This window comes from Podarcis melisellensis, assembly GCF_964234715.1.
Source record: "Podarcis melisellensis genome assembly, chromosome: 10".
NCBI lineage: Eukaryota > Metazoa > Chordata > Lepidosauria > Squamata > Lacertidae > Podarcis > Podarcis melisellensis.
In genome coordinates this window covers 28,745,103-28,889,281 of record NC_138542.1, presented here as the reverse complement: position 1 = coordinate 28,889,281, position 144,179 = coordinate 28,745,103, and the positions used below count along the sequence as shown (strand labels likewise).

At 43.0% G+C, this 144,179-nt stretch overlaps 1 protein-coding gene and 1 long non-coding RNA gene across 3 annotated transcripts; one reads left to right on the top strand and one right to left on the bottom strand.

Annotated features, from left to right (window-relative positions):
- The first annotated feature begins 40,990 nt into the window (after nt 1–40,990).
- Nucleotides 40,991–96,443, top strand: LRIG3 (leucine rich repeats and immunoglobulin like domains 3). Its single transcript, XM_081928004.1, has 19 exons — nt 40,991–41,383; nt 51,466–51,537; nt 51,871–51,945; nt 73,665–73,799; nt 74,305–74,448; nt 75,654–75,797; nt 76,054–76,197; nt 76,605–76,748; nt 77,549–77,629; nt 79,355–79,426; nt 80,548–80,619; nt 84,399–84,562; nt 88,691–89,011; nt 90,061–90,342; nt 91,584–92,036; nt 92,249–92,413; nt 94,054–94,197; nt 94,324–94,599; nt 95,075–96,443. The coding sequence occupies exons 1-19, from the start codon at nt 41,079–41,081 to the stop codon at nt 95,320–95,322; spliced, it is 3,441 nt and encodes a 1,146-aa protein (XP_081784130.1). The 5' UTR covers nt 40,991–41,078; the 3' UTR covers nt 95,323–96,443.
- Nucleotides 96,444–120,642: 24,199 nt separating this feature from the next.
- Nucleotides 120,643–139,295, bottom strand: LOC309379212. Of its 2 annotated transcripts, XR_014172412.1 has the most exons (4): nt 138,935–139,295; nt 138,409–138,442; nt 137,757–137,896; nt 120,643–121,937 (listed from the first exon to the last, which is right to left on the bottom strand). It is a non-coding gene; the product is annotated as an uncharacterized lncRNA (long non-coding RNA). The 2 variants fall into 2 exon arrangements; XR_014172413.1 differs by lacking the exon at nt 138,409–138,442.
- Between the last annotated feature and the right edge of the window lie 4,884 nt (nt 139,296–144,179).

The following is a 144,179-nucleotide window of genomic DNA, read 5'->3' as shown; positions in this document are numbered from 1 at the left end:
CTTGATATTGCTGGACAGTTTTGATGAACTACAAAAGCATTTTTAGTTTGCTTTCTGTTGCTACCCTGGAACTTTTCTTTACTAGTACCACTTTGTTTTGTAGGATTCCTTGGAAATGAAGGAAAACAACTTTTCTGCTTGTATATGTTGATAATATGATTTTGGTTACTGAGGACAAACAAGATTGTACAAAAACAAGATTGGGTGCAGGCCTGGCCAGGACATAAGTGTCCTGGCTATGACAAAGGTGACCTGTGTGCTTGCTTGCTTGCTGGCTTGATTAACAGCTGTTGGGAACTTCAAGGTCCCTCCTCTCCCTTCTTATGGTCTTTATACTGGAGACTCCAACAGAGAGCATTCCATGTCAAGAAGGAGGGCAAGTGGGCACCCTATCAAATGACAGGGCAGGTTAGTAGTCCATCAGCACTGTCAAGTACAAGGGGATACAATTTTGACACTTTCTTGCAACAATGCAACAAGTTTTTCCAATCAAAACCAGAAGGTATACAATTTACGAGCTTTCTCCATTATCTGCATGGCAGGAGGTGTTCAGTCAACAGTGCAAAGGCTGAGCTGAAGCGTTCCTGCTGGTTCTCTGCTTTCAGCAATAGGGGTTGCTGTTTGGTAGTACCCAATTGGTTAGCTGTCAGATTCTAAAGCTCCCTATTGGTGGCTCTTAAGTAATTCACAAAATACAGAGTTCATTCATAAAATATAGCGTTCATTCATAAAGCAGTAACATAAATCTCCGTTGGTACATATTGGGTGTATACGTACAGGTTTATGGCCATGCTGTAGTATAGTGCTTATGCGACTGTGAAAAAAAGGTGGCTGGGCTCATCGTCCTGGGGTTTGGGAGGGGAAGTAGTGACAAAACTGATTTCTAATAAGTGCCCCCCCTTTATTTCCATAACAAGTCCTTGAGTTTATACTTTGAATAGTGACACCAGGGACCTAGAAGGGGCTGGGCTTGTCAGTCCAACCCCTGCACAGTCTCATCAAGGCTGGCCTTAAGGCAATTGGAGCAATTGGGCCAATTATGCCCCATGGGCTGCTCCTAAGGAGGCCCTTGCACCAGGGCAATCTAGATGGATTTTATTTATATCTCTAAGATTTTGCAGACTTTGGCTGTGAACTGGGGCCCTACAAAAAATTCAGGTTGGGCCCCACTGGCTAGCCCTGAGTCTCATAGTTGCTGGGCCCGAATTGCCCTGCTCTCGCATGAAGTCTTGGGTTTGCAATTTTGGGAGAGGGGACACTGCAGCATGGAGGAGCAGGCAGGCTGGTGAGGCCCCCTAGATTTAGAGGTCCTAGGCTTCAGCCTACTTAGCCTATACATAAATCCAGAGCTGCCCAGCATCCAAGAATCTAGCATCAAGGGATCTGGGGGATCTCTGCTCCTCCACGAACCCATAGCAATGTGTTCTGAGTCACTCAGAGACAAACAAGCAACTGACAAGTTTAAATCACTATCATCATCATCATAATTGCGGACTTTGTCCAGCACCTTCTCAAGCCAGGAGCCATCCCTGGGTAAAAGTGCTAGAAAGTATATTTTAGAGTTTCTTTTAAAGTTTGTTTAGTTCCTTTCTTTCTTAAAGATGCATCATTAATACAGCATGGAGCTGGTTTTTATTCCCTTTTCCCCTTTTTTGCAGTAAAGGCATAATGTGAGAGAATAAATCTAAAACAAAGGATGTATAATTTTATCATTTGACAGCTGAAACAGCAAGTTTTAGGGGTTGACTCTGCAATAAAGTCAGTAGTTTGTAGCCCAGAATGTCACAGATAGAGGGTGTGTGTGTGTGTGTGTGTGTGTGTAATGTCTTGCTGAAACTTAAAAGGAAGTTAACTATTACAGATAACACAGGCAGCACCAATGCTAAGTTAGGCTAGTGCTTTGCATTGAAAAGTGTGATTTGCAGAGCTTTGTGTCATTCTTACTTCCATTATGAAGAGAGATTCCTTTTTTAAAAAAAAGGGAGCAACCTTTAAATAATTAAGAGTTACTTGCTGCTTGCTTAGTTACAAAGGTGGTGTGAAAACAACGATCTCTGTTCATTTTCATGTGGGCCGCTTTGCCAAGTTGTTGCTTAAGAAAGTGGTTCGACTTGAAAGAAAAACTAATTAGGCAAGCATTTTTTAATAACGAAGACTCTTTGTGCCTCTGGGTAGCAGCAACCCATTTTTTTATTTTCTGTGAGGGATTTCTATAGCACTAGAAGAAGTTATAAAGCCTTTGGAGAAATATTTTTCTTTTGAATATGAGTTGTTTGCAGAAGAGTAAAAATATTCTATGACACAGTCACTGAGGGAAGGGTGATGCCAACCGTCTCACACCTTCTTGGCAATACTGCCAAACAGGAATGTTACAACAGTTAGAGTGAGAAGCTAAAGTTTTCTTTGGGAAAGCCCAGTCTGATCATACAAACTTTTTGAGTAAAGTACCGGAATTTACCTTATTGGGAGAGATGTTTTGCATTTAAAACATCTCCAGGCAGAGCTGGAAAACACTCCTTTTTGAAACCCAGGACATGCTCTTCCTGTCAATATAGACCATGCATGGCTGAACTTGGCCCTCCAGATGTTTTGGGACTACAATTCCCATCATCCCTGACCACTGGTCCTGTCAGCTAGGGATGATGGGAGTTGTAGTCCCAAAAGATCTGGAGGGCCAAGTTTGGCCATGCCTGATATAGACAATGCTGAACTAGAAGGAACAGGGGTCTGACTCAGCCTCCTCTGATCCTGATGCCTAAATGCAAAAACGTTGCATCCATTTCCTGCAGCTTTTGCTCTGATTGCCATTTTAAGGTTACCAATGTACTGCTACACACAGGAATCTTGTAGATGTTTATCACAGAATCATAGAATTGTAGAGTTGGAAGGGACTGTAAGGGCGATCTTGTCCAACCCCTGACTATGCAAGAATCTCAGCAAAAGTCTTGCCCTGCATAATCAATCCCATGATGTGGCACACACACACACACACACCATTTGAAGGGCAATGCCCATCAATGCCCCAGCCCCCTCAAATATTTTATTGGTGGGGCAAAGGGACCTCAGCCCCCAGGAGTTGGCTCCTATGGGTTCAATCCATGTTAGTAGCCATCACTGCCTCCTGTGGCAATGAGTTCCATAGTTTAACTAACTAAGCCATGCATTTTAACTGTCCTGAATCTTCCAACATTCAACTTCATTGGATGGCCACAAATTCTAGTGTTCTGAGAAAAAGAGAGAGGAGAGAAACTTTTCTCTATCCATTTAGAAACTTCCTTTTTCAACACAGGAAGGGTGTGGGTGATGGAGCAGGTGGGAACAGGGACCTTAGGAGTGGAGCTGCTCCCCACCCACATTTTATGCCCACACCTTCATTTGAATGCTTATTGTACGACACAACTGACTCGTCATTTATTAAGACTAGTATTAGTAGTAGTGTAGGAACATTAGCCTTCTTAATTCCAGATTGCTTCTTGCTCAAAGTCATTTGCCGTTGCTAGCAGCGAGATTAAATGCTCAAACAGTATCCAGCTCATCTTCCTTCTCTCTCACACACACACCCTTTGTTTGTTTATAATTGAACATTTGTTTTCCACCATGGGAGAAAGATGGGTGTCTTTGCACCTGGCTAGGATAATGTATGTAGATATATTCCAAAGGCAGCTCTACCACTCTGGGCAAGTTCTACTTGAATTTCATTTCGCCACAAACCGCAGCTGAATCATTCCTCATGCAGATATGAGAACGACTCTGGTAAACCATTTTTTTAAAACGTTCATCAAAATCAGGTGCCTGTTCCTAGCAGCAGTCCTGGCAAAGCAATGGCTATAACTAGGATTAAGAGTGAAATGAAATTGGGGGTAGGAATGACAAAGAACAGGGTTTTTTATATTTCTTTTAATGACAAGCCCTTTGATAGTTTCCCCCCCAGGTAATCCCACTCTGTATGTGTATGTGTTTTCAAAACAAAAAACAAAAAAATCCCCACAACTCTATTGATTTCGAGCCATGACTCACATACAGCCCCTGTAAGCAAAAGGGATGAAGCTTTTAAAATGCAATCACCAAAACCAAACGGTTTTATTTCACAACAACTTTGAGCTTCACTTTAAAGCAAATATAACGCGAATCACAATGCAATGGCGATTGATGTTTTTCATCAAAACCCAATTATCATTCCATCACGGCATAGACTATAATGCCACGTTGGCCGAGCCAAGGCAAACACATTGCAAGCGCCTGAAAAATTTAGATCTGTGTTTTTTGGAATGTAACTGCTGTTATTAGTTCTCACAGACATGTTTGATCTTGTCGGGAGAACAAGCAAACATTAAGTGGAAGCACTTCTTTAATCAGGCACTTGCAGAAGTTAACTTTCGCTAATATGTTGAATATAACAGGGAGGGAGAACCTCTTTTGCAGAAAAACATGCAGAAGGGATTATTATTTAAAACACACACACACACAACTACAAGCTTAGAAAAACTAACCTGCCAAGCCCAATGCAGCACACCAGCTGTCTACAGTGACCTGTTAGGTGTTTGAGAAATCTTCTGTTTTTTCCTTCCTATCTGGGTCTGCAGATACAAGGAGATTGTTAACTGTTTGCTAGACCAGAGTAAGTGGGTTGTGTATGTTGTAATCAAACAAACATGGTGCAAAATGTTTTAAATTCAAAGTATCAGCAAGTACGGTAATACCATTTATTCCCCAGTATCTCTTGGTTCAGGTCTACATATTGTTGGCTTTTAGCTTCAGTTGACACTGCGTATCTCTCACCACTGGCTACCAAATATTTGGCTAAGGGCATAATATACTACATGTAACAAAGCAGTTTAGCACTGCCCTTCGCTGTGTACAACAGTAGTGGCAGCAGCAGGTGTAGGAAACTTATCTTTCCCCATCCTGTTTTGTTTCAGTATGTTCATTTTTGTTGTTTCTCAGGCTGGGATAAACAGGTGTGCTAGAGTTCGAAAGCATGTGTCAAGTATACAGTGAACAAGCAGAGAAGAGCGGATGGGGTATCGAAAAAGATCAGGTGGAAAGGTGGACAAAAGCAGATATTTCATAGCGAGTTTCCATCATAGAATTGAATGTTACATAGCTTGAGAGTACTCAAGAATAGATGCCTGAATTACCTTTTAAAACAGGTTTGGGGAACCTGTAAGTCCAGAGGTTTTGGACGCCAACTCCCATCAATCCCATGGACAATGATCCAGGAGGGTGGAAGTTGGAGTCTAGCAATGTATTGAGGTCCAAGGGTTCCCCATCCCAACTCTAAAGTCTGCTAGATTGGTGACTGGGAGCAGCCACCAGGACCATATAACACCTGTCTTAAAGGAACTACCATTCATTGGCTCCCAGTATGTTTCCAAGCACAATTCAAAGTGTTGGTGCTGACCTTTAAAGCCCTAAATGGCTTTGGTCCTGTATACCTGAAGGAGCGTCTCCACCCCCATCGTTCAGTCCGGATGCCGAGGTCCTCCTCCAAGGGTCTTCCACTGGTTCCCTCACTATGAGAAGTGAGGTTTCAGGGAACCAGGCAGAAGGCCTTATTAGTAGTGGTGCCCACCCATCAGATGTCAAGGAAATGAACAACTATCTGACTTTTAGGAGACATCTGAAGGCAGTCATGTTTAGGGAAGTTTTTTATGTTTGAGGTTTTATTGCGTTTTTACTATTCTGCTGGGAGCCGCCCAGAGTGGATGAGGCAACACAGTCAGATGGGTAGAATAATAATAATAATAATAATAATAATAATAATAATAATAATAATAATAATAATATAGCTCAAGTGAAAACATAAGGTTCATCCACAGAACCTGCACGCCTAAGGTCAAAATATCTGCAAAAGGAATTTGCTGTTCTCAGCAAGTGCCAGGTTATATCAACTCCTATCCCATAAGGAAAAACACCCGTTTCCTTTGCTATCTGGATTGCAGGTCACGCCTGCTGCTGGCAGTTCTTCCATAAGGGCAGGAAGATCTTGATCAACAAATAACTGCCTTACGAAACCAGCTCCATGTAAACAATCTTTAGAGATCTGCATAAATCTTCAAAGTCAGCTAACCTACTTTCTTTGCTGTCATCCCGAAAGCAACGTCTGGTTGAAATTCTGCAAAAGGCGGGCATGCTTATATCCTACTGAAGTCAGTGGGACTTAGACTGCAGGCTTTTGAACACTTAAGTCCCATTGAGCTTAGTGAGACTTATTGCATACACATTTATACCTTGAAAGCACATTCAAAGCACATTCCCTCCTCATAGAATTCTGGGCACTCTAGTTTGTTAAGGGTTGCTGGGAACATTAACTCTGTGAGGAGGAGACTGCAGTGCCCAGAAGTCTTTGAGGGAAAGAATGTGGTTCAGATAAATATTCTTTAAAAATATAGTGCGTGCACAACTCTACTTCTGAATAGACAGGTAAAGGAGAAGACTATTTTGTTCATCCAGGCTTTTACATTTCATTTCAAATCCAGGGTGTTAGCCATTTCTGTTTATGCTGTCTGTTGCAAGGAAATGATTTAGACAACTGGCATTTATTGCTTTTTGTTGATTGTAATTAATAAATATTGTGTTTTCTAATAGTGCCTTGTTTGCAAGCTCTCCGGGGAATATTTACTGATGGACAGCTAAATAAATTATTTTATAAATACATAAAGGGTTGTGCTCCTAAGCATGTTACTATGCAGTTTAAGTCCACTGATTGCAATTGAAATGCACATCATTCACATATTTTAATTTTGTATACAAGATGGCATGACAAGAGTCGAGGTTTCGCAGGAAACTGATGAAAGCAATTGTGGATGCCAAGATATTCCTGTTCTAAGCATTTGAGAAGGTACCAGTATTTTAGGTTGATTCATCTATAACTGATCTAGGAGCACAGAAGCTTTGACAGTTCTGGATTTCAAGCAGAGGTCTTTTACATCACCAGTTACTTTTTCCTACTAGCAATGTCAGGGATTGAACCTGGGACTTCTACATGCATGGAACATGCCCTACCACTGAGCTAGGACATGTTCTTTGATGACCTTCTCTTTGATGACTACTTGAAATGGCCTCCTTGGACCTCTTTTGATGTCTGGTGCTGTCAGAAGATGTAGGTCATGGTGGAGGAGCCCATACCAAGGCTCTTTCCCATGCCAACATTTGTGCCTCTTGGCGTTGGGTGTGAGAAGAGGCAGTATCATCCTCCCATGCCACCCTGGCATCATTAGATCTAGGTCACATGGGAAGAGATAATGCTGTGGCTCTTTTCTCATAGTAGCACCCTACATTCTGGAATTTGAGTTATGACTGGTATGGAAAGATGTTGCATTGTGTATCCATGTGACTTAGACTTTCTGATGCTACTGAAGTGCCCTAGCTGCAGCAATGGTACACAGGCCTCTCAGGGCGCTGAAGATAGCATCACAAGCCTCAGTACTATATAGAACCAGTCACCATATTCTGCTGCATCTCAGAATCACTGCTACCTGTTCTTCAGTGTGAAATAGGTCACATTGTTGGAAATTGTGGGAGAAGAGAGTCCTCATGTTCTTCTTGCCGGTTTCCCATAGGCAACTGGTTGGCCACTGTGAGGATGCTGGACTAGATGGGTCATTGGCCTCATCCAGCAGGCTCTTCTTATGTTCTTATATCTCTGTCTCCCCACCCCTACAGGGCAATCTACCATCAACTGTTCTATGGCTGCAGGACTTGACATCTTTCCGCAAGACCTGCAAGACAGAGCTGTTCTGCCTGGCCTTTGGTTTGTTTGTTTTTTTAAATAATTTTTATTAAGATTTTCCAAATTAAAACAAATAACATCCAATTCATAAACTTTTTTCCAATATCCAGGACTTCCCCTCCCCACCCCCTCTTGTGTTCCAAATCTTCCAAAAAAACAATAAAATTCAACAAATTCTTATTCCCAAAATACACTCATCCTCATTAACTTAATTTATCCAAATTTCCATCCCCTAAGGTCGATCTATTCCCTTCCACGAGTTCCCCCCTTTCAAATATAATACTAATAATAATAAAATAAAAACAAATAATAGTTTTACAACCTTTGGATTCCAAATTTCCCTCCCCTCGTTCCCTGTTGCATTCCTCCTATCCCTCCACTTCTAACCTCTTCCTGACGATCCCACATTTCAATAAATCCACATCCCTCTGGTCCTTTACCGGCCTTTTTAAATTGCACGTGTCCAATCATAAAAGGGGTCTATCAATAAAAAGGGGGCCCATTTCTTCTATCCAGATTTTTATAACCAGGAGTAAAAACCCCAAATTTATATCCATAAGCTTGTCAAATCTGGATATCCCAAATGTTCCCACCCCAATTCTGTCCTATTCTTATTATTTCCTTGTTCTTGCCAGTCCAATCTTAAAAGGAGTCTGTCAAAAAAGGGGCCCATTTCCTCTATCCAGACTTTTATAACCAGGAGTAATAACTCCAAATTTATATCCCTAAGCTTGTCAAATCTGGATATCCCAAATGTTCCCACCCCAGTTCTGTCCCATTCTTGTTGTTTCCTTGTTCTTGTCAGTCCAGTCTTAGGAGGAATCTATCAAAAAGGGGCCCATTTCTTCTATCCAGATTTTTGTAACCAGGAGTAAAAACTCCAAATTTATAACCATAAGCTTGTCAAATCTGGATATCCCAAATGTTCCCACCCCAACTCTGTCCCATTCTTGTTGCTTCCTTGTTCTTGTCAATCATTCTCTTCCTTTTTACTTCCCTGTTCCCTCACAGAAATGTTCTTTTTCCAAAAGCTTCTAGTGTCTCTACAGAGGCTTGTTGTTCAAAAGCAGAACATTGCGTCATGTTCCTTTCAGTTTTGAACAGATAGATCCATTGTTCCCGGTAGGGTGAAACCCTCTGTAGACAAAATAATGCTCCATTTCTGCAGTTTCCCAGGAGATTAAAAGTTCCCTTCAACTGTTCATGTTTCCCGTCGAAAACACATGCAATATCCCTCAGCTCCTCTAGATGGATTACAGTAACAATGTTCCCTTCCGGATCACGTCCACCAGTCCAAGTAACTTGTAAATCCTTATTTGAAACAATTTATCTTCAATTTATAGCAAATGTAGCCGGCAAAGTCCTCATAACAAAGTCTCAGTTTTATTATTCCGTTTTGACAGCTCTTGACAGCTGTCAAAACCTCCGTTTCTCTTCTCCAGGCACTTTCACGGATCGCTCCAGGGGTTCGGGGGGGGTTGCTTTTTGATACAAATTCCACTTTTCTCCTCCAGCTCAATCTTATAATTTTCCCTCGCGAAGTTGTTAGTTCAGCAAGATAAGGTTCCACTCGATCTTAGTTATCCAGTCCTTTGTTTTGACTCTTCTACAATTTAGGGGGGGGCTGACTTCCTTTTTTCCACCTCCCCCGTTCGCTCCCAATTTTTTAAAAAATTTAGCTCTCTTTTTAGTCCATATTCCAATTACTCACGGGTTCTTCTTTTAGGTCCAAATTTTCAATAGAAGAAGTCAGCGCTCTCCGCCGGATGGCTCGCGGCTGCGCTCGGCAGGGATAGCAGAGGACTCAAAGCACCACGCTCCTCCCCGGCACCCGATCCACAGCCTTTAAAAAGGCTCTTCACGAGTCGGGAGGGCGCTAACGGTGCCAGCCGAGTCTCCATGTCCACGGCCTCCGTGGCCGTGGTTTTTACGGGTCCCCGCATCGCCGGTGCGGTAGGACCCAGCCCCTGCCGAGCAGGCTCCCTCCGGAGCTCGGAGGGAGCCCGCCATTCGGCGATGGCGCCGACCCGGAAGTCTGCCTGGCCTTTGGTTTGGACTCAGTCTGACCCTTATGTTTCCCTCCCCTTATGGTTTTGATCTATGGGCTACTATTAAAATGAGGCTGCATTTTAAATTATCTTTTAACCTGTATTTTAAATTGGTTTATTTTATTTTATTTTTATTTTTTTGTAATTTTACTGGTGTTAGCTGCCTTGAGCCCGGTTCTGGCTGGGGATGGCGGGGTATAAATAATTTTTTATTATTATTATTATTATTATTATTATTATTATTATTATTATTATTGCAAGGATTGCAGGAGAGAGAAAGACCGCCCCAAAGTCTGCCACAGGTTGACTATCCCCTTCCTGCCACCACCAGCTGTCCTCTGGGAAGGATCCTGGTGGCTTTCTTGTTGTTGTTTGTTGTTTTCAATTCTGTGTCTACAGGGATCCTGGGAATTAAAGACTACCGAGAAGAGTGCTATGGTGTCATTCTGCCTGCCTGGCATAGTATATGTACAGTGGTACCTCAAGTTACAAACGCCTCAGGTAACAAACGCTTCAGGTTACAAACTCTGCTAACCTGGAAGAGTTACCTCGAGTTGAGAACTTTGCCCCAGGATGAGAACGGAAATCGTGTGCCGGCAGCGCAGTGACAGCAAGAGGCCCCATTAGCAAAAGCACGCCTCTAGTTAAGAACAGTTTCAGGTTAAGAACAGACCTCCAGAACAAACTAAGTTTGTAACTAGAGGTACCACTGTACTGAGAATGGGGTACATCATAGGGTTGCTTCACATGGGGAGTTTGGGGGAGGCACCATAATACACAAATGGTGTCTGAGGCAAATGATGCACATACATTAACTGTTAGGGTGTATATAAACAAGATAACATAACATGGATACATTTAATCACTACTGCCTATTTACAGTCAAGCACTACCAGACGTCAATATCATCATTTTATCACTTTATTATTTTTATTATTATCATACTATATGTTTAATCACCTTTCTTCTGACAGGAATTGTGTGCCTTTAAAGCAGCAGAGGGGGATCTCTGGTCCACCAGCCTAACTACACCCAGTAGGGGTCCTAATTTGGCCTTTGCCCCATTTTCCCTATTCAATGTCCACCTGCCCCACGGTTGACAACATATGTGATATCAGGTGTGGACATCTGTCTGCAGAGGAACAAATGATCCTCTGACAATTGGTGGATGGCAGTTACCAAAGAACCTTTCTTTTTGTATTTTCATGTTTTATATTTCTCTGGCTGTTGTGCTTTCTTTGAGCCTTAAGTGCGTAGATGTGACTTCCCCCACCTGGTGGCCTCCACATGTTTTGAAGTGCAACCCCCCATCAACCCCAGAAGCCACAGTCATGCTTACTTGGGGAGGGGATGGGAACTGTAGTCCAAAATATCTGAAGGGCACCAGGTTGGGAAACCTAGCATGGATTTATATCTACATCAGTATTAGTCCTGGTGTGACAGCTTCCAACAATGTTAGACTGTCCTGTAAATCAGTGTTTCAGGTAGATGGTTGAAATAAAATTAAATCTGTGGCTCTGTGTTGCCAAATAAATATTCATCTATTTTATGAAGCAGATTCTCACAGGCATTAGGGATTGTTCTCATTTACACCTGCATAAGGCTTCGTTGCATCTTTGCAAAAGTATTACTCTGTGGCTTGGTCCCACAAGTCATTCTTTCACACAGCAAGTTTAATTTTCTTAATCATAATTAAATGCAAATAGAGTCATTAGTCAGAACTGGAATCCATAGTTGTCAAGCCTTTGTTTTCAATGTTTTCTGTTAACATGGCATTTTATTAAATATCTGCTCACAGTACACATCCTAGCAAATACTCATTTTCTTCCTGGAAGGATACGTCCTGTCATTAGCGATCAATTAGAGAGCTGTGGGAGGCAATAATAATAATAATAACAACAGAAGATAAAATCCTTAAAACAGACTAGCATATGCAACAGACTGAAATGCCTGAGGATACAGAAAAATGTTTGTAAGGCAGAGACAGCTGGTGTCCACTGAGATTTTGGACTACTTGCAGGCCTGAGAACCAACAGAATCATAGGCAAAATGTATGATGAATCATTAATTTAAAAGCTCTTGCATTGAACAAGTCAAGGGTGTATGATACAATTGACAGAGGAATTCCAAAGAAATGATAGAGGAACTATAAAGTGAGTGGTTTCTTCAGGGAAGAACCAGAAATGCAGGGACATCTACATACTTTTCTTCCATGGCTTCGCTGACTTCTGAAGAAGCAACTTTCTTGCCAGAGTCCTTTGCTCCTCTGCCCATTATTATTTCTGACGGTTATGCCACCTGTAATTGCACAGAAACAACAAAACATCAAATGTGCTCCTTGCTGAACTGCAGGTACAAACAGTAATGATATAATTAAGCTCCGCAATTATGAAATTAAAATGTGCCATTATTTACTGAAAGCTCGCAACAACTTAATTTCCCTCATTAAAACACTTAAGAAAGGAAATGTGTGGATTGGATATTCTGGGTTACAGAAAGGTTAAGGCTTCTGTTGTGGTTTATTAATAACCGTGATAAGACGGGAGAGGCCTTTTCAGTACATATTTTGCTGTAATTGTGCAGGCAAAACTGCATAAAAACAGTATGCGTGCCATAATTTGGTGCTACATAGAATGGTATTCAGCCAGGTTTTACTCGTTGAAATTAATCGACCTAACTTAGTTACAGTGGTACCTTCAGGTTACAGACTCAGCTAACCCAGAAATAGTACCTCGGGTTAAGAACTTTGCTTCAGGATGAGAACAGAAATTGTGCTCTGGCAGCGTGGCGGCAGCGGGAGGCCCCATTAGCTAAAGTGGTCTTCAGGTTAAGAACAGTTTCAGATTAAGTATGGACCTCAAGAACGAATTAAGTACTTAACCCGAGGTACCACTGTATATTCATTTCAGTGGGGTCCACTCTGACTATAACTTAGCAGAATACCACACACACTTCTCAAAAACTATGAGCCTTTTCGCATGTCCAAGTGAATGTGCATATAGCAGGATTATTCCCATTTATGAATGTAGATCCCTCTCCACCTGCACGTTAGGCATGTTAGGTGACATTGTGAAACAGTCTACAAATTGTACATCCTTCACACTTTCACATGGGCAGAGCTCAAGACCCCACTCAGGTACATTTTTTTTAAAAAGTCCAGTAGTTGAAAATTATACAGTGATGCAGAAATGTGTCTTCATCCTCATGCACACTCAACTCTGTAACTGTCCTGCAAAAATATAAAATATAAATAAATGGTTAAACATAAATGTCTGCATTTTCTGCCTTTTTGTTCTAATAACCTCCACAGCACAGTTGGAAGGTTGGAACTACAGTGGTACTTCTGGTTGCGGATGGGATCTGTTCCGGAGCTCCAGTCGGATCCCAAGGTTTCCGCAGCTGAAGGGACCACTTCTGCACAAGCACACGGTATGGTAGAGCGCTTCTGCACATGCACGTGGGGCAAAACCCAGAAAAATCCCAAAGGATACACAACCAGAGGTGAATGTAAGTAAAGGTACCACTGTACTGCTGGTTCTGTGTGCTATGTGTGGTAGTGGCGCCCGCCCTGTGGAACGCCCTCCCATCAGATGCCAAGGAAATAAACAAGTATCTGACTTTTAGAAGATATCTGAAGGCAGCCCTGTTTAGGGAAGTTTTCAATATTTGATATTTTATCACTTTGTTATTTTTATTATTATCAATATTCTGTTGCCAGCCACCCAGAGTGGCTGGGGAAACCCAGCCAGATGGGTGGGGTATAAACAACAACAACAACAACAGGTATCAAACCATCCTGCACTAAAGCTAGGGACTGGAGAGGAATTTGGTTCACATTGAAAGGGAATCTACTTCATGTTCACTTTCTGAAATTACACCCAAAATGCAGCCATCCTTCAAAATTCGCACACCTCTGAATTTTGCAAAGCAGCTTTCAAGCCCAAGTAATGTGTATAAAAATGTGAATGTGGAGGTAAAGTGTGCCTAGAAATGTTAATAGTGAAAATGATATATAAAAGTGCATTATATAATGGGAAGTGCTTTAAAAATGTTTATATTAGGCAAAATTGCATTCAAATCACCATCACCTACATGGTTGTTTCAGTCATCCATGTTCTTTTGCACTGCATCAGACAATTTGATCTAAGTTTATTAATCCTTCCTTATGTTTACTCAGGATGTGGATATGATGGAGATAGTAGCCAGGTTTCTGCAACATGTAGTGAAGATTCATGGATGCTATACAACTTAAGTGTTAAATGCAGGGGTTTGTTTGTTTGTTTGTTGAGGTGTTTTTTTTTAATTGAACCCTACTGGAATCTGGTAAAGGTTAAGGTAAAGGTACCCCTGCCCGTATGGGCCAGTCGTGTCCGACTCTAGGGTTGTGTGCCCATGTCACTTAAGAGGCCAGGGGCCAGCGCTGTCCGGAGACACTTCCAGGTCACGTGGCCAGCGTGACAAGCTGCTCTGCTGAGCCAGCACCAGCGCAGCACACGGAAACACCATTTACCTTCCCGCTATAAAGCAGTACCTATTTATCTACTTGCACTTAGGGGTGCTTTCGAACTGCTAGGTGGGCAGGAGCTGGGACCGAAAGGCGGGAGGCTCACCCCGCCGCGGGGATTCGAACCACCGACCATACGATCGGCAAGTCCTAGGCGCTGAGGTTTTACCCACAGCGCCACCCGCGTCCCATGGAATCTTGTAGATATGCCAATAAAGGTTTGAGAATCTGAGAATCTGATTATTTCAAGGCAATGCACAAGAAAAACCTGCAGAAAACCAATAAAAGCACAAAAAACAGCTGATACATTTAAAGCAATGTGTATATTTGAAGAAATTTGCAATAAAACACTGGTTGATTTTCATGAAGACTTTCCCCCCCCCCCTTTTAAAGCAGATTGATGTAGCAATGTGGAGAACTGAAGATTGGGAAAATGAGAAACTGAGGGAAACTGAAATTGACGGATTTGTCTAATCCCTAACTGAACTTCAAGATTTTAAAACTAGAAGTATCAGGGGAAAGGATTATTTAACAAGCGGTCTTTCCACAGGTTCCCATGCTTTATGGGGTTTTTTGCTCTGTGGTCTAGAAAAGCCCTTCCCAAGCTTGAGTCCTTCAAATGTTGTTGGGCTATGACTCCCACCATTCTTGACTCTTTGTCACGCTGGCTGGGGCTGATGGGAGTCGGAGTCCAACAATATTTCAAAGGCACCAGACTAGGAGAGGCTGCCAGTGGGATATACACTGAATTGCTCCCTCCTTTCTTATAAAAATCACTGGTTGGCAGTGTCGTTCATCATGACAGATGAACCCAGAGTGGAATTGCAAGCTGTACAATCCTGAAAGTTCAGAAAAATAGGCTTCCACGGCATCAGCTGGCTGTAATTTAGATTCTTTTACAGATCTCTTCGGGACTACTAGAGTCTTCATTATTTCCTCCAGTAGGAAAGGAGAAACTATTTTTATGCAAATACAGACTTCTGCAGGGGTAAAAAAAAATGCTATCAATCTTCTTGGTTAGCAATAGGTGATTTCTTCTTTCATGTTCAAACGAGCTACAGCTTGCTTCACCTATTTTCTGTTTCTGGGGCTAAATTGTGTAATAACAGACTTAGTTCCCACAAATGAAAGACATGTTTCTAACTAGGAGTCTAGCTCAGAGGTAAAGTTGCTGGATTTGCTGCTAAAGGAGCAGGACGTTGTTCAGAGGAACAGGGACTGCACTTTGATTTGGTGGTGCGCTTCCTGCAGTGACAAATGTTGATCGACTCCCAGGTTGCACTGCAATTCATTTGAAATGGAGGATTCCCCCCCCCTTTCTTTTTAGTTCAGAATAAATTGAACGACTGCTTTAATATGGTTTGCCACTGAAGTCCATTTCCTGGCGCTCAGTGATAGACATGACACGGCAACAGTGGGTGTTAACATAGCTCATGGTGAGATTTCTATACAGAAATTCGGTCAGGCAGCAGGGAGTGTTGGCATGGTCTTTTCATCATCCATTCTCCCGTAGTCTAAAAGTAAATGCAACAGATGGAGGAAGCAGGAAAATGTGGTTCTGCAGTATACAGGTACTTCCCAAAGTTTAGATACATGGAACTCAATACCTGTGGTGGTGGGAATAGGAGGAAGTGGGTGGTTGGGCCTTATCTTTTGATCATGGACTCAAAAATAGCCATCCACAGACAAAACTGCTTTAACTGTAAGAACATGGGAAGTTGCCTTATGCTGAGTGAAACTTGTCTAGCTAAGTAATGTCCACACTGATTGGCATCAACTCTACAGGGCTGCTGCCTGGCGACATTCCCAGTCCTAAATGGAGATGTCAGGGACTGACTTGCATGCAGAGCAGATAACATTGGTCTGGTTATCCACCGCTTGGACTACTGCAATGCGCTCTACGTGGGGCTACCTTTGAAGGCGACTCAGAAACAACAACTAATCCAGAATGCGGCAGCTAGACTAGTGACTGGGAATGGCTGCCGGGACCATATAACACCGGTCTGAAAGGATCTACACTGGCTCTCAGTACGTTACCGAGCACAATTCAAAGTGTTGGTGCTGACCTTTAAAGACCTAAATGGCCTCGGCCCTGTATACCCAAAGGATTGCCTTTACCCCCATTGTTTAGCCCAGACACTGAGGTCCAGCTCCAAGGGTCTTCTAGCAGCTTCCCTCACTGTGAGAAGCCAAGTTACAGGGAACCAGGCAGAGGGCCTTCTTGGTAGTGGTGCCCACCCTGTGGAATGCCCTCCCCCTCAGATGTCAAGGAGATAAACAACAATCTGACTTTTAGAAGACATCTGAAGGCAGGCCTGTTCAGAGACGTTTTTAATGTTTGATGGTTTAATATGTTTTTATATTTTCCTAGAAGCTGGCTAGAGTGGCTGAGGATATCTAGTCAGATGGCAGGGGTGTTGTTGTTGTTGTTGCTGTTGTTGTTGGCTGTTCTGCATCTAAGGCAGGGTTTTTTGGGGGGCGGGGGAATTATATATGACTTTAAATGTATGGATGCATATAAGATATTTCTCTTGGACAATTGGGTGAGTCAGCAATCAACATTGGGACAGTAAGATCTCAGGAGGAATGTTAAATCCTTTCTCCTCCTGCTGAAGAGTCTTAATGAAAATCATGCACACACTCCAATACTGCTATTAGCCACAGGAGAGAAGCTTCTATTGGCACCAATAGATGTCGCATTACTACGGGGCGTTGTGGTCAATTACAAGTGAGCACCGCCAAAGGGAGCCCAGGGCAGGAGCAGCAGCACCAGCAGGAAGTCGTGGGTCCTTGCCACCCGGCTTGGCCTGATCCATTTTTTCATGCCTTGTTTGTTTGGAACAATGAGGCAATAACCACACTATTTTCCAAGGCATTCTCGGGTTTTTATTTTGTAAGAATAATTTTGGCGGTGACCCATTTATGCAGCTTTGTATCTTGTTTGAAGTAGGATACTCAAAACCGTTTGGGTGGTTTTTTTTAAAGCATGCATGGTGGGGCGGTGGCAAGGGGGGACGCATTGGATTGTGTGCAATGAAGTCTGGAAATATAAATGTTGACTTTGCTGAGGAACATTAAAGAAGTATTTCCTTTTTTTGAGGGGAGGATAGAGATGTCTTTCCTATTAAAATCAGATGGAGAGTAACAGGCTGACTGGAGGAGAAAACGTTACAGGCACCAAGGAACCGGCCTAGACTCAGAGGAGAGTCCCGTCTTCCTCTTAACTGAGCAGGTTTCGTGGAAATTCAACAGATTTAAAGGTTGCTTAGACATGGGGAGAAGCCATCAAGCAAGTCAAAATTTGTCAACAGATCCATTCATAAATTAGCAAAGGAAACAAAGACCTTATGGCCTTCCCATTGGTTGCAGAAGGCAAATGGTGCCAGACAGGTGTGCCAACTCTTGGGAGCCAAAGTTTCTTCACCCCCCTCAAAATTTGTTGGAAGGGGGTTGGGGCCCTTCATTGTTGAGAGGGCAGAGGAGACTGAGTAGGGAGCCAAGCATGGCACAGCTTCATTGTCTAACTCCTCCGGAGTGCTTGGCCTCCTTCAGATGACGTGATGTTGTGTGCGCATCACACACGTGACATCACACACATGTGATGCGTGTGAGGTCACACATGTGCAATGCACACCATTGCCCCTCAATCTTGGGGGCAACATGGAACCTCTGGTGTCAGAATCCCATTCAAAAAGAAAAGGTTAAATGATAAAATGGGACCTGGGAGTTATTTTGGTCCCTTTCATGCACACATTCAATTTGTATTTATTATGCTTGTCATTAGCTTTTATGCAAAAGGAAAAAATTCTCGCAGCAACTTAACAAGCCAGAATACAATAAATAAAAGCAATTTAAGACCAGGAATTTTTTTTCAAACCATGAACAATGCAAAATACATAAAATGCTCATCTAAAAACTTATTAATAAGGACAACTGACCCCATTAGAAGATAAGCAACTGGGTGAACAAAAAGTTATGGGACTGGTGCCAAAAGACTGACAATAATGGCACTAGGTATGTCCCCTGGACACTCTCTGTGCCTCCCTCAGGTGGGGCACACTCTGAAGTGTACGAGACAAAGCAAACACCCTGGGTAAGTGCCTGGACCACTGGAATTCCGTACTGCTGTGGAGGTTGGGGTGCTGTGTAACAATATTTTTAAAAACCACTGAACTGTTTGTGATGCCATGGTGATGCACTGCAGATTAATTGACTGATTTGTGACTCTGAAAACTCTTCCAAAAGTGTTCTGTGACACCATTAACTACGCCACACAGCCTTTCTTGTGGGAGGTAACTTAGAATAACAGAGCAGACAACGGGTAAACATCCCTCATTTCACCATGCCAAACACGTTGTGTGAACCGATCATCACAGAGGAGCCAAATTAAGGACACATTCTTGAGGCAGACACGTTGCGTAAGTGCAAATTGTCTCGCTAAGCACGTTTTGATTGTTCTAGGACTTTCTCTAAACACTTAATGGCATAATAATCATGTTAGCTCTTTCTGTTGCTTGATGACAACGCAAAGTGTCTCCCCTCTATAAAACCATAGGAGCTGTAATCAAGAGAAACATGCCTTGAGGATTAGTCAGTAAATTCCTTGGGACAGGGAATTGTGTTTGGGGTGGTAGCTGTACTCTGAGGAGAAGCAAATTCAGGTTCAGGGACCAAATCAAGCCTCCAAGGAGGTCTCTTTCCCCACTCTCCTTCACACATTATGTACCAATTTGTCTCAAGGCTTTACTGCTCGTTTATGAACCAGCCTTTTGATTAGTTTTTATGTGATCCTTTATCAGTATTATTAACACGTATAGAATTTTTACTGTACGTTCATACAGTGTCGTTGAGTGCTGTTTGCAGAACGGGTGGGGTGGGGATAATAAACGAAAACAAATACACAAGGAAGAGCATCAGGTAGGAGCTGCTTTGCCCTGGCAGCTTGAACTCTTGATTTTACCTGACTCAAATGTAACTACGTACCCTCTTTCTCCTAATCTCATTCCTATTCATCTCTCTCTCTCTCTCTCTCTCTCTCTCTCTCTCTCTCTCTCTCTCTCTCTCTCCACACACACACACACACACACACACACACACATTGGCTCCCAGTACATTTCCAAGCACAATTCAAAGTGTTGGTGTTGGCCTTTAAAGCCCTAAACAGCCTCAGCCCAGTATACCTGAAGGAGCGTCTCCACCCCCATCGTTCAGCCCACACACTGACACTTAGAAGACATCTGAAGGCAGCCCTGTTCAGGGAAGTTTTTAATGTGTGACATTTTAATGTATTTTTAATCTTTGTTGGAAGCCGCCTAGAGTGGCTGGGGAAGCCAAGCCAGATGGGCGGGGTACAAATAATAAATTATTATTATTATTATTTCTTTCTTCTCTTCTCCCTATCACCACTACTTTACTTCTCCTGTTCCCTCTGGAATTGCCACGCACTCACATGAAACCCCTATCATTTACCAGCAGCGGCAGCAGATGGCAGAGCACCGGGGTGATGGCAGCCTCCCAGTAAGTGCTATTTTTCAAGAAAAAGAGGTGGCAGAACTCACCATGAATACCTCCCTCATTCTCTTAGAATGGCAATGGCGCCCACCTGAGAGGGGCCAGAACTGAGTTCCTGTGATTGCCCCCTGAAGAAAAGCCCAGCTCCCAGTGATGGTGCTGCCTTTGCCATGATACAAACCAGAGGTTCCTCAACTTTGTCGCAGGCTGGCACTGCTAAGCCTCCATCCCACCCAACATACACACACACAGAGAGAGAGATAGAGAGAGAGAGAGAGAGAGAGAGATGCTGCTGCTCATTGGTGTTATAGCATTAGTAGCACATGCAGGCTGAAAGGATGCAATAATCACATATTCCTCCTCTGCCTATCCCTGCTTGCTTTTCTTCCATTGTATCTATTTCAGATGGTATGCTCCTTGGGGTAGGGAGTTGTCCAACTTGTTCTTTCAGATGTGCGTAGATAGCTCCGACATAGTTCTAAATATAGCACTAAACGAATAAGAAGTCAATAAATTTGCTTCCCGGTTTCACAGAGTGGCAGACAAGAGTTTACCAAACCAATGAAGAAATATGAGCCAACAATAAAATAGGAATTATTATCGACTACTGTATTGACTAGAAAATCAAACCTCTCCATTCTGAAGGAAATCAGCCCTGAGTGCTCACTGGAAGGACAGATCCTGAAGCTGAGACTCCAATACTTTGGCCACCTCATGAGAAGAGAAGACTCCCTGGAAAAGACCCTGATGTTGGGAAAGATGGAGGGCACAAGGAGAAGGGGACGGCAGAGGACGAGATGGTTGGACAGTGTTCTCAAAGCTACCAGCATGAGTTTGACCAAACTGCGGGAGGCAGTGGAAGACAGGAGTGCCTGGCGTGCTCTGGTCCATGGGGTCACGAAGAGTCGGACATGACTAAACGACTAAACAACAACAACAACTGTATTGACTACACTGGTATAATAAATCGAATGGCTCCAGTTTCACCAGGTGAAAGTGACTTGCAGGTTGTCTTTGGATTGACGCTTAGAGCAAAGACAGCTTTCCCTTGCTAAGCTCCTTTAGGAAGGTCTTTGGAGAACCGCTACACTCATAAACATTCGACAGTCTTGAGTTACCATGTTGCAAGTTCCTCAAGGATCACTGCCTGGTTCTGTTCCAAGAGAGAGGTGGCAATCAGTGCTGAATATATTTGGAAAAATCTTTTTATCTCAAGATCAGCTAAGCTATATTTCTCATGAGATGGTTGGCTGGGGAACAGCCCCCCCCCATCCTCCGGCAGGCTGCCAAAAGATTTGTGTTTGTGTTTGTTTACAAATTAGTCGAAGCTCATTGTGAAACCCAACTCTCGTTTCTGACTGCAATCTAGTTATCACCTTTGCTCTCCCAGGTCTGAAATGAACCAGTGAGCTTCATCCAATGTATTTTCATGTGTGAAAGTCTCTCAGTTAATGAGAAGAGTGTTTCATTTTTTTAAAAAAATATTCAAATCTTTGTTTCCTGCCTTGATTGACTGCTGAATGTCTCAGAACAATGGCGCTATCAATAACAATGATAGAGACACTGAAATGTGTCAGAATAAAGGATAGAGCAAATTAACCATCATTAAAAGTTAAGCGTTCCTAAATGCATGTTATTATTTATGTTAATGGCAAACATAATTTCCCCTACGTAAAATGGACGGTTTTAAAGTTTGGTTTAAAACTCAATTCACTACATTGGAAATAAGAAAGATTAAAGGCCGGGTTTTTTTTTTTAAAAAAAAATGCTTCAAGCATCTGTTAAGGGCTCCAAACTTTTTGGTGTGCAATACAGAAGGGAAAGTGTCTGATTCTCCAGCTATGGTGAACTGACAAGCTGGAAATAAACGTATGAATGAATATAAGCAATAATGTTTGGATGCTCGTGATTTCCCAACTGTCTTCTAATAAATTTGGAATGGTGTTTGTGCTTCCGGGTGGTTACATCAAAACAAGGATCTACACTTCCACTCTCCTCTCTCCATGCAGACCTCATGTGCTCCCCAAATCTGGTATGGAGTGTTGTGGAGGGTGGGGAGCCCTGAACAGATTAAGGGTGAGCAGGGGGAGGGGGTGTGGCATTCATACGGAGCCCCCGGTCGTCTCACGGACTATCGACCCGCACACCACTAATCCGCTGCCACCAACCAGGTCCTCCCTGGTAAAATGACTTCAGTCTCAGTCAGCTTTTCAATTCATAAAGAAGAGTGTATTTTATTTCAGACTTAAAACAAAACTATTACAGCATTCCAAACAGTGTTCCTCTTTACTTTCTTAGTCTTATGTTCCTCTCACTATCTCTGCTACCACCCCACACTCAAGGACCAACTGCCCTAACTGTCTCTCTATTACCAACTGCCTTTCCCAACCACCCAACCCTCTCAAACCAACCAACTACCCACCCAGAACTCCCAACGAACTACTCCCCCCAGAACTCCTCCCAGAACTCCTTTATAGACCCACTGACTCCACCCCCTGGGTCCTGTCTGTGCAACCTATTTAACTATTTCCCCTCCAGCACTTTCTCATACATGGTAATGTCACAGGGGGAAGTTGTGTCCTTCTAATAAGAATCCTTGTGCTGATGATATAGTTGGATGGGATGATATAGTTGGATACTGATGGGATGGTATAGTTGGATACTGTTTCATATTTATTAGGGTGTGGTTTTTTTAAAAAAATTACAAGCTGAAACACATAATTGTTTACACTCATTTCTCTGTGAGAGGTCTGGAGGGCGGTGACACAAGAAGGGACCTTTTCTTCGGTGGCTCCCCACTTGTGGGATGCTCTACCCAAAGATTCTCACCTGGCGCCTTTGTTGGATACCTTTAGGTGCCGGGCAAAAACATCCCTCTTTTCCTAAGCCTTTGGCTAATTAAACAATCGATGGCCTTTTAAACTTGGGGTGGTGGTGTTGATTTAGTTTGTAATTATAATGTTATGTGTTTTGTGTCTATTGTAAACCATCCTGTGATCTTTGGCTGAAGGGTGGTATAGAGATTTAATAAATGATGATGATGATAGCTCCCACCGTTTCTGATCATTTGCCATATTGGCTGGAACTGATGGGAGTTGGAAACCAAGAACATCTGAAGAACATCACGTTGGCCACCGATGGTCTACACCAAGCATGGCCAAACTTGGCCCTCCAGCTGTTTTGGGACTACAACTCCCATCATCCCTAGCTAACAGGACCAGTGGTCATGGATGGTGGGAGTTGTAGTCCCAAAACTGCTGGAAAGCCAAGTTTGGCCATGCCTGGTTTACACTCTCCATTATTTCAAAGAAGGCTTTCCCTACTCTCTCTAGGGACTGAACCTGGAACCCTCTGCAAGTAAAGCATACCATGTGCTAAGTTCATCAAACGTGACACAGGTTTGTTGGTTTTGAAGCCAATGCCATGTTTGTCAACCTTTCTATTTTCACCCTAAGAGGAAGGTTTCTTCTTGCACCCAGCTGGTCATTGCTGGGCTGAATACCTTGCCTTTACATGAAATTATTTGGGGTAATTTATTTGACAAACTATATATTATTGCAAATGTCTTTATTTTAATCATTAACACTCACCCGCTGGGAACAAAGTAGCTGATTGCCCTGTCAAGGAAATTATTGAATTTAGTCATTTGGAAGATTAATGCTGCTGAACTTTAGAAATGTATTTTATTAAGTATTTTAATAATGAACAATCCCAGGTGTTCTGCATTTCCCCAGAATGGACATAAAAGGCTTATAAACAGGAAAAGCTGAAAGGATATCTAGAAAATTATAGCTGAGCTTCAGACTGATTTTAACAGGATAAAGACATTTAATCATCTGGATGTCTTCCACCGCTTCAGAGAGAGAAAGCAAAATGCTTAACATTTAAATTGGCAAGTATTTAAAAACAGCTCGGGTGGATGGCACGTCTCTCAATGGCTGCCCATCGCCATACTGTCCAAGTTAAAAGATTTAGGCCGGGATCCAAAACATCTAGTTCCATGCAGCAAGGAAGCTCTGAGGGTGTCTTCCTGGAACAGCAGCTGCTCATGCTTCATGCAAACAACTTTTTTTGAAACTGAAAAGCAGTTTGTGATTTGGCTCAGGGATCTGCACTGCTGCACAAAGAAAAGGAGACCATACAGCAGTTCTTTGTATCCTAGGCAGATTTTAAGGTGATGGTTTGTCAGACTATAAGTCATATCACGTTTCCTCTACTTGATCCACGATAATATATGTTATATACTATGGGTTGTAAGCAATGGGTTCCATCCTTACTTGTGTGCATTGTAAGTGCCACCACTATCTCTTCCCCCCACATTGCCTCCTCCTTCCATCTGCCCCATGGCTTCTTTCATCTTTGCTACAGCTCCCTCTTGACCTGTTATCAGAGCCAGCTTACTTTTGGTTCAGCTGGTGTGGTGGAAACACCCAACAAGCTCTCTTCCTCCTCTATTTAGGCACCAGGCAAAAACATTCCTCTTCTCCAAAGCCTTTGGCTAATTAATGTATGGCCTTTTAAACTGTTGCGAGGGCAGTGGCGTAGCGTGGGGGGTGCAGGGGAGCCGGCCGCACTGGGCGCAACATCTGGGGGTTAGGGTTAGGGGGCGCAAATCCACAGGTTAGGGGGTCAAATTACTTGCCTTGCCCCGGGTGCTGACAACCCACGCTACGCCACTGGGCGAGGGTTTTATTTCTGTTTGTTTTGGTGGTTTTTTTGTTTTTACAGTGGTACCTCAGGTTACAGCTGCTTCAGGTTACAGACGCTTCAGGTTACAGACTCCGCTAACCCAGAAATAGTACCTCGGGTTAAGAACTTTGCTTCAGGATGAGAACAGAACTTGTGTAGCGGCGGCACAGCAGCAGCAGGAGGCCCCATTAGCTAAAATGGTACCTCAGATTAAGAACAGTTTCAGGTTAAGAACGGACCTCCAGAACGAATTAAGTTCTTAACCCAAGGTACCACTGTATATTGATCTTTGGATGAAGGGCTGTATAGAAATTTAATCAATAACAATAATATTTTGCATCAGCTCTCTCTGAGAAAGGACCAGGAAGGGGTCATTCCTTTGAGCAGCAAGGCATTTTGGAGACAGCATCCCAGCAGCAGCCATACTGGTTGTGTTGTGTTTGGGAACTGGCAAAGGGGTCCACATACACAGCCTTCGTCTCCTTGGAGGAAAGACAGGATATCAATGTAATGAATAACAATAAATAACAAATACTCAGTCTTAAAGTCTTTGCAAAGTAAATGTCAGGTCTTGCCACTATCTCAGATCTTAAGGCCCCATCTGGACTATACATTTAAAGTCGCGTCATATCACTTTAAACAATCATGGCTTCCTCCAAAGCACCCTGGAAATTGTAGTTTGTTAAGGGTGCTAAGAGTTGTTAAGACACCCACTATTCCCCTCACAAAGTGACAATTCCTGGAGTTCCTGGGGAAGAGAGATTGATGATTAAATCACCCTAAGAATTGTACTCTGCAAGGAGAATAGCGTCTCCTAAGAACTCTCAGCACCCTTAACAAACTACAGTTCCCAGGATGCGTTGGGGATGTTTAAAGTGGGATGATACTGCTTTAACTGTGTAGCGCAGATGCGTCCAGGTCTTGCACCCAAGAAGGCTCAATGGTTGCAAAAGGCCTCCACTAAGAACTTAAGGCCTTTTTACAATTCTAGAAAGTCACTATCGCACCGGCCTGTAGCTGTTCTTCAGGTTTTCTTCACCCTCCTAACAACAGGTTAAAATAATGAATAGAATCCCATTTCTGCATGGGATCACTTTTGCATCAGATTTTCTCCTGAGGGGAAATGGAGAAGTTTGTGAGGTTGTTTTTTGCTGAACTAATATTTTCAACACATCCCCTCTACTGCCAAACATCTTAGAACAAACCCTGTACAATCTTGCAATACGTTTACTGAATATACTGGAAAGGAAGTTTTCTTCAAGTAGCTGCATGTTTAGCTGATTCATGGGCAATTTTGGTCTTCGGAAAATATCGTACTTTGCTGAAAGGTGTGCTTCAGATAGAAAGAAAGAAATTTCCAAAGTGCATGGCATTCTGACATTCACTTTTATTCCACACTGAGAGCAAAATTGATATAAAAAGCTGCAGGAGAAAAATGCTATAAAAAAGCATTTTCATGAAAGAAGGTGACAGTAGGACTATGAAAAGCAAAATGATTAGCAGACATTTCAAAATACCAGACATTTTGGACAGCTTAAATCCTTAAAGTATTTCCACAGATTCAGTCCCTGCCATGGAAATTGCTGCTTTATTATGAGACAAGTTCAAATTACCCCACAGTGGGCCCTAAATTTAACCAAGTTTTCTGTAGTGCTCCTTTACCATGCAAGAGGTGGGAGAGATTTTTGATTTTGTTGAGTAACTTATTTCAACACAAGTAAAAAAAAAAAGAATAGCAAAAAATGTAAATAAACCACATTGCTTTTGTAAAGAAATTCCAATTTCTATGGTTCATTTTACTTAGGGTTCCGGCTATGGTCTTCTGTTTAATTAAAAGTTCCATTTAATTAGTCCAACTTACCAACATGTAGGGTGTTTGATGCAATATTGTGTCAAGGTCCCAGAGACAGTGCAGACATCCACTTAGTAGCTGCATGATCTTCCAGCAAGAACACTCACTAGAGCTGGGAGACAGGCCCTAAACCCAGATGGGCTAAAGGAAAATCTACCCTCCTGTATCAAGGGCTTTCTGTATAAAAATTGGTCTTTGACCTGGGTCTAATAACCCCCATTTGGGTATTGCAACGACCACAATGCCTGGATGCAGTTTGCTGGTGGGGTCTGTGGTTGGTATTAGGGTGAGGCAAACTACCTCTGGCTATTTTTGGCCTGTACTTCGATTCCCAAAGGCATCTTTGTATCTCTCTTCTGCCATTTTTAGGTTAAAGAGTTCTGCTTAGTTTTGTAAGGTCTTGCATTTATTACCTGGTTTGGCTTATCATGGTAAACTTTGGCTCTGAATCTGGTACCTGATTGCTTGGTTCTCCCTACAGAGGGGGGTTGCTGAGTGTCAGCACTGAAGGTAAAAAAAAAAGTATATTAAATGATCCACATATTTGCAAGTGTTCGCTGGAGGGGGTTCAGGGATTGTGTTTCTTTAAGACTGACTGCAAACCTAGCAATGTAGATATGGCATAGTCTCTGGGCATGGCTGGCTACAGAAGGCAGCATGGTTGGTCATTGGCTGGGACTACAAATCTGGCAAGATGCCCACTATCCCCTCCCAGACAACCACATAACTGGCTTGGTGTCTGACTTGACAAAGCTGAAGGCAGTTCTAAGTACATTGGAGGTTAAGGGAGTCCCCTGGCATTGCCTCACCCGACCTATAAAATCCTGGAATTTTCCCTCATGCAATTGGAATCTCTTTGCCTTCCCGTCATGCTAAGCAAGAGTCCATGTGACTATAGTTTGTAGTTGTTTAGTCGTGTCTGACTCTTCATGACCCCATGGACCAGAACACGCCAGGCAATCCTGTCTTCCACTGCCTCCCGCAGTTTGGTCAAACTCAAGCTGGTAGTTTTGAGAACATTGTCCAGCCATCTTGTCCTCTGTCGTCCCCTTCTCCTTGTGCCCTCAATCTTTCCCAACATTAGGGTCTTTTCCAGGGAGTCTTCTCTTCTCATGAGGTGGCCAAAATATTGGAGCCTCAACTTCAGGATGTGTCCTTCCAGTGAGTGCTCCAGTAAGTTTGATCTTCTTGCAGTCCATGGGACTCTCAAGAGTCTCCTCCAACACCATAATTCAAAAGCATCACTTCTTTGGCAATCAGCCTTCTTTATGGTCCAGCTCTCACTTCCATACATCACTACTGAGAAAACCATAGCTTTAACTATATGGATTTTTGTTGGCATGGTGATGTCTCTGTTTTTTAAGATGCTGTCTAGGTTTGTCATCTCTTTTCTTCCAAGAAGCAGGCGTCTTTTAATTTCGTGACTGCTGTCACCATCTGCAGTGATCATGGAGCCCAAGAAAATCTGTCACTGCCTCCATTTCTTCCCCTTCTATTTGCCAGGATGTGATGGGACCAGTGGCCATGATCTTAGTTTTTCTAATGTTGAGCTTCAGATCATATTTTGCGCTCTCCTCTTTCACCCTCATTAAGAGGTTCTTTAATTCCTCCTCACTTTCATGTGACTATAGTATATATCCTATAGGTGGAGACCCTTTTTTGACCTGTGGCCACATAGCATTCTGAGCAACCTTTTCGGGGCCACTACAGTAAAGGTAAAGGACCCCTGGACAGTTAAGTCCAGTCAAAGGCAACCATGGGGTTGTGGTGCTCATTCACTTTCAGGCCGAGGGAGCCAGCGTTTGTCCACAGACAGCTTTCTGGGTGGCCAGCATGCCTTAACCACTTCTGGTGCAATGGAACACTGTGATGGAAACCACAGTGCACGGAAATGCCATTTACCTTCCCGCCGCAGTGGTACTTATTTATCTACTTGCACTTGCACTTTAGAAATGTTAGGTTGGCAGGAGCTGGGACTGAGTAACGGGAGCTCACCCCGTTGTGGGGATTCGAACCGCCAAACTTCCGATCAGCAAGCCCAAGAGGCTCTCTGGTTTACGCACATGCACACACCCCTCTACCTCCATCAAGGCAGACAGGAATCATTATCAAAGTTTAAGGGCACATTCCAGTCAGGCAGAATCTTTCAGTGAGGGTGCAAAGTAGACTGGTGAGTGGGTATGGCCCGAAGAAAGTCTCAAGGGCCAGGTAGAAGGTTGTGGAGGGCCACATTCATTCACCAGGTCTGAGGTCCTGCAGCCCCTGCTATGCAGTATAATGTTTTAAAGAAGACCATACTCTAGCGACTTTCAGCAAGCTGACAATAGTTACCAGGGAGCAAACCCATTGAGAACAATGGGGTTTTACTCCTGAGTAAAGACAGGGAGAATTAAACTGTACATTTTACTTGTTTAGAAAACTGAAAACTAAGAACATATAGGGAAACGGGGGGTTCAGCAGAGGCCTTCACATTTTGCTATCTGGCCTTGTTCTTATTTCATAGGACTGTTTCCCCCATCTTAAAAATGAAAGAATGCGCAAATCAAAGAAAAATATTTGTCTTAATATGTGCTTTCATATGTTCTTTAAGCTTCAAAGGAAATATTTTTCGGCTGTACTTTCTTCACTCCACTCCACTGTTTGTATTAAACTTGATTTTGGAATCCTAACAAATGAAGTAACATCTAAGGAAGGTTTATTTAAAGCTTTCCTGAGGCAATAAGCAATTTGAAACTCGTTAACCAATTTCTCATTTATCTAGTCATAACACATCCTTTATTGCTACTTTCATGAAAATATGCAGAGGCCAAAAGAGCGCCAAATGCCCTCGCTCCGCAAAGCTCTTTCCAATGTGTCAAACTGCAGGAGTAAACAGACGCAAACGTTGCCAGAAGACAGCATGAGACAGTAATTACAAAGGGACACTTTAAAAGAAATATTATCCCCCTGTAATATGCTGATTAATCAGCTTTTAACTGGGAACTATGCTTGTGTGAGCCTCTCCAAGTTAATAGAAATGGAGAAGTGTGTGGTTAATGACTAGCTACTGAAAGATGGAAGTATCTAGAAGTGTAGCGACTGACGGTAAGTTGAGGTTCGGGGTCAGTAGAGGTACCTCTCTGCCTCTGAGAGGTGACCAAAGGGGATGGGAACCCTCACGCTCTCATAGGCTGGAGATACAAGGTGATAGTGGAGACAAGGTGTAGAGAAGCTCAGACCCAGGCAGGTGCTCCAATGCCACCTCACATTTCTCCACAGGAAGGGTGTCTTTCCTTTTTTGCTGATCACTCGTAGCCAAGTAAGATTGTATTCCATAAACACGGTCTTAACATTGAGTCCATAAGTGACTGTGCAGGCCAATTCTGGATCCACACATCCTTCCACAATGGGGACATAAGTTTCTGGGCAGGAGTTGATTATGGTGAGGGTTTGCAAAGCGAGCCTTCCTCTTAGCACATCTCTCCCTTTCGTCCTGAGTTTGAACATCTTCAGAGTGCAGGACACCTTTGGCAAAGGCTGTTCTCCAACTGGAGCACTTGCAGGCCAGTGTTCCCCAATTGTTGGTGTTTATTTGCCTTGAGAGAGTCTTTAAACCTCTTTTTGTTGACCACTGGCATTATGCTTTCCATTTTCAAGTTCAGAATAGAGTAGTTGCTTTGGCGGATGATGATCAAGCATCTGAACAACATGACCAGTCCAACGAAGTTGATGTTGAAGAATCGTTGCTTCAACAGGGGTGATCTTTGCTTCTTGCAGCAAGGCTGGCTAAGCTGTGGACCTCCTGATGTCACTGAATGACTACGCCTGTCATCCCCGATCATAGGGCACACCAGCTGAGGCTGATGGGAGTTGCAACCACATCTGGGAGGCTGCAGTTTAGCCACCCCTGGTGTAAGGGCTTTCTGCTTCCCAGTCAACTCTCAGTAGCAGCACCCTACTCCTACTTCACTCTTTGCTCTGAGATTGGATTTAAAGTGAGCATTTAAGCTAATGTGTAAGAAGTTATATGCTCATGTTATATTTCATGACAGCACCACGGAATGAGAAAAGATTCTCTGGGTTGAATTTTTTTTTTAATAATTTTTTTATTAAATTTTCTTTTACAAATTAGTCAACACATCCATATTCACAAATTTCCAATTTTTGAACTTCCACCAGCTCCTCCATCAATCATCCATATTTTCTATTTGTTACGCAATTTCAATATATTATATTACCAGTTAGTAATATCCTTTCGTCTCTTTCTTTTTACAATACACCTTTAACATCACAAAGCCTCTTTAAAACCGACTAGCGTTGTCTGTTCATCACATATGTTTTCCAGATAATTCGTAAACTTTCTCCAATCCTCGATGAACTTGTGATCCTTTTGATATCTAATTTCCCCGGTCATTTTATCTAATTCTGCATAATCCATTAGTTTCATTCTCCACTCTTCCAGAGTCGGTAGCTCCTCTTGTTTCCATTTTTGGGCCATTAATATTCTTGCCGCTGTTACTGCATATTGAAAGAGTTTGTCATCACTTCTATTAATCTCTCCTCCTGTTATTCCTAACAAAAAGGCTTCTGGTCTCTTTACAAATGTATATTTAAACATCTTTTTCAACTCTACCTCTGGACAGCAATTCTCAAACTTAGTCACCTCTCCCCCGCTCCATGGAACACTTGCAAATTGTTGCCTATCTTGCTGGATCATTTAATATACTTTTTTTTTTTTACCTTCCGTGCTGACATCCTCATAACCTCGCAGGCCTTTCCCCACCTGATCTGTCTCTGGGGCTTCTCTGCAAAGAGCCTGGTGAAGTGTTGGACTGAAAAGCCAGGAATAATAGTAGACATTTCACTACCTCTCAGTCTGGCCTACCTTACAGGATTATTCTGAGGGTTCTGTGTTAGCAAACCATAACACAGAGATCAGAATACCCTGACAAAACTATCAAGGTTACTTGAGGGAAGCCATGGCAGTACAAATATGCTCAGTTGACGTGTAAGGACAAAGAAGAACCATGAGGGAAACTTTCCTGTCTTCTAGTAACTGCAATAACACGCTTACAGTATTTTGGCCAGTGTAGCTTGCCTGTCATGGTGCTATGATGGTGAGGAAAGCTCTGGTTGAAATCATTGTTCAAACAACTATCAAAACCAGAGGATTACTGTTGCCATTGCAATCTGCTGACCGTAGGTCAAAGCAACATGTATGTGAAGCAGATACATAGCCTAGCCTGTGTTTTTTCAGAACCAGCCTTATCCCTACAACTGTAATCTGTTTTGACTTCTGAAAATTAAATTGTTGTAACCCATCCTAGGACCTGCTACTGAAGTGTAGGGTAATTAATTTAATAGTAATAATATTAATTAATTTTCCAGGACAGGATGCATGCCCCTTATTATTTCGTGTATTAATATTACTAAAGCTGCTGTTTCACATTTATAAAATGTTCCATTACTAGATATGCAATTTGTGGCTTATCTTTTTTTATAATGAACAAAACAATTAAAGCAAATAATCTTTTATTGTACTAATTACTACTGTACCTCTCTGAAGCTCTGTTCCCCCCGCCTGTGACCCATTACCTTTTATCTGCAGTTCTTCACTCTGCTTCTGTTCTGTATGCCAGATCAATCGGAATTCATATTTTTTCCCAAAATAGATTTTTGTAATGTCTTGTACTGCTTCATGAAAGTCAATGGACCAGTCTCTCCCTCCTCCCCACCTCTTGATATTGATACAGGAAGGCACAGTGCAGTGGTACCTTGGTTCTCAAACGCCTTAGTACTCAAACGCCTTGGTTCTCAAATGCCAGAAATCCAGAAGTAAGTGTTCCAGTTTTCGAACGTTTTTCAGAAGCCGAACATATGATGCAGTTGTCAGCTATTCTTTCTGGGGCACCTGCACTAATCAGAAGGTGCGCCTTGGTTTTGAACATTTTGGAAGTCAAACAGACTTCCGGAATGGATTAAGTATCACGCTTTTGTTTTTGCTATTTATTTAGCGTTTTTGTTTTTGAGGCTTTTTTGGTTAATTTGTTTTTGTGACTGTGTGGAACCCAGTTCAGCTACTGATTGATTGTGTTACTGCAGAAAGGGATAAAAGCCCCTCATCCTAACAATAACTATCATCAGTGCAGGTAAGAAAAAAAAATTATTTTAATTTTTATCATTTACAATATGGTCTTATTTATTTTATAGTACAGTACATTGATTATTACTTTCATTTTTATGAATCAATGGTCTCGTTAGATAGTAAAATTCATGTCAAATTGCTGTTTTAGGGGTTGTTTTTAAAAGTCTGGAATGGATTAGTCTGTTTTACATTACTTTCTATGGCAAAGTGCGTCTTGGTTTTGGAATGCTTTGGTTTTGGAACAGACTTATGGAATGGATTAAGTTTGAGAACCAAGGTACCACTTTAAGGTCCTACCTTGCTTGCAAAGTATAATTCTACTTTGGATTATGATAGAGGTAATTCCGAAAATTTAGGGGTAAAATTTAGGGACCCAGATGTCAACCTTCCTATCACAAAAACCAGAGCTAGGACATGATATAATTATAATAGTATTTGTAATTAATGGGGGCTTATTTGTGTCTTCTTGACACGGAGCATTATAAAGTTTATTTCATTTAAATTATGTGTCTCGAAAAACATGGCATCTCGCTGTTTTTCATAAACCTGCCAATTTTAATGGGTCTCGCTTCCAAGAAATCTTTATAGGATCAGAAAGTAAACACACACAAATTCAGTGCATCTTGTTGAAAGGGTCTGGTTTTAGGACTGTGACCTATATTAAAAAATATATATGGTTACATAATCTTAAATGATGAATGTTTAATTGACTGCCCCTCCCTCTGCAGCACACTCACAAGCTTACATTTAACTTGCCATTTACCATATGCAGGACATATCTTGAAGACATTAGCAATCATTATGAAATGTGAATTGCCAGAAGGATACTTGAGTTTATTTGTAATGGAGATAAACACTCCACATTTGGGCGAAGGCTACAAATGGCTGAATATTTGGTGCCCTAGGCAAAGCTTTCAGAGAGAGTTCATATGGTTTTGCTAGTTGTAATCAGCCCAGCTCAAATTATGCATAATTTGGTTTTCACGGTTGGGTCTTGGATCACATAGAGTCAAGTATAATTACTACCACAAAGGAGAATTCTACACGCATTTCAGGGCATTCACTGTGGACCTATGACACACTCCGAAAAGGAACTGCAATTACTGGGAAATTATTTAAATACGTTTTATTGTTTTTCCTCAAAGGCATGTGGAATTGCAATGAGTAATCACAGGAACTGTGGTAAACGGTCATCAGGTTTTAGTGTTATTATAAAATAAAAAGGATTATCAATTGATATTTTTATGCCTGGCAGGGGCAAAAGCATTATTTTGATTATATGAAAAAAGATGTTGGGAAGGGTAGGGAAAGAGGGGACAGGAATAACAGGAGGAGCAAAGTATCCCTTGCTCTGGCTAGAGAATATATGAGTATATATGAGTAAAAGGATAGCTTCATAGATATTCCAGTATCTAAGGCAAGATTTCTCGAACTATAGATGGGGAAAAAATGAACAACAGCAATGGTTCTGACAAATGATTATATACCACATATGTTGTAGAAAAAAAACTGCTGTTGAAGTTGGCTCAGTGCACCAGTCTCGTTTCGTTTCAAGTGTCTATCGCTATCGCTATCTCTTTCAGGAGACTGTAGATGCAAGGGTAAATAAATTGCGAAAGGCACTTCCTCAGATCGTGGTGCCACTCTTCATCTAACTGAGATAGCAAGGTCCCGTAGAGTTTATGGTCCCCTTACAACTTTCCGTGTCTGAGCACCTCAGGCTTTGTGAAGACAATGGCACGTTTTCTGGGAAATGGAGGGAGATTGCATAGAGAGTATCTATTGTTGGTAGACAACAATTGACCTGTGAGTTGCTATCCAGTTTATAGTGAACCAATTAGTACCAGCCAGTAGCATCCTGTGTGTGTGTGTGTGTGTGTGTGTGTGTGAGTGATCTCTGCTTCTTCCAGTACAGAATTGAATTAATTTTATAATGAATGATTTTAGAGTGTTGTGTTGTGTTGTACTTTTGTACTGTTTTAGTGTTGTAAACCGCCCTGAGCCCGGCTTCGGCTGGGGAGGGCGGGATATAAATAAAATTTATTATTATTATTATTACCTCGGGTTACATACGCTTCAGGTTACATACTACACTAACCCAGAAATAGTGCTTCAGGTTAAGAACTTTGCTTCAGGATGAGAACAGAAATTGTGCTCCGGTGGCATGGCAGCAGCAGGAGGCCCCATTAGCTAAAGTGGTGCTTCAGGTTAAGAACAGTTATAGGTTAAGTATTGACCTCCAGAACGAATTAAGTACTTAATCCGAGGTACCACTGTACACTGATATTAGTTCGCCTGTCTTCCCAGGACAACATCAACATTCTTCTTCAACATCAACTTTGTTGGACTGGTCATGTTGTGCGGGTGCCTGATGATCATCTTCCAAAGCAGTTACTCTATTCCAAACTTGAAAATGGAAAGCATAATGGTCAACAAAAGAGGTTGAAAGACTCTCTCAAGGCAAATAAACACTGACAATTGGGGAACACTGGCCTGCAAGTGGTCCAGTTGGAAAACAGCCTTTGCCAAAGGTATCGTGGACTTTGAAGATGCTCAGACTTAGGACGCAAGGGAGAAACATGCTAGGAGGAAGGCACGCTTGGCAAATCCACACCATGATCAGCTCCCGCCCGGAAACAAATGTCCCCACTGTGGAAAGATGTGTGGATCCAGAATTGGCCTCCACAGCCACTTACGGACTCATTGTTAAAACCGTGTTTATGGAAGACCATCTTACTTGGCTATGAGTGATCTCCAAAGAAGAAGAAGATGGACAGGGGGTGATGAAGACATGGAGCTAACCTCCCAGCATTTCTATTGCTACAGCTTATGGGGCTGGCTTGGGTCAGGGTTGTGGCAAAGGGTGACAGGTCTATTTTGGTGCACCTGTGGGAATGGTGGATTGACTCCACCAGTGTCCGCACAGCTCTGATCTCATTGCCACCCTGCCACGCCTCATCTACATCCTGGCAAGTTAAGTGACACCATTATGGGATCTGGAACTTGGGGTGTTCTTACATAGGAGTATATACTCAGGGTCACTTATAAATTTAAATGCACCCCTGGGAATATTCTGAAAGCACATGATTTAGTTGAACTTCTGATGCTAACAGGATCTGGTTCTGGATAGTACAGAACTTAAATGGAGAAGCACCATGGGAACAGCTGTGGGTCCTTCTTGGAGAAAGTAATAGATAAGGAAATAGAAGGTAACAGAGAATATTGTTTTCCTGGAAAAAGCAATGGGTGCCTAAGACTTTAAATAAAATAGTTGTTAGGTTGTTAATGTTTCTTTTAAAACTTCAAGCACATGAATGGACCAAGAGGACTGTCATGATCCCTGTGGCCTCTTTGGGACTGGGCATGAGTTGGCAGTCTCAGATGCAGATGAGTGAGGGAGAAAGGGGGTGAATTGTGGAAACTGGGATTGGAAAATGGAGGCTCTTTCCATTTGACTCCAGCTGGAAGGGAGGGACTCGGGTGGCGCTGTGGGTTAAACCACAGGGCCTAGGACTTGCCGATCAGAAGGTTGACGGTTCAAATCCCCGCGATGGGGTGAGCTCCCATTGCTCGGTCCCTGCTCCTGCCAACCTAGCAGTTTGAAAGCACATAAAAGTGCAAGTAGATAAATAGGTACTGCTCCAGTGGGAAGGTAAACGGCGTTTCCGTGTGCTGCTCTCGCCAGAAGCGGCTTAGTTATGCTGGCCACATGGTCCTGGAAGTTGTACGCCGGCTCCCTCAGCCAATAAAGCGAGATGAGTGCCGCAACCCCAGAGTCGGTCGCAACTGGACCTAATGGTCAGGGGTCCCTTTACCTTTACCAGGGAAGGGGGAGCAGGAACCCTGGCCCTCCCCTCCACCACCTTCAGAATGCAGAGCATCATGGGGGCCTGGGGAGGGCCTCAACCAACCACTGTGGGGGCAGGGTTGTGCAGCAAACAGCAGCAGAAGGCAAAGGTTCAGCTTTGTTGCCAAGATCCAGGCACTGCTTCCATAGGTGGGACATTTGTCACCTGCCCAGATGCAATGTGTATCTACACCCTCACCATTCCTACATTTTTAAAAGTTTGGTGGGAGGAGCACGGAAACTTGTTGGGACATCTCCATTGCTTTCATTCAGTTCTGAACTTTTTGCCCTTCTCCTGGACTCTTGACTCCTAAGCCTGCAGCTGAGCCTGGACCATTACTTATCTGAATAAAGTTATCTTTCTTACTCGCAAGTAAGAGCCTCTGTTGTCATGTTTTGGGTGGGAGCTAGGACAGGGGTTCTAGTTTAAAAGAAGTCTATCGTATTAGATTAAAGTCAGTCCATCTACTGCATGTAAAAGTCCCTTCTGAAGGTGATTGGGACAGGCTGTTTCATCCTTAGCTTGTAGTTAGCTTTCATCTCTGTCGATTGCTCTAGGAATGTGCTATATTCCATGCCTGTCTCTCATAGCATTCAAGCTGCCCGTTGAACTCAAATACAAATGACTTATTTTCTCAAGAGTAGAATAAGGAAATAAATCCTCTCCAAACAAATTGGTACATAATTTGCTCTGTGTTTTCACTCTTGTTAGTTCAAGGACTTCAGAATGGATATGCATGGAGGCTGTTCTATTTTTTATCATCACCAAAATCCTGTGAGATAGGCTAGTCCAGAGTGGGGGTCCTTTTTCAGTCTGAGGGCCACATTCCCTTCCAGGCAACATTTCAGGGGCCGCATGCTGGGAGGGGCATTGCCTCTGTACACTAGGCTAGTTTATACACACGCCTCTCTTAACTTGCATCCAGGCAAGGAAGTCATTATCAAGGGCCATTGGACCCAAGCAAAATCATTTAAGGAGGATATTTAGGTGCTCTGGGAAAAGTTCTAAGGGCCAGGTAGAGAAGCCTGGAGGGCCACATTTGGCAGCTGGATCTGAGGTGCCCTACCCTGGATAGACTGAGAGAGATCAACTAGCCCATGATCTCCCACTGATTTGAACTCAGCTTTTGCAAAACATAAGTTAACATTCAATGCCTCATGGTACACTGGGTGACCTAAGCAGCTTAAATTTGATTTGTTTCTTGTGAAACAACCAGGAAAGAAACGATTAGGAAATAGCCTTTGCTTATATTGATTTCATGGATTTGTGTTTGTGAAATTGTGATCCCCCAAACAGGCAATTTGCTTCTCTAAATCATGTCCCACTAATCTCCTACCCAGCGGCGGAGCAAGTGGGGTGAGCCGGGGCAGGATGCTTCGCGGGGTCTCCTAGGAATCTGCCTGCCCTACAGCTGGGGGCGAGGAGGCGGCAGGTGGACTGTCTGGGGCAGCGCAGAGCCAGCGGGCACCCAAGCCACCGCGTCACTCCCAGGAGGGACACATGGCTCGGGTGCGCTGCAGTTCCTGCGGTGAGTGCCGCCTGGCATTTTGTCACCCCCCTCAGCGGTGACACCCGGTGAGTCCGCCCCCACCACACTCCCCTTCCTCTGCCCCTGCTCCCACCACCTGCAGTTTACATGCTACAAAAAAGGTAAAAGTAGCTGTGTTGAGACACGAGAAAACTTCCAAAATGCATTATCAGGCCAATACCTTTGATAGAACGACAAAAATGTTGTGTGCCATAATTTCTTGTGGGTGAATATGGCTACCTTTACAGTCCAGTTTCTCTTTATTCTTGCTTGTCACCTACAAAAGGATGTTTCTGTTTTGCCTAAATGGACACAGAACTAACATATGGCTGCTGTATTTACAGAGAGGACCTGTCATCATCTTCTATCCTTCCTGGGAGGCCTGGGTGCCACCTGAACTGCAAAGCATCCATTGAATCCCACGCTCAATCTTAAAGACTCACTCCAGATGGTTAGAACAGCCTTTCTCTCTCCTCCCTTACCCCGCTACATTTATTACATCTAGCCTGATGAAGAATTCTGGTGCACTTGAAAACCTGCACATTACTCTGTGGACATTTTGGTAGGCCTAATGAAGATGTTGCCCCCATACACCAAAACACAGCTTTCAATACGAATTAACATGAGAATATGCCATATTTCGTCATAACACAAATAGTTATAAGTTCCAAACACATCCAGTGTTTGCCCAGTTCTGGGCCACACAGTTTTTGCATGAAACAATTATTGTATTATCTGGTGATGGTTCATGGCTGCTAAACCGGAACCCCACCCTGCATCTTTTTGTAGATTATGGTACTGTCATTCCACCAAGGGGGCATGAACTGAATTAGCACAAGGGTTTCATTGTACTTTATTGAAGCCACTAATTTGGGTGTATAATAACTACCAATGCTGCCTCCCACCCTTTCTTAAGCATGTTAAAAGAGTTCTGTGCCTTGTTAATAGTATATCTGTAATGCATATATTGCTTTATTAAGCCCCTGTTATTATAAAAGCATCCTTAAAGATCTGAGTTTGTTTATGCTTATTCTTTATTTCTGAAACCTTCCCACCCGTTTATAGTTTACACTTATGCAAAAACGTTTCAGTCGGCATGATAAGTTCAGACAAGCTTTGTTTCTGTTCTTTTTCTTGAAAGTGAAAGCTGAAAGCTTAATGCCTCTATTAACACTTGCATATGAGTCACTGCCCTTGCCAACACTCTAGATAAGAAGGAAAAAAATGGTGGTTTTTTTGTTTTTTTTAAGCTGTTTCCTATGAACTCCAGGAATTGGAGCATTATGCAGTCAGTAGGCTAGCCTTTTTTTCATTGATGTATGCTATTTTCACTCAATTAAGATATAAAGAGAACATGTATTGCATGCTTTTGCATCACTTTATAATGTAAACAAATAATAATGATTGCATTTCATAATTTCATTTCATTGCTGCATAGTATCATTGCTTATATGCTTCATATCAAGACCGACTCGAGACAACTTGCAGAAAAGTAACACACATTTTTCAAGCAGAGCAACAGGAACAGAACAACATCCCACATTACAAATACCCAATAGAAAAATATCTTAAAAAACCCAGCAGGTGCCATCAATACCTGGGAATAAAGGAAGTCTAAACTGGCACCAAGAAGATGTTAATGTAGGTGCCAGGCAGGCCTTACTGGGGAAAGCATTCTATAGACTGTTTACTGTTCATATACATGACAAAAATGGGTGTATATGTCCCCCTAAGAGTACAATCCTAATATATATTTGACTCAGAAGTAAACCAAATTGAGTTCAGCAGGGTTTACGCCTAGTAAACACAGTGTTTCACAGATCTATGAGCTGGAGCATTGCAATTTGGGCAAATTAAAATGGCGGTGAGTGGGAGCCCCTGTTCAATAGTGGCACCACTGCCTGCTCACAGCTAAAAGGGTGACCTGGTAAGAAGGCCGTAAGAGCATAACAGGATTGGGCTGGTGAGAGGAATCATTTTGTTTGGAAAAATTTACTTCAAACCCCTCCCCCCCAAATTGCAGTAGATGCCCATGAAACTTTGTCCTTAAGTCTTCAAAGAGGTTTGATGAGGCCCTAAGCTACTGATGGTAATGGGGCCCTTTATATGTCCAGCTGTCCTTTGTCAACAACAAATTGTCACTGTTTTTTTGTGTTGAATATATGCTATAGGGTAATTTATGGACCTAATAGGTATCTAAAGCCATTTGCACATGCAGAATGTAGGCACCCTATATATAGAAAGGAGCAAAGCAGTGATATTTTAGGGAGCAGGCTAGCAGGTGGGGCACATTACTTACACCATAGGAACCTACACAACACAAAACACTGTTGCTGTATGTAGGTTTTATTCTATTTGTTTTTTATCATATATTTTGGAAATGTACATACAGTGGTACCTCGGATTAAGTACTTAATTCGTTCTGGAGGTCTGTTCTTAACCTGAAACTGTTCTTAACCTGAAGCACCACTGTAGCTAATGGGGCCTCCCGCTGCTGCCGTGCCACTGGAGCACCATTTCTGTTCTCATCCTGAAGCAAAGTTCTTAACCTGAGGTACTATTTCTGGGTTAGCGGAGTCTGTAACCTGAAGTGTATGTAACCCAAGGTACCACTGTACAGGGTTTTTTTCCCCTTTGATTTTTTTTTGGGGGGGGCAAGAGAGTGGGGCCCTAAGCTACAGATTGTTTAGCTTATCAGTAACTCCGGCACTGATGGCACCCGTTGTTGCAGGGCTTTTCTTTTTTCCAGGCAGATGGGTGCCAATGCCATGATAAGAAAACAAGGGAGGCGTTCGTGGTGAGTTCCTAGCAGATTGGCATTGCTAGCTGGCTCCTGTGCTGAGAGAGAGAGGTGTTTGCGGACTGGGGGACTTCTTGAAATTGCGCGCGTTTCTTTTTTGCAGACGGGTCTTGGTAGAAAGCCTCGAAGGCGGGTAGAAAAGAGGGGGAAGCCAGGAGCGCTTCCTGGAGGTCTTGCCCCCCCCCCGTCCCTCCAACAGCGGGACTGCTGGCCTCGGCGAGGCAGCTCCGTCGGCGAGGCCGGCTGCTTTCCCTCTGCCGTCGAGCATCTCTTCCCGAGCGCCCGCCCTCCGCCTTGTTGTCATCACATGGCAGGGGGCGGGCCCAGGCAAGCGCTGCCGCGACCAGGAGGCAACGGCGGCGGCGGAAAGTTTGGCGAGGCGTCTGGAGTTGGCTGTGCAGCGGCGGAGCCTCGCCCGCGGGTCTAGCGGGGGCAGGCGGCCATGGAAGGGAACCTCCGGCCCAGCACCCCCAAAACGGGACACGCTCCGCGCTCCCCGAGCGCGCCCGGCCGCCCCGTCGGAAAGCGCGCCGCGCCGACGCGCGCCAAGGGAGCTCCGGCCATGGGCGCCGCGCTGCCGCCGCTGCTCCTATGCTGCTGCTGCCTGGTCGCCGCCTTCTCCCCCTCCTCGGCGCTGGCCGAAGGGTGCCCGGCGCTGCCGTGCCGCTGCCGGGGGGAACTGCTGGACTGCAGCCGCCTGAAGCTGAGCCGAGTGCCCGAGCCTCTCCCGGACTGGGTCGTGCAGCTGTGAGTAGCGAGAGCGGGCGAGCGGGCTTCGCTCCTGCCGGGCTTAGGGGCGCTAGGGGGCGCTCCGGGCTCCCCGCGTCCCAGGAGCGAATGGCTTTGATTTATTCTTTCGCGTGCTCTTATTCCTGTTCTCATTTGATTTCTGCACCGCTTAATAAGTTTAAAACAGGCTGGAGTGTGGAAGGGACGAACCTTTTGCAGAGTCCCATGTAGTTCGGTGTTGTCTGCGCGGGCTGACAGCGGCTCGCCAAGATTTTGGGCCTCTTGGAGAACCCAGGACCTAGACTTGGGTGCTGCTTTTTCACCTTATTAGGCCTGTATAGTTTTATCTCGAAGCATCTCCTCCCGTGAACAGATGCCAATTCTAGGTTTCGATTCATATATTCTTGTCTTCTCTGTCTGCCAATAAAACTTGGTTGTTTGAACCCAGGACCTTGTGAGGTGGGCAAGGCAGATGCTGCACCCCTGAGCTGCACATAGGGGCAGTGGCATGTTTTGAGTGGCCCTCCTTGTGTTCCCCATCCTCTTAGCAGGCTGATTCCTAGAGGTTAGTAGCATCCACACACGGTCTGTGCTTTGCCACTGTGGGGGAGGAGATGATCCCACCCAAATGGCAGGGCGTCCAAGTGAAGTTCCTGGCTCCAAAGCAGGTGAGCTGTCAGGTGACAGGGATGGCTTCAAAGCAGAGGTGGAAAACCAGTGCTTCAACCCCGACCATAGACCACGCTGGCTGGGAGTTGGGAGTCCCACCAACATAATGGAGAGCCACCTCTCCTTTTGAGGAATCCCACCCCCTCAACACAATCCCCTCACTTTATTTCTCTCTGGGCAACAGGGACGTGGAACTGGGACTGTTGCACTCAATCTCAGCCTGTTGCATTGCCCAGAGGCCAGCTGGAAAGTGAGCAGGTGAGAGATAAGGCAGAGGCCCTGCCCTACCCTCTCTCTCTCACGCAACAGGGAGGTATGGGTGGAATCTGCTGGGCCTTCCTAGAGGGAGTGCCTCCAAGCTGCTACACATGGGGAGCTCATAGGTGAGCAAAACAGACACCACTGCTTCTCTTGGGCCAGCATGTGGAGTTGGGCCCTGGTGGGGGCAACTCCAACCCACTGTAAGAACTTCAGAGCCAAGGCCTATGTATTCCAGCATCCTCTTCCCTGCGGTGGTCAATCAGCTCCCTCTGGGAAACCCTTAAGCGTGGAAGGAAAGCAATAGCTCTCTTCTGTTGCTGCCGCCGCCTCTGTTCCTGGAGGTAGCGCACGGTTGCCGTAACTAGTAATTTGCTGGTTGCCTTCATAAAGTTGCCTAATGCTCCTTTGAAGGTTGTGGTCCTGAGGGGAGGGCTTGGATGGGTGAAGGAGCAGCCAGGGTGGCATTGAACAGGCCGCCCCCCTCGCCTAGGTGCTCCATCTGGAAGCAGGGCTGGGTTCTGTTCCCACTGCTGTGCAGAGGGAAAGGTTATGTGTGGGGTGGGGGAGAGAGAGGGGGGAAGTGGCTGCCCCTTGCATCTCCCACTTGCTTTGATTTCTGCCTCCCTTGAGGAGGAGGAGGAGGTGGTAAAGAGGAAAGACTGCTTCAAAGAGGGTGGAACCTCATCTTCTTGAGACGGGTCCAAACCTCTCATGTTGGCAGGTGCCAGGGCCTTGAGATGCTGGGGCCTAAGGGTACCAGCTCCAGATGTCAGTCTTGACTGGCGCAAGTAATCAACTTGAAACTTCTGAGTGGGGGGTGGGGTCTGAGGCAGAGGGATGTGTAAATGTGGTTAGTTGTGTGTCTGTAGGGCAAAGTGGATTTCTTCCGTCTAGAATGGACAGCATATAGGAGTGTAATGAGCAGGGGTAACATCCCAGGCCTATTGTGTCTGAAACTCCCATTGTTCTAGGTGCATTTTGCGACAGGGAATTTCATCAGTGTGATCAGTTTTTGAGCTCTGGGCGCAGTGTTGCGCCTAAGATTTCGGATTAAAACTGCAGAGTGGAAGGAAAGGAGGACCTTTTTCTGCCTCCCTACTTCCAGTTACTCTCTGAAGACTGGAGGAGAGACCCTCTTAAGAATATTATGGGGGTGGGTAGGGGAAGGCTGTGAAAAATGAACATAACATTTTAGCTGCAGTTCATTCATTTTCAGCTTTGTATTCTCGTTATAAAAAAGTGCACCTAGACATTCCGTTGTTGCGCCCATAACCTAGGTTTAAGGTGCCATGTAGCTCCTAGCTTTCATATTTCAGTTTCTAACAGTGATCTGTACCTTTCCTTGGAAAAATGATGCAATTTTGTCCCCCCTTCCATTTCCTCAATGCCGTTATCCTATAATGACACATTAAAAAGTCAAAGAAATGGGTGGCACTTTCATGTGGAAATTTGCATTATTATATCATGTACATATAACTTAATGTTTGATGAGCCTAATGCATAATGAAAATTGCTATATTCACCAGGAAGCATCCAAACAGAGTTTCTTTTTACACAAGGAGGATGCTGATCTACAGTTGGTAACATCTTTAGTTCATGTGCAGAAACCATTGCCCTGGGAGTCTCTGTTATTGGGAGAATGATGCAGAAATATGGCTTGGAAACAATACAGGATTCCATAGAGAATTAAAAGCAATACAAATATGTATTGAAATGCCATTGTGTTAATAGGCAGGGGACTCTGACTCTCTGCTAATTAAATGTATATTAAATATGTTGCTTTAAAACAAGGGTTTCTGGCATCCTACATTCCAACTCCACTTTCTCCAAATGTTGGCTATATAAAAAACGTGGATTTTTGAGAACTGCTCTGGCTGATACTTGTTTAAGCAAACATGGGACCCAGTATGGTCCCTGAGCAACATTCTTCCAAGCTGAGAGCAGTTTTAGAAAAGTTGTGGTCTCTTGTGCTTTTGTTCACGTGATGATTTATTGACACAGTAAAGTAGTTGTAACTTGACAAGCATTCATTCATTGTGCTGTGGGTTTCAGTCTCTTGTGCTAAGTTACTGATTCCACTGGCTGTTAAATTAACTCATCAACACAAGCATGAGAGATGGACATGATTGAGCTGGTATTTTCTTATCTAGTATCCACACTGATTCCTCCACAAAGACTTGGAAATTTTCTAAAGTCAGAAAGTAGGTGAAAAACTTTGGAATAGTGTGATTGAGCTTAACCTCTTGTCATTTCAATCACATCTCAATTGGTTTATTAATTTTCTGTTGCACTTCAGAAGCAAGTGCAGATAAGAACTTTAAAGTAAACAGGAAGTCTTTGAATTAGTTCTGGCTAATTCTGTACAATTGCCTACTCTGGAGGTCTTCCTTACTGAGAAAAAGTGACTGTTGTATTGATAACACTGGGTTTGACTCTGTGGAACATTAACAGAACAGTCCCTACTCAAAAGTAAGCTCCATTGAGTTCAATGGCATTTACTCCCAGGTAAGTTGGGAACCACAGAGCCTAGGGCTTGCCGATCAGAAGGTTGGTGGTTCGAATCCCCACAATGGGGTGAGCTCCCGTTGTTCGGTCCCAGCTCCTGCCCACCTAGCAGTTCGAAAGCACTTCAAAATGCAAGTACGGTAGATAAATAGGTACCACTCTGGCGAGAAGGTAAACGGCGTTTCTGTGTGCTGCTCTGGTTCACCAGAAGTGGCTCAGTCATGCTGGCCACTTGACCCGGAAGCTGTCGAGATGAGCACCACAACCCCAGATTCGTCCGCGACTGGACCTAATGGTCAGGGGTACCTTTACCTTTAAGTTGTGTATACGATCGGAGCCACAGATAGTTGAAGAATCTAAAGGCCAAGCTATTATTTGACAAGAAACGTTTGTCACAATTTTCATTTGTAGATTTGATTTTAAACAAACAAAAAATCCTGTAAACTTTTCAACAAAAGTTTATCAAATATGATGGTAGTTTTCCTGGACACTTGGTTAAAGGTGCAATAGTAACAATCTAACAAACAAGTGGAACCACAGGAAATCCTAGCAAGTAATTTATAGAAAAAATGCTAATTAGGAATTAAAACTGATTTTAAAGGGTTGTTTTCTAAGACGGATATTGGGTCAACAGAAATAATAGCAAGATATCTCTGTGACAGTTAATTTAGTGGCCACTAAAACAAACAGATCTTTTGTTGTTTCAGTTAGCACAGTGGAAGCTTTCTAATTGGATTTCCCCTGGAGACGTAAATTGTCCATATGTACATTCGCATTCCTTTAAAAGAAGTGTGAAAAATGGGCTCCACTTGTATAAATAAGCACTTGGCCTTTTGTAAGGAACCCTGCTGTGATCACTCATTGGGCAGCTGTGTCACTTGTTCTTAAACTCACAGGATTACCATCTTTGTAGGTGTCACCAGACCATGTGGTCTGCTAGGTTTTGTGCAAATGTTTCTTTTGTTTGAGTTAAATGCCTTTAGAAGTTCCTGTTCATTACTTGCTTTTCCACCCCCCTTAAAAAGCGTGCAGGCAGACATGTGGCCTTCTTCTCTTGCCTCCTGTTGTTCTTATGCAGCAGAACTGAGACTGCTAAAGAACTCAAGGCAGTTAAGAGGCAATAAGGAAACAAAATAGTTTGTTGTTATTAGCGTAGATCACTGTTGTCCCAGATAGTTTTGTCTGTGAATAATATGAGGCTGCAAGCATGTTTGCCAAAATATTCGTGATGGGAGTTCATGTTGATTATATAACCAAAACTACTTGCTTCAAAAATCTTAAATCTCTGGCACCTCACCAATATATTTCCCAGGGAAGAGTTCCTACTGATTTCAGAGGATCTTACTTTCCAGAAAGTCTGTAATTCTAAACACATCTACTGGGAGGTAAGTTCCAGTAGGGTTGCTTCTGAGTAAACTGTGCAGAGGAATGTGTTCTCCAGAGTGCTTAGCATTTCGCCCCAAGACTGCATTCCTTTTCACACTTGGGAGCAAACCACACGAGTTCAGTAGTGTTTACTCCCAAATGTGTAAGGAATGCAGTCTTGGGGTGTGGACTTCAAGAGAGCAATCCTATGCTTGCTTTACCAGAATGCAGCTTACTTTTGAGCAAACATATTAAGGAATAGGCTGCATGTAAAAATGATCAAAATAGCATGCTAAGAGTGCAACCCCATACGTGTCTACTCAGAAGTAAGCTTAGTGTAGTCTACTATAATTTATTTCAAGGGGGAGGGGGATTGCAGGCTAACTCCTGTAAGATTTTTAATAGACTTAGTTACCCTAAGCCAGGCATCCCCAAACTCAGCCCTCCATCTGTTTTGGGATTACAACTCCCATCATCCCTAGCTAACAGGACCGGTGGTCAGGGATGATGGGAATTGTAGTCCCAAAACAGCTGGAGGGCCGAGTTTGGGGATGCCTGCCCTAAGCAGTGCAAATTTCTGAAGTGAATTTTAGGTCCTTCTGTAGAGCAGAGGTGAGGATCCTCCAGATGTTGCTTGAGTATAGCTCAACTGGTGAGAGCGTGGAGCTGAGAATGCTGAGGTTGCAGGTTCGATCCCTGTATGGGACAACTGTATTGCAGAGGGTTGGACTAGATGATCGTCAGGGTTAATTGCAACACTATGTTCTATGATTTTGTGAGTAAACCTCTCATAGACCATTGGTTATGCTGGCTGGGGCTGATAGGAGTCTCAACAACATCTGGAGGGCTAGAAGTGCTTCATCCGTGCTGTAGAGAGATGCTGATTAATTCTCGCTTGACCAGAGCTTTCCCCTATCGCATGTGTCCCTTTAGTTCTTCCCACTCAAGACAACCACCCCATTTCTGAGGAGAGAGTGCTCTTGTGCACAAGTGCTGCTTGCAGGCATGTGGTTGGCTGCTGCGAGAACAGGATTATGGATTAGATGGGCTATCCAGCAGGCTCTTCTTGCTATCTTAAACACTGGTAGCCATCTGAGTGAAAAACCTATCCCCCCCCCCTTTACATTCAAATTTCTTGCTGGATGTGATTTTGGGTGGTGGGTTGGAACAAATGATGCAACTGCGAATCCCAGACCTGTTTTTTGAACTGGCTGTTGGAGGACCAAAATTGTATTATCTGTACGTGTTGTCTGAGTTGTGGTTACTCTTGTAATTGCAGTTGACATAGCAAAAGTCTCCGAGTGAGGGAAAGTGGCCAATTTTAACACAGTTTTTTACTACAGGCTTTCACTGAAGAGGTATTCACAGACTTAAATAAAACCAAGACTGTTCAGAGCTTGTGAGTGTTTGTAATAGTTTATCAACAAATTTTCTTTACGGTTTGCCTCTGCTTTCAGGGCAGGAGGCTAGTCGCTCAAGAGAAACACTCTACAGTTTAAGAACTTCGCTTTTGTTAGGTTTAAAGTTTAGCAGCCAGGATGGGAGAGGAAGAGAGACTCTGAGCAGTCGCCATACATCTTTGCTGTTTTTTCAGTTCTCTTTGGAATTCTAGATTATTTTACCAGGGTTTGTCTAGGAATGTTGAAGCTGTCACTGAGACAGGGGGAAATCTAAAGGATGGTTTCTGCTAATGTTTGTATTACATCTTGGTATTTACATTTTCTAAACCTTCCAGTTCTTACCAGAATTGCCAGAGGAAAAAAGTTTGGATAGTTTTCACAGCTGTTCTTCAGCATTTTCCAGACTAAAATCTGAACATAGCATGCTGATTTACGAGTCACTTTGGATCTGTGTCTTAAAACAGCTACAGCCTGCCTCTTTGTTTTTTAGCTTTCCTTCTTTTTGCTGAATTAGCAGCTATAAAGGCCCCAATGGGAATTGATTAAGAAGCTGCTGCTGGATTTGCATTTTAAAATTTTGAATTAAGTTTCAGGCATTTCCAAGAAAGACCATATTGATTGCACCTAAATGGCACACATGGAGCTGATCCCTAACATACACATTTATAAAACCTCCGAAGAGCTGTTTCTTCACCACTTCACTTTGTTGAGATTATTTGTGAATCGTATTGCTGATAACACCACCCTTTATGGTGAGCACTTACTTGGACAAACACAGAAACACAGGCTTGGAAGACCTTATTTAGTACAGCTTAGTACCATTCCGTAAACCAAGGATTGTTAAAAGTTGGAACTGTGGAATACTTCAATTGTTGATTGTCCTGCTTTCTGACTGTCCCTCCTCCTATAAGCTATCTCTTAAAAGCACCTTTGCTTTAACTAACTGAAGTTTATCGATATTTCTGAAGCCAGGTTAACTGTGGTTTGCCTTAACCACAGTTTTGGGAAATAAGCAGAGTTCAAACCTTGGTTCTTCTGATCATGACTTGCTACACTAAACCATAGTTTGAAGACTAACCAGATCCCCACATACCAACAAACCATAGTTAGTTGCAACTGGAAGCAAATGCTCTCCTCCTTGCTAATGCAGTAGAGAAGGGAGATGGAAAACATACAACACCCTTCTGTTTATCTAATGTACCTCCCCCCAAAATGTCAATCCCTCCCTCAATCAGACTCAAGTGTCGACTCTAGATAAATATTTATTTCTGTTCATTTGTGAACTGAAAAGAATGTTAACTGATGAGTTTAAATTCTGCATTTATACACTATAGCAGCAAGTATTGCTATCTTTTAGCAGAGGGTTGTTAAAATGTCCTTTAAGTTTATGTCATACACACTTGGTTCTCATAATTCGTCAGAGAGAGAGAGCATTGGGGAATTCTGTTTTGAAAGCAAAACTGCACCAGAAGTTTCATGTGCAGAAGCTTCCCCCTCAAGAAGGTCTTCCTGAGCTTTCCATTTGCAGGAAAAAGCTTCCAGGCCAGCAGTCCACTATGTGTCTTCTAAGCTAAGGTGAGAAGAGTGTGCAAGCTGCACTTTTGAGTTTGTACCAACACCATGGCATTTTAAAATGTGCTCTGCTTTCAAAAGTGAAGCTTGCACTTGAAATGCCTGAATCCAGCCGCCTTATAAGTTTCAAAGTGCTACTAGTAAGCTTAAACCACTGTAGAGATTTTTCTTTCCATGTACTGTGGTTTAAGGGAAGGGCAAAGAGGGAGGAGGCAATTGGGAGTGGAAAATGTGTTTCCACCACTTTTGTGATTCCAGCTTCTGCTCCTAAATTATAAGGAGGAGGTCTGTTCACATTATTTTTTCTACGGGTTTAAGAAATTGTATTTGTTGCTCCTGCCCTTTTAAAAAGACAAATGTGCACACTTAAAAACCTATTACATCAGGGGAGAAGCTGATTTCAGAAAGGATTATATCATTATTTTAGCTCCCATCCTGTTTCTAGCAGTTTTGCAGGAATGCTTATCTCTTCAAAAGAGTCATCTTCTCCTTGTAGATTCTAGATAGTGTTAAAAATTGCTATAAATAGAAGACCTATTAAAGTGCTGGTAATTGTTTGATTTGAGCTGTTGAGCAATAAAGGCACATTGTAATTTTTTTGGGATGGGAGTCATAATTTTCCGAATCAGGTTTAAGAAAACCTTAAGGGCTTTTTGAGGGATATTTGCATCTCCTCCCAGCCCCCCCCCGCCCCGCTTTAAAGCAGCACAGTGCATGGAAAATCTGTGGATATCGGCAGTGTCAGAAAACACAAATTTAGTCTGAAACATAATGCAAGTTGTTATGCTTATGGTTGCCTTGATGGACTCCAGATGGATGGTGAGCTTGAGCTCTGAGTGAAAGTGTCTGGCTCCAGTTTGGTGATCATGCACAGCAGTGGTTGTAATTGCAGGATTTTTATAGTTTAAAGGCTCTGCCAGATTTCTCTCTCCCCCTCCCCCCTTCCTCGCCCCAATGTTATAACTACAGCAGAACAAATCCACTCATGTCTGATACTGTCTGGTAGGTCCTAAGGCAAACAAGCATGTTTTAAATAAATTTTCATAGGGTGTCTCTCCCCCTCCCCCATCCTGCTTTCTTACTTTTTAGGTGAACTGAAGAAAGGCAGGTTGTTGGAAACAGCACTTTTTTGCAGCAGGATTTTGAAAGCTCTTTGTTGAAATAATTGCTGATTCTTGTCTAATGCAGGATGAACAGTAATGTATTAGACTTTTAACAGCCATGACTTCATAGTATTTTGGCTGTGGGTTTGCATAGTTTCTTCTAATCCCTGTGAGCCAAGGCCAAATATTCCAGTTGAGGCGCAAGGCAGCAGAAAGGCCTCTCTCTGTGTTAAAGTGAGCTTAATTCAGATCACCGTTTCAGTCTTGTTGAATTAGTTGGCCTACATCTCTTCAGTTCCGTCAAGGGTGCCCTGGAAAGACTTATGCCTCCATCCATTATGGCTGATGCGCATGAGGAAGTGGGCTTAGGATGCTGCAGGATAGACACATCTGTGGCAGATGGGGCTGTTTCGTTCAGCTTTGCATTCGAAATGTCGATGCCTTGAGGCCGGAGTGTTTATCCAGGCCTGTTTTCCACTACTCACATATGGCTTGCATTAACATTTTTATGTGTGAGAATTAATGGTGCAAAGACACGTGAACACAGGAGAGGAGAGGTTTCCGTACCACCCAGCCGTCAATATACCTAGACTTTGCAAATTTAGACTTACCAGGTGAAAGCCATAAATTGAGCAACAGCTTTATGTTGGATTTGCCAGATGTCGCTAGACTATAACAACAATCTTTGGCCCCCTAGACTTCTATGGCGGGGCGGGGGGGGGGGAGTTTGGCTCATATACTGAATAGGAGATGTAGAACTGTGACGGTGTTTTATTGGCAATTAATTGAACCAACTTAAGCGGATGCAAAAGTATCTTCCTGTGGGCCTTCAACACTCCCCAGCCAGCCAGCCAGCCAGCATGGCCATTGATTGTGGATGATGGGACTTGTAGTCCTGAAACGTTGGGCAAGTCACCAGTTCCTCACCCCTGGATCAGATGGTGGAGAATGAAAAGGCACTGGTATGGGATGATGGGAGTTGCATCCCTTACCAACAGCATATGGAGAGCCACAAGTTCCTCACACCTGCCTTAGAAGAACAATAACAAGGTTATCTGTAGATGGAGGGGAGAGGCACAACAAAATCAGTGTGCATTTTATGTGTTATATTTCAATATATGATCCAGTTTCCTTCTGTGCAAGCTACTTGCTTGTTCTCTTTGAAATGTACCTGATATTGGTGAAAGTTAACACAAGAACTTTTTTTCTTCTTTTATCCTTGCAGAGATCTGAGCCACAATAAATTGTCTTCAATCAAGCCTAGTTCCTTGAGTCACCTTGGTAAACTGCGAGAAATGTAAGTGGCTGCATGTTCTTCTGTTTGACTATAATATGCATGATGTAAGATACATTCCTTTAAATGATTTTGAGTGGTGGTATTCATAGCGATGCATGGGCACAAAATTATACAATGTGAAATGAAACTATAACTTACCGGGGGGGGGGCGTTTCAGAGGGTATCTATGTAAGTCATTGTTGCCGTAGGTTGTCCCCACTTCCCTTTGGCGGGGGGCGGGGCTACTTTAAGTTAGTGCAATGGGTTAAAATGGTCAAGTGGAAATCAGAAAATACCAATCGGCTCTTGTTTCTGTGTCAGCTGACTTGTGTTTTTTTTTTTTAATGTTGGCAGAAAACTAAACAGTAATGAATTTGAAGCCATACCCAATTTGGGACCTGTTTCAGCAAACATCACTCTCCTGACTCTGTAAGTCTGTTTTTAAAATATTTTTATTCATATTTGAAAACATAATGTTTAACCATGATTTAACACTATGCTGACAAGATAACATGAGCTCCAGTGAATGAAACCTTGAATATGCACACTTCCCTCTCCTTTCTGGACCACTAGGAGAAGCACTTCAGTACAGCTTAATTTCGCTTTCTAGGATTCATAACAAGTGAAACTAAATATTGCAGAAGTCCTTCTAGTTGCGTGGGAGGAGAGGGGAGGGTTGGGTGTGCTTGGGCTCATTCTAACTCGTGCATGTAGAGCTAAACTATGGTTTAGCATTGTGTGCAAACCAGGCCTACACTTGTATAGTCTGTGATTGGGAATCAACATTCTGATTTTGTGTAAGGTGGCTTCCTTTGCTGCTGCTTGCTTGGAGTTGGTTGCTGGCTTTTGTAGAGCCGCTTCTTCCAAAAATATGTCAAAGATAGAGATTATGGGAAACATGCAGACTTCAGTCCAACAGAACATATGGATCTGCATACATGAAGTACTTCTTCTTCTTTTTTTTAAAAAAAAAGGCTGAACTCCCACCAGTTGAATTGAGTGTTTGAACAGAGCACCTCTTTGTCAAGACTTTTACCTTTTTCTAATGATCCATATTTTTGTTTTTTAAAATTCTAGGTCTGTATGTTTAGTTAGAAATTAAGAAAAGCAGAATTGAACATCCCATTCTGAACATTGATCACAATAATTTCCCTTTTCTCAAGAATTTGGCAACTTTCCAACTCATAACCTTTTGCTCCTGTGAAATGGAATGTTTGTAAGAACTTCTCAGTCTAGGTTTTCTGATCCTTAGTAAGTAAAAAATGTTGTTCTTTGTGTGACTTGGAAGTGCCATTCGATTGCTTCACGGTTGTCTCGTTTTTTCTAACAGTGAAAATCTGCACTTAAGTACAAGTTGCACGGTGTCTGTTGGTAGAGGACGCTAAAGGGTTAAAATAATATGGTAAATTTTGGGAAGCCGTTCAGTTAATGAAAGTGATCAGTATTCAATTGCTTACATCTGGTGACTTATTATCCTGCTGTTTTTACTCTGAGCCTAGGTCAGCTAAGTCAGCTGGTTGCAGCCGCTGTGTCTGCTCTGCTCCTATTTGGGAAAGAGCTGAATGACATTTGATATTGGTGTGGCTTTCTTATAGATTAAGCTGGGTGGAGGAGAGAACTGAAAAGAAAAGGCAGATGGTTTATGGGGGAAAAGAAGAAGAAGTGGAGAGCTGGTCCATAAAATTAACAGCAGCCTATTACTATAGAATTCCATAGGTGAAATATCAACTTGAGGCGTAAAAGTTTAGTTTCTAAGGTCTCCACCCCTACCGTTCAGCCTGAGCTGTTGTGCAAGTTAATCAAGATTTTTAAGATCAATTCACTCATTTATTTTTGACTATGTTAAGGTCCTCATGTAGTGTCTTTAGCTTACCATTTTCATGCACAGAATCTTTTTTTATTTTTAAAAAAGCTCCCTTGTGAATGAACAACTTACAAATTGCCATACCATGAAATCTTATCACATGGGCTCTGAAGAACAAGGCTAGATCTTCTATATTCCTGAAAGAGCGTCTCCCAACCCCATTGTTCAGCCTGGACACTGAGGTCCAAGGGCTTTCTGGCAGTTCCCCTCTTTGTGAGAAGTGAGGTTACAGGGAATCAGGCAGAGGGGCTTCTTGGTAGTGGCGCCTGCCCTGTGGAATGCCCTCCCATCAGACGTCAAGGAGATAAATGACTATACAACTTTTAGAAGACATCTGAAGACAGCTCAGTATATGGAAGTTTTTAATGTTTGATGTTTTGATTTGTTGGAAGTCATCAGAGTGGCTGGGGCAACTCAGTCAGATGGGTGGTCAGCGGTTTGAATCCCCGCGAAAGGGTGAGCTCCCGTTGCTCGGCCCCTGCTCCTGCCAACCTAGCAGTTTGAAAGTACATTAAAGTGCAAGTAGATAAATAGGTACCACTCCAGTGGGAAGGTAAACGGCGTTTCCGTGTGTGGCTCTGGTTCACCAGAAGTGGCTTAGTCATGCTGGCCACATGACCCGGAAGCTGTACGCCAGCTCCCTCGGCCAATAAAACGAGATGAACGCCGCAACCCTAGAGTCGTTTGTGACTGGACCTAATGGTCAGGGGTCCCTTTACCTTTACCTTTACCTTTAGTAGTAGTATTAGTATTATTATTTATCTCTGCTAGTGGAAGCTGCTCCATTAGTGCAAATGGGAGATTGCCCCACCAACCTCAATCTGCCCTTAGCAAGGCCTCAAATATTTACCTCATTATTTATGACCAATCCAGTGAATAGCATTGCCTATTGGCTTCCTTCTCAGAGTTGCCCTTGCAACAGAACACCACAAGGAGGAAGATGAGGGACAAAACTTGAATTTCTTGGTTCTGCCTTTCATTTGTTCTGGCTCCATCCACTGTTGGTTTCCCCGTTTTCCACCCTACCATGTCTCAATCAGCACCAGCCACCACAGCTTTCTGTTGTGTCCTCTACTTTTTACATTTCAAAGAAGTGTAACTGCAGCTCAGGAAAACCTAAAAATATTCCTCTGCAGCTGTGAAAAGACTTCAAAAGTCAAGTCTCACAATCTTGAACTTGTGAGTTTATGTTAGTTTAGCCAGCCGGCCAAATATAAAGATCTTTATTTGATTTTGGTTGTGTGTATGGTGTGCTTTTTCCCCTTATAAATAAAATAGAAGTACACATTTCTTTTAAGGTGCTTCCTGAAAAGATGTGGAATTGTTATGCGGCACAGTTGGGCTGCTTGAGAAGAGGTGTCTTGTTACCATTGTCCTTTGAAACTCACACAGTGCCTCTGAATGGCCTCCGAAGGCTTCTGATTATGCTCAGCAGAAGTCGGCTGAGGTTACAAGTGTATGTACCATCCACCTCCTGACCTCTGCAGAGAATGACTGGAATTAGAAATAGTAGCAATTTATTATGGCTGCTTTGACATGAAAGCCACCTTTAGGTCAGCACAGCATGGGCCCAACTTTGGGATGAGCACAAAATAAAATAAAGGCAAAGGACAGGGATCAGGTGGCAGTTGAGTATGTAATCAGGGATGTTCGCTTTACATTCTGCAAGCTAACTGTTCCCCGCCACACACAGGCACACAAAACCCCCTGCAAAGCAGAATCGACCCTATGGCCTGCCAGGATGAAGCTGAGTCTCCCAGAGCTCACAGCTTAGAATGTGCAAGAATGGCTGAGGCAGTGATCCTGTACCTGCTTACCTGGAAGTAGGAATTGTTGTAATCGATGGTGCTTACTATTGAGTAGACATGTATGGGATTGTACTGTGAAATTCCTGACACCGCAGAACTTAAATTTTCCATACGTTGTGCCAAGTTGGTATCTAGCAAGTTGGAAGTGATTTTTTGAGGTTGTGCAGTTTGGAAGAGACATCTTAGGAATCAGTGTGGCCGCATTATGGCAATGTCCCCCCCCCCCCTTTTAAAGGCTGACTTCTGTTGAAGGAAGATCTATAGGAGCTTTTATGAAAAACTTTTTCTCTCGTGTGTGTTTGTGTTACTGCTAGCCTTATTTTCTGCATAGGGGTCAGTTCTGTTTCTAAGTGAGTCCTGGTGATACGTGTGTGCTTGCATGTGCACAAATGATATAGGAAGTGTGCAAATATTATCTGTATGTCATCTAAAGGAATCTACTGATACTTCTGCTTCCCATTCAGATTCTTAAATGTTCCAGTGTCCCTCTTTGAATCAGTGAAGAGTAACCCTTGTATAAGTTTGAGGCTTTAAGTTTTTACCTTGTGTGCCTAGGAATTTCTGCAGTGAATTGTACTCAGCACGTATTGTCTGCTGTTCTGAGCAAATGTTTTATGCTCCAGATTTTTTTTAAAAAACAAGACAATCTTAGGGTATGTTAACAGAAGCAGTATCAGTCAGCAGATTGCCGACCCCTGGGGTAGATAATCAGTGCAGTTATTTGGCAGTCCGGTATCCTCTTTAAGGGAGTTTTTTTGGGGAATGCTAAAAAGTGAGCATTACTTTCAAAGCAGAGTACCCACATCTTCTACTTGACTGGTACTTGTGGATATGTCCTCTCTTAGACCTCATGGGGGAATTTTAAAGGAAATACTAATGTGTTGCCTTGCTTGACTTAAAATTTAGCCATAAAAGATTTTGGTTCAGCACAGTCCCATTCATTTTTATGTACTCAACTGTTGACAAATGAGCATTTAAATGCTTATTTTTATCATCCTTATTAAAAACTGTTTTGGAAGAAATTAGCACGGAATGAATGCAGTCCCCCACACCCTCCAATATTGGGGATTCTGGATTTTAACTGCTATAAATGATACAGAGCCATATTCTGTATCCCTAAACACAGATATTTAAAATATTTGCTTATTTGCATTCCTTAAATATTTGAAGGACCACATACAGTGAACACAGGGTTCTCTTAAAGCTTGTGTTACTAGCATACAACACAATATTGCAGTCTTTGAGACTTGAGTGATGAGAGTTTGGGGTGAATGACCTGGATTGACAGCATCTTTCACAGCTGTCTGATCACCTGTCCCCTCCCCCCAAAAAACAACCCCCACAATGAAAGAGAATTGAGTCTTCCATCCAGAACTTGCTATTATAGCCAACATTCTTGAGATTTATTGATTTATTTTAAATGTCTATATATACAGTCATACCTTGGAAGTCCAACGGAATCCGTTCTGGAAGTCCGTTTGACTTCCAAAACGTTCAAAAACCAAAGTGCAGCTTCTGATCGGACGTTTGGCTTCCCAAAAACGTTCGCACACCGGAACACTCACTTCCAGGTTTGCTGTGTTCGGGAGCCAAAATGTTCGAGAATTAAGCTGTTCGAAAACCAAGGTGCAACTGTATCGCCTTTGTCCTATGACCTCCCAAGGCAGCAATAAATAGGCTAAACAATAAAAAATAGTGAAACAAAATACACTATCCGAAACACAGTTAAACACAGTGTGTCTCTTGCCTGAGATCTAGGCAAGACTGATACAGTTGCCCTAATGTTGAACAATGTTGGTGCCAGTGGAGCTCTAGGGAGAACTCATTGCACAAATTGGGTGCTGTTCCTATAAAGGCCTTTCAACAAGTAATAGCCATCTCTTTCACACACACATACATCCCCAAAACTCCCCTTAAAGCTGGGAGATCTAACAGTAGATCTCAAATCATGGTGGACAGGTTAAAATGGATGGGTTGTCACTGCTTTGAATAACTAGGCCTCAAGTCATTTTGGGTTTCGTATGTCAAGACCCAAACCCTGAATTGGGGTCAAGAGTTGATGCCAGTCAGTGTGGATCTTTGAAACCTGGTGTGATATGATCCCTAGGTGCCAGACCCAGTAAGACTTGGGCAGTACCATTTTACACTACCTGCAATTTTCAAACCACCTTCAAGGGCAGACCCATGTAGAGTGCGTTGTAATAGTCTAAACAATGGCACCTGTGTCCTAGCTTGACTTGCTTGTACCTTGACTTTCCCATGAGGATCTTAAGGATGATGAATGCGCGCAGTGTTTTCCCAGATGAGGATCTGTTCGAGAGAAAAAGAGAGCTTCTACTAAACTGTTTAATTCACTTTGCCACCAGAGATCAGGGCATCCTAAAGAAAACTATAGAAGCACCCGCTGCATGTGGATTTTCTTTGGCTGTTGCCTGGAATAACAGGCTAGTTTTTCATAACAGATAACATTTTGAACTCAGTGTTGCCCCATTCTTGGAACAGATATGTAGAATTGTCCTTTGATCTCCTTCTTGCCTAGTGTGTGTATGTGTGTGTGTGTGTGTGTGTATACCTTTTCTGTGGCAGTGTTGCCTTGAGCAGAATATTAGCCCCATAGCAAATATTCTCAAGCTTAGAACTTGCTGCAGTAGGATTCTCAGGTTGCAGGGGTGCAAAGCATTGGGCAACTAGCAGTATTGTGTAACCATTTTCTCATTTTAAGCAGCGCAGGTTATCAATCTGTACTAGTGATCTGGCCAAACTGCAACAACTGCTCCTAATCTCAGCCTGCAGTGTGTGCCCATTAGCACCTTTCCACAAATTCTGACTGAACCAGATAAATGCTGCTCCGATCAATGCTTGTGTGTGACCTTTCTTGTGTGTGCTGCCCTGTCAATTGGCATGGAAGCCAATTGACCGCTCTGCTCAAAACTGCATGGCTTGTATCAACCCAGTCCGACTAGTGGCCTTTTGAATTGGGAGGAAGGTAAATATGGGCTGGGAATTGAACTGAGTGAGCTTTTATAACTGCTCCTCGAAATGGGTGTAGCATTGGGCCGCCTGCCATCGTTGTGTCAGATTTTCCCGTTCCCAGAGCACGTTTGGCTTATTTTGGAAAGCAGACGGGCTTCTTTTTTGTCTCCATATCTGGCAGCCTCTCTTTCTTCCTTTCTCTGCTACTAATCCCTCCGATGAGTTGGAGCAGGATAGGAGTGCGGCTGGCACCTTTGCAGCTTGACTCTGGGGCGAGACTGCTATTACCGGCGTGGCATATGTTCTAATAAGAAAAATCCAGGATATCCCAAACAATGTGCTGAGAAGCGCTGGAGTCTGTGGCCTGCATCAGTTAAGGAAATGAAGCTAATCTGCACATGCATCTGTTGCATATTTCTGTTTCTACCGCTCTCAGGTCTGTGTTGGGCAGTAAAACCCCATCCTGCCCTCACCACCTCCGTTCCATTCTATGTTGCTGTAAACAAACATATGTGCAAATTTCTAGCATGCAGAAATTCCGTGTCCGGTACTTAATTCTGCACTTGTGAAGTGTGACCACAGATTCTGCACATTACACTCTTTGCTCTGCATAGAAGCAGACACTCACTCTCTCCATTCTCTACTTTTGTGCTTGAATGGAAGTCTCTGAATTGGGGAAAAGGCACTTTTTGTGAATGTGGACATGCTTGACTCCTGCTCTTAGGCTTCCCTTGGTCCTGTAGTTGAGAAGTGGATGTGAGATGAATGATGCTCACCTGGTTTCTGTTATACTTTGGCAATATGAGGGCCACTTCCTTTGTTTCATTAAAAGTGAAGGTCCATGGCAATCTCCTTTGTAAGTGTGGTTTCAGTCCTAAGTTATGCTCTGATTTAAAAAAATAAAAAAGTAATAATTCAGGAAAGGTTTCCCTGTCTGGACATAATAAATTTCTGAGAGTGGTGGAGGGAGAGGGTTTCTCTTGCCATTACCCCAGCTGCTTTCAAAGCCATCCGGCATTAGAGATGCATGGAGGGTTCATAACACAGACAGCCTCTATGAGAATATGCCCCGGTGTCGTGATAAAAACTCTGGCAACTCCCAACCCATTAATCAACTCTTCAGCATTGTGACTGAAGAAATCATGATTACAAAGGGTGTGAGTTTTTGAAGAGAGACACTTTTTTGGTGGAGGTGTTATAAGATCATGTGTGGTGGGGGAAAAGTGGATCGGGAGATGTTCCCTGCCTTTTCTTATAATACAGTGGTACATCGGGTTACATACGCTTCAGGTTACAGACTCTACTAACCCAGAAATAGTACCTAGGGTTAAGAACTTTGCTTCAGGATGAGAATAGAAATTGTGCTCTGGCGGCGCGGCAGCAGCAGGAGGCCCCATTAGCTAAAGTGGTGCTTCAGGTTAAGAGCAGTTTCAGGTTAAGTACAGACCTCCAGAACGAATTAAGAACTTAACCCGAGGTACCACTGTATTAGAGTGGCGTGGAGGCAGGACAAGTGTGGAGCAGGGCGCTTGCAGGCTTTTTCAGTGTGTTTCAAATATGCGTGAATTCACTGAAGCGCACACTGCCTCGGAATGTAACCCCTGCAGAAATAGGGGCTTGCCTCTATATTTCTATATGAAAATTTGCACTTTTTCAGTAGTGCTGTATCTCATACAGTCCTACAGAGAAAGTGATGGAGTGAGCTTTGCTGAGAGCCCGTTGTGGCACTGGCAAACTCAGCCTTCTGCCTTCTCCGTGCAGTTTGGCTGCTACTTCTCAAACTTTAGTTGGAGGGCACCAGCGAATAAGTTTCACCCTTCAGCTTTGACATAGCCAACCAATATGTGAAGAATGATGGAAAGCCTTGCAATACGTCCAATAGGCTGTCATTTTCCGAGAGCATTTGACTTCTTGATTGTATTGGCTTTCATTCAGATCCCTGCTATATTTCACTGCATAAGGGGGAGTCGTTGCCTTCTGTCTTGCAACGGTATGTGTGATTGACATTGATGAGTAAATGGTAAAATAAACACACTATTCTTCCATGCGCATACCAGTTATATTAATGGCGAGGCCAGTTTTTCCCTGTGTCTGGATACTTGACATGGGACCTGCTGTGCATTCTGATGTTCACACCCAGAGGTGCTTTCAGAGTGTGCTTTCCAATTCACTGCAAGAAGATGTCAACTCTCTGTGCATTGCCCCACGAGGCATGGAGCTTTCTCTTCCGCTAAAGTAACTTCATGGAAGTTGCTGCTGCTAGAGGAGCCCCATGTGTGGCCCTGTCCCTCCAAGGAGGTTTTTTGCAAAAGGCTGTTTGATAGAATTGTTGGAGGCAGGAGCAAATCCCCATACACACTTATTTCCTGGTAATATGCTTCTCAGTGGCTTAGGCTACTTTAAATTATATCTCTTTATTGTTGACTGCACATGAATCATAAGGATGAAAGTTTGTTATCTTTTGACAATATTCTCTAGGGGTGTGCACCAGCAACAAGATTTGACTTGTATCTATATCGGCAGCTTGGGAAGCAGCCCAATCTGTTTTGGGGCTGCTCTGTGTCTTTCCATTTTGACTCATGCAGAACAGAATTAGATATGTTGAAAACAAAGTCGTTTTCCCTCCCCCCCCCCAATATACTATGACAGGGAATCTAAAAGTGGTTTATAACTTTTTGAAAAACTTTTCATAGGAGTGGATAAAATTTGCAAGCACAGCCTCCCCTCCAGAGTGGATGAAGCTTGCCAGATTGTAGGCAGATACATCTAGGAGCTTTTATGCAGCACAGCTTTAAAAGCAGTGTCTGTGTGACTTTTTTTTTTAATTCTCTGCAAGGTGTAACTTGCAGCCAGGGTCACCAATTCTGAGGTGGCAAAGGTTGCTGAATTTCAGAATGAAATGGGCTCTTTTTGCTTTTAGGCTGCAAATGACTGCAATAACTATATATAGAATAAAAAGACTACTGTAATCTGGTGCAATATGAACCCCCCCTCATTTTCCACTTTATGACTCAGTAAAATAGAGCAATTTGGGTTTTGTTGTTGTTGTTGTTGATGTTATTATTATTTGTGTGTCTTAACACTATGACCCAGAGATTTGGGGTTAAATACTGACACAAATGAATTTGATACAAGCTGCCAGCATTCATTAAGTCTGAAGTAATTACTGCGCTGTCATCTTCCTCACATGGTAGATTGAAGTGAGAGTACTTGTTTATTTTATTTATTTTGAAAATATATATATACATGCCCTTCAGTATGGCTCTTATTGGAGTAGCTAACAAAGAATGTAAAACAGATAAAAACAGATTTTAGAGTTGAGCTGTGCAGAAATATGCCTAAGTCAAACTTGGTTCAATGCAACTTACTCCCTAGGAACTTTTGCAAAGAGTTTGCAGCTCAGGCCTGCTAAACTTGGAGATTAGTTCTACTGAAATCAGTAGGGCAAGTGAGATTCCCAACAGAGGGTTGCAGGCAGTGCCGGATTTACGTATGAGCTAAACAAGCTAAAGCTTAGGCACCCACTCTCTTGGGGGACCCCAAAAAATTTAAAGGAAAAAATCCTGGATGTATATAAGATATAAGATAAGATAAAAAACAAATAAAATCACTTTAGATACCTATTAGGTCCATAAATTACCATATAGCATATATGCAACACAAAAAACTGACAATTTGTTGTTGACAAAGGACAGCTGGACATACCTTCAGTAGCTTAGGGCCTCATCAAACCTAAATCCGGCCCTGGTTGCAGTTGGCATTCCCTGTCCTCCTCCTTAGTCTTTCCTACTAGGCAACAGAGCTCACTGATGACATCTGAGACAAGGGAGTCATGCTAAATAAGTGGCACTCACTCAGCTGGTGATGGAGACGAGACTTGTTCTGCGGGTAGCAGGCAACAGTTCCCACTAAGGTCCTCTGAGGCAAGGGAGTGGGACTGAGCAGCTAGAACCCGCTCAGCCTGTGATGGAGGCTGATAATGACCCATATATGAAGTATGTGTTTGCTATTGGTATAGAAGATCTTTATGCAAATTAGTGTGCATGGTATTTTTTCCTGCCAGAGGAGCAGCCTGCCTATCTGAACCGCATGGTGTTTCTTCAGAACAATTAACCAGCAGTAAATTAACAACTCAAGATAGATATTATATTCTCACAATCAAAGCCGCTGTGTTTTGATGACTCTAGGACCTTTTTCCCCCCATTTAAAGGATTTACACCCTGGAGTAGGGTGTAAAACACAGATGCTCATAAGAACAGAATTCAGTACCTGACAGATGTTCAGTGGCACTGTATTTTTTTTGCTATGGAAAAAAAAATCAATTGCGCTTTTGGTGAAAGCATTTCCCCAAAATTCTCTTTTTGCTGTTAACTGTGGAAAGTTTTTCTCTTCCTGGAGTACTGTATATCTCGGGAAGAGATACTCCTGCAAAGGTAGGGAAGCAACAAGGCTTTAGAAATAAGTCCACTATCAAATCTGATTTGTGATGTCTGGTTGACTTAGTTCATAGTACAAGGAAAGCAAGGTGTTGCAAGGGCACCTCAAACATGTCACGTGACAGCCTTTTACATGCTTGAATTGTGTGTTACAGGCAGCACAGGAGTGGACACTTGTTTTAGGAATCCCACAGGTTCTAATAAGGCTCCAGGGCCTTACATTTAACATTTGTGTTGACCTTCTGATTGCTGTAGATAAGCTGGAGTCAACGAGTGGTTCAATAGGCAGCATAGTACAATCTGTTGTGCAAGTTAATCACCAATTTAAAGGTCAATTCACTCATTTATTTTTCACTCTGTTAAGGTCCTCATGTAGTGTCTTTGCCATTCCATTTTCATGCACAGAACCATTTTTGAATTTAAAAAAGCTCCCTTGTGAATGAATGACTTACAAATTGCCATATCATGAAATCTTAGCATATCTTCTGTTCAGCCCCGATGCTGAGTTTCAGCTCCAAGGGCCTTCTGGAGGTTCCCTCTTCGCAAAAAAAAAAAAAAAAAAAATGGTTACAAAGAACCAGGCAGAGGGGCCTTCGTGGTAGCCGTGCCTGCCGTGTGGAACACCCTCCCGTCAGATGTCAAACAGATAGACAACTATATGACTTTTAGAAGACATTTGAAGTTTTTAATGTTTGATGTTGTTCTGCATTTGACATTTTAATTGGTTGGAAGCCACCCAAACTGGCTGGGGCAACCCAGTCAGATGAGTGGCATATAAATATAATTATTATCATCATCAGTGGGATTGCTTTAGATGGGATTCCTTCTTAAGTGCTTGCATAAATTAGACCTGTTTGTCACAGGCTGTTTAGGTTGTCTAATGTACTTGCTTCTGCATCCTGACTTCTTGCCAGAGCTGGGAATGTGATGTGAATATATGTGTTGTATGAGAGGACCTATTAAACTTGAGGTTGCAGTCCTACACTTCCTAGGCAGTAAGGCCTGTTGAACGTAGCCGGACTTGCTGCTGAATAAACATGCACAAGGTTATGCTGTGAAAATGACGCAGCAGTGGCTCAGCATTTCAGCCCACTTGGCTTTTGTGTCCGGTCTACTTCTTATACAAGCCTGAGGGAGGACTGTGAGGTAATAGGATTGTTTGTCAGAGTCTTACAGTGTGTACTAGACACCTAATAGTGGGCAAACAATGAACAATTTTTTTTGTTTTGCAATAAGAACGGTGATGAGTGAAACAAAACACCTGTGAGGCCATCTGTTGTGTGGTTTTAAGTATTTCGTAAAACACTTCACACATACCTGGCTGTCTTCGTCTTCTTGCTCCTTGGTACTTTTGTGATACTCTCTCAAGGAGGGTAGGTACAGCTTCTGTGAGGTTTACTGTTTGCTAACAGTCATAAATGGGATGAAATGTCTGCCTTGGTAATGAATGTCTGAGAAAGGCATGTAATACGGTTGGTAGTTATCTTGCGGTGGTAGAGTTAAGATAAGCAGACCATATAACGGCTATAATTTGATGGTTGCCGAAACTCTCTGCATGGTAGTGATAAGTGCGTAGAGTTAGTCCATTGCATCCTCACACCTTGAGGGCTGGGGTATTGCCATGTCTCCTGCACTTCCACGTGCCTCATCCAAAATGAGAATGTCGCCTCTGAACATTAGAGAAGTTTAGAAGTGATCAGATTGTTGCACGATTAGAGTCACCACATTGTTAAGTTTTCAAGGGGACTTTGTGCTGTAAATAGCTGTGCGATTCCATCCTAACTTTGCTCTTGATACAAGAATTGCATGATGGGAGGCAGCTGCCTTGGGACATCTTTTTGTATAGAGTAAACCATCATCATCATCAGCATTTATTATTTATACCCCACCCATCCAGCTGGTTTTCCCCAGCCACTCTGGGTGGCTTCCAACAAAATATTAAAAACACAATAAAACATAAGACGTTAAAAACTTCCCTAAACAGGGTTTTCTTCAGATGTCTTCTAAAAGTCAGATGGTTGTTTATTTCTTTGACATCTGCTGGGAGGGCGTTCCACTGGGCGGGCGCCACTACCAAGAAAGCCCTCTGCCTGGTTCCCTGTAACTTCGCTTCTTGCAGTGAAGTAACCGCCAGAAGGCCCTCAGAGCTGGACCTCAGAGTCCGGGCTGAACGATGGGAACACGGTGTCTACCAGCCGTTGTGGACTACAACTGGGGCTGATGGAAGTTGTCCAAAACAGCTGGAGGGCACAGGTAGGGAAATAAGATGTTAGACTATTCTTGCCTGACAAATTTTGTCCTAGAAAAAAACTGGAAGAACCCCTTGCATTGGAAATAAGAAAGTGCCCAAGAGTTTGGCTGTTGAGCTGACTGGCCCAGTTGGTTAATGACTGGTGTTCTTTGACTTTGTATTTCAGTTGGAACCTGAAGAGTTCAGCAACCATTTCCTCATCCTCATAACTTTGTTTTCCTATTATCCCCAGTGCAACATTGGGAGATTGTCACAACCAACAGCAGTACATGAGAGCATGGGTGGAGGGACTGTGGTACCACCACTGTGAAACCAGAGCTTTCTCAACCTCACCCCATCTCAGAGAGCGTAGCTCCCCTACTGCTGGAAGTGTGTAACTGCTACTCTGGTTCCCTTTGTGCGCTGCAGCTAGTCACAATTTAAGATCAACAACTCCTTGACCTGCAGTTGTGCTAGAGCATACTACTTTATATTTAAATAACCTTCACATCTGAGGCTGAAAAGAATGCCCCCCCACTTAATATTTGTCTTTCCCTTACAATACAAAGTTTGGCACAGTCACTTCAACCATCTAGGCTGTTTAAATAATTTCTCAAATAATTTATTTAATCATGTGAGCTTATCTGATGTGGCACCTTGGTTACTTCTGGTGTTTGCTTATAAATTGTTTTGGGAGGGGACCAGATGACTAGTTGTGTTGTGTGGATATTGATCACTATGTGCAATCATTGGTTATGAGCACTGGGCAAATCTCAGCAATTTCCAGGTTGCTCCTAGCTGCTATCCCTCTCCACCAACCCCCAAATTAAAAACACCCCCCTAAAATATGCAGCATTTAATTATTCACAACCTGATGGGTTGGAGATGAATATATGAACTACCCCCAGTGAAATGATGTTAGCACAAACATTCTGTGTTGCTTGATCTGTTGATGGTTTTTCACATGTTAGTCGTTCCTTGATGGCATGGTTTTTGTGTGATGAATGTGCACATACAAGCTTGTCCCTTGTTTATATATATAAACTTGGTTTCTCATTCCTTTGGGGGTTTTTTTGAGCCATAAGATATAACCTGAACTCCTTGTCAACCGGTGTGTTTTGAGAAGGTATAAAGTTGTATGTTCGCTGTGACACATATGGAAGTCACATTTCTGGCAGCTGTACAAGTGATGGGAACATGACCAGTGCTTTGGTCTTCTGGGCTAACTGGGGTGGGGGAAATAGGTGGGATCTCAGACCACAAGCCTAAAAGTATAAGCTTCTATATCTGAAACTAGCAAAACTGTTTTTATCAGATGTTTAAATGGTCATGTACTAGCAACTTGTTGTGGTGGGCTTAAGGGTACGTGAGCCTTGAAAAAGAAGTTGTGAACTTGAGATGAAGGTGCATGCATGACCTATTGAATTACAGGCAAGGTTTCGTTCTTGGAATCCACTTGGAGTCAGGCCCAGGAATGAAAATTGTGGTAAAATTGTACTTGTGGGGGGAGGCAGCAAACAAAGGACTGCAAACAGAGGGAGGAAGGAGCAGGTTCTGCAAGCTCTTGAATGTGGTTCACTGTAAAGCTGAAGAATACGCCTGCATGTTAAATGTTTGGTCTGTGGCAGAGCAAGTTGGAAGGGAAAATGGTAACAGAAAGCAAAGGCTGATCTGGGAGTACCAGTGTGTATGACGCGTGCCAAATAGATGAGGTCACAGAAGTGTAAAGGATTGTGAAGGAAGTGAAGATTCATCAGTAAGGAATGACGACTATACGCTTCCTACTGGTTTCAGGGGCAGTATGGCCATGAGGACCAGTTAGGTAAAGGTAAAGGGACTCCTGACCATTAGGTCGAGTCGTGACGGACTCTGGGGTTGCGGTGCTCATCTCGCTTTATTGGCTGAGGGAGCCGGCATACAGCTTCCACGTCATGTGGCCAGCATGACTAAGCCGCTTCTGGTGAAGCCAGAGCAGTGCACGGAAACACCGTTTACCTTCCCGCTGGAGTGGTACCTATTTATCTATTTGCACTTTGACGTGCTTTCAAACTGCTAGGTTGGCAGGAGCAGGGACAGAGCAACAGGAGCTCATCTCATCGTGGGGATTTGAACCACTGACCTTCTGATCAGCAAGTCCTAGGTTCTGTGGTTTAACCCACAACGCCACCCATGTACCTCTGAGGACCAGTTACTGAGCAACAACTCTTGGCTTCCTGTCCTGCTTGTTGGCCACCATGGGAAAAAGGATACTGGGATACAGGCCTTTGATCTGGTCCACCAGGATTCCTCTTATTCTCATTTGAGCACCTCTCTTTTGTGCTGAAGTTGGTGGAGGCAAAAGATATAGCTGGGGTCCACTTTATAGTTTCTGCAGTTCTCTGGACTTAGGCAGATGAAACATAGAAACCCTGGAAGAGAGTCTGAGAGATGGCTCAGCTGGTTAGATTGTGGTGCTGATAACACCAAGGTTGCAGGTTTGATCCCCATATGGGGCAGCTGAATATTCCTGCTTTGCAGGTGGTTGGACTAGATGGCCCTTGGGGTCCCTTCCAACTCTACAATTCATTCTATGATTCTCTCAGGATTTGGATGAGAAAGGAGTCAGCAGCAGTCTCTCCTGACATTTCCTCTTGCTTCTGCTGCTGCTTCCCTTCTCCAGGCACAAAGAGATCCAGTCATGCTTGGAGTCTTCCTTGTCAAAGGGCTAGGGCCGTTTGGCGTTTATTAGAAGTGGAGGTGAAAGATGTGAAATTAGTTGTTTGCACAATAGTGAGAGTCCTCTGCCAAGAGAAACAATCCAATAGAAGATGTTCAATGTCCTAAACCAGTGATTTTCAATCTGTGGGTCCCCAGATGTTGTTGGACTACAACTCCCATCATCCCTGAGCTCTGGCCTTGCTAGCTAGGGGTGATGGGAGTTCAACAACATCTGGGGACCCACAGGTTGAGAAAGGCTGTCCTAAACCAAATAGATTATTGGACCTTGGAATTTCTATTTATTTAATCACTGTACAGTTGTACCTTGGTTTTCAAACAGCTTAGTTTTCGAATGTTTTGGCTTCCGAAGGCAGCAAACCCAGAAGTGACTGTTCAGGTTTTTTGGAATCCGAACGTCCGAAGGGGCTTCCGTGACTTCTGATTGGCTGCAGGAGCTTCTTGCAGCCAATCAGAAGCCGCGATTTGGTTTCCAAATGCTTTGGAAGTCGAACCGACTTCCGGAACGGATTCCATTTGACTTCCAAGGTATGACTTTACTTTTAAGGGTTTTTTAAAAAATATACACTGTTTAATTGTTGAAATCTCTAAGCTTTAGAACAAAAATAATATACATTAAACAAAAAGTAGAACAAAAATATACATTAGAAACAAAAAAAGATACATTAAAATTATCAGTAAAAGTCAGAAGTTAAAAACAAGTTGGCCTAAGCAAAAATCCAAGTATAAATAAAATCACTAGTTAAAAATATACAACACTGCCTCTCTCAATAAGATGAATAGGTAGAGCCACAAATGGTCTGACATCAAATCTGAATGCCTGCCAAGCAAAACGTAATGCAATAAGAAGGGAGTTGATCTTTATCAAAAAGTGTGAGTAACCTGTTAGGACCAAAACTGCAGATTTTACTAGTACAGCTTGAAATGAGTGAATACCCTGTTTTGTCCTTACTCTGTTAAAGTTTAGTTTAATTTTATATATATATTATTTGCAAATTTAATGAAGAGAAATAATAAGATTATTAAAAAATAAAGGAAAAGAAATAATATCTGAATACTGCTACTGATAAATTATCAGCTCACATTAAGGATACAGTAACCATCAGCACAATCATAATAGTTGTGTGGTTTTAGTTTTGCTTTTAAGTATATATTCTGTTTTTTTGCCACTCATCTTTCATGAAGTTTTTTTCTGTCCTTTCTGCTGCATGAAACAATACAGAGGGCCACATATGTCCTTGGACTTCAGGTTGCCCAACCCTGATTTAAAAGATGTTTTAATTTGTTTTATTTATAGTATGTTAGGCAAATCATTATTTTCCTCTCCAGAAGCTCATGGTAATGATAGACATCCTGTAAATGGTCACCACTGTTGATAATCTTTCTGAGCTTTGATGTGATTGATAGCCATGATTGGCACATTCTTGTGTTTCAGATATAATGCTAATTTTGAAACAAAAAGTATACAATTAAATCAGAGTATCTGGGGATTTGTGTCCATCATTCAGGTTCCTCTTCCTTTGCACTCACCAGTTGACTTCAGTTGATGTCCTCGGTTTCCCAGCTATATTCGGTATAGATCAGCCTTTCTCAGCCCTCGGTCCTTAATGTTGTTGGACCACAGATCACATCATCCCTGACCACTAGTTCTGCTAGTTTAGAGGTGATGGCAGTTGTAGCCCAACAGCATTGGAGGACTCAAGGCAGAGAAAGACAGGTGTAGATACTGGGAGCCCCAAGAGCTGTATCTGTGCTTGTTCCATTCACAATTTCCAACCCCCTACCTACAGCTCAACCAAACCACCCTGTCCTGTCATAGGATGCCCACTAACAGGCATCATCAGTGTGAGACGGACAGTAGCAGAGCACAGTGGTTGCTGGGTAGCTGCCCTGTCCTGATAGTCTTGTCCTTGTACCTCAAGCTGCTTCCTAATTCTCTGATTCTGCTGTGATGGCTCAACAGCTCTGACAGCCCAGTTTGTTGCCCCCTGTAGTTTGTAGCGCCACCTGCTGACACTTATGCAAACTACGGCATGACAGCGCTCTTACATACTTGTTATATATAAGGAAATATTTGAGGTCTGAGGAAACGTCAAAGTTTTGTTGGTGTTCCTGCTAATAAGAGACATTCAGATCTAATTTAACTCAGGTTAGTTTATGTGAGAGCTTGAATTTTCCTCATTTTTTCAGGGGATCGCCTCAAAACTGTCATCAAATTATAGGTTACCTCTGGGTCCACAGATGTGTTCTGTAATTCATTGGAGGTTTTGTTGTAATCCTTTGCAAAATAAATAAATAAATCATGATGACACATATGGATCTCTGCATTGGATCAGTGTTTTTGTGGTTCTTGCAAGCTTTAGATTTGTGATTTACTCACATTTTTAATGGTGCAGTCTACCAGTACAGTGGTACCTCGGGTTAAGAACTTAATTCGTTCTGGAGGTCCGTTCTTAACCTGAAACTGTTCTTAACCTGAAGCACCACTTTAGCTAATGGGGCCTCCCACTGCCGCTGAGCTGCCAGAGCACAATTTCTGTTCTCATCCTGAAGCAAAGTTCTTAACCCGAGGTACTATTTCTGGGTTAGCGGAGTCTGTAACCTGAAGCATATGTAACCTGAAGCATATGTAACCCGAGGTACCACTGTATAAGTTTTAATTTTATGGCTTTTTTTGGAGGGGAGGATTTAGAATTACGTGAATTTACTAAAATCCAGTTTCATTTTTCTGGATTTGACTTTTATTCAGAAAAAAAGGGGGGCAGATAGTTTGCCCGTTGTGGGGAGGAAGAACAGAAGGGAGCAAAGGGGTTTTTGCCTGTGACCTGCTCTCAAAACTCCATGTGGGCCAGTGGGCCTAGAAAGATTGAGGACCTCTGACTGAAGGTATGATGTTCTTTAAGACAGTGTAACACTCAGTGCAGAGATGAGAGAGATTTATCTTCAAGTGCATCTTTCAGATAACCAGCACCAAAAATTTAGTGTGGTTTAATTACTTACTCTGCCTTTGAACTATATTGAGATGTAATTAAACTACTAATGTCTTGCCCGGTGTTAGTTAACAAACGAATGTTCTTTCTCTTCCCGTATTCCCACAATAAAGCTCCAGCAAGCCTTATCTGTAAAGGAGGCTGCTTTGGAGTAATTTGCCAGTTAGTTAACATCTGATCTGAAGGTGAGATTATTCAGATCCATTAGGAACAGCTGAAATTCATGATGGGGGGCGGGGGCTATTATCCAGCCAGTTGTAAGAAATTTCTCTTTTATGAAGCAATGGTGACACAAAGACTGCAGTGTGTACGCTCTCCCTAACTGAATACTTTCACACTGCAATTTAGGAGGCGTGCAGTTCAGGAAATTGCTGGCTTAGGCTGAAGCACAGTTTTACTGCAAGGAAAATTTTATTTGTCACTCAAGTAATTGGCAGTTTTTAGTACCTTATTAGTAATTACCTTATGAACACTAACGTCTAAACTAAAGCCTCTTAAACTTGTTATCTAACTTTGTCTTGCTCACTCATAAATCTGCCGCATGGCTCATCCGTTGGGTTTGGTTTTTTAAAAAAAGATTTAAATAAGACCTTGCAGCTAAGAGTTAAATTTAAAGAGCCTAGACTCGACAAGCCAAGGGCTGAAACTTGATGCTGAGTGAGAACAATGTCTGAGGTGTAACAAAATATCACTTCTTTTTAACACATCTGGTGTGAGGGCTAGTTAATCCACAACTTCTGGCTTCTCTTTTTAGCCAATTTCTTGGTTTTAATGAGTGGTGATTAATCTCAGCCTCTAACTTCCCTTAAGTGCTTATATGGGTACCTCAGTTGCCAGACATCCTGTTTTAAATAGAAACAACTTATTTTGAAGGAACAGTCCCATTGATGTGCTCAGAGTACCCTCAAATGGTATAATTTTAGCAGAATTGAGGTGGGCAAGCCAGCTTCTCCCTCTGCTTAGATTTAAAACATGATAAACCACATTACGTTTCTGCCCTTTCATATTTTCTAATCTGCCCCATAAAGTAGCCTGACGGGCCTGGCATCAGCACTTGGCAGCTTCCAGCAACTTCTAGTAACCCAGTGCCCAGCAACTGGGTCGCCAGCAACAATGCCTGCTTTGGGTTTCTTGCTATAGGCAGCTAGGGCTCTGAACCACCATTTTGAATTTACCAGAGGGCTCCTGCATTGCTCCAGAGTACTGAAGGCAATTTAAAAGAGGCAGCTCGTGGCATCTTGCCTCAGAAGCCCAACAATCTTATCTATGAAGGATAGGAGCGAGGAATCTCTGCGGCCTTCCAGATGTTTGTTGGACTCCATCTTGCATCATGCCTGGGCATTGGTGATGCTGACTGAGGCTGATGGGGAGTTGGGAGTCCCAACAATACCCAAGGGGCCACAAACTCCTCATCCCTGATGTAGGAGAAGGCCCAGCAGAAAGCTCTTTGCCTAGTACTCCCTCAAACCTGGAGGTGGCTCTGCTGGCAGGCATCTCAACAAGGATTGCCAATCATTTATTGATCTCAAGCATTTTTACCCTCATTCTTTAGCTGAAAAGGCTCCCAGAGTAGTTTCCAAGATCAATAGTAAGATCATCCCTGCTGCTTTTAGGCTTGACATCCAAAGGAATGTATGTATGTATGTATGTATGTATGTATGGGTTGGTAGCAAACTCGGGTACCAGTTTTTGAGACACAGTTCTTATGACGACCAGTTGGAATGGAATTAGGATGGAACTGGCTGTTGTTGAGGGTAGGCCAGAGGCAATGGGATAGCTGTGTTTCCATTTCCCCCCATCTGTTTAGTAGCCTGATGGGATAGTTGCTGCTGTGTGACCTTTGCCAATTTGGACAGGAATTTTCAGAGGGTCGTGGTTGGATCCTGTATGCAGAAAAACATCCTGAAATTATGTGGAAGGATGAAACGATGCAGTCTTTATGAAAACTTTAAAGCACCTTCTATTCCTCTAAGCATGGCACATGGTATCTCTTTTGCTGGTGGCACCCTATCCTACACACAAACATGAGATCAAATTGTTATAATTTTGTTCAGAGCAGGCGACTGGTGGTCCTTTTCTTGGGTTGATAGCTGAGGAGAAGAGAGCTTCTGGTTATTTTAAATTGTGCTCTTGACAGAATAAGAGCAGCATGTTTGACACTGTGACTGACCTAGTGCCTGATACCTCCCGGGTCAGGTCTACAATTATTGTGCTGAACTGAACTATCCCACAGGAAGCAAATAAAGAAATAGTCATTAGGAAACTATGAATAATTTGTTTCCTCAAAAGAACTAAATTTTAATTTAAGATATGATGGCAATGAACACTGTAGCAGAACAGCAAAGTTCCAATGATCACATACCCTGTTATTAGATGTGTACATGGAAGGCCTTATTCTTGTTGTGTTCAGGTTTTGGTTGTTTTTCTTCTTTGGCTCCCAAGGTCACAGAGTTCCCTTCTTTGGCTCCTGAATTCTGCTTCTTGTTCTCCTGCCTTACATTACATTACCTCTTCCTTTTTTTGTTCTTTTCCTGGTGGTATTAATTATAAATTTCTTAATTCCAAAGACGTTCATGTTTTGTTTGTCCTCCTCTTCTTGATTTCCTCCCCATGTTTTGTTCTTTGCACATTGCTCAAGCTCATCCGTCTGACTAGCTGCTCTGTTCTCTCATGTTTTTATCATTTTTCTCTGGCTTTTCCATGTGTTCAGAGCTTTCTGCATCTTAATAGTTCCCTCCCCACTTCTCTTTTTGTGTGCTATGCCTCTTTTGCTCATGGTTCCTTGTATGTGATTTTTTGGGGGGGAGGGGGTTGGAAATGTTGAGACTTCCCCTCCATTCATTTCCCCCTGCATCCCCCCTGCCCCAATGCACACCAGAGACTCCACCAACCCTCCATAATCTTTATGTTGTTTTGCTTTTATGTGTGGCTCTGACATTGCAGTTTTCTCCATGTCTGGTCAGAAATAAGCTCCGTGGAGTTCAATGGGACATATGGCCAGGAGCATGAATATAGGATTGCTACCTTCATTCTGACAAAACTTTTTATTTTTCCTTAAGTTCTTGGGAAGTACAATCATTTCGTTACTTGTCTGGAAACTGCCTTAAATTTGACATGCAAATTTTAATTTAGGACAAGTAACAAGATTACAGACATCTTGCCTGAAGACCTGAAACCATTCCAGTCTCTAGAAACTTTGGACTTGAGCAACAACAATATTTCTGTGCTTAAGGCGGAGTCGTTTCCTTCTCTGATGCTCAAGTACATGTAAGTTTAACTTTATTTAAGACAAAGCTTTCATTACATCTTGAGTTCTAAAATCATATATTAATTTACTGTCTGATAAGCATAGTTAAAGTAGTAGACTAAAGTAAAAACAGCCCTTTCAGTATGTGTGATGTTTTCATTAAAAAATAATAGTTGTCCTATAAAGACATTGGGTTGAATCTAATGGTCCCTTCTACGAGTGGAAGGGCAGAATATCTTTCAGTCATTGAAATATTATTTCAGAATTTAAATTATATTTGCCATTGGATCAGTGCTGATTATTTCCTGTCTGCTATTACCATAGACTTTGGCTGAAGGCAAAATGTATGTTTCCATTCAAAGCTCCCCTTAACCACCGATTGGAGGTTGACAGAGGTGGGGGATATTTTAAAGCGGTTATTAAGTTCTTAAGTTAGGATTAGCAGTTACCACGTAGTCGGTAATGAGGTCTTGGTATGAAATCTGCTATAATTTCCATAGTTGCTAACTGTCATTGTTTCCACAGCCACATTAATAATAATCGAATAATCTCCATGGAACCAGGCACTTTTGACAACCTGTCTAGCACACTTCAAGTATTAAAGCTGAACAGGAACCGAATTTCAGCCATCCCACAGAAGATGTTTAAACTCCCTCATCTCCAGCATCTGTGAGTACAGCCTAACTGTTTTAAATTAGTCTTGCAGGCTTCTGGCAGCGGTTGAGCATCAACCTCAGTAGTAACCACATAAAGGCAGGAAAGCTTTAGATAGAACAGAGGCATAGTTCTCATGATGCATTCATGTTTTAAACCGAGGATGAGGAACTGGTTGTGCTCCAGATGTTGCTAGACACCAGCTCCCATCAGCTGCAGTCAGTGTGGCCAGTTGTCAGGGATGATGAGACCTGTAGACCAACAACCCAATGGAGATCACAATTTCCAACATCCCTGTCCTAAGGTTTCAGGTGGATATGATCTGCTTGCTTTGCCCTGAGTAATGCCCCTCAGAATGCTAACGTACTGTTGCTGCTCACAATGTTATCCTGGTACCTCAGGAAGATCTGGCTTTTATTTGTTACTGTTCCATATCGCTACAAGCAACGTACGTAATCAACAATTTGTGGGGCCACACTTTGACGTTCTGATTGTACCAAGAGAGGAGCAGCCCAGAATATATATATATATATATATATATATATATATATATATATATATATATGTCAAGGGACGCCTGACCATTAGGTCCAGTCGTGCCCAACTCTGGGTTTGCAGCGCTCATCTTGCTTTATTGGCCGAGGTCGCCTGCGTACAGCTTCCGGGTCATGTGGCCAGCATGACTAAGCCGCTTCTGGTGAACCAGAGCAGCGCACAGAAATGCCGTTTACCTTCCCGCCGGGGCGGTACCTATTTATCTACTTGCACTTTGACATGCTTTCGAACTGCTAGGTTGGCAGGAGCAGGGACCGAGCAACGGGAGCTCACCCTGTCACTGGGATTCGAACTGCTGACCTTCTGATCAGCAAGTCCTAGGCTCTGTGGTTTAACCCACAGCACCACCCGCGTCCCATATATATGGGCAGCTTCCAAAAAAATATTAAAATATTGTAATACATCAAACATTAAAAGCTTCCCTAAACAGGGCTGCCTTCAGATGTCTTCTAAAAGTCTGGTAGTTGTTCTCTTTGACATCTGGTGGGAGGGCGTTCCACAGGGCGGGTGCCACTACCGAGAAGGCCCTCTGCCTGGTTCCCTGTAACTTGGCTTCTAGCAGTGAGGGAACTGCCAGAAGGCCCTCAGTGCTGGACCTCAGTGTATATATGCTGGGAAGTCTGAACTTATTTTAGTTAACTTGGACCTCTTTTTTTTCCCCTCAGAGAAATGAACCGTAACAAAATTAAAAAAATAGATGGGCTTACATTTCAAGGACTTCCTTCTTTGAAATCTTTAAGAATACAAAGAAATGGGCTAGCTAGGCTCATGGATGGAGCTTTCTGGGGATTAAGTAGCATGGAAATCCTGTAAGTATACGCTTCCATAGTCTTCAAAAAATAACCATTTTTGAATCCCTTAGTACATTGCTTATTTTGAGTAACTGCGATGCTAACAATATATAAATGTACAACCCACAAACCTGTAAAACTTTTCTGGCTTCTGTTTCCACTAGGAAGAGCCTTAATTTCTTCTTGTTATGTATTGATTTTTAAGTTTTCATATGAAACTTAAGGTCGTTCCCCCCCTTTTTCTGTTTCTATGTATGTGTGTGTGTGTGTACAGGCAGCTGGATCATAACAACCTAACAGAGATTACCAAAGGCTGGCTTTATGGGTTGCTGATGTTGCAGCAGCTCCATCTTAGCCAAAATGCTATCAGCAGAATCAGCCCTGATGCCTGGGAGTTTTGCCAAAAACTCAGTGAGCTGTGAGTAGTAGTTTTGTGTTTAAACCCTTCCATTTTTAAGAGCAGGGTACAAGCCAAAGCATGAGCAGCTTACCAGTGAGCTGTGAATTTTTTTGTAACAAGATTTTCTAAAGGTGGCAACAGCTGTTTGTGTGTTAGTTAATGCAATGATATTTTGTTGTGAGGAGCTGAAGCCAACTGCGTTCCACCCCCCCCCCCTTCATAAAAGTTATGTTTGGTCTTTCGTTACTGTAATTTTTTAAATAAGGAAGCCCATTCTGCTATTTTCTGTGTAATGGAAAATAATGTGCAAGCTTATATCAAAAATAATCAGGCTGAACTTAATCAGGGGACGAGTTGTGAATTGGGTTTGGGTTCCTTATTAATTCTGATTAAAGCAAACGTTTCTCCCCCTCTCAAACTTGCAGGGACTTAACTTATAATCATTTAACCCGGCTAGAGGATTCAAGCTTTGTTGGTTTAAGCCTACTTGTGAGGTTGAATGTTGGGAACAACAGAGTGAGCTACATTGCCGATTGTGCCTTCCGAGGACTATCGAGTTTGCAGACTTTGTAAGTTTCATAGTAGGGTTTTTCTCTACAATACCAAGACTATCTTAGTGTAGATGAATGTGAAGGAATTCTAAACAATGAATACATCTTGATACAAGGAAGGTTTCGTCTCTGCTGCCATTGATATGCATTGACAACAACTGTTGAAGCTACTTTAACTGTTTCAATTTTATTTCATACACACACAAACACACACACAGTGGTACCTTGAGTTAAGAACTTAATTCGTTCCTGAGGTCCGTTCTTAACCTGAAACTGTTCTTAACCTGAAGCACCACTTTAGCTAATGGGGGCCTCCTGCTGCCGCCGCGCTGCCGGAGCACGATTTCTGTTCTCATCCTGAAGCAAAGTTCTTAACCTGAAGCACTATTTCTGGGTTAGCGGAGTCTGTAACCTGAAGCGTATGTAACCTGAAGCGTATGTAACCCGAGGTACCACTGTATATATACTTCACATTTTAGAATAATTCCTCACAACAGGCGTGGGAAAAATAAAAATGTCATATGATCAGTTGAACAAAAAGTAAAATCATGACATAGCAGGGCTGCTTTACTTTGCTGATTTTATGACATGCAGCTGCTGCTTTTGAAAACGACTTTTAAGAGGGTGCTTCTAAGCACTGTGTTTGGAAAGAGTAACCAATTTCCTGGGTTTCCAGTTGGGTAAAACATTTAGGCTAGGGGTGAACATGCCGCTGGATTCCCAATGTGCTTCCTTCTAGGAATCAATTGCTTTTGTGATTTAAACTTACTTGTACACTTTGAAGACCCTGGATCTGACTTATCTATTTCTTTCAACAGGGATCTTAAAAACAATGAAATCTCCTGGACAATTGAAGATATGAATGGCGCCTTTTCTGGACTTGACAAACTTAGGTGGCTGTAAGTACAACTTACTGCTTTATCTTCAAATGCAGATTCTGTATTCCCCATCCCACCCCAGCTGCTATTGTCCTTCCAGATCTCTTTCCGCTTTCGCACATTAGAGAGAGGCAATGGAGGCAAAAGTAAAGATTAAAGAAGGACTAGGCAGGAAGGATGGGAAAGAAAAGATTGCTAGTATTGCAAGTGGTTGAGGGAAGCTAGTGGTTGAGGGAAGCTAGTGGTTGAGGGAAGCTGGAAGTCATCTGTAAGGTGGATTTGGCCACTAGGGTGCTTGGCTGTACGTTAACATTTACAGTCATACCTTGGATCCCAAACACCTTGTTAGTTGAAGGTTTGGGCTCGCGAACGCCGCACACCCGGAAGTGAGCATTCCGGTTTGCAAATGTTCTTTGGAACCCAAACAGCTGACACAACTTCCATGGCTTCCGATTGGCTGCAGGAGCTTACTGCAGCCAATCAGAAACTACGCCTTGGTTTCCAAAGGTTCTGGAAGTCGAACAGACTTCCGGAACGGATTCTGGTCAACTTCCGGGGTACCACTCTACTTCACTGACACAGCCCTCTCTGCTGAGGTCTGAGCTGCAACAGTGCAAAGCTAGCAGAAGCTTGATTCTCATATTAATCTGCTTTATTTAGCTTATAGTTGGAGGGAGAAGGGTAATGAGGAAAGACGAAATTAGCTAAAGTGGAGGCAGGCAGAGTGGGAATTAACACATCCTATGAAACCTTGGAGCAAAAGTCCAGAAACACCAGGATTTTTTCTTGATTTGCTCTTTGGAGTCACCTTAATTTAACCCGGCCTTCCTTGATGTGCTTCTCTTCAGTAAGGTAAAGGTAAAGGGACCCCTGACCATTAGGTCCGGTCGTGGCCGACTCTGGGTTGCGGCACTCATCTTGCTTTAGTGGCTGAGGGAGCCGGCATACAGCTTCCGGGTCACGTGGCCAGCATGACTAAGCCGCTTCTGGTGAACCAGAGCAGTGCACGGAAATGCCGTTTACCTTCCCACCAGAGCAGTACCTGTTTATCTACTTGCACTTTAATGTGCTTTCAAACTGCTAGGTTGGCAGGAGCAGGGACCGAGCAACAGGAGCTCACCCCATCGTGAGGATTCAAACTGCTGACCTTCTGATCGGCAAGTCCTCGACTCTGTGGTTTAACCCACAGTGCCACCCGTGTCCCTCTTTTCAGTACATCTCTCTTTTCATTAATTACAAAAAAAGTTTCCAAATACTCTTCGGTTGAAAAGACTTTGGATTATCTTAACTGCATGCATGGTGTCATGCAATCAGTCCTTATAGCTTTCACCAAGATTCTTCAGAGTAGAAATTAGAGGCAGTAATGTTAGTGGAAAGCTACATAAGGCAGACAAGGGCAGATGTTTGGCAGGGCAATCCAGAGGCAATGGCTCTGTTAGAATGCAAAGATTTTCTTCACAATGCACAGATGTAGAAATAAATTGGCTGGCAACCCTTGCCAAAAAAAAAAAAAAAAGCTTCACCAAATTATATACATTAAAAGACTTTGAACATGCCTTCATCTCTCCAGTAACTGAAGCAGAATACATGTATATATTTAGGAGAGGAAAGTGTTGAGAGGTAGGTAGACACAGTGCAGTAAAACATGCCTTAAAAGCAATTATCAAGAGTCTCTCCTAACGGTTCCAAAAATCATGCATCTATTTCATTTTCATCTGTTACATGTTAAGTGTTTTATATTTCCAGGCTTCTCCAAGGAAACCGGATTAGGTCAATTACTAAGAAAGCGTTTTCTGGTCTGGATGCACTTGAACACCTGTAAGTAGTTGAAAATCACATTGAACCAGACAATTTTTAAAATATGCAATGATGCCAACTCAATGATAACCTTCAAAGGGGGCATATAGGTCAGTGGTAGAGCTCCTGCTTTCATCATCATCATCATCATCATCATTTTTAATTTGTATACCGCCTTTCTATCTTACAATACTCAAGGCGGTTTACAAGCTGAAGAACAAAAAATGTACATCTTATAACAATCTAATGCAATACAAAAATGTGATAATAAAACATAACTTTATAATAGTCAACCTCTGTCAAAAAAGTAACATTCAACAATCATTAGAATAGTATAAAATAATAATATCAACATAGAAAAGTTAAACAGAAATCCACTCAACAGTTACAATAATATCGAAACTATAATCAATAAAACAATAGCAAGCCACAGTACATCAAAAAATACAATACACATTAAGAAGCAGAGGGTAGAGCAAGGCAGGTGGAAAGAGGCCTTGCCTAATGGAGTCTCTCGCCTCACAGTTCTTCCTCCAGGAACAGCTTCCTTATGAGGAGACCCTGGACCGGAGGGTGGGGCAAGGCAGGTGGAAAGAGGCATTGCCTGATGGAGTCTCTCCCCTCACAGTTCTTCCTCCAAAGGAACAGCTTTGCACAGCCAAGTTCCCAGTTGCAATCCCAGTTTCAGTCTCCAATAAGGGCTGAGAAGAAAGCCTTCTCTGAAACCCGGGGAGCAGCCTATCAGTGTAGACTGAGTTAGAGATGGTTTGAGTATGAGACGACTTTCTGTGTTGCAGCATAGGGTCTATAGATGGCATTCCCCTGCCAAATTGCATTGTATCTAGGAAATATAGTCAAATCATACAACAGGGGTAGCTCAGCTGAGACCGAATGGGTTTGAGCCCCACATTGGGTGAAAGATTCCTATACTGCAGGGCTTTAATGAGATGATCCCCACGGTCCCTTCGAACTCTACAATTCTATGATATATTATCTTTTAAATGAGCCTCTGTGTAGTGGTACTTATATGGTACAAGCTGCTTCTTTTTCATGTTTTATTTTAGCAGAATGTGAGAATTTGCTTTGACTTTGTTCGCCTTTTGAGCTCACATTTTGCCTTTTCCTTTTGTTTCCACCCGCAGAGATCTAAGTAACAATGCCATCATGTCAATTCAAGGAAACACGTTTTCACAAATGAAGAAACTTAAAGAATTGTAAGTGTCTCTAGTTTGCCCCAATGAGACGTGCGCTAAGTTTGAATATATCACATAATCATAGCAATGGACATTGGTAGTAATGATGATGCATTTATTATGAAAAGCAGTACCTTTAGCAACTTTCTCACGTTGTTGTTGAACAAGATAGGGCACAGTTAAGAAAAAAGGTCCTGTGGATCTGAAAAAGGAAATAACAGTCGTACCTTGGTTCTGGAATGCCTTGCAACTCAAAGGTTTTGGCTCACAAACTCCGCAAACCCGGAAGTGAGTGTTCCTGTTTGCGAACGTTCTTTTGGAACCCGAACATCCAGTGTGGCTTCTGATTGGCTGCAGGAAGCTCCTGCGGCTAATCAGAAGCTGTGCCTTGGTTTCCGAACTTTTTGGAAGTTGAGCGGACTTCCGGAACGGGTTCCGTTTGGCTTCCAAGGTACCACTGTACGTATTTTGAGGTATACAGCTAAGGCAAGGATAATTCTAGAAGTTTATGCGCAACAAGTAATAATACTCTGTTTTGGTCCTATAAAAAGACAGAAATTCTTTCCCCCCTAGTAGCAAGGGCCACTCTGAACTACTGTATACCCAGTGCTGGATTTAGGTTTGATGAGGCCCTAGGCTACTGAAGGTAATGGGGCCCTGTATATGTCCAGCTGTCCTTTGTCAACAACAAATTGTCAGTTTTTGTGTGTTGAATATATGCTATATGGCAATTTATGGACCTAGGTAAAGGTAAAGGGTAAAGGACCCCTGACCATTAGGTCCAGTCATGGCCGACTCTCGGGTTGCAGTGCTCATCTCGCTTTATTGGCAGAGGGAGCCGGCGTACAGCTTCCGGGTCATGTGGCCAGCATGACCAAGCTGCTTCTGGCAAACCAGAGCAGCACATGGAAACGCCATTTACCTTCCCGCTGGAGTGGTTCCTATTTATCTACTTGCACTTTGACGTGCTTTCGAACTGCTAGGTTGGCAGGAGCAAGGACAGAGCAACAGGAGCTCACCCCGTTGGGAAGATTCAAACCGCCGACCTTCTGATCGGCAAGTCCTAGGCTCTGTGGTTTAACCCACAGCACCACCTGCATCCCAATTTATGGACCTAATAGGTATCTAAAGCCATTTGCACATGCAGAATGTAGGCACCCTGTATATAGAAAGGAACAAACCAGTGATATTTTAGGGAACAGGCTAGCAGACGGGGCCCATTACTTACATCATAGGAGCCTACACAACAAAAACACTGTTGCTATATGTAGCTTTTATTTTATTTGTTTTTTATCTTATATTTTGGAAATGTACATCCAGGGTTTTTTCTCTTTAATTTTTTGGGGGTTGTGCCCAAGAGAGTGGGGCCCTAAGCTATAGCTTGTTTAGCTTATACATAAGTCCGGCACTGACTATATTAGACACTTACCTGTTCAGCTGCATGTACATGACGCAAAACCAAACCCTTAATCATGCTGGGCTCTGCTTCTTTAAGTAATTTCCTCCTCCACCACCCTGGTTCTGATACCAGGGAGCCAGCACAGGATTTAGCTCAGTGAGGTAAGGTAGGGGAAGGTTTTGTTTCTGTCCCCCTCATTCTCCTCTAAGTACAGTGGTGCCTCGCAAGACGAAATTAATTCGTTCCGCAAGTCTTTTCGTCTTGCGAGTTTTTCGTCTTGCGAAGCACGGTTTCCCATAGGAATGCATTAAAAATCAATTAATGCGTTCCTATGGAAATCGCCTTCAGACCAGGTCCAGGGACAGTCTGTCCCCCGACCTCTTCTGAAGGCTGGCGGGGGGCAAAAGTCTTTGCTCCCCCCTGCCTGCCTTACCGGGAGAGCGGAAAACGCAGCGCTGCCTTCCCGCTCTCCCGGAGAGGCAGGCAGGGGGGACAAAGACCCGGGACTGTCCGGGGCGATTTAAAAGCGCCCGGACGGCTTTTGAAGGCAGACGGGGGGGAGCAAAGACTTTTGCCCCCCGCCAGCCTTCAGAAGAGGTCCAGGACCTCTTCCGAAGGCGGGTGGGGGGCAAAAGTCTTTGTCCCCCCTGCCTGCCTAACCGGGGGCTTTTAAATCGCCCCGGGACTGTCCGGGGCGATTTAAAAGCCCCCGGACGGCTTTTGAAGGCAGGCGGGGGGGAGCAAAGACTTTTGCCCCCCGCCAGCCTTCAGAAGAGGTCCAGGACCTCTTTTGAAGGCTGGCGGGGGGCAAAAGTCTTTGCTCCCCCCCCCCGCCTGCCTTCAAAAGCCGTCGGGGAGAGCGGAGAATTGCAGCGCGTTTTTCCGCTCTCCCGGGAAGGTCAGGCAGGGGGGAGCAAAGACTTTCGCCCCCTGCCAGCCTTCAATAGACCCCGCCAGTCTTCTGAAGGCCGGCGGGGGGCGAAAGTCTTTGCTCCCCCCGCCTGCCTTCAAAAGCCGTCCGGGGGCTTTTAAATCGCCCCGGGACAGTCCCGGGGCGATTTAAAAGCCCCCGGTTAGGCAGGCAGGGGGGACAAAGACTTTTGCCCCCCGCCCGCCTTCAGAAGAGGTCTTGGACCTCTTCTGAAGGCTGGCGGGGGGCAAAAGTCTTTGCTCCCCCCCGCCTGCCTTCAAAAGCCGTCCGGGATAGCGGGAAGCGCTTCCCTGCTATCCCGGACCGCTTTTAAAATGCTGGCGGTGGGGAGCAAAGCCTTTCGCCCCCGCCGGCCTTCCTGGACCTCTTCTGAAGTCCGGAGGGGGGGGAAGGCTTTGCTCCCCACCGCCAGCATTTAAAAGAGGTCCCCGGAGATTTCCCTATGGGCTTTCGTCTTGTGAAGCAAGCCCATAGGGAAAATCGTCTAGCGAAGCGTCGCAAAAAACGAAAAACCCTTTCGTCTTGCGGGTTTTTCGTCTTGCGAGGCATTCGTCTTGCGGGGCACCACTGTATAGGGAAAGGGCTATAAAATATCTGCCTTGCATGCAGAAGATTCTGGGTTCAATCCCTAGCATCTGTCTGAAACCCTGGGGAGCTACTGCCATTCAGTGTGGACAATCAACAGCAACAACAATAATTTATTATTTATACCCCGCCCATCTGGCTGAGTTTCCCCAGCCACTCTGGGCAGCTCCCAATTGAGTGTTAAAAACAATACAGCATTAAATATTAAAAACTTCCCTAAACAGGGCTGCCTTCAGATGTCTTTTAAAAATAAGATAGCTGCTTACTTCCTTGACATCTGATGGAAGGGCGTTTCACAGGGCGGGTGCCACTACCGAGAAGGCCCTCTGTCTGGTTCCCTGTAACCTCACTTCTCGCAATGAGGGAACCGCCAGAAGGCCCTCGGAGCTGCACCTCAGTGTCCGGGCTGAACGATGGGGGTGGAGACGCTTCTTCAGGCATACAGGTGTATACAAACTAGATGGACCAATGGTCTGATTCTGTATAAGGCAGCTTCCTATATTTATATAAAAAGTTAATCCTTCTGTGCTGGCTTTGTAGCACATCTGGGTAGGTTAAGAGTGAGGCAGGATACTTGTACACACTGCCACACTCAGTTCTTATATATGTGTTAGACCAGGATGAGCAAGAAGCATGTAATATGTTCCCTCCAACACATGTACACCTGATAGCCCATGATTCTCACCTTTCCATGAACCTTCCCTGAGATGTTGTGACCGGCCAGGCTGCAAACGAAATAAATAAATCAGTGCAACACCGTTGATTTTTGTGATCAGTTTTGGTTCTTAACTTATCTTCGGGTTTGATTTAATACTGCTTTCCTGCTCTGGAAGCTGTGAAGTTCTGCTTCCTATGAATGGAATCCGCTCCTGTTTCGTTTTATAGGTACCTAAACACTTCTAGCCTTTTGTGCGACTGCCAGCTGAAATGGCTACCGGAATGGCTGATGGACAACAGTTTCCAGGCTTTCGTCAATGCCACTTGTGCCCACCCTCAGATACTAAAAGGGAGGAATGTGCTTGCTGTCAGCCTAGAAGATTTTGTGTGTGGTAAGGTTGTTGTTTTTTGTAATCCTTTTTCATTGCCGTCTAGATGGTTGTTTCAGGGCAGATGTAAACAGCTTTAGCTTTATTACCTGAACTGTGAGGGTTAATAGTTTTGTTTATTTGTTTAAAATACTCTTCCCCACCCCACCCCCTCCACTGTTCATGAGCTCTGCACTGCAGATATTTCAAGTTTGTGGTTTTATTTCAGATGGGGAACGACAGTTTAGGATTAAGTTTTGTGTACTGCATAGTTGCATATTGTGTACAAAAGAAGGCTCAGTGGTTTGTGGTGGCAAATGCATATATGCTGCTAGGCTTAAAATGTGAATGCCACTTAGGTAAGCATTGTTCTAAATATTTTGGCATTCTGTGAAATGTTTAGACAGATGCATGCTTAGTGTTCTTAAATGCAAAAATGCAGGAATATGTATAATATGAATAGCACCTTCATTGTGCAGAGGTTAAGACGTTCTTCAGGAGTTTTGTTAACATACAAAATCCACATAGTCATCTTTAAGCGCAATATTTCATTTTTATGGCCTTTGTGCACTCCTACATCTAAGAACATTTGAGAGCTCTAGCAAAGCTCCAGCATTCCTGGTTCCCACCTCCTAAAGAGAAGAGTCAGCGGTGGGACAAAGGCATCCGTTCTATTTTGACCAGCATGTTAGCAGCTGCCCAGGAAGTTCTATTGAGCTCATGGTCTTTAGGGAAATATTTTCTCACAGACTCACTTTGTGTGTTTGCAACTCAGCAAAATTATTCCACCTACCATCCCCAAAATTAGGGAATTCCAATGTCTTTTCCACAATCAATTTTGTTTGGGCATAGTTTAATTTCTAAGAGAGTAGAAAGAGATTGGACCACAAAACAATGTGTAGGGCTGGGCAGTATCTGGTTTTCAGCATTGTTGATATATCACCAGCTAAACTTCACAATACTGTATACTGATATAGCACAGTGTCTGAATAAGGATGGAATTATGCGGGTGGCGCTGTGGGTTAAACTACAGAGCCTAGGACTTGCCAATCAGAAGGTCAGCGGTTCGAATCCCTGCGATGGGGTGAGCTCCCGTTGCTTGATCCCTGCTCCTGCCAACCTAGCAGTTCTAAAGCATGTCAAAGTGCAAGTAGATACCGCTCTGGCGGGAAGGTAAACGGCGTTTCCGTGTGCTGCTCTGGTTTGCCAGAAGTGGCTTAGTCTTGCTGGCCCCATGACCTGGAAGCTGTACACCAGCTCCCTCAGCCAATAAAGCGAGATGAGCGCCGCAACCCCGGAGTCTGTCACGACTGGACCTAATGGTCAGGGGTCCCTTTACCTTTATGTGGGGACATTGGCTGTCTTTATGGTTTTTCTCAAGTTACGTTTTTGGCATAGCAGACGCATCATGATTCGTGATATATCGCCAAGTCAAAAATTATGAAACGGATATCCTAATATGGACTTCAAAGTGATTTTGGATGATATATCTCCCAGCCCTAATGATGTGAGCACTTTCCTCATTAGACCCTATTGGAGGGCAGCTGCATCACCTTACTCACAGTGAGAATATCTTTGCATCTCTCGGTTCACAATGGAAGGGAGGGAGGTTGTCCAGTCCTGACAGCTAATGAAACGTGAGCATGTTTTAAAGAAGCAGGCAGCCTGTGGTAACGGGAACTGACCAGAAAGAGCAAACAATCTGACATGCATTGTGGATATTTGAGGGGTTAACTCTGGTTTATCTTTCTTACAGTGAAAAACACACCAGTGCAGGAAGGTTCAGGTTTAGGATTTCTGTTATTTTTGTGCTGCTCATGAATGTGCTGCTCATTGAACCACTGTCAAAAGTGTTCTTTCATAGCCACAGTTAATGGCCATAGTTGGTGGCCCTAAGCAAACTTGGGCTGGAGTTTTGTACACAGTTAACACTTGCATTAAAAGAAAATGATTTATGAATGCATAACGGGCAGCAGAAATGCAGCTTTTGTAAAAAGAAAAACCTACCATGGCTTGCTCTGAAGAGCTGCAAAATATAACTAATGAAACTGTAGGTCCAAAAGCATAATTGACCCCATTATTAGAGATGGGAAATTAAGCCACAAAAAATCACTTCTACAAGAAAGAGACATGCTTTCAGCTGAACCAATGTTACAAGCATTCAGCAGGGAAGCACCGGAATGCAGTACATTGCAAATATATACGCTATAGCATCTTTGCAATATGGCTTCTTAATAACTTTTAAAATAAATCCCTCATGTCTAATTGAGAAAGTTACTGTTTGAATTAAACTTTCTTTGCAGCATATACCAAAAACTGGACAAAAATTTGGTTTCTTTAATGGACTAAACAAATTAATTGAATTGAATAAACACTTTTTGATCTCCATAGCCTAGTTATCACGTTAATGTTTCAGTGGGAAATGTTGCTTAAAGATATATTTTTAGTCAAGAAGAATTGTGCTCCTTAATTCTCAGATCTTGCAGCTGAATGACAGTAATTTAAATATTCATCCTTGCATTCATTAAAATGATTGCTCAGCAGGAGAAAAATACCACATGCCTTTCTAAATTTAATGAAAACAACTCTTTCTGTGTGTATGTGGTTTTAGAAGCTAATTCAACATGCCAGGTTAAAGTTCTGGGAAGAAAAGAAGACGAGGAAACAGAAACGGGACATTTTAACAAAATGAAATTGTGTGCTTACCGGTTCCTTTGTCCTTATAATTCGAAATTGATGTAATTTGTACTTCTCCCGGCTATCAAAAGATGATAAATTTCAGACCTAAAGGCAATTTTTCAAAAAAAAGAAGAGGGTGAAAATGAGATTTAAAATATAAAATAATCTCGCTGATGCATTGTTGTGTATGATCAGCATATGATTATGCAATAGAAGTTGTCAGCTGGTATTCCCTGGGCCAAAGCTGCACAACCCAAAGGTGAAAAGGCAATATGGAAGTTGCTGCGATTATAAGCAATGAAATTTTACACCAGGCCAGGAACCTGACTTTTAACATGCCACCTCTTACTCCCTTGACAGAGTGGCAAAGCCAATAGCGGACAAGCAGTGGAAACTGGCAGTACAATCTTAGGCTATTCAGAAACAAGCTCTATTGAGTTCAGTAGGACTCAGCTGCCAGATAAATGCATAGAGAATTGCAGTTGGAATGTACTTCTGCTTCATGAGTGAAATGCTAAACATTAGTTGATTGGTCAAAACGTTATAGTGTTCAGAGTACAACAGTTTCCCAATGGGATTCAGTAGAGCCCTGTTTATCTTCCCTTAGCCCCACCTACCCCCAACCACATGCGGAAGCAGCATGACCAAACATCAGAGGGAATGGGAGGCCTGAGCTTGCTTGCCCCAGCCAATCCAGCAACGCCCTCTTTCTGTAGACAAGAAACAGAGGATCCATTTGTGTATGTGTGCTGCTTCCTTATTTGGGAAAGGATGGTGCCTTTGACGGACACAGTTTCTGAGATGAACTCAAGTACAAAGTTACTCTGTAGACCTGAGATGGAGAACTAGTGTTCCACCAGATGCTGTTGGCCGGTGTTTGTCTGCAGACAATTTTCTGGGTCATGTGGCCAGCATGACTAAACCGCTTCTGGCGCAACGGAACACTGACAGAAGCTAGAGCGCACAGAAACGCCGTTTACCTTTCCACCGGAAAGGTACCTACTTATCTACTTGCACTGGTATGCTTTCGAACTGCTAGGTTGGCAGAAGCTGGGACAGAGCAACGGGAGCTCACCCTGTCGTGGGGATTTGACTGCCAACCTTCCGACTGGCAAGCCCAAGAGGTTCAGTGGTTTAGCGTCACCCGCTTCCCCAGCTATTGGTAAAAGAACCTCCCTCAAGAGTACAATTTAGACCAGGGATGGGGGGCCCTGTGGCCCTGCAGATGATGTTGGATTGCAACTCTCATCAGGCCCCAGCCACTGTAGCAAATGGTCAGGGATGATGGGAGTTGGAATCAAAGGTTCGCCACCCATGATTTAGACTGCTGATTGGAAATCTGCATCATATCTCTTTTAAGTACTTGATTCTTCCAAACCTATAATTAAAGGTCTAGTCTGGTCTCTCACTTTCGTCTCTGAGCTTATTGCAATTCGTTTCTCCCCCCCCCCCCCTTTGCTCTTATATTCACAGATGATTTTCCGAAGCCACAGATAACTGTACAGCCTGAAACTCAGTCAGCAATCAAAGGTTCCAATTTAAGTTTTATATGTTCAGCCGCCAGCAGCAGCGATTCCCCGATGACTTTTGCTTGGAAGAAGGACAATGAATTGCTGCATGATGCTGAAATGGAGAATTACGCACATCTCAGGGCACAGGGCGGCGAAGTGATGGAATATACCACCATTCTTAGGCTGCGCAATGTGGAATTCAGCAACGAGGGGAAATACCAGTGTGTTATTTCAAATCACTTTGGCTCATCCTACTCTGTCAAAGCTAAACTCACAGTGAACAGTAAGCATTTTGAGATTACCTGTATATTAAACAAAAATCATATCATATGTAATCCAAAAGGCATCACCCGAAATATTTGGATACTGGAAGTTGAGATGCTGTTGGCTGCCTTCTCTGGACACAAGGGGAACAAATGTGAAAGCACATTCTATTTGAATGCACCAAAACCATATATATATATATCTGGGATTCAGTAGGTTATATCCAACAAAGTTGTCCCAGAATTAACCTTGGAGTGAACTGTGAATGAATATGGTCTGTCTAAAATAAGATTAATTCATATATATGTTTTCCCGAGTTGTGTACGTCACAACCTGTTAAACCTCATTTGATTCTTTAGAAATTATTTATATAAAGCAGACTGCATTTGGTTCATTAAAGATTCAAAGAATTGTCATCCAAGATATACCCAGTTAAAGAGAGCATTCAGTCAAATATTCAAGTAAAATGAAATACAGTATCATGGGGGAGAAATTCACACAACTCACACTCCCAGAATTAATGCATAAACCAGAAGGCAGCAATCATTCAAAATATGCACATCTACAAATTTTGTGGTGCCTTTCTCAAATCACAGTATGAATGCAGAATGTGCATATCGGCAGGAATTGCATACAGATTTTCATGCAGACAGTTTTTTTACATAAAAAAAATCTGATGAAGAAACAAGGCACACCGAGAGAAACTGATATTGACAGGTTCATCTATCCCCAAATAAACTAGAGAATCAGCAACAGAATTGATAGCAAAGCAAACAGCCACTTCGTAATATTATTCTGCTAGTGCTTGGGATGAGGAAATGATTGCCCTGTATATGCTTCCCTGAAATCAGTCCTTTTTCAAAAGCAGCTTGCAGATGTTTCCTTCGGAGTTGGGCATTAAAAAATCTAGACCCAGCTAGCTGGTAGAGAGCAGGGGAAACAATCGTCCATGAATCGATGGTGACACCAATTCCACTTACATTGCATGGGCATACTGAAAACTGGTCTGTACGCTATCTAATAAGAAAACTCACTTGTATCTTTTTGCATCTTTTGTGTTTTTTGTAGTGCTTCCTTCATTTACCAAGATGCCCATGGACCTCACCATCCGTGCAGGGGCGATGGCACGGCTGGAATGTGCTGCAGTCGGCCACCCAGTGCCCCAGATCGCTTGGCAGAAAGATGGCGGCACTGACTTTCCCGCAGCACGTAAGAGACGCATGCACGTGATGCCTGAGGACGATGTCTTCTTTATAGTGGATGTCAAAATCGAAGATACTGGTGTCTACAGCTGCACAGCTCAGAACACTGCTGGGAGCATCTCTGCTAATGCAACATTAACAGTGTTAGGTAAGATAAAATGTGATTGCCAGCTGAACACTGGGGGGTGCCCCTTTGTCTTTGCTTGCTGATAACACGATTAAAGCTTTAGAGATATTTTTGGACTTGGACTCAAATCCCCCCCGGCCTAATATCCCTAGTGCTGCAAGATTGTCACAAGAGCGCCTGGACTAAAATTGTCTATCAAAAACTTCACTCTTGTGGTTTATCACCACAACAGCTACTCACTTTGGGTTTTAGTAAAGCAAACAGTCTAATTTGTCAGTGCCTAAATGATATCAATGCTTTTGAATTATGGTGCTGGAGGAGACTCTTGAGAGTCCCGTGGACTGCAAGAAGATCAAACCTCTCCATACTGAAGGAAATCAACCCTGAGTGCTCACTGGAAGGACAGATTGTGAAGCTGAGGCTCCAGTACTTTGGCCACCTCATGAGAAGAGAAGACTCCCTGGAGAAGACCCTGATGTTGGGAAAGATGGAGGGCACAAGGAGAAGGGGACGGCAGAGGACGAGACGGTTGGATAGTGTTTTCGAGGTTACCAGCATGAGTTTGACCAAACTGCGGGAGGCAGTGGAGGACAGAGGTGCCTGGCGTTCTCTGGTCCATGGGGTCACGAAGAGTCGGACACGACTAAACGACTAAACAACAACAAATGATATCGAGTGTCAGAACAACCTGGCCACGATAAGGAAATTTTGCCCATGGTATGACTATTTTCCACCTTCCCATTTCAACTCTCTGGCACCCTATCTGCATAACCTAGCAATTCTGAAATACAGACGCGCTTTTACTCTCGCAAGATTGAATGTATTGCCCTTGGCTGTACTTGAGGGACGATTCCAACAGATTCCACACGAAAAATGCTTACGTCCTTGCGGAGATGGCAGTACCAAATCGGTGGCGCATGCCCTTCTGGCTTGCACTCTTTATAAAGACTTGAGGAATGAGATTATCTTTTATTGTCCATTCCGGGTCGCCCAACCACTGTCACAGTGTCCTTTTTCTTGGCAGATCAAGATGAGCAGGAGACAGCAAAGGTTGCAAGGTTTTTAGCTGGGGCAATCAGAATAAGATCCACTATTTGACTATTGATTCAAAACCTTAAAATGGATTTTATATAATTGACTTTTTCTTTCTATTCTTTGTATATCATATTGTTGTTTTATTGCTGATGGCTGACGCAAATAAAGATTCATTCTTGGCAACATTCATATATTCATATATTTGCTCCTCCTCCTCTTTCCTTCAGAAACGCCCTCGTTTTTGAGGCCTTTGCTGGACCGAACGGTGACGAAAGGGGAAACGGCCGTCTTGCAGTGCATCGCCGGTGGTAGCCCCCCGCCTCGGCTTAACTGGACCAAAGACGACAGCACTCTGATGGTGACCGAGAGGCATTTCTTTGCAGCAGGAAACCAGTTGCTCATCATTGTGGACACAGACTTTGAAGATGCTGGGAAGTACACGTGTGAAATGTCTAATACTCTTGGGACAGAGAGAGGCAACATTCGCCTCAGCGTAATTCCCACGCCAACCTGTGACTCTCCTCAGAACGCTGCCCCGTCTTTGGACGATGATGGATGGGCCACTGTGGGCGTTGTGATCATAGCTGTGGTGTGCTGCGTGGTGGGCACTTCCCTCGTGTGGGTGGTCATCATATACCACACAAGAAGGAGAAATGAAGATTGCAGCATCACAAACACAGGTGTGTAAACTGAAACTTGGCACCGGAAGAGCAGACTGAAATATGTTTGTGGTTAACCTACAGAGGTTTTTCTTCCAGGCTTATTTGTGTCTCTTGACTCCGATTCAGAAGAGCGAATAGCTTTTCAAATACATCCCTCTGTTGCTCATTAGCCTTAAAATGCGGCAAAGAATTTCGATGCTGATAGCTCCGTGTGTTTGCTTAAATCGCAGATGAGACAAATCTGCCTGCTGATATTCCAAGCTATCTGTCATCCCAGGGAACTCTAGCTGAAAGGCAAGATGGATATGGGTCATTGGAGAATGGAAGTCAACATCATTTTGTATCTTCATCCTCATCCGTGGGAGGATATTTCTTACAACAAAGAGACAGCGGTGGTAAGCATTCAAAATGTTGAAGTGTACCATCTGAAAGCTAGAGATCCAATCACTATTGTCCTTAATTCATGGAGGGTACCTTCTTCGACAGATAGACTCTGTTGATGAGACAATTGTCAACTAATGGCTATGGTCCCTTAAAGGGTATTGGAATATCAAAACACCTGCCATCTTTTAGCATTCAGTAGTAGATCATTGGTGTATACAGATGCAAATTCATACATTTTTATCCTGCTGAGGAGTGCTTCCAGGAAATGGCTTGGAGATTTTTCTTGTGTATTTTATTTCATCTCCCCCCCCCCCACCTGGAGCCAAACTTTTCAACCATTGGCCAAGGACATCAATACAGCAGTGATTCGAATGCTACCAAGTGTCTTCAGCAAGAGAGTCAGATGAGACCTTTCTGTCGTGACAGGATAAGTTCAGTTTTCCCCATTCCCCAGCATCATGCAGAGGTGCTTTTGTTCCAAGTTAGTACTTTCCCAAGTCTTCCATATCCAGAAGTCAAAGTCTGTATCCACTGGTTCTTTCTGTGAGATGCAACAGAAGGACTTGGTGTGGCAGCCATATTTTGTGCCCTACTTAACACTCTGGATCAGAGGTGGGGACACTGTGGCTTCCCAGGGGCATCTGAAGGCAACCCTGTGTAGGGAAGTTTTTAATGTTTAATGTTTCATCGTGTTTTTAATATTCTGTTGGGAGCTGCCCAGAGTGGCCAGGGAAACCCAGCCAGATGGGCGGGGTATAAACAATACAGTCGTACCTCGTTTTGCAGCCAGGATCCGTTCCAGAGCCCCTACCGCTAGCCGAAAAGGACGCAGGGCAAAGTGCCGCATCTGTGCGCACGCATGGAGTGGTTTGCGCTTCTTCGCATGCGCGAAGCACAATTAAGAGCTTCTGCACATGCGCGAGCGGCAAACCCCAGAAGTAGCCCATTCTGGTACATCTGGGTTTGCTGCGGACATACACTGGAATGGACGCTAGACAAGGAGTACGTTCACAGAGGTATTACTGTAAATAATAATAATAATAATAATCTTGCAACTCCCATCAGCCTCAACTAATGATCAGAGATGATGGGACAACAGCTTGTGGGCCACAGATTCCCCAGCCTTGTTATAGCTCTCGCTGTTGAGGAAATCTTGTGCCAGAATAAGTGCACCTAACTTGACAAGGAACATTATCAAAGTGACCCTGGCAAGGACTGTGATCTAGAGGGCTGCACAGCCAGGTCTTTTTAAGGAATGTTGTTAGGAGATCCTCTCCGCCACCACCCTGCCCAAGCAGCAGCTTTTCCACACCTTTGACAAGCTACTTCTAGAATTTAGGGGCATTTTTACAGAAAGCTGAGAGGTCCCACAGCGTGGTCAGTGCTACACCATCTAAATAGACTCTGTGGAACTGCATGTTAAGGGTGCACAACGCTGGAAACCACTAAGTCTGAAAAATCTCATTAAGTTCTCAAATTAGTATGATATCTGGGACCTTTGGGTGAAGGGTGGACTCTAAATACACCTAATAAAGAGTACCTCAAAATAATATTGCTTTGAAATCAATAAAAAATTATAATATGTATTCATATATGACTGTTAAAGTGAAAATAAAGGGATCCTGACCTATACACCATTTCTCTTTTGAAGGAATCTGCAATACAGATAACTGCAGCGAAAATGACTTGGAAGCTGTAACAGATCCATTCTTATGTCATTATCTGGGAACTTCAGGAAGTATATATTTGAAAAGCAATATATGTGGCCCAGATATGTTTGACGTATACCACGCAGGTAATCTTCATTCCATATGTATATCTAAAATAGTTTGCTGCATTTCATTGTCTCTTTTTGAAGGCTCTCTTTTGCTTAGCGAAGCTAACCTAACCTTGTTTTTTTTGCTTATGGTGTTTGTTTAAGGCTGCAATCCAGAGCAAAGGACAGTGTCTGCGGACCTGTATGACTCAAGCTGCTTGAAGGAAAAGGAATGCTACCCCTATCCCCACCCGCCTGAAGATCCTTTTGACCAGTATATCAGCATTTCTGGAATACACCCTCCAAGTAGTAAATTGCTCCCCTCTGCTTACACTCAGCGTGAAGACAGTGGGACAAGAAGCTTGCATCTGAATTTGGATGCATGTGAATTTAGCAGAAATCAAGAGCTGCCTCCTCTTACTACAAGCGGCACTTTCATGGGTATGCTTTCAGTGGTTAAAATAGCTTTGAAAAAGCAAATAAATGTGAACCATGAGCATGCAGTCTCCATTATTAGTGTATTTTTGGTCTTTGTGGAAGCAGCCCAGAGTGGCTGGGGAAACCCAGCCAGATGGGCGGGGTGCAAATAATTATTAAATTATTATTATTATTTCAACATTGGGTTGGGAAATTCAGCATTCAGCACCCATTTCACACAGAATTCCCCAACCAGCTGGCAATAGTGTTGAGTGAAAATCTGCAGCCACATGTATACCGCCTCTGGCTAAACTCGGGGAGTTGACTATTTTAGAAATGCATCTTGTTACTAACTTCAACATTTAACTGTGTCAAAAGGCAGAGGTAGAAAGGTGAATCTGATTTAAGAACATTTCACTGGTCTGTAGGGTGGCCTTTTGTCCCTTCTTAATGGAGAGCACTTGACAAACATGTTTTCTCTCTTGTGTGTGTCTTTCAGGAACGTTTGGGAAACCTATATGGAGACACCAGCTTGATTCCTTCTCAAGTTGTAGGCAGCCTTCGATTTGGCAGCCAAGAGCTTCTCAAAATCATCCTCGTGAATCATTGAATTTTGACTCAGAGTCTGAGGATGATAACAGAAAAGACCGGACGTTTCATGAAGGGGACAGTGGCAATTGTACATACAAACAGGCTGCTGAAAATTTTAGGACTCCTGCTTTTCGGTTTTCTGAGTTGGATACATAGCTCCCCCTCTACCCTGCAAGCTGATTTATGAACCAAAGGAATATACTACCTCAAAGTGGACATTATTTAAAAAAGGAGAGGAAAGAAGACACTCCATACTTGTTTTTTTATTAGGGCTATGATTCAAAAAGAAAGAAAGAAATACATTTTTTTTATACAGATGCAGTTTTATTGCCAAAACATTATACATTTTTATGCAGATTATACATTCCTTATAGAATATATTTCTAATAATTTTATAGCTTTGTTTTAACTGAATGGTACCTTTTTGTAAATTAATGGTGTGAATAATAACTATGCATTTGTTACTAAGACAGATTTCATTTTCTTGAAATGGGTGCTAAAGTGTTCTAAAGGAATACCAACATATGTACATGTTTTGTTTCCAAGGGGTGGGTGTGTGTGCATTTAATGGTCATTCCAAAGTTATAAGCAGGTAAAATGGTCATATTTCCATATCACTTTTTAATACATTGGGCTGCCTTGTGCACTTGAAGCACTGTAATAAAAAGAAATATACAGCCGGCTTTTTATGTTCAGAGAAATGAAAAAGTCGTTTCCCTCCTCCAACCATCTTTTCACCAATTTGTCTGCACTACAGTGCATAAGCGCCCATAGCAGAATATTTGGCATCTGAACAAAGGCACTTGTAAGTCTCCTTTGCAAGATAGTGTTCATTATTTTACTTGAGCTGCTACTTTTGATTTAGGCAGCTTCGCCAATGTGCATCACAGTTCTGCAGAGCAAAATGAGCAACAGCATATTCAAACCCACCATACATTGGCCTAATTCCAAGTTGTATGTAGAGCTTTGCACATGCAAAGGAACAGCCCATCCACATGTGATGCGTTCCTGAAGGCAGACATGTTTGATTTGTATGAATCTTTGATTGCGTACCACTGGAAAACATTCCCAAACCAATATGAGTTAATCATTTTATGCTTGTTATTTTACCATTTCAGTTTCCCAAACAAAATCATCTCTAAAAATGTAGCAATGTCCAATTATTACTATTTTTGCCAAAGATCGAAAAATAGTTTTAAACCCTGTTTATCAAGTCATTCAACAGTCTGTTAAGCCTGCTTTATGAAAGCATACTCCAATAAAGTATTTTCATAACACTTTCAGAAGGTTACCTGCCTAGGAACAGAACAAAGCTTACAGCTGATGAAGTCTTCTAATTGTAAAGAAGTAACTGGGAACATTACTTCTTATGTATCCTCACTCGAAAACAGCAAAAGGCACCCTGCTCTGTTTGAGCCAAAACACTTTGATGGGCAAAGTACTTGTGGGGCTACACTGCACATATCCAAACACTTTTGCCATCAGTCACTGTCAGTTCAGTCTCCAAAGCTGTACAGTGGTACCTCTGGTTACGGATTTAATTCGTTTTGGGGTGCCGTGTGCACCCCTAAAAATCCATAACTAGAGGCGCCACTTCTGCACGTGGTGCTATAGAGCACTTCTGCACATGTGCGAGCGGCAAAACCCAGAAGTATACCCGTAACCCGAACCTGGAGGTTACGCAACACAAGGTACCACCGTATATGGGAAGTTAGACTGTTTTGCCCTGTTGTACTTCCCTTAACACTTGCTTATGTTGAATCGCATTTGCCATTTCAATGCTTGTCCACCCAGCTTGGGAAGACCCAGAACAGTTTTGATGTCCACAGTGCATTCCAGGTTACAAGTTAAAAAATCACAGGTCCCAATACCTTTGGGGAAACTACCTTTCCACAAACCGAAAGGGCAAAAGCACAGGGTTTTGAAGGTGATGATGGGCAGCTGGGGCCTTTTGGTAGGGAGCTGCATCTTCACTTGCCCCACATTGTGATCATACAGGACAGGTGAGCATGGTTTGGCCTAAGCAACCTCATGGACCAAACGAGGCCTTCATTTGGCCTGCAGGCCAGAGATTCCTCAGTGCTACTATAGAGACTAAGCTACTTCCTACAACCACTGACTAGCATTGTTGCCTTCCTCTGAATGTTTTTCGATTTGTCTATATCCTTCTTAAAATGCTGTGACCAGAACCTTACGCAGTATTCCAGACGAGGTCTGGCTAGAACGATTACTTTTTGAGTCTTGGAAACGATGGTTCTGTTAATGCACCCTAAAATTGTGTTTTGCAATTAACACTGCTGGCATGATCATCCTGAGACTGACTACAAGCTCAAGGTTCTTTGCTCATATAACACTGTCATGCCAGATATCCCACATCCTATGCCTGTGGATTTGACCACCCGCACCCCTCCACGCATTCAGTATATTGGTAAAATAAATGTGTATAATGCTGTAAAGGTAAAGGACCCCCAACAATTAAGTCCAGTCGCAAACTACTCCAGGGTTGCGGTGCTCATCTCACTTTACTGGATGAGGGAGCAACGTTTGTCTGCAGACAGTTTTTCCGGGTCATGTGGCCAGCATGATTAAGCCGCTTCTGGTGAACCAGAACAGCTTTCGGAAACGCCGTTTACCTTCCCACCGGAGTGGTACCTATTTATCTATTTGCACTTTGACATGCTTTTGAACTGCTAGGCTGGCAGGAGCAGGGGCAGAGCAACGAGAGCTCACCCCGTTGCGGGGATTCGAACCGCCGAACTTCTGATCAGCAAGCCCTAGGCTCAGTGGTTTATACCACAGTGCCACCCGTGTCTCTGTGTATAATGCGTTAAGGGGAACTCAAATATTTTTCAGGGTGTGTGGTATGATTTTCATCACCTCCAAATATGCACACAGTAGAGGGCTTACTTGAAAATGTTCTCTACTCTCCCTGCATGTGCAGAAGTTTATATATTACAGAGAAGCCATTGTATTTGCAGCCCTATATTAAGTCGAGGTTATCCCTGTATTTCCTGGCAAACTAGCAGTTCGAAAGCACGTCAAAGTGCAAGTAGATAAATAGGTACCGCTCCAGCAGGGAGGTAAACGGTGTTTCCGTGCGCTGCTCTGGTTCGCCAGAAGCGGCTTAGTCATGCTGGCCACATGACCTGGAAGCTGTACGCTGGCTCCCTCGGCCAATAAAGCGAGATAAGCGCTGCAACCCCAGAGTTGGCCACGACTGGACCTAATGGTTAGGGGTCCCTTTACCTTTTTATCCATTTATTACTCTAAAGTAAAGTAGGGGTGGCTAACCTGTGGCCTCCAGATACTGCTGAACTACAATTTTCGACCATTGACCATGGTAGCTGCAGTTGATAGGAATTGGAGGCCAACTTATGGAGGAAGCACATAATTCCCTATTGTCTTAAAAATACACATTTAAGTATTCTTCAGTTAAATGGTACAATTCATCTAGACCAGGTTTTAAGTGGGGGAACCCTGCAACCACACCATTTTTAAGCAAAAATGGTGGAGTGGTAAGAAATGTATATCAAGGTATTGAAAGCCTAATTTACCCTCATCTGTTTTCATTACTTGAGGGCTCCTGAAAGTTGTGAATCCTCATCTCAACAATGTGCTTAGACCCATGTGGCTCCCTGTAGGCTAATATTATGAGTCTCTTTTTAAATTAAAAAAAAATCCCTTCACTTTGAAGGTGCAAATTTATATAGTTGTCAGACTTTTTAAAGCTTAATTGAAAGCAGCTGTTGGAACAGAACTCTGTAGGCTGCATCTTTCAGAGAGTAAGTCTGGATCAAAAGGTCCTTTCCCCTCCCCATTGCCCCTCCCAGTGAAGTCAAAGCTCTCTCTTTTTCTCCCCATCCAGGAACCTGGCATCCAGATTGCAGTGTAATTTCCCTCTTTAATTTCAGCCCTAGCATTGGAGACAGGAAGCTAATCCATCTTCAGTCACCGGTGGTCTAACTGTACAGAATGGATTTTTCATGCTTTTGTTTATCGAATTGCCAGGTTTTCTGACTGTTATTGTTAATTTGTCTTCATTGTTGCCAGATGTGGTTATGTGGTGGCAGACACTGATATCAGCATTTGGGGATAATTAACGGTGTTTTGAGAGAAATTAATTTTTCCAGGGTTAAGACACACAGCTCCGAGACAGTAATGTAAGAAACCCTAAATTAGATTTGCTTGCTCGTGGTGCGATCCTATACTTTCCTAAGAGTAATCTCATTATTCATTGGATGCTCATACTCAACAATTTTCAATACTTCTATCTAGAGTTACACTAATGACAGATCAGAGTTTAATTTTACAGACAATTAGACCAGGGGTCAGCAAACTTTTTCAGCAGGGGGCTGGTCCACTGTCTCTCGGACCTTGTGGGAGACTGGACTATGTTTTTTTTTTTGGTGGGGGGAATGAACGAATTCCTATGCCCCACAAATAACCCAGAGATGCATTTTAAATAAAAGGACACATTCTACTCATGTAAAAACACGCTGATTCCTGGACCATCCACGGGCCGGATTTAGAAGGTGAGAAGGTGATTGGGCCGGATCTGGCCCCGGGCCTTAGTTTGCCTACCCATAAGTTAGACTAAAGAGCTAAAGATCTGCATGGTGAGATGTGCATAGATAGGCAGACTTTTGGATTCTTTTCCTCTTCTTCCTAGACGAGGGCTTTCAACAAGTTGGCTTTCCAATCCTGGGAAATTCCAGAAAAAGAGGAGAAAGAATTGACACCAAGCCAAAATAGAGGAGGGTGGGACCTGAACAAGTGTAAAATTCTGCTTTTCGTATTATGGCTTTACATCTTGTCAGAAGGCCCAGTCTACCCAAAGTTGGGCACTTCTGATTTCCATTGATTTTAAGTAGAGCAAATAGGCATATACTGTACTTAAATCTCCTAGTAACATCAATGGGCCTTAATGGTGCTTAAGTGTATCATGCTGTTAAGCATATTGCAACACTTTTCAGCTAATAGAGGAGCTCCAGTTTCAATTGTCAACTCCCAATTGCTGGACACTGAGGACCTCTTACAGATGTCTTACAGATGGAATTCCTGAGTAAAAAAAAAACATTTGCCGCTTGTGTTGGCTGTGAAGGTTGCCTCTGGACAAATACACTGTGCACATTTTGAAAAGAAGAGCTATGATTTCTTCACAAGGCACCCTTCATTCTGATATGTGCCTGTATGGAGGAACCAGTTCCAGAGTACATGTTGTCACACATTAATTTTTGGAGGTAGAAACATTGCAAAAATATATTTTTAGTTTGCTTCCACACACAGTTTCAGGCATCTGAGTTTTATTAGTTAGAAAGAGGCTAAACGGTTGGCCCTGACACTCTGCGCTCATGGAATCCAGAGCTATGTTATGCTATTTTCCCTTCTAACACAGATATAAAATAAAGTTTGTGGCTTGATATTCATACAGGTGTAGCGGAGGTGATAGGACATGAGTTTGAAATGACAGAATGTTTCATCAGAAGCTCTTTTCTTACCATTTGGGTCCCCTTCGGATACTTGAAGATGGCTTTAATATCACGTCTCAGTCTTCTCCCGGCTAAACATTCCTCAACCATTCCTCATAAGGCTTGGTCTCCAGACCTTTTATTATCTTCTTCGCCCTCCTCTGAACACTTTCCAGGTTGTCAATATCCTTCTTGTTATGTACTGAAGTTCTCACCCTGGGCCAGCAGGGGGATACTGTAGATAGTTATGCAAATAAGGGATCGAAAGTGACGTTCAGTGATTGGATAGTTTTAGAAAATTGTTACAGTTACGTTGTACTGGAGCTCTATATAAGCAGGCTGACTGAACCCTTCAGTTGAGTTCTGTTTGGGCCTGTGAATAAACAAGAGCTGTTTGAAGAATCGCTGTGCCGTCTGATATGTTCACCCACAACTTAACACTTCTTACATTGTGGCACCCAGAACAGGACACAGAACTCAGGCGTGGTCTAACTAGGGCAGCAAAGAGTGGAACTATTACTTCCCTTGATCTGGACATTATACTTCGGTGGATGCAACCTAGAATTTCACTAGCTTTAATGGACACTGGTTAGACACTGCTTCATTTTTTTTGGTTGCTGCTTTGATTTGTGTGCATCTGTATATTATCAAATATTAAACCAGTGTTCTCATTGAGCCCCACCTGTTAAATAATTATGTTCGCCCTTGGCTGCATCTTTCTTGTGTGTATTTTTCAGGGAGGACCTAAAATCAATATATTTCCCTCAACAGAGGTTTTATACGACTAGTGTGTGACATTTCTAAAGCCACAATCCTATACTTGTGATTCTGGAGCAAGTCTCAATGAATTTGTTGGGTAGACAGGCATAGGATGGGCTTTGCTTTTAGACCTCTTCAGCCACATTTTCCTGATATGCACTTGTAAGCATGCTGCGTTTTCTAGTTCTGTGTGTTCCTCAATGTGATGTGGCAGGAATATCTTCTGAAACAGTAGGGTCCAATACAGGGATGAGTTCCTATCCCTTCCCCCGTGTTTTTTGTTTCGGGTTTTTTTCTCCTTCAGATGTTGCCGTAAATCACTTACAGAACTGACAGCGTTTGGGCTGCATGACAAACGTTCCATAATAATGCAGCCCGATAAAAATGTGGAATTTCTGAGGTTACTACTTGTAATGCTTTTGGTGCCGTTGTAAATTCCCAGCTGTGTCAGCGTAGGTGGAAAGCAAGTCATAAATAAAAAGTGTGTAGAGAGATCTCTTGCTATGAGCCAAATTCCATGACTTCATTCAACTACTTAAAAAAAAAATCTGATAAAGTCATTAACATTATCTTAATTGCATTTTTTTGTGTTAGAAATGGTCTACAATGTATATTGGGCATCTGATGAGCATCCATACTGCCCTGCTTAGAAGCATACATGCATGGGAAAGAGACTGGGGGAGACTGGTGTCCCAGCAAGAAACCTTAATGATAACAAATAAACAAGAGCTTTGTGTATTTTGATAGGAGGGACAGGGAGGTGGTGAGAATCCAACAGATAAGGGGGGAAACTCTGCAATTGTCTGTGGCTTTAACATGCTAAGAGACATTGATAATTCTAGGATAATAATAGCTTGGTTTTTAACCTGCCAAGCATTTTAATGGAATTATATACTGCAGAACGAAGGAAATGGGTAAAGTTTTGAATTTGGTTTATGTAGTATGGAACAGTGCTGGATTTACATATAACCTAAACAAGCTATAGCTTGCAGCAGTTCTCAACCTGTGGGTCCCCAGATGTTGTTGGACTGCAACTCCCATGATCCTTAGCTAGCAGGACCAGTGGTCAGGAATGATGGGAATTGTAGTCTCAAAACATCTGGAGGGCCGAGGATGAGGAAGCCTGGCATAGGGTCCCACTCTCTTGTGGGCCTCAAAATTTTTTTAAAAGAAAATAACTGGATGTACATTTCCAAAATATAAGATAAAAAACAAATTAAATAAAACCTACATACAGCAACAGTGTTATGTGCTGTGTAGGCTCCTACGATGTAATGCCAATGTGTTTGCATTATTAAGTTTGTTATGCATAAAAAATCATTTTAAGTTAGAGCTTAATAGTTATTTCACTATTAATATACTTCTTCATTGTATTTCACTATTAATATACTTAATTGTATTTCAGTTCAACAATTACTTTGATAAAATACATATTTTGTTATGTGCAAATGGCTTTAGATACCTGTTAGGTCCATAAATTACCATATAGCATATATTCAACACAAAAAACAGTGACAATTTGTTGTTGACAAAGGGCAGCTGGGCATATAAAGGGCCCCATTACCTTCAGTAGCTTAGGGCCTCATCAAACCTACATCTGGTCCTGGTATGAAATAACTAAAACAAGACATGTTTTGGCAGTGCCCATGCTGTCATATCAGAGGTTTTTCAAGCTTTTGAGACTTGTGGAGGTAGTGGTAGTGGAGAAATGGTGAAGCTTATATTGAACTGGTTATGAATCCAAAGTGGTGTCAACGTGACTTGAAATTTGATAGGAAGAACCGAATGCACAAATACAGGAAAGGTGACTGCTAGCTTGACGCCATTACATGTGAATATTCACTTTTACTTATAAAGGCATTTCTAAACCAGCAGCTCATTATAATAAAATATTGTGGAAGTGTTCCCCCAAATTAAAGCAAAATCTACAGTCACATTTCATTTTGCAAATGGACAGGATCAAGTGATCCAACAAGGAATTCAATTAAGTGTGTTCTCTAAACACTCTTGACAGAACAAAAATGTTTTCAGCAAACAATGGAACAGATCAGGATTTGCAAGTGCCTGTTTAATTTCAACAGGAAGTGTATCCCAAAGGGTTAGTGCTACTGTTCTGAAAGCTTTAGTTCCAGCAGAAGCTGCTAATAGTGGCATGGGGGGGCAGGGGGTGGTTGCCCCAGGCACAAAATTGTTAAGGGGTGCAAAAATTCAACACTCGGTGCTGCCTCAATACAGTTGCGTGCTTCCGTCATCGGGCTCCATTAAAAATGGCTTCTCCTTGCAAATCAGGAAGTGACCTCTTCAGACAACAGAACAACTCTTTGTATCTCTCTGGCTGTAATGTCTACTAGGCAGTTGAATGTGCATGCATACTCCATCCATTTTCCTCTCTCCCATCCACCCCCTGCATGCCCCGGACACAGGCAACCCATGCTACACCACTGACTGCAAAACAAACACCTGTGGGACAGTCAGGAGAGCTTCTCTGCATTATGACAATGACCTGACTGGTGTATAAGGAGGCAAGGTGCTCCTTCTAGTAACCGGATCCTAGATCATTCAGGGCTTTGTACACTAACACTAATACATTGAACTTAGCTCAGGAATGTCATGTTGGCTGATGTCACGTTGCTGATATAGACATTTAAAGCAGTAACAGACCACTTTAAACAGTACAGTGCTACCTCTGGTTAAGAACTTAAATCGTTCTGGAGGTCCGTTCTTAACCTGAAACTGTTCTTAACCTGAGGTACCACTCTAGCTGATGGGGCCTCCCGCTGCTGCCGCGCTGCCGGAGCACAATTTCTGCTCTCAACCTGAAGCAAAGTTCTTAACCCGAGGTACTATTTCTGGGTTAGCGGAGTCTGTAACCTGAAGCGTCTGTAACCCAAGGTACCACTGTAATGGGTTCCCCTAAAGAATCCCAGGAACTGTTGTTCGTTAAAGGTAGAGAGATTTGTCAGCTACAATTCTAAGAGTTCTCTGGGAAAAGAGGATTGATTGTTAAACCCTGTCAAAACTGTAGCTCCATGAGGGGAATAGGTGTCTCATAACAACTCTCAGCATTCTCAGTTCTCAAGATGTTTTGGGAAAAGCCAAGTGGTATGATGCAGCTTCAAATGTACGATGTGGATGGGACCTAAGACTTCCAACAGTGAATTTGCCCCCATTATTGGCATTCAGTCAATTCCACAAAGATGCATGCATTAGATATTTTTCCCTACATGAGAAATGCACACCTCTCTGAACTTTACCTGGAAACATAAAAATAGAACGAACCAGTCAGTCACACTATCAGGGAACTTCTGAGATGTCCTCAGTTGGGTCAGGCAATTGCAAAACAACAACAACAACAACAACCTTAATAATTTCTGTTTGCTTTTTAAACAACTAAAGTCCCTCACCTTCCATTCCTCCTCTAGGCTCATACGATCATGTACATTTTAAAGAATATTTTGGGAGGTGCATTGGCTGAATACAAATTACCAGCTTACCATCTGAGAAATGAGGAGAGGCTTGCCAGTTTAAAAATGTGTGCTAAGCTCAGCACTGCCGATGACTGTGGGTGGTCTTGTGGTTTTCCAGAGTTGTAGTATGCCACGAGTTGCTGTTACTGTTCTGTTACTGTTCCTTGGGTTGACCATATGTTGTGTTACTGCGGAGCTGGGATGTTCGCTCTACTTACCCTTTCATGCATTTCTATGGGTTTTTTTTTTTACTGTTTCTTCATTTACAGAAGTAGATGGTTTGTTCTGTTCCTACGTCTGAACATGTTAACACATATCGGTAATGGTGTTGTTTGCATTAGTTTCCAAATGCGTAGGTGTGATGGAAAGTCCAGGAAAAAGCAATGCTGGTGGAATTCCACCAGAGTGGAATATACTGAGCTACAGCTTCACTTTGATTGGCGGTAGGTACAGCTATCCAGAAGGAGGGTGGAGACAGGACTCTGTTCATGGCATTGGGCTGGGGAAACAGTATAACCTCTGAGCCGTGGAAAACTCACCCTGAGGGGATATTTGCAGCCAGAGAAGGCAGTCTCTGAGCTGGGGGCTAGATTGAAAGACAGTGGTTATTGTCTGTCAAAGGGTATCCAGACACGAGAAAGCTGAATTCTGGGAGAAGTGGAGTTCTCAGGGAACACTCTACTTAAATCCCACTTCCATAGGAAGGGGATAGATTTCCTAATGAGAGAAGAAGAATCCCAAACCAGTTAGAAAGGGAGTGTGCACAGTGCTATTTTTCTAGAAAAAAAGAGGTGCTAGAACTCACCATGAATGCCACTCTTGTTCTTATAATGGCAATGGCACCCACCTGAGAAGTGTCGGAATGGAGTTCTGGTGAGTTCCAGCTAAAAGAAATAAACCTTGCTGAGTCAAATACAGTGGTACCTCAGGTTACAGACGTGTCAGGTTACAGACTCTTCAGGTTACAGACTCCACTAACCCAGAAATAGTACCTTGGGTTAAGAACTTTACTTCAGGATGAGAACAGAAATCGCATGGTGGCGGCGCAGCGGCAGCAGGAGGCCCCATTAGCTAAAGTGGTACCTCAGGTTAAGAACAGTTTCAGGTTAAGAACGGACCTCCAGAATGAATTAAGTTCTTAATCAGAGGTACCACTGTAGAGGAGCCTCAGGTGTGAGATTTCTAAAGGTGGGGAATCAGAAGGTCAATAGGCAGATTAATACTAGCCTAACAAAGAGTACCAGCCTGTTTCAGAACTCACAAGTTATTGAAACCTAAGCTGGAACATCTCTGTGATAAGTTTAAGTAAGTAAAGTAAATCTAATGTGTACACTTACCATCTTATTGAAAAGTCTGCGATATCTGCTGAGTTTGGTGTGTACATTTTGCTGATTCTTCGAAGCTCTCTAACTCCCAAAATATTTCCGTTTACCATTCTTATTGTGAAATAAATCCTTTTTCTGTTTAACTTCCCTAAGACTCAAACTGCCAGGTTTTTCTTATTATTATTTTAAGCCAGAAGGAGAAGGGCCACACTACAGTAGGCAACGGTTTTGAGACATTTTCCTCCAATTTTTAGCTGCTCACTCCTCTCCAAATCACCAGCATACAGGCAACTCCTGCACTGACCATGAGGAAAAGTAGGCTTCTGGGTTCAAAGGTAGGATACAAATTTAACAAGTAAATAGTACATCGATTCCATATGTAAAGTGAGGAAAGATCTGATGCTATTCATAACAGTCAAGTGCAGCTTGCCTCTATCCTGAGGATAGCCAAATCTCATATACATTTTCATGCACATTTCCCCCAATTCGTTTATTTTGGTACACAATTTTGCTCAGTATAATTTTGCTCATTCATGCTTCCACTTGTCCCATACCTAGAAAGCATGGGTACAAATGGTTTTCTAGGCACAGGTTCAAGTGGTTTTGACTTTGCCCTGCCACATTACCCTGGAAAACCTGTTCTTTAGTGTTAATCAGAACAAACAGCAATCCATGGAAAATCCCATTGCTGTTTGTTCCAATTCAGTATTAAACTGTGGGTTTTCCTGGGGAAATGGAAGGGCAAACTAAAGTGCGGAAGATTCCTTAGTAATTACATTGATTCATCTTGAAATGTATGTCCTGATTTCCTTCTCAAACAGAAATTTCACATAAAACACATAGTTTAGTATTTGTTTTACTGCTTTATGTCAAAAGATTCTGGTAACCGAGTGCATTATTTGGATAGCAAATGCCAGTCAATTTAGCCAGCAATGCCATCATCAAACATTAAACAAAGAATTACTTCAAAAAAAGAACAGCAGTTGAATCAAATTATGGCTTGATTTAAATGGTGTTGTTGTGCTTGATTTAAATGGTGTTCTTGTAAACAACACAAAGGATAAGAAAAGGCAACATTTGTTTGCAGGAAATAATTCTGCCTCTTTTATAGATAGCCTTGTTAATTTGAGAACAGAAGCAAACATGTTCTTTGTGCCTTCTTTTTTCTTTTTCTTTTTTGAAAAAAGGTGCACAGATAATTTTTATTGGTAGCAACTTGGTTTTTGTGGATAACCAGCAATTTATTACCAAGTTCAGGCCTTATTGCTTTTTCCAGCTTGTGGAAACCTATTTCCTTCATGCATAACACTTTTTAATTTATCACCTCCTGAGAACACTTAAGCAACTGTGATTCAATTAAAGCCATGTTCAGTGGGTGTGCCTGTGTTTCACCCTTGGCTGATAAAAGAAAAAGACGCTATATTTTAGAATTATTGATTGACTTCTCTGTATTTATGACTCCAGTCAAAATCTTTAATGATTCCTTTAAACTGTTGTGTATGTGGTGTGCTGATCTCATAGAAGAAGCTCCAGGTGCAATCCATATTTTTCTCAGAGCTTAGAAATACACCTTCCTTTAAAAAAAATGTGCTAAATAAGTTAGAACTGTGCTAAACATTGGCAAAGGAATGTTCGTGAAATGACAGTTCTTATAGCTCATAGATGATAGCCAATGATAGCCATACTCAGGGTAGACCCATTGGATTAAAATGATTTGTTATATAGTCCCACTTATTTCAAATGGGTCTATTCTGAGTATAACATTGAATATCACCCTAAATGAATATTTGCAATATGAACTTCAGGAATCAATATACAATACATATTCAGTGCTAATAATAATAAATTGTTGTCGTTGTTATTTGTACCCCATGCATCTGACTGGGTTGTCGCAGCCACTCTGGGCAGCTTCCAACATATATAAAAACATATTAAAACATTAAATGGTAAATTAAATTAACTTATCAAATTATAAATTATACACCATATACACAACAGTGTGTATATGTGTATGTCTCTGTCTGTGCGAGCACACACACACATATATCATAGAATTTCTGGCAAATATTTGGCATCCAAATCTATAAAGAAAACCTTGAAGAACCACCACCAACTTCAAATCTAATCATTAGGAAAATAATTGTTTCGTGGGCATCAAAGTGGGTGGCGAAAATGCAACTAAAATATCAGATTTGGTGGTGCTTGAAAAGAAAGTTATTATTATCACTGGCTGGAAACTGCCCATTTCACCACCAAAGTACACTGACAATGAGGCTACATCATATCCTAACATGCTTCTCAGGTCCTTCTGGTGGGGGAAATGTCAGCTGCCAGCTGGTCACTGTGCTAAGAAAAGCTCTCTTTGTCACAACCGCTGCTGTGAAACTAGCTGCAATGAAAATGGTGAAGAAAGGGGAGCCATTTCACTCCTCTTCTCTCCCCCACCTCTCCTTTAGAACTGAAATTCTTGGCTGAGAATGTTCAGCTCAGCGCTAGGGAAAAGGTTTGCCTCGTCCAGAATTCTGCTTCCCACAGTTGCAAGCCAGATGCTTCTGGGAAAGTTGTAAGCAGGACATGAAGGAAACATGAAGCTAGCACTTCATCATATACTGCCTTCATTTTTTTATTGTTTATGTACTGCTTTTTCTCCCCACTGACATGGTTTGTTTGTGATTTAAACCAATGATGACAAAGATGATGAAAGCCGTGCCTCTGGACCAGAGATCTTCACATGGTGATGGGCACTGGTGGTCCATGTTCTCTGTCCAGGTGGAAGGCTGAGGAGCAGTTGAGATTATCTGTACAGTGGTACCTCAGGTTACATACGCTTCAGGTTACAGATTCCACTAACCCAGAAACAGTACCTCGGGTTAAGAACTTTGCTTCAGGATGAGAACAGAAATCGTGCTCCGGCGGCGTGGCAGCAGTGGGAGGCCCCATTAGCTAAAGTGGTGCTTCAGGTTAAGAACAGTTTCAGAACGGACCTCCAGAACGAATTAAGTACTTAACCCGAGGTACCACTGTACTTGTTTCTGCACTTAGTTTCATTTTTCACTCAATCATGATTGAGGCCATTTTAGCCAGGGCTGGATTATCAAAGAGGGTGGCAGGACTTTGGCTTAGGACCTAGATATCAGCAACCAGGAACAACTGATACATTGCTTCAAGCAATTCTGACACACAGCAGCCACAAAGCTGTTAGTTAATTATGCCTCCCAAGGAAATGAGGACAGTGTCATCCAATCATGTTCATTACAAATTCAATGAATTTCTGCTCCCATAACCCTCTGGGGCAGATTGGGACATGAGGCATGCAGCAGGTGGGGAGGAAAAGGAAGGAAGGAAGGTCCTATTGCACGAGCAGACCCACTAGGATGAGTAGCAACCAGGAATAACTGATACATTGGTTCAAGCAGTTCTGGCACCATCACAAAGCTGTTAGAAACAATATCTTAATTTGAATTGAAGGGCAGCCCCTAGATCTGATTTCAAATGCCAAAACGAATTTCAAGCAATATTACATAGTGCCTCAGCAGAATATCCCACTGTACCTATCCCAGCCCACATGTGATTTTTCTCACCCCATCATGGCAGCAAAGCAGGGCATGATGGGAACCAAAAGGAAGTCATCAACACGTGTCGCTAACAGAGCTTTTTGTACAACTTCATATCACTTATAAAGAGACTTGAATGCTGAAATATAAATCCTCCCTTTTGGCTTATGTGGCAATTTCCCCCTCTCTCTCTTTGGTTATAAAATATTTCATGCTGACACAACCATATTCCATAAGATAGTATTTTATTTAAATTTTTATATCCTTTGTCGATAGAGGTAGTTTCATTTTTCAGAACACACCATCCTGTCATCTTTTGTATTTTCTCTATGATTTCTGGCAGTGTCTTCCATTTTAAATTTTGTACATAATTAAGAAAGTGTGCGTGGAGCAAGGGGTGTGTGTGCGAGTCTAGCACAATACTAAAATCTGCTATTATCTTTCACATTTCCCCCAGTGTTTTCAATTGACCAAATGCACATAATTGGCCTTGTTGTCAAATACTGTTATAGCTATAGCAAACTACCATTGGGCTGCAACTTCCTTCTCTCCTTTTCCCTTCCCCATTATCTGACTGCGTAGTTGGATGTGATAAATTGGGCAGGGTAGCGGAAAAGCTTCTTACAATAAACTTGCGACAAATTAAGCATGGGCCCTAAGCATACCACAGGGCACCCAGATTATACATTCTGAGCTAGCAATTGTCTCTTTGTGACCATAAATAATCGTCTAGATTTTTAACCATGCTATGTGCCTGCAGGATGAGAGAAGGTAGCTTTCAAATAATCCCCCTTCTCCTTGGTATACCATAAGTTTGTAATGGACAGCAACTTATAGGCAGAGAGCTAAGGTAATGCAATAATTTTGTGGCATACCCTTAGTCAGTGCTTTTTTTCTTAAAAAAATGTTCAGGGGTACTCTCGTTTTGACTGAAGATTATAGTTCAAATCAGGAAAAATAAATACAGTAAATGGACAAAAGTACAAAGAACATGCATTACCTCATATTACACAGCTGACACATTAAACACTCGCTTCCGTCTGAGTCTCAGGAAACACTGTGACAGGAAATAAGGCCGCCATTGCGGGAAGCAACGTAACTGACGATTCACTGTGCTAGAGAAGAAACTAAACTAATATATATATATATATATATATATATATATATATATATATATATTAGTTTCTTCTCCCATTAGATTCACAAAATGTTTAGGGGCATGCATACCCCTGCGTCCCCCAGAAAAAAGCACTGCCCTTAGTTATTTATATGTGCACTTATAGCAAAAATAAAATAGTAGTATAGGAACATGGCAACTTAGACAATTCCATCAGATTCATGCATTTGTTTCTAGTGATGGCTGCGTGCTTTGATTTCCTATTTTAATGCAACATTTTTGGATTAAAGAGAAAGTTGCTTGGTGGCAGTGTTCAAATTACAGGTGGGGGCAGAGGGGGCTGCCCTCCCCCTTGTTGCTGACTTTTTAGAAACGTAATAAGGGAAGTCAGGAGTAGGGCTTGTGGATTCCACTACTATCTCTCCCCCGCCCCATAATTATACACTGGCTAGAGGTACGAAAGTGACAAAATGGATTTTTCATTCTAAAGTGGAAAACCCCAGGGTTACATAATTATACACACGAAGCCTGGGCAACCCATAATAGCAGATGGTGCGTCCTGCTAGGCTTGGATTTCCAGGGGTGAGGTCACTCTGAGGGCAACTCTTGTTTTTCATAGTTAGCATTTCTATGCGCACTGTAGGAAGAGTGCAGTCCAGCAGGTCGAGGATCAGTTAGTGCACTGAACTGGCGTCCTCCTAGATGTGTGGTCGAGAGCGCGAACTAAAGCAAGAAGCCTGAATGCTTGCAGAAAAATAGACCAGGGTGGCCAGAGGAGGAGAGCAGGCAGGGACTGCATGGAATCTGAGAAGCATGTGGCCTGTGCTTTGGAGCCACAGAGAAGAGAAGCACAGAGATGCATGGGCAGGAAGAAGGAATGTGGTGGGGAGCCCTGCAAAGGAATAGGTCTTGATATCTTCCTTAAGGGTCCAGTAGGTTGACAACCTCAGATATGCAGATGACACAACATTGATGGCAGAAAGTGAGGAGGAATTAAAGAACCTTTTAATGAGGGTGAAAGAGGAGAGCGCAAAATATGGTTTGAAGCTCAACATCAAAAAAACGGAGATCATGGCCACTGGTCCCATCACCTCCTGGCCAATAGAAGGGGTAGAAATGGAGGCAGTGAGAGATTTTACTTTCTTGGGCTCCATGATCACTGCAGATGGTGACAGCAGCCGCGAAATTAAAAGACGCTTGCTTCTTGGGAGAAAAGCAATGACAAACCTAGACAGCATCTTAAAAAGCAGAAACATCACCTTGCCAACAAAGGTCTGTATAGTTAAAGCTATGATTTTCCCTGTAGTAAGGTACGGAAGTGAGAGCTGGACCATAAAGAAGGCTGATCGCCGAAGAATTGATGCTTTTGAATGATGGTGCTGGAGGGGACTCTTGAGAAGAAGATCAAACCTATCCATTCTTAAGGAAATCAGCTCTGAGTGCTCACTGGAAGGACAGATCCTGAAGCTGAGACTCCAATACTTTGGCCACCTCATGAGAAGAGAAGACTCCCTGGAAAAGACCCTGATGTTGGGAAAGATGGAGGGCACAAGGAGAAGGGGACGACAGCTACCAGAATGAGTTTGAGTAAACTGCGGGAGGCAGTGGAAGACAGGAGTGCCTGGCGTGCTCTGGTCCATGGGGTCACGAAGAGTCGGACATGACTAAACAACAACAACAGGTTGACCTATGTGCATATGGGCAATGAGATTTAGCCATTAGGCACATTGTCTCTGGTTTCAGTCTGAACTGAACCCTTCTTTACTGCTGAATTTTGCAATCTGCTAAAAAACCCGAATTGACATTTGTTGCACTGCAGCTTTAAAGAGTGGGGTTTCAGGGGGAAAGATCCGGGATTTGGACATAGAGCTTTAAAGCCCAGACCTGTGCCTGGAAAATATGGGGCAATATGTAAGTGTGGTTGAGCCCTTAGTCAAAACATCCTCTGCTTACTGCTTACTCTGCTTGCTGAATGGAAGGTCCCAGAGGACACCTGCAGATAGTGACTGGAAGAGGAGGCGGGAGGAAGCCAGTGGAGAGGGGGCTACAAGTAGGGTGAAGGCAGTGACTGCAAAAGGTCTTGCATTGGTCCTGAGTCTCTTATTTTTGCATGCTATCTTCATTTGGAACTTAATGGAGCTTAGTCCTCATTTTTTCATGAACATTGAAGGGGGCTGGAACAATAGACATGGGTTTTAATATTGTTTCCCTGGTCCAAATTGTGATACATGAACTGAGTGTTTTCAAGTCAACCAGCACTTAAGTACAGTGGTTCCTCGGGTTAAGTACTTAATTCATTCCAGAGGTCCATTCTTAACCTGAAACTGTTCTTAACCTGAAGCACCACTTTAGCTAATGGGGCCTCCTGCTGCTGCCGGCGCGCAATTTCTGTTCTCATCCTGAGGTAAAGTCCTTAACCCAAGGTACTATTTCTGGGTTAGCGGAGTCTGTAACCTGAAGCGTATGTAACCCGAAGTGTATGTAACCCGAGGTACCACTGTATAGTAGTCCATGAGAGATGCCACACTGATTTGTAGATAAAATGGACTCTGCTTTGGAAATTATATATCCTCCATGAGTTATATTTTAAAAATGTCTTTTGCAGAGCAACATGTTGGAACCATATGTGATTACAAAGCTCAGGTTGGCCAGCTAGCTTTATATTACATCCAGTTCCCCGTTTGTAATTCTCATTTGCTGTTCGATGATACAAGAGATTCATCAGGTCTGCTCACTTGCATATCACTTTGTGCTGACCTTTCCGTGGGAAACGATGTTTGCAGCTGCTGCCACAGCAACACACAAGGTGTGTATGAGACCTTGGACCAATCTAATAAAAACAATTAAAAATAAATAAAAAGAACCTGAGATGCAACAGAACAAAGATAAAGAGAAGAACAAAAAAGAAAGAGGGAGTTTAACAATGGATCCCATCACCCCCATGCTTTTGTATGCAAAGTCACAGCAATATTTTGGGTTGTGTTTCTCAGACCTGGACATGCTCACACACATGTCTATAAGGGGATACATTCATATTCTCACTATGTAATAGGGAACGATTGATCAGCAGAGAAGACACCCTTATATTTTGAGATTGGTGTCCTTATGACATGGTAAGGAGATGGATGTAAATCTCTGCAGCCACCATTCTTATTTGTCATCCTGTGTTTCAAAGTTAGCTGTGGGAGAGACAGCTGAATGTCCTTGCATTCTGGGAGGGGAAAGAAAAATAATGGGTAGAAATCCTGGATTAGGGGTTTTACTTTTTTCAAATTATGTTGTCATCTCCAAAGCCTCTTTTCCCTCAGCATTGACCCTGTTATCTCTCCAGTCAGCCTGCCATCTATTTAGCCCTGGCATCTAGACAGACACTGCTGATATTTTGTTATTAGGGCAATACCATTGGTATGAACTGATGGCCCAGGTGGGGCTTTCTCAAAGTGCCATTAACTGCTCATATAATAAGTGCTCCAAAACTGTAATGAAAAATCAGAGGGGATGGAGGCCATTGATTGTTCTTGGGTATAAATAAAGATAAATGTCATTAAAGGCAATTGGAAAAGCCAAACTTACCCACTGACTAAATCTTCTGGAGGTAAAAGCTGATAGTGAGGGAAACAGTTCAGGAAACACACACACACACACACACACACACACACACACACACACACAAAATGCCAGATTAGGCCAGCTACTGCTGGAGATGGCATCAAACACCAGTTCTGTTTAGATAAAGGGTTTACCTTGGATTTAATCCTTCTCCAGTCTTAGCTGCCACCGCAGCAAATATTTCATCTTTCCACCTCATCTACTTTCTAAGGCTGCAAAACTAAAAGCTGCTCTCTCCCCCTGCCCCCAGCCTCCCGCTGCCGCATTAAAAGCAAATGGACTTCTTAAAAAAGTATTTTAGGGGAAAGATGTGGTGCTAAATGTGTGTACGGTTTTGCATTTAAAGCTCAGGGTGTGTGTTTATTTTAAATGTAAGATGCATCCACAGAGGGGAAACTGATAAACAGCAGGGATGGGTCGTGGAGTTACTCCTTCCTTCCCTGCTGTGATCCTGGAGAACATCCCTCTTTAGTTTGCTTTGGGGGCGGGGGAAATCATACTTTGGTGCCACAGCGCTGACGTTTCTAAGGCCACCAATCGCCTCCTGAAAGTTGCTTCCTTCATCATCCCACAGATTGGGTGTGGAGCACCTCTGGCCACTGAACTACAATTCCCACCAGACTTGCATGGGGCTGATGGGAGTTGTGGTTTAGCAACATCTGGATTATTCCTCTATTTTCAACAAAGCATGCTATGTCTTTATCACCTCAAGAAACACATAAATATGATTTTCCAGTGAGCTGGAAAGGTCATTTTGTATTGTATTTAAATCTATTTTTCCTTGTACTATGGTGGAGGATCTTCTTCTTCTTCTTCTTCTTCTTCTTCTTCTTCTTCTTCTTCTTCTTCTTCTTCTTCTTCTTTCCCACCTTTTCCCCAGTCTGGACGCAAGGCGGTATGCACATATAAAACAGAACATGCTAAAAACATAGAAAAGACATAATTAAAATGTAATTAAATACAAATAGAATTAAAATAGTATTAGAATTAGGCTCAGTTGTTTTGTGGAATCGCCTTAAGACTAATGCAGAAGGTGACTGACAAATTAATGAATTACAAACACACAATAAATATGCATACACACACACACACATACACACGCATGCATTTTGTATGAAGCCTTAGAATAGACCTTTGGCAGCTATAGCTAATAAAAGCAGTTTAGGCCCGCTATGTTATCCAAGGCAGCCACAGAAAGATTCAGCTGACTCAGCAAGAGAACCGTTTGCAAACATAACCCGAGAGCAAAGTGCTGCCAGCAACGTCGATTACAGAGTGTGGTTTATGAGCTCATCCGCTGCCAGGCTTGCTTTGTGTGTGGCCATGGGTGTGTTAATTAGCTTCAAGTCAAAGGAAACCTGGTGCCAATATTATCCTTCGCTCCCTTCAAGAAAGAGCAGCTCTGATTCTGAAGACCCCACGCAGCCCATCCTCTCTCACTCTTGTTCCTGGCCTGGAAATTAGAAAGGGTACTATCAGCAACCCCCAAGGTTGTACATATGTGATTGTGTGTGTGTTTGTGTGTGTGTGTGTAATGCCACACATTGCGTCAGCCTGTGACTAATACTCAGTGGTACCTCAGCTGTAGAATTCATGTGGTAAGGGTTGCTTTAAAAAAAGAAAAAGAAAAAGGTCTGCCCTCAGATTCGTGTGTGTGGCTTTTCCTGCTTGGTGGTATTTTAAATATATGTTCTTCAAGAGGCAGACCTGTTGGTTTCAGTGGAACATATTCAAAAGCAGGGTGACCTCCTGTTCTAAAGGCATGTCAACCTGCAATAATTTTTCTGCTTCCACTTCACTTCTATCATACAAAACCGAAACAAGGAGGAAGGATGCAGTCTATGGGAGAAAAGAGTTGTTCAAGGTGCAAATAAAAATCTCTGTGAGAACGAGCATTCTCAAGAGGCAGAAGAAGCTCTTTGAATGTAAATGGATGAAATAGTGCAAACTATCAGCTTTGGGCAGGGGTTGGTCCCCGTGCTACAAAGCCCTTCATATATTTTGGGTTGCAACACCCATCAGCCCCAGCCATCCTAGCCAATGGTCAGAAACGATGGGAGTCCACAACATCTGGAGGGTACCACATTGGCAATCCCTGATCTACACCAAGCAGTTCAGTCTGTGAGTTGCCCTCCATTTCAGTCATCTACAGAACCTCCAAAATGGGGCTGCAAGTTAAATTTCCCAGAAAGCCTGGTAGCAACACTAAACCAGGAGCCATGTGGATAATCTGAGCAGCCCACAGCACATCACAGTGATGCTTCTGCTCAATCACTAGGTCCACCAGAAGGTATTTTGCTAGGGCCTGCTCAAACTTTGAGGACAAGCTTAACCCAGGTGAAGAAGCAACAAGCCAAGTCGGAAGCTGCCTAAAGGTATTTTCAGGAAAGGTGACAGTGATGAAAACAGAGCTCGATACACTTGCCTGTAACCTCCTGGTAGAAAAGGAGGTAGCTGCTCTATTCCGAGTCAGATCATTCAGCTCAGTATTGTTGATACTGTGTGCTAGTCCCGAGGGTTAACCGTGTGGTGAGGTCCAAGTCCAGTCCAAGGTCGAGGGTGCGGTATGGAGGCTGTCCGTCAAAGCTGAAGTGGGGTCCAAGGCAGGGAGTCAGGTGAGGTCAGGAACTCTGGCAGAAGAGCAGGACAGGATGCAGGCAGGAACAGGCTACCAACAATGTTGCTCCCACAACCTGGGACTGGGCTGGATGGCTTTTATCTGCCCCAAGGCATAGGACGGCCCTGGTCCACAGTTGACTCGCCTCCTGCGAGAACTTAGTTCCCTCTGCCTCTCTTCTCTGAGCCTCTGCAGCTCAGGAGAGGCTGGAGGGTTACCGGACCCAGAGGCAACCTCAGCCTCCCCTGACGGTGCTGAGAGTGGAGCATCTGCAGGCACTGGGTCCTCCATCACCTCAGGAGCCAGAGCAGACTCAGCTGGTGCCTGCACCCGAGGATCCAGCACAGGTTAGGACCCTTCAGGCTCAAGCCCCAGCCCTGGTTCTGGAGACAGGGACTCCTGTGCAGGCTGGGATTCCTCAGGTTCAGCCTCCAAGTCTGAATCCCAGGCCATTACACCCTGATTGGCAGTTTCAGCACTTCTCCAGGGCTTCAGACAAAGGGCATTCTTAACCCTGCCTGGAGAGCCCAGCGGTTGAACCTGGGACCTTCTGTGTGCACATGAGATCCAGGACGTTTCCTGAGTGTATGGTGGGCCACAAAGCTGTGTAGTCCTGTTTCAGATTTTGGATGCTTCTGGTTATTCCCTGCTTCTGTCCTCTTTATTGGTGTTCTGGGCTTCACTTCAAGCTTCTGCAGAAGTGCCTTGATGATCCTACAGATATCAGTCCTGAGGTGTAGGACTACAACCATGTAATATGTGGGAGTTGTCCCATTGCATCAGAATAACACAAGCTTTAGAGACTGAGTCATCATTACAGTTAAGGGGCAGGAAATCCATGCTGTTGTTGTTTATATGAACTGGTTATTTATATAGCTGTATTTTACAGCTCTATAAATGGATATGTGGTTCCTCCCCCTCAATGACTCTGTGTGGTGGATCCAAATATTTGAAGTATTCAAAAAGTGCACCGAGCTGCCTTCTCATTCTTCTGTTCCTGTCTCGGAAATATTACTATTCAGCAATGTTCTCAATTGCTTTCAGGTCACGCAGCACATACAAGCAGACCAGTTCCTTTGACCAAAGAGGAATCTGTGGCCTAACCTCTAGCTGAACTGAGCATGAACCTTCTAGAATTCTAAAATAAGTATGGGAAGTTCTTTCTTTGAAAAAGAAAAGAAAGGGAGAGAAAATAAATTGAATATTCTAGTTCAGCATGCTACAGGAAGTCAAACATTGCTGAAAAATATCCCTCCAAAAGGCTATTCCTGGAGTATTTACTGGACAAGCCAAACCCCAGAAAGTCCTGGAAATCTTTCAAGAAATCCCGCTTGAGTTATTTCTAGTCTCAAGTTCCAGACCAAAGTGGTTTGGATTTGAGCTCCAAAGTTTGAAATCTTATCTGCTCCGTTTCTTTCTTTTGAGAACCCTGAACCGAGTAAGTTGAGTCTCAAAGTACTGTGGCATTTCCTGTAGGAAATCCATGGAATTGGTTCTCACTTCAACCAGTTGCGTGGAAAGTCCCATCAGAATGAGGGTCAGTTCAGGACTCTTGGAGCAAAACTAACCCTTTGTTTTTGCATGGTCAGATTGGGAATGTATATTTCAAAAGTATGGATGAATGAAAAAAGAATGAACATTAAAGACAAGAGCAGATGGTTGGTCTGAGGGGCGTTTTAGTGTTTTGGACATACTATATTTGACCTTAACATGATTTTAGTACTGCAAATGACAGTCAGTTGCAGAGTTGAAAATTCATGAGAATTTGGCTTGAGGTTCTCAAATCCAAACTAAGATATGGAATGATTGTAGGACATCCCTATTTTCATTTGGAGAAATGCTGGAGGGTATGTTCTCAGGACAACACAAAGTTTGCAGAAGTACACACACACACACACACACACACAAACAGAGAGAGAGAGAGAGAGAGAGAGAGAGAGAGAGAGAGAGAGAGACTGGGAAAAGAAAACATGGAGCAACGAAATGGAGTATCATGCAGATGGGCATGACTAGCTAACTGGGACCCTGGAAAGAAGCTCTACTATTAAGGGATAAGAATATACTGCAACATTTTGTTACAAGTCCTTTTGGTTAATTGCAAATTTCAACAGGTTCCAATTAATTCTAAGGAATCCTGGCTCTGTCGGCTTTGATGGCTTTCCAGGATTTGTTCGTTCTATACATTTTATTTGCCGGGAGCACTGAATTAATTAAAGTAACTCATAAAACACTCTGAAAAATCTATGTATGGAACTTATTGTATGAGTGCCAAATGCTCATGTTATTCATATCAGCAATGATTTCTGAACAACCTTTAGGGCCAGTAAATATTATACTGTCATTTACCAATGAGAGGTGGACTCTATGCTTCAGTTGTTTAAGGCTGCCTTCTCATACTCACTCAGCTGGCTGGGAGTAAAGCTCACTGGACCCAATGGGATTTACAGTCGTACCTTGGAAGCTGAACGCCTTGGCTCCCAAACGATCGAAACCCGGAAGTGAATGTTTGGGTTTTCAAAGGATTTTCAGAAGCCAAACGTCTGGCGCAGCTTCCACGGCTTCTGATTGGCTGCAGGACACTCCTGGAAGCCGCACTTTGGTTTTTGAATGGTTCCAGGAGTCAAACGGACTCCCAGAAAGCATTCTGTTTGAAAGCCAAGGTACCACTGGACTTCTGAGTTGAGATTATAGAATTCCACTGTTACTCTGTATGGTGCTACAAAGTCTTATTGCCATATACTATCCTTTAGGAGGGACAATTGGATATGTCAATTTCAGTTTCTCTCTGTTTCTCATTTTCCCCTTCTTCATTTCTCCACATCTCCGTGTCAGTTTCAATTTTTTGTTGTTTTTTAAAATGGAAATTCACCGCATTTTAATGCAAAATTCTGTATGCAATTTCCCCTAATATATACATTTTTGCAAATCAGTTTCCCCTCATATAATGCATTTTGTATGTTATTTTCACTAATGTGTGAATTCATATGTACATGTCGCCATAGTGTGTGCATTTTTGTACACATTACTAGGCTGCGAATTTCAAAGCGCCGTTTTCACTGCTTTTCGGTTTTGGGAAGTGGGAATTAAGAAGTCTTGCCTTTCAATGTGAACCGAATCCAATTTTGTCCCATTTCCACTCTCTGGAAGTTGTTCTTCAACATTCAGGCACACGACCAACAGATGGATGCAGTTTCCACATGACCAATGGATGGGGAGGCGCCCACAGAACAGTTCAGAGAGGGAACAAATCTGATTGTGTGACACAGCAATGTGTTCTCCTTTCTTTCCTATCAATAGTAATTAAATGACACCACTTGCAGGCCTGAGCGTTATCTGATTCCCCCACTTCCTCTCCCTTCTTTCACAACAGCTCCAGAGCTTAGGTGGGCCAGTGCTATTTTCAAAAAACCAGATAGAAAAGGATTGATTTCCTGCCCCCTTTTTCAAGCTATTTCAAGAAGAAGAAGAAAATCTAGGATGCATGTGTTGTGAAGTAATTTATCTGTGTAATGTAATCTCAGAGCGAGAACTTACTGACAGTTTGTTCAAGGGCAGTCAAATTGCCTCAAGAGGTTGAAGTCTCTGAGAGGATTTTTAATCACATTTACCCCCCTCCCTCCCAGCTGGGTAAATTTACATGTGTTTTCATTGTGCCACATGAAGGGGCAAGATAGGTGGCAGCTGCTTTGAGAAAGGTGGCAGAGAATCATCTTGGTTATCTGAGTTACAGGCAACTAGCAAACAGCTGCAGTTGAATGAAATTGTCTAGATAGTGGCAGCAGGATAGTTGAACAAGAACCAGCCCATTCCCTCTTAATATTAGCTAGATATGTGCAATAACATGATTGCAAAAGTAGGGGTACAATCCACAGGGCAGTTTTCCTTGAAATTAATGAGATCTATGCCAAAGCATGGAGTGGTATTCCACTAAATTTTACCAACAATAGACCCACTGAAATTAATGAACATAATTGAGGGTGTTGTTCACATTACTGCATACTGTGGCTCCAGTGTGCTGCCACCACAGTATTTTAAGCTGGGTTCAAACAATGTTACAGTGGTACCTCGGGTTACATATGCTTCAGGTTACATATGTTTCAGGTTACGGACTCCGCTAACCCAGAAATAGTACCTCGGGTTAAGAACTTTGCTTCAGGATGGGAACAGAAATTGTGCTCCGGCGGCGCGACAGCAGCGGGTGGCCCCATTAGCTAAAGTGGTGCCTCAGGTTAAGAACAGTTTCAGGTTAAGAACGCACCTCCAGAACAAATTAAGTACTTAACCTGAGGTACCACTGTAGTTGCAATCTGTTTGTATCCCATAGCTTTTAGAGAAATACGCCTGTATGGTGTGCTTTCCCCCGTCAAAGCAGCTTCTGTTCCGTTCCAATATGGAAGCCACATTTCCATTTTGGTGTGAACTGTTTGGGAAGGTTTTGTGCATGTGCAGATATTGGCACGTGCACAGATGAAATCTTCACTGAACTGGAGCTTGATGTGGGAAAAGAAATCACTGGGTGGAGTTATCCCTGCCCCCGATCTGGTGTGGACTGCGGCAGAAGAAAGCAGCTTAGAAACACAGTGGGAGGAAATGACATCACAGAGTTACAATCTTCTAATGTGAAGATATCATAAATTAGGACCATTAATTTTAGCAGCTGAGTAAAACTTAGTTGAATATCAGCCATGGAAAGGACGAAAATGCATCAAGTATTTCAACTGAAGTATTGTGATTATTGGGCTATGCTAATGGCTTCATTTTCTCTGTGGAATACAGCTTCACAGAGGAATTCTTGACATCAGTCTCCCATTCAAATTGGACTTGTCCCAAAACAGGAAGACGGGGATCACGTTTTCTAAAGCCCTAAATGGAACAAAGAGAGAGCAATTAAACACGACAGCAACAACACTGAAAACCTTTTATAGCACATTATTTAAAGTCAGCAAAACAGAAAGGCCTTTTCCATCCACCCTTGTTGCACTTCAGATATTCCTACTGCGTGAAACACGGAGCAGAATATCCATCACTGTGTGGAACATAATCTCGTTTCTCGGCTCTGTTTACGGCACTATAACTTATCTTTGCCCAGGATTGTCATGCCATAACAACTTACTTTTCCCTTGGTGTCACTCTCACGAATAGAATGGAGGCCAAAAAGGGGGAGGGGGTGATTAATGGTGCCTATACAGGCGACACCAGAATAACAGATTACCAACCTGATGTGACAAGTGCAAGGTGTTAATTTCAGAGAACGCTGCACCCATGGAAGGGAACAGCACTCCTGAGCCCATGTCTCCAGTTGAGTGATGTGAGCACCAGGCATATTGTTGAGAGTAAAGAAACAATAACAATGTCATCGTGTGCCCCTCGTGAGAATTAAATGACATTTATACGAGGTGTGGACAGGGGTGTTTATTTTTTAGTTTATTTTTAATCTGGAAGAGAAAAGAGTGGCTGAATTATGTCAGTAGCTTTATTTAGGATCCATTACATTAGAGTAATTCTCTCAACAGTGTTTTGTTTAATGTAATGGGTAGATAGTCCAAGCCCTGCTTTCATTCACTTCCACTGAGGGTTTCCATTTGTTACACATTAAGCAGCTACCCAGGTATGCAGGTGTAAAGGCCTGCATGCTTAGAAGAAATGGGAATAGAGCTAGAGAAAGGATCCAGTGTTTCTACTGAGCTGCAGATGCTGATACATATCGATTGTCATAACTAAGGGGGGAAGCAGAACCATTCCTTTCACTTCTATTGTTTAAAATTATTATTTTTAAAATCATTTTTTTAATTTTCCTATAAGAATCATCCAATTAATATATCCAATCATAATACTTTGATTAAAATAAAAAAACTAAAATAAGAAAGACCAAATTATAATCCAAATTATATTTATTACTTTTTTGGAGCTTCCCATGGTCTATTGTTAAAAATTAAATACTCCCCCACCAAGTCTCTTGTAAATATAGTAAAGGTAAAGGGACCCCTGACAGTTAAGTCCAGTTGTGAACGACTCTGGGGTTGTGGCACTCATTTCACTTTACAGGTCAAGGGAGCCGGCGTTTGTCTGCTTCCGCAGACAGTTTTTCCGGGTCATGTGGCCAGCATGACTAAGCCGCTTCTGCCGGAAGCCGTTTACCTTCCTGCCGGAGCGGTCCCTATTTATCTACTTGCACTGCATGCTTTCAAACAGCTAGGTTGGCAGGAGCAGGAACCGAGCAATGGGAGCTCACCCCGTCATGGGGATTCGAACCGCCGACCTTCTGATCGGCAAGTCCAAGCGGCACAGTGGTTTAAACCACAGCACTACCCACATCCACTTTCTTGTAAATATATTGCAATATAAAAATGAGAAAACTCTCTCTGTCTCTCTCTCTCTCTCTCTCTCTCACGCACACACACACACACACACACACACCCCTCTGAAGAATGCTAGCTCTCCTCCCAAAACATTTACAAGTTCCTCAATGGAACTTCCCCTCTGTTTGTCCTGATGAACTCCACCACTCCACCTAAAATAAAGCCCAGGTTACTTCCTTCCTCACCAGAAAGTTGCAGCATCTACAGCAGAGGTGCAGAACTAGTGGATTTTCCATTCACTATGGGGACCACTGCTGGATGAGCATCACTCTTGGCCGTTGACCTTGTTAGCTTGGGCTGATAGGGGTTGGACTCTAACAAGAGATGAAGGGCGACAGTTTCTCATCCCTGCACAAAGGGCATCTTCTGGGGCTCTTCCGCCATTGGAAGTGAGTAGGCTATCAACCAGAGACCACCTTTTTAGCTGCAGTACCTAAATGTTGAAATATTCTCAACAGGAAGAGAACATGGCATCTACATCATCATCTTTTCAGAAGCAGGAGACCTTAGACATTTGTAATTATTTTAACACAGCCATTAAATAATTGTTGTGATTATTTTATACTATTTTTTACTGCTTGTAAACTAACTATAGAACCTCTGTGGCTGAGGGCACAGCTACGGTAAATGATTTATTAAATACAAACTCCACACAGGACTGCTGGGGTGGTGTGGTTTTTTTTGAAGTGACCTCAAGATTGATTGATGCCCTACCCTTAACGACCAATAGAAAGATCATGCAGAGAAGTGACGAGTGGTTCTAGCAATATGAAAAACAGAACAGAGTGTGAAAGCACAGAAAGAAAATAGAAAGAAAGGGGGAATCCAATACCAACCTAAAAGGGAAGAAGCAGCCTTTTGAAAACAGGGTTGTAGCATTTGCAAGACTGCCAAAGAAATGGATTTCCAGTCCTCTGAGGAAGTCTGACCCTTTAGCCTCACACATTTTCTTCTTGGATTGGGAGGGAAAGTCAGCGTTTGGAAATCTTACATTGGAAAAAAAGGCTACTGAAATGTTTTATTACTCCAGTGTGAAAAGGGTAGGACGAAAAGGTCTTTTTGGAAGGGGTGGGGCTGGATGCATGGGAGGGTCTCTGAATGTTCAAATCTTCTGAAAATGAGTGTCAGTGTCTGTTGTTTTCAGAGCCAGGTCTTTGTGAATTGCGCCTCTAAAAATAATTCTATTTATTCTGAAGTTACTCACAAACCCAATGTTTGCCTGGATGCATGTGGACTAAAAGCAGGGTGAGGGCATACATGCAAGTCCCACCCCACATTGTTCCTCACACCAGCTTCTCTTCAGACGTTTCCAGATTGAGATGGAAGCTCTGAAAGTGGGATCCTGTGAGTCACCAAACAACTTCTATGGTGCCAAACAATGGCTCTGGAGGCAGGAGAAGAATCACTGAAGTAAAAGGCAAAGGTAAAAGGAAAAGGACCCCTGGATGCTTAAAGGTAAAGGTAAAGGTACCCCTGACCATTAGGTCCAGTCACAGACGACTCTGGGGTTGAGTGCTCATCTCGCTCTATAGGCCGAGGGAGCCGTTGTTTGTCCACAAACAGCTTCCGGGTCATGTGGCCAGCATGACTAAGCTGCTTCTGGCGAACCAGAGCAGCACACAGAAACACCATTGACCTTCCCACCGGAGCAGTACCTATTTATCTACTTGCACTTTGACATGCTTTCGAACTGCTAGGTGGGCAGGAGCTGGGACCAAGCAACGGGAGCTCATCCTGTCATGGAGATTCAAACTGCCGACCTTCCGATCGTCAAGCCCTAGGCTCTGTGGTTTAGACCCGCATCCCTCAATCACTGAAGTACAGTTCCTGCAACCCCATCTCCCTGATATCCTACTCCACTAGGATATCATGGTCAACAGTACCGAAAACTATTGAGAGGTCAAAGAGAATGGGCTGAATCAGGGCTGTCTTAAGTACCTATATATGGCGCCACGGTGCAAAGATCCCTCTGGTGTCCCCCCCCCCCATTTCCCAGACTTGCCGACCTTTTTACGGCACTGCTGGCAGCTTTGCAGGGCTGGAGGAAGCGGGCAGCAGCTGGAGGGCGGCTCCTCCGGCGGGGAAGAGGAGGAGGTTCTGAGTGCAGCACTGCTTTGGCGTGGCTTGGCGGAGGTGGGCAGGCGGGCGAGGGCAGCGAGCTGATGCTGAGAGGCACCACGTCCAGCCTCCGCCTCTTCCCTGGCACCCTCCAGAACTTGGTGCCCTGGCGTCCCGCGCCACTTGCCTCTATGGGCAAGACGCCCCTGGGCTGGATCACACTTCCCCCATCATTCCCAGTGGGAAAGGGGAGAGTTATTGTCCAGCAACAGGGTCACAAATTATGCCATCCTGGTTTAAAGATCTCTCCCCCCCACTCCACCCCCTGTCTCTCCTGTGAGCTATTCCAGCGACTAGAAGAAAATTAAAATTAAAGTGACTCCAAATAAGTTCCAAATGAATATATGGCATTTGTTTCCTAATGAATGGAATATTGAAAGTCTTACATTCATTTCTTTACTAGCAATAAATGAAATGAATGGTTCCCAATTGTTTCATTGTCCCACTCATTACCAGACAAAAGCACACCCCTATTGCATATTCCCTCTTTGTACAAATGGCAGGCTGCATCAGCAAACTGTCTAAATCGGCTGCAGCGTTCAGCCCACCCTGCTTTATAATTTTATATATCCTAAAAGGGGGCAACTGCCTGAAAGCACCTTTGGGGGTTGTTGTGGACCAATGTTGCTCATAGTTAAATGGGAATTAGCAAAAACGTCTTTTAATTAGATTTGAAGCAGCTTGAGAAAACACAGCACACACACACCGCTTTTCCCCGCGGGGCAGCTTTGAGCCTCTTTCTCCCTTCCCTTGCTTTGCCTCACTCATCACTGGCTCAGACTGATGTGACTTGGTTGGTGGTAAAGACTTGGGCTGGAGCAGTGCACACACATATGCCCCGGGCGCCAACAACCTGTGCTACACCACTCACTTATTTGTATGTGCAGGTATTTTGCATAGTGCGAATCTGAGGGAACAGAAGAAGAGAACATTAGTTCAAGAGTCTACTGGAAATAGTTACGAGCACAGCCAGAAGAGAAATGAAAGAATTGAAGAAATAGTGGACATGGAAAGAGGAGTACCTGAAAGTAATAATTGAAACCCCCCCACCCCCAAAATTGTCTGTGACCCTGAGTGGAGTAGCTTGGAGTCTGGTTTCCAGGGCCAGCCTGCCCATGCAGCAGAACTGCAAGAGGGGCTCTGTTGCTGGTTCTGCTTCTGCGTGGCTCAGGTATTTTAATTATTTTTTATACTTTTCAGTTTTATACATTTCACTAAGTTTACAGTCATTTTAACATTTCAAAGCTTGACTTCCTTCCCCCTTCTTCTGCAGTTCCTTAAATTTATTTTTAATATCTTCAGCATATCCAAATTAACTTAATTTGCCCATTTATTCACCTTCTTTAAATATATACTCTTATAAAACTGCAGGTTATTACAATAATCCTGCCAGTGCTCGATTTCTTATTCTTCCACCATTTCTGCATATTCCATCAGTTTTTGTATCCATTCTTCCTTTGCTGGGACTTCTGCTTCCATTTTGGGGCAAGTAGCATTCTTGCCTCTGCTATAGCGTACATAGATAAATTCCTATATAGTTTAGGTAGTTCTGTCCCTATAATTCGCGGAAGAAAAGCTTCTGATTTTTTTTTTTTTACAAACATTATTTTCAACATCATTTTCAATTCATTATACAGTATATCATTTCCCATGCGTGGCCCAGGTAAGGAAGGCTTTGGCGAGGGTAGCACCTTCCCATATCTCCTCAGGCAGCAAAATTCCTCCCCTACCAATTTCCCTCAATTTATTGGATTACCCACATTCAGATAAACCCAGATCTACAAGGGGAAAGCTTCAAGACTGGCATTGTTTGAAGGCAATGTCATGTGGACTATGCTAATTAATTGAGAGGGCAAACACACAGTTAACTCTAGTGCGGACAACCGCTTAGAATTCATTCCTGCATTGCTACATATGATATCTTGCTCTACTTATAGCAGGCCTGGTACAGCCTCTGGGTATAGGGCGGTATATAAATTCAATAAAAACAAACAAACAACCTGCATGTGATTTACATTTGCAGGATGAAGTACAGTGGTACCTCGGGTTACAAACACCTTGGGTTACAAACATTTTGGGTTACAGACTCCGCTAACCTGGAAATAGTACCTCGGGTTAACTACTTTACCTCAGGATGAGAACAGAAATTGTGCGCCAGTGGCAGCGGGAGGCCCCATTAGCTAAAGTGGTACCTCAGGTTAAGAACGGTTTCAGATTAAGAACGGACCTCCAGAATGAATTAAGTTCTTAACCCAAGGTAGCACTGTAAAGGCAAAAGCAGGGCACAAATGCAAAACTATTACTAAATAAATAAGCAAATCAATAATTTTATTCACATCCATTTGCAAGCCATTTTATTTTTTTAATCGAGATCTATGCAATTTTTCTGGTGGTGAAATTTCATTGCCTTCAGCTTCAGAAGGCTGCTAAGCTCATCATAATATTTTATATATTTGATTGACGCTCCCCCCCCCCCTGCCAGGCCTCTTTTTTCCAGCCTTTGGTTGGTTTGCCTCTACATTCACCTGGAAACACCTGAAGTTTTAAAACGAAGGCCTGACAATGAAGCAAACCAACTCAAACACCTTGTTCAGCACCTGGAGATGAATCAAAATACTTCCCCCCTCCCCTTGTAAAAGATCAAGTGTGCCAGGAGCTGGGTGCCTCCAGGGCCAGTGCTGAATGATTAGCAAAGAAAAAATATAGATCCTTTGACAAAACCACCATTCGCTGTGTCCTTGCCAATGGCAGCTATAGGGTTTGTGCCAAAGGAGGGGAGCCGCAGGCTCAAGGGATGAATGCAGCTTTCTGGGCCTCCCTATATGGCCTCCCAGGATTCTCAATAGTCAATGCCCACTCCCCAGGGCACACCCCAAACTGCACATGGGCCATGTCCTCCTCAAGGACATTCTCTGTGGTAGCCCCTAAGTTGTGGAACTCCCTCACCACCAGAAGCAGACCCTACAGGTGTCCCTATTTTCCAGGAACAGTCCTAGATTTACAGAAGCAGCCCCAGTTTCTGATTTGATTCCAGAATGTTCCGCTTTGCTTTGCTTTGCTTTGCTTTGCCTTTCCCAGTTTTACTTTGATTTTCAAAAGTTAATTACATATTTGTTTTCCTCCAATATTTTTAACAAATGTAAACTTCCCATTCCCCACTCCATGCTTTCCTTGTTTCCCCTTATCCAGACATCCCTATTTTCACTGAAGAAATGTTGGAGGGTATGGAGTTATATGACTCCCAAGCCAAGGAGATAAGTAACTCTCTAATTTCTAAGAGCACCATCACCTGTAGATCAAATGAGCTGAGTTGCTTCACTCTTCTTTGATCTCTTTCAGAAACATTTGGATATGACACAAAGCCAGGATCATGACATTATATTATCTTTGGGCTCTAACTTGCTCAAATACAGTGAGCTTCGAAAAAGCATCGATCCAGGACAAAGAAAAGGGGTGGGGAAGAGAGAAGTGGAAAGTGTTTGGGTGGTGTCGACTTGGAACGAACCTTAGGTAGGTTTCAAAAAACACAAAAAGCTAAAGACATGAGGATTAAGCATTTGCATTACCGACTGGTTTAGGCAACCACCACTTTAAGCCTCATGTGTGAAAATGCCTTTTGGCAAAGAATCTTGAAACAGCTCGAAGCCATTGGCTCAGGCAGTCACAAACTGTCTTGCTGTAATTATCCTCCTATGAGATCTGCTGCTAGAAAGCAGGCGTGTTAAACATTGCAAGATTGGCTTTGTGGTACAATGTGTACCTGGCTATGAAGAAAGCTCTGCCTTTTCATTGAGTTTTCTGCAAAGGCCAGCCTTGCCACCTCACTTCATTCAATCCCCTTGCTGCCCAAGAATAGTGGCAGAATGACCTCAGCAGTGAGGAACCTCCAGTCTATAGGCCAGACCTCCCTGTTCGAGCTGCAAGTCTGTTTCTGTCAAGCCACGCCCACCTGCCTTTAACCTGAGGCAATGGGGGCTGATCCAATGGGGCAAATGGGGCACCACAGCACCAACCTCCATCTTAATTCATCCAAGCCCACCTGGTTTTTTTACTTATAACCAGTCCAGTGGTTGGCTCTGGCCATCTGCTTCCTTCTCTTTAGCCTCAGCGTTGCTTTTCTAAAACTCACCAGAGGAGAATGGGGACAAAATGATAAAGAGTTGGCTCCGCCCACTGTAGGTTCTGACTCCACCTTCTGCTGGGCTTCATGCATTCCACCCCCCCATGTCCCAGTGGACACCTTCCACCACTGACCTGAGGCAAGATGCAACATGGGGTGTGGTGCAGGATTGAGTTCAAGCTGTGCCGGCAAAAATGGCTCACCTGACATGATTGTGACATGAGGGAGTTATCAGGTGGGATCCAGCCAATGGATCTAGCCTACTAGTTAGATCCAATTTCCCATCCCTGCTCTAGATGTCCTAAAATAACCTGTCCAGAAAATGCAACATGTATCTAGTAGGGTAGAGATAGGACAAGGTGGACCCTCAAGGTGACCCTAACCATTGGCCGGGGCTGATGAGGGATATTGCCCAACAACATTTGGAGAGCAGCATATTGGCCACCAGGATCTAGAGCATCCCCCCAAAAAAAAACATTGAGTCTCCAGCTGTTTTTGGACTACAACTCCCATCATCTCTGACCACCGGTCTTGCTAGCTAGGAATGATGGGAGTTGTAGTCCAAAAACAGCTGGAGACCCAAGTTTGAGAAACCCTGATCTAGAGGCTCGTCACTGTTGCTTACAGCTGTGAGGGGGGAAAGACTGAGGAGTTCAATCTTGAACTTACCAAAAAGTAAGCCAAATTCTATTCAGAGAGTCTTTCTACATGCTTAGAGGGTGCACTGTATTTCTGCTGTGGAGGAACCGGAAGGAAGTGAAGGAAATGGAAGAGAAACTAAAAAGGAAGGGAAACTAAAAACAACAGAATTAAAAAGAAAGGTGTGCTTTGTGTCTTAATTTCTACCCCACCTCCCCAGACGTATCCTTTACACCAAGCAAGGGACAGTGCTGGCTTAGTGCTGAAGCTTTTCTTCAGCTAACCGGCAGCTAGCTGATGAAGTTTATATTGTCCACAAACCTAGACACTTTATATTAATTAACCTTTCCCAAATTTATGAGCTGAACATTTTAGCACATCCTCTGAGGTGTACTACTAACTAAAACATACTGAAAATTAATCGCTATGTTTTTAGTATTCTGCCCCCTCCTTCTCCTTCCCGTCTAATAAACCATTTCAAATGTCAGTTCATGGTTAAGAAATTGGCAGCCTTCTTTCAGTAGACTGAGTGGCTCCATTGAAAACACCGAGATAGAATAAACAGTGAAACGATTTTGTGAAAACAAAAATAAAAAATCACATTTAATGTCTTTGTTCTTGCCTCTGAAGGAATGGCCTGTGTGTGCTAAAGACTTCCAGTCAGCCCGCAGATTTTAATAGAAAAAAGTAACAAAGACCTTCATCAGGTTGGAGCAAATAATGAAAATGAGACGCAAATATCACACACGGGTTATTCCTGAATCCTTTTGGCTCATCTGGCGCATTTCAGCTATTATTTCCCATCCATAATAGAACTCTTGGAGAGGTAGATGGTTTTTGGCAAGGCTAATGCTAATTATGCAGCTGGCAGTCTATTCTTATTGCTGTGGCGACCTGCTTCCCTATAAAGAGTCTACCTGAGTCTGGCGAGTATTTGACATGTGTTATTATTAGCCACTGTGCCTTGGTACATTGCTGGGAATATTAGTCCAGTGGTTCACAAACTTTTTGGGGCCACCAACCCTTTACTTCAATAAGCCTAATCCCAGCGCCCTCTACCCTACTCTATAAAAAGCATTATTTGGAATAGCAGTTTGCACAACCCACTAAGGTGATAACACGATAAAAGAAGACGATAACACGATAAAAGAAGACAATAACACGATAAAATTCAATGTGGTAACAATTCAAAAGAGCCACCCAGAGTGGCTGGGGGCAACCCAGTCAGATGGGCAGGGTATAAATATTTTTATTTATTATTTTGCTTCCAGCAAATATAAAAACACCATAAAACACCGAACATCATCATCATCATCATCATCATCATCATCATCACATTTATTCAAAATCCAATTAAAACTAATAAGTTTGATTAAGGCAACTAAATTAATGAACTTGATCCAGTCATCCCAGCCTTTCAAAATCTAATAGCCACTTACACCTCCAACTTGCCCCTGCTGTCCTCTTGTCTCTTAGTGCTCCTCCTGGGTAACCTTACCACTTTCAGGGGAGGGACCAGCCACTTTGGGAACTGCTATATTAGTGTATTAAATGGTACAGCACAGCAAACGTTTGTAAAGAGTCTTGAACTCCAGGCCTTCAACCTGGTCTGGTAGTTTATTGGTGCCCAGTGCTATCACTCCTTTGAGACAGGGGGGTATCATGTGCGTGGTATATATGTGCGAGGATGTCAAAACTCACCCTGAACACCTCCCTTATTCTCTTATAAAAAAGGTAAAGGACCCCTGGATGGTTAAGTCCAGTCAAAGGCGACTATTGGGTTGTGGCACTCATCTTGCTTCAGGCCAAGGGAGCCGGCGTTTGTCCACCGACAGCTTTCCGGGTCATGTGGCTAGCATGACTAAACCGCTTCTGGTGCAACGGGACACTGTGACGGAAACCAGAGCACATGCAAATGCTGTTTACCTTCCCGCTGCAGTGGTATCTATTTATCTACTTGCACTGCTTTTGACTGCTAGGTTGGCAGGAGCTGGGACCAAGCAACAGGAGCTCACCCGTCATAGGGATTCGAACCGTTGACCTTCTGATCGGCAAGCCCAAGAGGCTCAGTGGTTTAGATCACAGTGCCACCTGCATCCCTGTCCTGTTAGAATAACAGTGATGCCCACCTGAGAGGTGCCAGAACTGAGTTCCGGTGAGTTCCAGCTGGAAAAAAGCCCTGTAATACCCTGTGAGATGCTGGTCTAGACGGGCTATTGGCCTTATGTCTATTTTATGTTCTTATGTCTTGCCTCATTGGTCTACCTCTATTCCATTACATACTATTGCTTTGAGCAAGAGTGGTTTTATTTTTCTCTATCAGTACAATTCTATATATGCTTACTCAGAAGTAAATCTTGCTGTTTGGGGGCTTATGCTCAGCCAAGTGCACAAAGCATTGCAGCCAAGAGCACAAACCGCTGCAAACATCTCTTGAACCTACCCCATTGAACTGAATGATCTTGTGCAATCTCTATTTTATGTTATTTTTTAAAACGTGGCCAGGGAATTTCCTGGTGAATTTTGGCCTAAACAATAGGATTGAGCTATAAGATGTTACATGCTCAACTGTACTACAGCTCAGTAGTTTTCCGCCGGGAGAAATAAAAACCTTTTGTCTTGCAAAGAAGCACAATATTGGCAATTACAGATTCCTGGGTGACAAACGCAGAGCAGCATAAATAAGGCGGATAGTGGCAGTTGCTATAGCTGCAAATTAGACTAGTAAATCAAAGGGAATCTGCAAGAATTTCATTTGGAGAAAAGCAGCAAGTAAGCAAATTGTTCTGTGAGTTAACAGTTCAGGGGGGGCGGGGTGGGATTGTGACATTTGTCACGTCTGATTTCCTTAAAAATACTTTTAGGAAGCTTGCCATTGATTTATCATAGTGTCATTAAGGAGCGCATGGTGCATTTGTCAAACAACGATAATGAAAGATGCTAGTTGCACTTGTAGCTACTTTCTGTCTTTTACAATAGTCCTAATATTAACCTTGAGATTTCCACAGTTGGCAGATAAATGGATAGTTCAACAACTTGCGATGTTTAAAAGATGTATTAAGCAATGCCTGTTTATAGGAATAGAGATATACACTAATAAATTTGGCTGCTCCAGAGAAGCTCTTCCTAATATACTCACAATATATGAGAGATCTGCAGGCTTGGATCCTACAAGTTGGTGGCCTACAACCCCTATCCACACCAGCCATTTTAGTGAGTGATATGATGGAAGATGGAATCCAATAACATCTGGGGGCCCAAGGTTGAAGAACACAGGTCTAGTTGCTGCTGGACTCCAACTCCCATCAGCCTATACCACTTGCCATGCAATCTGGGATTGATGGGAGTTCAACAGTATCTGGAGGGCCACAGGTTTGTTATCACCGTGGTTGACTGGTGCACATTAGGAGCACTAGGTTAGAAGGCAAGACAGAGTAGGTAGAGCCAGAACCAGCAAAATTACTGTTCCTATCCTACTCCCTACTGAGATGAAGGTGGAGGAAGCTGACAGGCCATGTTACAGCATGAATCAGTTGCAAATAAGGCAGGAAGGGGCTTGCTAAGAGCAGGCAGAGGTTGGTGAGGCAGTGTCCTGTTTGCTCTAAATGGACCACCCCCCACCTGAGCTAGTCTAGTCTATTGTTGCAAAAAATTTGGTTTGTAGCTATAGATAATCTCACCAAAGCTTCTTTGGCCAGATCTGAGTGGTGATGCACAGCCTGAAAACTATGGCAATATAAGCTCCAATTGTAGGCAATGCTCGCAAGATTCCATCTGAAGAGCCATTTGCAGCTGCTTCCTAAACTTTTTCCACTGGCCTTGGAGCATGGAACCTAGTGCTTTTGCTGCCCTGTAGTTTATCAGGTACAGTGGAACCTCGGGTTAAGAACTTAAATCGTTCTGCAGGTCCGTTCTTAACCTGAAACTGTTCTTAACCTGAGGTACCACTTTAGCTAATGGGGCCTCCTGTTGCTGCTGCACCACCGCTGCATGATTTCTGTTCTCATCCTGAAGCCAAGGTACTATTTCTGGGTTAGTGGAGTCTGTAACCTGAAGCGTCTGGAACTCAAGGTACCACTGTATTGATGTTGATGGCATGCAGAGCAGAATATTACTTAGCTCATTTATTTTTTCTTTCTTTATTAAAATATTTTTAACTCATTTCCTTTCCTTTCCCTACAACATGGGAACCACAAGGCAAATAAGAAAAGGGAAAATAAAATAAAAAGATAATGAAAGAATATAATCCAATTATTGCTCTTTTTTTCATAAAAGAAGAACAGCAGCAGGGGTCCCCATCATAGTTTATGTTTCCAGATCCTAGTTATCTTAATAGCATGCATTTAACTATAGGGTTGCCATATTTCGAAAAGTGAAAATCCGAACACCAAAGTTGCTGAGCTCTTTTATTTTTGGCCATGTCATAGCCCTACTTGCCAGCCAAGGCAAGGGCAGCTGCCACTGAGAACTGCCTCAGCTACCTCTGCTCACACAACTTTCTTTTCCTTTTTTTTTTCTTCCCCAGGTTCTACCTCAGCATCCTGCTGATTCCCTGCAACAGCCACCACCACCACACAGTTTGGAAAGCTCTGCTCTAGGGTAAAGGGTGCATAAAAATGCCTCTGTTTGTGAAAACAAAGAAAAATACATTATATCAGGGGAAGCTCTTTGCAAAAATAATCCCATGTGTATTAGGCAAAATTGCATAGAAAAGAATGTACATCGGGATACACTTGTGCTAAATGCTAATGAATTTGCATAAGGACTTCAACAAAAAAACTGATGTAGAATGATGAAAAGCTGATTTAAGATTGGAAAAATGAGAAACAGAGTGGAACTGAAGATTTGCCCAGCCCTACAGAAGGCCCAGTGTATATGTTTTTAACAGGTAGTAAGCTGCTAAAGTAGAGTATGCTATTCCAAACTAGTGAAAATTAAAGTAATCCATTCAAAAACAAACAAACAAACCCTTTTTAATAAACTTTGCAAATGAAACACAGAGTGTGGATAAGCATTTTTAATTGACTATGTTCTTATGCAGTAGAATTTCCTATGTTTCACAGCCCATGATGAAAATCTCTTGTGGCGCATCTCTATTACCTTGGTATAAGTAAGTACGATGATTAAGACAAGGTGGTTTGGGCGTGGATAAAACACAGACGAACACTTTCCCCTTATATGTGGAACAGGTATGCCATTTACTGGAAGGAGATTTTCCATGCATGATGTATCAGAGAGGTGAGGAGGCTGGAAAAAGCTTTATGTTAAACTCAATGCTGTGATTGTCTTGCCTGTAATACGATCACTTTTTATAATGAATCAGAGAAGTCTTTCCTGTGTGCCTGTACTTTTCTTCTTTTAAACAGTGCTCTAGCTACCAGTGGGAAGTGCCTTCTTATTTTCAGTTTAACAACCTAAGAAGTATTAATATTTGTGGCTGGATTGGAACACACTGCTGCTTACTACTGCTAGATTCTAGATTCATTGCCTCCTAAACGGAGTCATTTCTCCTTCTGCTTCCACACATTCTCATTTCAAGCTCCTTGTTTAAAGCATGGGAATGTGTCGTAAATGACACAGATTGCACATCACCTGTGAACTAAGTTTATTTGACTGCTTATCTCCTGATTTCTAAAGTATCATTCTTTACTGCTGACCACTTGAAGTCAGAAGCAGGCGTCTCTTACTTTCAGGTCTTTCATATGTGAACCTTGCTTACAGGCCCCTGGACCTTTCTCTTAACACAATATTTTGCGTGAGTTAGCATGAAATTCTGTAGCTCAGTGGTGGCCATCTTGGTGCCCTTGGCTGCCTCAGACTGCAAATTTGTTTGTTGTAAAGGTGATGTTTCTGCTTCGCAGTAACACTCCGGCACAATCAGCATGATAGTTACAGTCTTTATTACATATATACAAGAACAGCTACAGTTCAGCATTACGCGTCCGAACCCGTTGAGTCAGATTCGGGGAGTGGCTTCCTACGATTCCCGCACCAACAAAGTAGGCGTGGGAATCGTGCGAGACGTCTTTGATCCTTACGTTTCATTTCCCTCCTTGTCTGTGCTGATGTGAACCCTCCTTTCCTGAGTCGGAGCTTCCTTCCCGAGCCCTCGGGTGGTTGCAGGGCTCTTCAGCATCCCTGAGCCCCTGTTCTCCCTGACTGCTCTCCTCTCCCTGTTCTGCCTCTCCTGTCCATTGCTCCTCAGAATCCGCCCCGACATTTGTGGATACAGTGGTGCCTCGCAAGACGAAAATAATTTGTTCCGCAAGTCTTTTCGTCTTGCGATGTTTTTCGTCTTGCGAAGCATGGTCCGTCGCAACTGCGCCTCTTCAAGCGGCTTTAGGAAAAAAGCGAACAAACTCGCAAGACGTTTTCGTCTTGCGAAGCAAGCCCATAGGGAAATTCGTCTTGCGAAGCGATGCAAAAACTGAAAAACCCTTTCGTCTTGCGGGATTTTCATTTTGCGAGGCATTCGTCTTGCGGGGCACCACTGTATGTTTGGGCACAAATGGTAGCGCACATTGTGTATGCAGCAAACATATTTTTGTGCAAAAGGATACATAAGGGTCGAGGACAGGACAGCGGGGAATATTGGGAACATAAAAGACATCTTCAGAAAATGAGAGAGTACCTCATTTGTAAGCAGAGATGCTATAGGTACAAATCTATGGTTTCAGTTTCGTTCCTTCTCTGAGCTTTGCCTTCCCTCACTTTATGTGGTCTTTAACTTGCCCAGTCTTTCTAGAACCTATGCTTCAAAAAGTTGTTGTTGTTGTTACTAGAATATACAGTGGTACCTCAGGTTACAGATGCTTCAGGTTACAGACTCCACTAACCCAGAAAAAGTACCTTGGGTTAAAAACTTTGCTTCAGGATGAGAACAGAAATCGCACGGTGGTGGCATGGCAGCAGCGGGAGGCCCCATTAGCTAAAGTGGTACCTCAGGTTAAGAACAGTTTCAGGTTAAGAACGGACTTCCAGAACGAATTACGTTCTTAACCCGAGGTACCATTGTATATACTGCCCTATTCCCCAGGATCTCAGAGCAGTTAACATAATAAAATCAAGACATAAAACCACAAAATACATAATAAGAATAAAACCAACAACCCAATACCCCCCCCCAAAAAAAACACATTTTAAAAGGGTAAAGGATGTCAATCAGGTCAACCAAAGGCCTGGTTAAAAAGGAACATGGCGTCTAAAGGTGTATAATGTAGGCGCCAGGCGGACCTCCCTGGGGAGAGCATTCCACAGACGGGGAGACACTGCAGAGAAGGCCAGTTCTTGTGTTGCCACCCTCCAAACCTCTCAAGGAGGAGACGCATGAAGGAGGGCCTCAGAAGATGATTTTAGGGTCCGGGTAGGTTCATATGGGAAGAGGCATTGCGGTCCTGAGTCGTTTAAGGCTTTATAGGTCAAAACCAGATATGCTTACCTGACCTTCTGGCAAATGGTTGTTGCCTGATCAAGTCGTAATAGTTGAAACAGAGAAAGGAAAGCCTGGTTGTCCCTCTTGCAGACTCATCCAGCAATCTCCTCCTCAGGACCTTAACCTCAAAATGACCTGTACTTAGCCTGCAGGGTAGGTGGGACAAGGATCGATCAGGCTCCTCGCCATTAGAATGTACCTCAGCGTGGGATGGATGGACAAAAACTGGGAACTTTTTCAAATTTTGTGATTGACAATTTGTCATCTAACCACATTTCAAATCTCTGTAAATGTATGCTTCAAATCTACGGTGCAAAAGAAACTAATCTAGAGTTGTAATATGTAAAAGGGGGACAATTAGTATCAAGAACCGTTCATGCCCCCCACTGTAAATGCAGCCAGCAGATTCTGAAAAACAAATCTATTGGCTTGCTTTTTCAATTGCTCTTTCTTCTCAATGTGGAACCTATTGGAACATGAAATTTCATTAGCTCTCTGTTCTGCTTACTGCCAGAACTCCTGTGTTTGTTAAAGGCCTGAAGCAAGATGTACCAAGAGCTTTGCAAATTTCAGGTAGAAATGGTTTTATTATTCCACTGCTGAGAATCTGCTTCATAATATTCAGAACTGTTATCTTAAATATGCATGTGGTCACTACCTTGCTGAAGCCAAGGTCTGGGTCTGGTCAGCGTCTGTATGGGAAACAATAGATTTCCATGATGGATGAAAAATGGGATATAATTGTAAATACATCAATAATTTTCACTGGGTAAGTATAGACAGCAACTCTCTAGGTGAACTGAATCATATTGCAGGAAAGCATTTTACTAATGCAACAGTGTAGTCTTATCTACTTAGAAGTAAGCCCCATTAAATTAATGAGCCTTACTCTTAGGTTGTTGTTGTTATTTAGACTTGTAAGTCACAAAGGTCTCTAAGTCACACTACATTATAAGTTGTTGGTATAGGATCATAACTTAAATCCGGTTTAAAGGCTTTGTGTACCACCTATTCTGTTATTTAGGTTAACAATGTCAAGTAAATACAAGATGCTGCGTTGTTTTCCAATTTTAAAATACCGTATATAAATAGTTTTCTCCCAGACTGCTCTTTTAAGCTAATGATTTCCAGATGAATACATATTGCACTTCTTCTCGGGGTGAAACAAACAACTTGGAAATTACCTTCCTTTCTCAATTTGGTTTTGACCTTCTGAGCCATGCACGATGTTTTGCTGTGGCTCTAAGCCACCATTTTGTGCTGGGAGAGGAATACAGAGGCTGTGTTTCTGGATGTAAAATCCAGCAATGACTTGCCTGGTGGAATTCAGTGAGATGTCCCTGGCACCCGGTGCAAAGCCTTGATTGCTGGTGATATTATCCGTGCTCCATTTCTGCCTGCCAGCTCTCCTCCCTCGCTATTGGATCCTGCTTGTGGGTCTCTCTGCTTTACCCCCCGCTTTTGGGTCTTTTGCAGGAGCTGCCAAGCTTCTGTCAGAGGCGAGGCGGAGACTGGCACAGTACTAAAGGGAGACATAACGAGCCTCGATTTAGCAAGCAGATTGGTGCAATGTGTCTAGAATCAAGCACGAGGCGGTGTGGTGAAATGGCTGCAAGCCTGAACAAAGACAGCATTCGGTTGTACATATGGTGTTGCTGAACAATTCAAGGAAGTCAGTCTCGCATCTCCCTCCCTCCGTGAAAAAGAGCCGAAACCACAAAAGCCACATTTCCACAGCAAGCGGACCCATGTGCCTTGGAAATGTGCGGCGCAAACCTGGGCCTGTTTTCTCAGAACTATGACCCACTGTGTTGACTGGGGCCTACGCCCAACCAAGTGTCATAGCACCGCACCTTCTGCTTCCTCACACAAACACAGCCTTGCCTCCAAATTATCCTGGGAAGTTACTACCATTCAGTCTCACTTCTTCATTTGTAAAATGGGAATATAAGTGACTTCCATCAAAGGGATGAGTTTCCAAGAAACTAAGGTATTTCGATAACTACCCAAGGGTGCAATCCTATGGGTTCTGGGTGATCCAATATGTCTCTCGGCTATCTCTCTCCAGTATTGGAAGGGATGTTGCTCGATTCTCCCTCTTTTCTACCGCTGAAGCCTCCAACACCCAATTCACATCAGCCAGCATGGCCAATGGTTAAGGATGATGGGCGTTGTAGTCAAACCACATTTGGGAACACCACAGAGGCCAACCCTGTACTAGATAGCCCATCCCTCTTATTTCCCCTTGGCAAGTCTTAAACTGGAGCAATGCCTTCGAGGTTCAAGTCAACTTAGCAACAAGACATCACCTTCTCCATCCCATTGGCTGAACTTCCAGTGACTGACTGCATACCCCCCACTTCATTATCACTACTTTGGGCCGAATATAAACGTGTGTGTGTGTGTGTGTGTGTGTTATTTTCCTAGTTCATTGAAATATTTCTGCTCCTAGACAAAGCAGGCTGATACATTAATCCTAATTGCACTATTCCCAATCCAGTTGTATCTGTGGGCTGTTAAAGTTGCTGCCAGAGGAATCCCTGATCTGGACCTTGTGCAGTGTAGAAATGACTGTGCTCATGAGTTTCAAAGCTTTACTGGAAACAATCTTAAAACAAATTTTTACAAATACATGTTGCAAAGTACAAAGTAACACAGTGCTTTAAACAAGCAAGTGAAGCCTTCTTTTTAGTCCTTAATACAGTCCACTCAACTTTCCACTCTCTGGTCCCAGAGAGAGAGAGAGAGAGAGAGAGTTCCTAAGCAACTTGCTTGTTCAACAATGCTGAGCTGAGTTCTTTTGCAGCTACCTTCAATGCTGACTTCTCAGGTTTCACCTTCCTGTTGTGACAGATCTCCCAGGTTTCCAGCAACAAGTCATCTATTAGCCTAATGGAAACATCCAATCTTTTCTGCCGCATTTGCCAGACAGAAACCTCCTGTGTAATACAAACTTCTCAGCTTTAGGTAAGTTTTTCAAACTTCAATGCATCTTAAACTAATATCTTTAACATGGGAAACTAGTCACATGTAACAACATGTAGTAACTGCTGGCCCTGAGTAAGTCATTCAAATGGTGATTCACATATGCACCTGCATGCACACTCTCATCTGCACTGTGAAGTTCACTCAAACCATATTAAAGAATATATTCGGTAGGGTTCGGTAGGGTAGAGCATCACAATGCAGATGGTGGTATGTGTAGGGATGCATAACAGCATCATCAAGTTCAGACATGTATGACTTTGTGAAGCAACTCCCTTAGAAAGAAGGTTAAAGCATTTGGCGCTTTCCAGCTTAGATAAAAGGGGAAACTTGACTGAGGTATAAAATGAGGCATTGTGTGGGAAAGTGGGTAGAGAGAAGCTTTTCTCTGTCACTCACCTGAACCCAGTCTCATCCAGTGAAGCTGAATGATAGGAGATTCAAGATGAACAAAAGGAACTAGTTCTTCACACAGTACTTAGTTAAAGTTCGGAATTTGGGACCGTAAAATGTAGTGATGGCTACCAATATAGATGGCTCTGAATGGGAATTGTGGAAATTGTGGCAACAAGGGTGGGAGAGGGCTATTGTGTTCATGTCTTGCTTTGGGCTTTCCAGACCCAACTCATCCAGTGCTGGAATAGCCTTTGGACTGATCCAGTGTGACTTTTCTTATACTCTTTTGTGGGACGTAATATATTTCGAATCAGGTTCCATTGAAACATTTCCCAGCAAGACTGCAACCCTATTTCCACTTACACAGGAGTAAAATAATGAAACTCAATGATTTTTACATCTGAGTTGACATTTATAGGACTGTGCTATAAAAGGACTTTGAAAGTCCTCTTACAGGTAAAGGTAAAGGGACCCCTGACCATTAGGTCCAATTGTGGCCGACTCTGGAGTTGCGGCGCTCATCTCACTTTATTGGCCGAGGGAGCCGGCGTACAGCTTCCGAGTCATGTGGCCAGCATGACTAAGCCGCTTCTGGTGAACCAGAGCAGCACACGGAAACGCCGTTTACCTTCCCGCCGGAGTGGTACCTATTTATCTACTTGCACTTTGACGTGCTTTCGAACTGCTAGGTTGGCAGGAGCAGGGACCGAGCAACAGGAGCTCACCCTGTCATAGGGATTCGAAATGCCGATCTTCTAATCGGCAAGTGCTAGGCTCTGTGGTTTAACCCACAGCGCCACCCGCGTCCTCTCATACAGGTAGTACAATCCAAATACTTTGACTTTTAATTACAGACAAAATAGAATGCAATGCATAGCTTGTTTTATTTTTTTTAAAAAACCCAAACCATTAAAAAGTGTTTCTTCCACTTCTTCCTAAGCCACACATTGTCCTCGGTTTCACAGGTTTCGTAGGCTCTGCATGAAATGCTTCTGGGGTGAATATCTTAGTTCATCTTAACACCAAGCAACCAGTAGTTAATTAATCTTACAATAAGTTTTCAACTTTATGGCCACATGCACACAAATTCTCCTGCAATCATCAAATTTAACAGATGCTATGGAAAGAATGTCCGGCATGTTTGCTTGCTTTTGTTTTCTTTCTGGAGATTCTTGCTAAGCAGCAATCTTCAAAATATGGAGCAAAGTTTACCATAACACCAACTTAAAATAGTAAAACTGGAAACTATTTGCTTGAGAGACCTAAGCTCGGATGCTTTTCTTTTTTCTCTCTCCTTTTTTTTAAACATATGAACTATTTCCAATGTAAACACATCTCAGGTGTGGAGATGTGGTCTGACTCTGACTTGGTTTCAACTGAAAGCATAAAAAATATATATTCATACCCCACCACCACATTCCAGGGGAGGGGTGGTGGGGACCTGGTGAGAGGTGTCCTGTGTTAGCCTCTCATAATCAGTCTGTGAGAGAGCTGAGGAACTGTGGACAGCCCAGTAGTGTGCTGTATAAGGGAAACAAGAAACCAATAACATTTCAAAAGCCCATATGTTCAGAAAGTCTTCTGGGTAAAATTGCCATCCAGCTCTTAGCCCACATTAGGCATCAAATAATTGTATATCTCGCTAGACATTTGCAAAAGCAGGTCTTGTGTTTAAGGTACTGATTCTATCTAGGCCAAGCTGATTCTAGGCCTACTATGTAAGTATGAGATCTTGTAGGAAGATCTTCAGGGCAGTTGGTTCACCAGCTGAGCCAAGTCAGCATGAAGGAACCTACACGAGGAATGAGATCAATGCACAGCATGAAATCTTAATTTATATATTGCACCTGATGAATAGATCAGGACCATGTCTGCATACAGTTGTGTGTGCTGTTCCTGGAGTTAGCTCATTGCCGGGGCCAGCCCTGACAACAGGCAGAGTATGGCATGTGCTTCAGGTGGTACATGCAGATCAAGGATGGCAGCAATAGTAGCCACTAGTTGCATGCACCATGTGGCTCACTCTGCTGCCCTCAGGTGTAGTGGGAACGCTGTCCTACTCCCTATGTGAAAGTAAAATTCAGCTGCCAATCCAGTCCACTTCAGTAGTGGAAATGTTGTGCCTGTGTGCTGCCTTGTCCTTTATCTTAGGCTGCATTCACACGGCAGTTTATTTCATGCCAGATGCACCATTGTGGTGTGGGAATTCCACAGGTATGGGGCTGCCATAGAAGATGCTCTCACCCAGGTCTCTCTACACCTTAAACTTCTGAGGGTGGTGGAGCTCCACCAAGAAGGCTGCTTTGCTCATCTTTACATCTGAGATGGTCTTCAGGGGTGGTCTTTCAGATATTTAGGCCCTAATATTTTGAACATACCTTCCAACATTTCTCTGATAAAACTAAGGATCTTAATAATAATAATAATAATAATAATAATAAATTATATTACAGTACTTCTGGTTACAAATGCTTCTGGTTATGAATGCTTCAGGTTACGAATTCCACTAACCCGGAAGTAGCTGCTCCTGGTTGCGAACTTTGCCCCAGGATGCAAATGGAAATCATTTGCCAGAGGCGCACACAAAAGGATAAGAATGGTTTCAGCTTAAGAACAGACCTCCAGAATGAATTAAGTTCGTAACCAGAGGTACCAATGTATTTATGCACCGCCCATCCGACTGGGTTGCCCCAGCCACTCTGGGTGGCTTCCATCTTATATAAAAACATAATAAAACATTAATCATTTTAAAAACTTCCCTCTACAGGGCTGCTTTCAGATGTCTGCTAAAGGTTGTAGAGTTATTTATCTCTTTGGCTCAGGGGTCGCATAACTCCATACCCTCCAACATTTCTCCAATGAAAATAGGGATGTCCTAAGGAAAAGTGGGACATAGCAGGATCAAATCATGAACTGGGACTGCTTCTGTAAATCTGGGACTGTCCCAGGAAAATAGGGGCACTTGGAGGGCCTGGTGTGAGCACTTTAAATTTCACCCTGGGTGAATGTACCCCCTCCCCTCTAAGCAGTCTATCACTATCCCATTGT

Excerpts from the sequence above, each read along its gene's own strand:
- LRIG3 (XM_081928004.1), top strand. The coding sequence starts at position 41,079 with ATGGAAGGGAACCTCCGGCCCAGCACCCCCAAAACGGGACACGCTCCG. Across the intron at positions 77,630-79,354 it reads CTTGACAAACTTAGGTGGCT|GCTTCTCCAAGGAAACCGGA; the intron begins GTAAGTACAACT and ends TTATATTTCCAG. Across the intron at positions 92,037-92,248 it reads TTGCAGCATCACAAACACAG|ATGAGACAAATCTGCCTGCT; the intron begins GTGTGTAAACTG and ends CTTAAATCGCAG.